We start from the raw sequence: 144,179 nt of genomic DNA, 5'->3' as shown, positions 1-144,179 counted from the left end.
GAGCAAACCAACCAGGGCGTTGAGGGGCTCCCCCAAGTTCAGGGGGACACCTCTTCCAGAAAACCTTCAGTCCCGCAAAATGCTGCAGGAGATATCCCGTCAAGTTCACAGCTTGACCCTGTTATTAGAAGCTACCTGGAGAGGTTTGACAATACTCTTTAGACAGTCAACCGAAGGTTGGACCGTTTGGACCAAGGCGTGCCATCCAAGTCAGTTGCGGCGGTGCAACCGCAAAAAACGCCTACAGGTCGCGCGAAAGCGTGGCAAAGGGAAATAGCCCGTGCCGCGAGTACTGCAGTGCGTAGGCGAAAAGGTAAACAAGTGGCAAAAAGCAAGCCCACGAGCTCCAAAGGGCCAGCAAATTTCGACCGCGTCCCGAGCAGAATACCAGTCTCGTTAAGACTCGGTGAAAGGATGCAGCCCGAGCTGTCCCAAGCCACATCGCAAGAGCACACCCATAACAGTGCTGGTCGGGGCGATTCTTATCACCACTAGCAAAACGATCCTGATCATCATTGCACGAGAGGGTCCCACACTTCGCGGAGCTGTACTTACCATCGCAAAGGTCATGAAAATACCCCACACCCTTCATCGCCATCACACGCCTCTAGCCGGCATGTGTCGAGAGTGGCTGGAACAGCTGGCCGAGGCAAAGAGGAACCCGACCTTCGGACTTTCCTCAACCGTAATCGTGAGGGTCGAACTCGTATGGGTGAAAGCAATCCCCAAGCGGCTCCGTTGTCGCAAATTGAGGAGCTGCAGCGAGCTCTAGACAGACTGCAAGCTCAGCAAAACGAGCAGGGGCTGGTCGCATCTGCGTCCCCCTTCTCTACCGAAGTGTTAGCCGCTCCTCTCCCACCAGGATTCAGGATGCCCGACATGCGGGCGTTTGATGGGAACTCCGACCCGCAGGATCATTTGTATGAATTTAACGACCTGATGGAGCTTCACCAGGTCTCAGATCTAGCAAAATGCCGTTGTTTTGCAGTGACCTTGACCTCCCACGCCAAATGGTGGTTCAGGTCGCTCCCAGCAGGATCGATCAGTTCGTGGCCTCAGATGAGCGAGACGTTCCTAAGGCATTTTCAGGCAAACCGGAAGTTCTCGATGCCTTTGAGCTACCTTAGCAATATAAGGCAAGAAAGGGATGAATCCCTCCAGTCCTACATTGATCGTTTCCACAGAGAGCTCAACAAGGTGGCTCATACTCTTGAAGAGTCTGTTCGGACTCTCATCATAGTCGGAGTTCATCCACAGACCAACCTGTGGAAAGAATTGCAGGCTGAGGACGATGTTTCCCTCACTGGATTCTATAATCTCGCAGAGAAATACCTCCGAATAGAAAATTCAATGGCGGCACTCCGCCGTCGCGACCACGGCACTTCGGGCAGTGCACCTGGTCGACGGGATAGTAGAAGAGCTGATCGCAGGGGGGACGCAGACGATCAGCAAAGAGGGAAGAAACCTCGTTACGAGCCCAAAAAGTCCTACGCTCCCGTCCCTCATCGCGATCGCGACAGAAACCAATATACTCCACTAAACGCATCTGTATCGGCTATTCTCGACAAATCCGAGGAGGCCAGTCTCCTTGGAGAGCCCGAGCCCATGAAAACTCCAACGATAGCCAGAAATAATAAAAAATATTGTCGCTATCGTCGGGACAATAGGCACCATACCGATGAATGCCGAGCTCTCAAGCAGGCGATTGAAAACCTAATCAAGCAGGGACATTTCAAGGAGTATATTGATGACTCTGCTCCCTCGCAAGAGAAAAATCAAGGGGAGTCAAGTAAAAAGCGCCACGATCAGAAAGGTGTGTGCACCCTTAATTTAATTTTTGGGGGACCGCACTTTGCGGGAAACTCGCGAGGTGCCCAAGAAAGGTATGCTCGCGAGGCACACCACAAGCCCATCAGAGCGATGAGCGTGGCGCAGCGACCACAAAAGGTTCGCCGAGAGGAGGAAATTTCCTTCTCTGAAAAAGATGCGGCCCAGTTGCATCATCCTCACGAAGATGCCCTTGTGATAACGCCCCTCATAGGGCGCCATAATGTCCAGAGAATGTTAGTGGACAACGGAAGTGCTGTGAACATCCTGTTCGCTTCGACTTTCGAGAGAATGAATTTGGACGAGGCCGACTTGAAGCCTGCCTCGTTCCCCCTATATGGCTTCACAGGGGACCATCTGCTCCCCAAGGGCACGATCTCACTCCCAGTCACGTTGGGTGACTTCGACGAAGTGACCAGAGTAATCTAGTTCTTGGTAGTGGATTGCCCATCCGCCTTTAATGGAATTCTGGGGCAACCTCTGCTGAGACACTTCAGGCGGTCACTTTAGTATACCATTTGAAAATGAAGTTCCCTACCCCGACGAGGATTGGGAAAGTTAGCGGGTCTCAGCGTGCAGCTCGGGACTGCTATGTGAAAGCAGTTCAGATGGCGTACAAAGGCAAAGGCACTTTGCGCGGCGATCATAACCAGACAATGACGATCAGTCGGATAGAGCCACAACCTGGCCCAGCCGAGGATAACATAGATCCTCGCATTCAGGACCGCCCTTCCAGTGGGCAAGTTGAGAACTTGACTGAAGTACTGGTTGATCACACGGAACTGAGCAGGGTCCTAAGGATCGGTAAAAATCTCAATCCCCAGCTTGCTGCCGACCTGACCAGCTTCCTCAGGGAAAACATCGATGTGTTCGCATGGTCACACGCAGATATGGTCGGGATCAGCCCGAATGTTATTTGCCATGCATTAAACATCGACAGTGAAGCTAGGCCAGTCCGCCAAAATAGGAGAGCGATGGACTCGGAGCGATATGCTTCCTTGAAGCTTGAGGTGGATAACCTCCTCTGAAATGGGTCCATCCGAGAAGCACTCTATCCGACATGGGTTGCCAACCCAATTCTAGTAAAGAAGCCTAACGGCAAATGGCAGACCTGCGTCGATTTCATCGACCTCAACAAGTCGTGTTCGAAAGACAGATTCCCCCTGCCAAGAATTGACCAGCTCATGGACGCCACCTCGGGGCACGAGCTGTTAAGTTTTATGGATGTGTACTCGGGATACAATCAAATTCTGATGTACGGGCCAGACGAAGAGTATACATCTTTTATTACAGATCGGGGACTGTACTGCTACAAAGTTATGCCCTTCGGCCTCAAGAACGCTGGTGCACCTTACCAGCGACTGGTTAACCAGATGTTCTCCGAACAGATAGGCAGATCGACGGAGGTCTACGTAGACGACATGCTGGTAAAATCCCATGTCGCTTCAGATCATGTAGCACATCTTGCTGAGATGTGCGGCATCCTCCGACAGTACCGAATGAAGTTGAACCCCCTCAAGTGTTCATTCGGAGTATCCTCGGGACAATTCTTAGGGTACATGGTTTACCAGCGGGGAATTGAGATCAACCCCGAAAAAATCCAAGCTCTCCTCGATATGAAGAGCCCGACCAACAAAAAACAGGTTATGAGCCTGAACGGGCGTATAGCGGCGCTAAATCGCTTCATATCGAGGCTAATAGATCACTGCGAATAGGCCTTCCAGAGAATAAAGGAACACTTCGGGAAGCGACCACTTATGTCCAAACCTCTCCCACAAAATATCCTCCTTTTGTACCTATCCGTCTCGCAGTTCGTGGTCAGTGCAGCTCTTGTTTGGGAAAAGAATGGAACGCAATGGCCAGTATATTACACGAGTAAGCGTCTGTTGGATGCCGAGATGCGGTATCTAGAAATGGAGCGATTAGCCTATGCCCTGCTGATTGCTTGTCGAAAGCTGCGACCTTACTTCCATGCCCATGCAGTTCACGTATTGACTAATTACCTGCTCAGGCAGGTCCTCCAAAAACCGAAGGCATCGGGAAAATTGCTCAAATGGGACATGGAACTCAGCTAATTTGATCTCCATTACAAACCAAGGGCAGCTATTAAAGGGCAGGCTGTTGTCGACTTCATCTCAGAGTTCTCGCATCATCCAGCGACCGAGTCGGAACAGCCCAACGAAGTCATCTAGGAAACTGTTCAAAATCTCTCGACCTGGACCCTTTACATCGATGGATCATCGAACAGAAAGAGGGCCGAAGCAGGCCTTCTCTTGTTGAGTCCCGAAGGGGCTCGTATTCATGGCATTCTCTGGTTCGGTTTCAAAGCAACTAATAATGAGGTCGAGTACGAAGCTCTGCTCGCTAGACTCAGGTTGGCCAGGGAAATGGGCGCAACTGCGATCGGTGTCCATAGTGACTCCATGCTGGTTGTTAACTAGATTTTGGGAGAGTATCAAGCCAAGGAAGATAACATGATCAATTATCTGAAGAAAGCTAAGGCTGCACTCGAGCCGTTCAAGCACTTCTCAATCACTCAGATCCCCAGAAAAAACAATCATGTGGCGGACGCCTTGGCAAGGATAGCCTCATCATTAGACTCGGATGCACTAGAGAGCATTCCTGTTCGATTCATCGAAATCCCCAGTATCAGCCCAATCAAACATGCCGTGAATGTAATGGGTTCGGACTCATGGATGACCCCCATTATTCAGTATCTCAAGGATGGAATCTTGCCTGACGATAAGGTCGAGACAAGGGTTCTACGGACGAGATCTGCTCGCTACACCCTCATCGGAGACCAGTTGTACAGGCAAGGGTTTAGTGCCCCTCTCCTTCGATGTGTGACCACAGAAGAAGCATATTATATCATGCGGGAGATACATGAAGGGATCTGCGGTAATCACACCGCCGCGCGATCTCTTGTGAACAAGGTTATTCGTCAGGGGTACTATTGGCCTCGAATCCAAGATGACGCCTACAACTTTGTCAAAAGGTATGATAAGTGCCAACGGTTCGCGAATATACTGTGAGCTCCCTCCCACGAGCTAGTAACCATGACTAGCCCCTGGCCTTTCTCCATGTGAGGGATTGATCTCATCGGTCCCATGCCAGTCGGTAAAAGGGGAGTCAAATATGCCGTGGTCGCGGTAGATTACTTCACCAAATGGGTTGAAGCTGAACTGCTAGCCGCGATCACGACCAAAAAGCTCAAGGACTTCATTTTCAAGAATATTGTGTGCCGCTACGGAATTCCTCATACCCTCATCTCGGATAACGGGAAACAGTTCGACAACATGGAATTCAAACAGTTTTGTGATGAGCTGGGCATCCATAAAAAATTTGCCTCAGTAGCAAGGCCACAAGCAAATGGCCAAGTTGAAGCTGTCAACAAAACCATCAAGCACACTCTGAAGGCCAAACTTGGCGCAGCCAAAGGGAATTAGGCTGATGACCTCCCTAAAGTCCTATGGGCATACAGAACTACTCCAAGAACCTTCACCTCAGAAACACCTTTTTCGCTAGCATACGGATGCGAAACGATGATCCCTGTAGAGGTGGGAACTGGTTCACTTCGGAGGGACTTGTATAATGAGGCCGACAATGAAGCACTTATGAGAGCAAGCGTATACATTGTTGAAGAACATCGCGGCAAGGCATCGCTAAGGATAACAGCCTATCAGCAATGCGCGAAGAGGTTCTTCGATTCAAAGGTCAGGCGAAGAGACTTCCAGGTCGGCGACCTTGTGCTAAAGGAAGTTCTTCTCGGTACTAGGGAACCAAGTGTGGGAGTGTTAGGACCGAACTGGGAAGGTCCATACCGCATCGACAAAGTGATAAGACCGGGGACTTATCATCTGAAAAGGTTGAACGGTTCCAAGGTACCCCGAGCTTGGAATGCTGAGCACCTTCGACCATACTATCAGTAATTCCGAACTCAGTTTTCCTTGTAAATTAACTTGCAATTTTTGTAAATAATTTTCTTGTAAAGTGTCATTTTGTTCGCATGTAATCTTGTTCGTGTGAATGTGTTATGTCATCACTTGTTTCAGTAAATGTAAGCAATCAGGAAGTACTCATGTATAATAAAGCGAACAAAAATTGTAAAAGCAGAAATGTATTTCATTAATGTGGAGTACAACAGGCAAAATGACATAACTATAAGCCCTAATCCGGCTCCTAGAAGGTCGACCTTGTCGTCCTAGGGCTGGTCGGCTGAGGTTTTATCCGAGGTGTGTCCCGAACCTCCTGCTCGGGAGGCCGCCGCTTCATCATCCTCCCGCGCCATAGACATAAGTGTATCTTGCAAGTCTTCCGGGAGGTCGGACAAGTCAAGTCGCGGATTCTTCGGTTGCAAGGTATAAATAGAGTCGATTGCCCATTCGACAGCCTTCTCCTCGACCTCCGCTGCCTGATCCTGCATCTCTTGCGCTAAGGAAGCAACTCTTTCTTGACTTTCCTGAAGTTCAACTTCGAGGGCTTGCCTTTCCTTCTCGGAGGCGTCCCTCTCTTGCTCTATTCGTAAGACTTGTAGAGAGGTCGCTTTGAGCTCCTGGTCCTTCTCCCCATGCTCCTTGGAGAGTCTAGCTATGGTCCTTTGTAGCTCCTTTACTTCCTCTCCCTGCTTCTCGAGCTGCGCTTTCTGGAAGTCCACTGTACGAAGAGCCGCGTCTCTTTCGTTCAGGTACCTGTTCGCCGACTCAAAAGATAGGTTTCTCTCTGTTTCGACAGCTTCCAGGCTTCGCTTGAGCGCTGCGTTCTCTTCCTTCAGAGCAACACCTCCCTTCGCGGCTCCCAGTTGGACCTTTTCCATGGATATTCGCATGGAAAGAAGAGACTGCGAACAAAGAAAGAAAGAGTTAGCTAATCAAAAGAAGCTAAGGGAAGTCCTCACCGAGGACTAGGGCTGTTCAAAAAAATCCGATATCCGATCCGAATCCGCTCTGCTTCGATCCGAAAAAACCGGATATCCTAAAATTCGGATCGGATACGGATCACAATTTTAGAAAATCCGAATATTCGGATCGGATACCGGATCGGGATTGCTAAAAAAGCGGATATCCGTATCCGATCCGGATTTTACTAAAACTATGCCGTTTTGATTTTTATGCACACCCCTTCCAAATTTCAAATAACCATACAATTTTAATTTATATACATTACCCTAATATACATTTATATCTTTAAGGTGCATTCAATTTATTGATATCAGAATGATAATCTTAGAAGATTAATCATACACAACCTTTCCCTAATATACATTTATTTTGTGTATACTAATTTGAGAATGTGCTAATTATATCTTTATGGTGCATTCAATTTATTGATATCATAATGATAATCTTAGAAGATTCATCTAAATCATGTAAGTATCACTTAAAAATAAAATGGGATTTACTTGTTAATTATTTATTTCAAATATTTTAATTGATATATTCTTTTGTATTGATATTGTAGATGTCATCTACCGGTGAAAATAATAGTACTACTTGTGAGACTTCAAATGCCGTTCATACGTCGACACCGGTGACAAGTGAAAATGTGAATCCTACTCCTGAAAATGTATTACCCTAATAGAGTGAAGTCGGTGTGATGAAGTTGGCATGAAGATAAAAAAAATATATTAGTATTAAATTGGCTATTTTGTTTGTCTTTTTATTAAATTTGTAATTGTAATTTGGGTAATAGATTATATGTTAAGTTGGCATTAAACAACTTATGGATTAATTTGTTGATAATCATGCATTGTAATTTCAATTTTATTAGAAGAATTATTTGATTTTAAATTTTTAATAAGAATTTTCTAAAATTCGGATAGATTTCGGATATCCAGTTGTCTGATCCGAAAAATCGGATATCCGAAAAACCGGATATCCACATATTTCTGATCGGATTCGGATCAGAATATATCCTGATCCGAAAATCCGGATCGGATAAAAAATAAGGCCATTCGGATCGGATATCCGGATTTGAACAGCCCTACCGAGGACAGTTCGCTCACCTTGCTCAAGTGTTGGACCAATGTGTACATTAGGTCCACGTCGCTGGAACTTGCGAACTTCTCGAAAGATTCCGAGAGTCCGCATTCCAATAGGGCGTATACCACCGGCTGCAGGTACTCCGGCAGGTTCCCCAGCGAGTCTAGCACTGAAGTATCCTTCTTCGTGGCCTCAACAGTCATCGTGTCATCCATAGGTGCCTTGCCCGACTTACTCGCGTCCGGTCGCGACCTCTTTGATTGGTCGCCCTTAGATTTGGTCTCTGATTCTTCGACCTGAATCTGTTTCCTCTTCTTTTGCTGGGCCGTTGTCTTTAGCCTCGGCCGAGCAGGAGACGGCTCTGAAGCCTTCGTTTTTCATGTTGGTACATCCTTTGACGGCTGCGCCTGAGGAGTCTCGGAAGGTCGAGCCGGTGGGCCTGACGTTGCGCCTTCAGCGCGGTGGAACTGTCGAAGCAGCTTCGACTGCTTTGGCTTTCTTTGTCCGAGGGAAAGTGACCTGCCTTCGTCGCGGCTACTCTGACTCCTTTGGAGGCATGGTCGCTACATGCAAAGCATTATTAGCCAAAATATCACTTTACACGACCAGAAAGAGATCAGTTAGCAGGACTTACACAATGGGGGCTCTAACGACGCGTTTGCATTAAAGAAACCATATTTCCGCAAACTCACGATCGTCACGAGTTTCTTCGCGTCGCGCTTGTCCTCGGGTAGGGATCCAAAATGCAGGATCCTACTTCTATCGAAGAACAGCCCTAGGTCGGTCGTTTTGTTAACTGCCGAAAAGGAACCAGGTCGTTAGCAAAGCACATTTCGAGTGTAAAATAAAATAAAATAAAAGAGAAAGAGGCCTACTCGAATCATGGAAGCGGCAATGGCCATCATAACGAAAGAAGAAAAACTTCGTTTCATAGGCCCCCAAGTTACTCGGATAGCTGAGTATCCCATCGGCGATAACATGTCGCCTGGACAAGTAGTAAGAATTCTTGTCCTTACTCTTCTTCAAATAATACGAGCAGCCGACCTCCATCGCGGACAGCTTGCCCAGTCCGTTCTCTTGGCACGTGATGTATATTGCAACAGCAATGACGTACGCGTTCGGGGTCAACTGCATCGGCGCACCCCCGAAGTGGTCCAAAAGCGACCTGATAAAAGGGTGGAAGGGGATCAGTCCCCCTCCCTTGATGATCTCCTCAGACACTGCGGCTAGACCACTTAGCGGGTACCGCGATGAGTGCGCCACATTGAGGAAAGCATCCACCTCGAGGAAAGCATCCACCTCGATAGTGTACTGCTTTATTACCCTCTTGAGCTCTTCCCCGGTAAGCACCGAGAAGACCTCGATAGGGATGTTTAGAGCATCTTGTGGGGACGAATCGGTTCCCTGTTCGGATCTGGTTGTTGAGGGGTCCATTTTGCTGGTCTGCAAAAGCGACAAGCAGAAAGGTCATTTAGCTGCCGTACGCTATTTCATACGATGATGTGGGAGGAAACAAACCCCCTAAATTCCAAAGAAACCCTAACGACATGATTCGAGCTGCCATTCATGGCTTGAACCCGACCTAAGCATCTCATCTCCGATAGGCTACCGGAAGACAAACGCTATTCAACCATGGAAAATAATGAAACAAAGACAGGGAAAAGCTCTTACCTCTCAGAGTATGAGAATAGCTTCTGCTTCGGATATTGGAAAAACGCTGGTTTGAAAGGTAGAGATTCCAAGTTTGCGAAAATCTTTTACTCTCTAAAAAAAAAAAAGGCTCTAGTGACATTGCCTGAGAACGACTCGAGGTTTTTATAGCGTATGAATCGGCGCTTGGGTTTCTTAAAATCAAAACGACGTTTGGGCGGCAAAGGTTTCTCACCGTTGATCACAGCCATGTGTCGCGGATCAGCAGGGAAGAGTGAGCATCACGACAGGATAAAGTCAGACTTTCATCTCTTTAGTTGAAAAGCCCAAACGACGGCCATTCTCTATTTCTCAAAGCATTAATTGCGTTTCAAATCCACATTTAATGCTCTGATAAGGGGCGTCGTTCCAACGTACTGCGCATTTAATGTCCTGATAAGGTGTACTGTGTCAGCGTATAACGCATTTAATGCGTCTAGCTGGTCCTTATCACGCACAGGGCACACCTGTCAGCGTAGGGACTGCTTCATTAAATGCACCCATGACAAAAGGACAACAAGTGACATCTGACGAAATCAGGTAGTTCGTCCCCTGTAAACAATGAACATGCGAGGTCATTCTTGAAAAAGTGCCATCCCGACCTACTTTCAGGCAGGTCAGGATTTCCAGAATTTTTGAAATTTCTGGAATCTCCAGGAATCATCCAATTACGGCATGACTTGTAGTTTCCAAGGTTCGATTCTCAAACTTTAAAAACTAGGGGACTTCTGTTATGCCTGGGAACATAGGGCTGACATGGCGCCTAGTTAAGTGCGAAGGTCAGACCTCGGGAAGAGCCTACTGCCATTCTGACGCAGCTGCTTCGTGTGATCATGGTGGCACCCACAGCTTGCTTCCGTCAAAGTAATGGGTGCACGTCAGGCCAGCAAGGAGTTGTGATAATCCCGCATGTCCAACCCCTACAGCAAATCACGTGAATTACTCTAAACAAAGGATTTGCACGGATCATCCCACCAACTTGCAGATTCAGTGATCATTACCTCAAGGCATCCCACTATAAAATGGGAGCTCCTCTCTCATTAAAGGGATTCGCACATTTTACTCTTGAAAAAACTCCGTCTCTCTCTAGAAAAGATAGTCTTCGATACCTTGTATCATTAGTGTAAAGTTAGTCGTCTAAAGCGACCTAACCATTATCCTAAATAAAGACATCAGTAGACATAGGATTTGCTTCCTTAGCATCCGAACCACTTTAAAACTCATTTCTCACTGCATTTACTTTCATTTTTTCAAACCATTCACGTGTGTCTTTTGGGGCCAACTCAACATTTCACACGTGCTTTTGTTGGTGTCAAAATCACACATCAACATAACTATATATAACTTAGGTAGGAGGCATTTGTAAAATATAACTCTGATGTTATTTGTTTCCTCTTGAAATTGATGTCTTCTTGGAATGTATTTATATACAACAGGAGTAAATACAGATTCCTATACACTAATAATTCTTATGCTTCATTAACTAAAGCTATTCCCTATACCACATTAGAATTGAATTTTTTTTTTTTTTTGTTTTTTTTTGAATTAGGTCCAGTTGGTGACCCTAATTGAAAATTTCGATTTTAATAAGCATGAAAAACTCTTTTTACAAAAATCAAAGAAAAGTATTCCAGAGAATCACTTTAAAATTCTTAGAAAAGGATCCCGAAACTGTTATAATACTCGAAGCGGTCAGAGAACAAGTCTTTTATTGAATTTTCGCTTGTATTTTCAAATTCATTTTCAATAGGCATTCAAGTTATTTTATTTGCATTGACATCCCTTCGATTCATATTATTTGCATTGAATTTATTGGTTATTTTTCCTTAAAAGTAAAGACAGAGACGAGTTCACATAAATAAGAATCGTCAAATTCCGATTTCACATGAGTGAGTTATGATTTTTCAAAGTCATTGTTGCATTTTCCCCAAATAAATTCACTGTGTACATTTTTTTGATTTGTCTCTTATTGCCTCTAATAATTTGTTTTGGGAATAAATTCTTTAAACATAATACTACACATATAACATTTTTGTACAACATTTTCCATACATCAAAACATTTTTGTACAACATTTTCCATACAACTTGATGTGGCAAAATATGATTGGTTGATTTTAAATTAAAAATAAACTTTCACCCAATCATCTTTTGTCACATTAGATTGTATGAGAAATGTTGTATGTATAGTATTACTCATTCTTTAATATTGACATTATGAAATACCTGTATTTTGTTTATTTTAAGTTAAGTTAATTTTTGTGATTTTTATGGGGTAACGTGTAAGAAATTGAAACTTTTTGGGGTTGTTTTAGCGAAGAATAAGAACTAGTAGGGCCAATAAGTATTTTGGAGGGAGGACTTGAGTGCAATAAAGTGTAAACGTTTTTAAGGGGCAACTTGGAATTTATTAAAGACTAGCTGTCTCTCTGATATTATGACATGCAAAATTTTCGAGGAGTTAAATTGTAACATATCAGAACTTTTGTTATATGATTTTGGGGTGTGATTTTTGACAATCAGAACCTTGGGGGGGCACATAGTGCCACCTTAAGGTGGACTAAAGGAAATTTTGAGGTGGCAGCACATGGTTTTAGTCCACGATTTTGGCAAAGTTTTTATAAAAGAAAAATTCCGGCAAATGAGAAGGGAGCGAAGAAGAAGAAGTTGACGAGAAATTTTGACACGAGAAAATGAGTTAGGAAAAGAGAGAGAGAGGGAGTTTTCCTTATATTTTTGCTTCCACCGTTTTGTTGTAAAATTTGAGAAAGAAAATTAAAATTTTAGAGTTGAAGAGGAGAGTGCCGAGAGGTATTTGAAGGAGAGAAAAATTTTAAAAATGTCTTGGTAAGAGGGGTAAGTGGAATAATGCATTCATTCCCATCATAAACTTTACTCATCAACTCTTTGTTCCCTTCCTTGAGAATTTCTTTAATCTTTTGCAAATTTTTTGAATCAATTAGGTGAAGAAAGCCAAAGACCCGAGCATTTGAGTTAAAGAGAAAAGGGAGAAAGATTTGGTGTGGTGAGTGGAATAGTGTTTGCATAAAAATGCATGCATAAAAAAAATAAAAGAAAGATTTATATTTTATTGAAAGTAGTATGGTTAAGTGTTTTTTTTTTAAATGAATTGCATGTCGCTTGGGTAAATACTTGTGTTCATATACATTATGAAATTAAGGGATTATTGATAAATACTTATTGGGCTCGGCTTGGTTGGAAAGTGGAGAAAGAGCGATAAATTTTTTTCAATTATTGTAGTGGGCAGTATGGTCTCTGGTAAGAAGGGGGAAATTGTCATGATTGAGAGTTATTTTGGGGGTTGACTGCAAATATCAAAAGTTTTGGGGTACTAAAAATTTTCACATGAATGATGTTTTATTCTATTGCAAGTTTTGCAACCATGATTACATGCCCTTTTTAAAGGAGAACTATATAATACTATTATATGCATTGGCATAAGGGCATTCATGATGTGTGATGTATTTGAATATTCAGATGCATGTGTATGGATGTGATTGATTTTTAGATTTGAGACCACCCTTTTGTAGTACTCGTCCTCTCCAAACATCAGCTAGCATTTTATACTTAGCCTTATGCACGCATTGAGATGATCCGTTTTTACCGAACGATTACGATATCCTACCGGGACAAGACAAATGTCTAATGAGCTCCAGGCAGGATTACACCCAAAGGGTATTGGCTTGGGCGGGGATTAGATTTACACCAAAAGGGTATTGGCCTAGGTGGGAATGATTATCAGGCAGGTATTGGCCTGAGATGATTCACAAGGCGAGTGTTGGCCTAGATGAGTGTCTAGTTTCTTGCCTGTTTTGAGACCAACACATGAGAGGCATGACTTAGGTCCTTGGGTATTGGTAGTTTGATGGTGGTTGCTTCGATTTATGTGATTTTAATATGATGACCCATGGTGTTGATGCGTGATTTTTACACCAACGAAATACACGTGTGAAATGTTGAGCTAGCCCAAAAGGCACACGTGAATGTAAAGGAAAATGACAGTAAATGCAATGGGGACAGTTTTTAAAGTGGTTCGGATGCTAAGGTAGCAAGTCCTACGTCCACTGATGCTTATATTGATGATAAGGGTCAGGTCACTTTAGCTGACTGACTTTACAATGGTAATACAAGGTATCAAATGCTGAAAATTCTAGAGAGAGAGAGAGAGGGTAGCTAATCAAATGTAAAATATGCGAATCCCCCTCAATGAGAGAGGGACTCTCAATTTATAGAGGAATGGATTGAGGCAATCATCACTGAATCTGTGGGTTGGTGAGATTATCCGTGCAAAATCCTTCTTTATGTCACATTGCCCACCTTTTATAGAGATTTGCACGATTTGGAGCAGGGATTGGACACGTGGGATCATCACAGCTCTTGGCTAGCCTGGCGCGCACCCACTATTCTGACAGAAGCAGGCTGCGGGCGTTCCCATGATCTGACTCTTGCATGCTGACTAGACCTTACGTCAGCCCTTGTATTTTTTTTTTTTTAGGCATAACAGAAGTCCCCTAGTTTTTAAGGTTTGAGGATCAAACCTTGGAAACTATAAGTCATGCCGTGATTTGGTGATTTTTGGAGATTCTGGTGATTCCGGCCTGTTTGAAAGTAGGTCGGGATGGCACTTTTTGCGAACACGACCTCGCATGATCATTGTTTGCAGAGGAGGAGCGACCTGATTTCGTCAAACGTCACTTGTTGTGCTTTAGGGATGGATGTATTTAATGAAGCAGTCTCTACGCTGACAGATGCGTCCTGTTCGTGATAAGTGCCAGCCAGGCGCTTTAAATGCATTATACGTCGACACAGTACGCTTTATCAGAACATTAAATGCGTGGCATGCTGGAACGACGCCCCTTACCAGAGCATTAAATGCAGATTAAGGCGCAATTAATGCTCTGAGAGAGAGATGACCGTGATCAACGGTGAGAAACCTTTGCCGCCCAAACGCCGTTTTGATTCCGAGAAAACCAAACGTCGGTTCATGCGCTATAAAAGCTCAAATCTTTCTTAGGCAATGTTACCAGAGTCTTTTTCACAGAGAGTAAAAGATTTTCGCAAGCCTAGAACCTTTGCCTTCCAAACCAGCATTTTTTCGGTATTTGAGGTGGAGGCTATTCTCATACTCTGAGAGGTAAGAACTTTTCTCTGTTTTTGTTTCCTTATTTTCCATGGTTAAATGGTGTCAGTCTTTCGGTAGCCCATCGGAGACGAGATGCTTATGTCGGGTTCGAGCCATGTATGGTGGCTCGAATCATGTTGTTAGGGTTTTCTTTGGGATTTAGGGAGTTTGTTTCCTTCCACGTCATCGTACGAAATAGCGTACGGTGGCTAAATGACACTTCTGCTTGTCGCTTTTGTAGATCGGCAAAATGGACCCCTCAACAACTAGATCCGAACAGGGAACCGGTTCGGCCCCGCCGGCTGCTCCGAGTATCCCTCCCGAGGTCTTCTCGGTACTTACTGGGGATGAGCTCGAGAGGGTAATAAAACAATACGGTATCGAGGTGGACGTTTTCCTCGACGTGGCATACTCATCGCGCTACCCGTTAAGTGGTCTGGCCGCGATCTGCGAGAAGATCATTAAGGGTGGGAGACTGATCCCCTTCCACCCTTTCATCAGATCGCTTCTGGATCACTTCGGGATCGCGCCGATACAGCTGACTCTGAACGCGTACGTCATTGCCGTTGTAATGTACATCGCGTGTCGTGAGAACGGGTTGGGCAAGCTGACCGCGATGGAGCTCAGCTGTTCGTATTTCTTGAAAAAGAGCAAGGACAAGGATTCTTATTACTTGTCCAGGCGACCTACTATCGCCGAGGGGATACATAGTTACCCTAGCAATGTGGGGGCCTATGAAACAAAGTTTTTCTTCTTTCACTTTGACGGCCATTGCCGCTTCCAGGAATCGAGTAGGCCTCTTTTTCTTTCTTTTTTTCTTTTTTTTTGGTTGACGAATTCATTAAATTCGAAATGTGTTTTCTTTCTAATGATCTGATTCCTTTCTGACAGTTAACAAGACTACTGACTTAGGGCTGCTCTTCGATCTGAATAGTATCTGGAATTTTGGCTTCCTGCTGGAAGACTGTCGCGACCCGAAGAAGCTTGTGATGACTGCGAATCTGCGGAAATACGGTTTCTTCAACACAAGCGTGTCTTTAGAGCCCCCATTGAGTAAGTCTTGTTAACTGGTCCTTCTCTGGTCGTGAAATGAAATACTTTGCTAACGATGCTTTGCATGCAGCGACCATGCCTCCGAAGGAGTCAGAGCAGCCGCGATGAAGGCTGCTCAATTTTCCTCTGTCAAGAAAAGCCAAGGCGATCGATGCTACTTTGACAGTTCCCCTGGCTGAACATGGGGCCCACCAGCATGACCTGCTGGAACTTCTCAGCCCCAACCATCAGAGGACACACCAATCCGAACCACGAAGGTCTCCCAACCGTCGCCTGCTCGCTTAAGGTTAAAGACAATGGCTCAGCAAAAGAAGAAGAGGCAGATTTAGGTCAAAGAGTCAGAGACCGAATCTAAGGGTGATCAACCCAAGAGGTCGTGGTCAGACACGAAGAGGTCGGGTAAAGAACCGATGGACGACACGACCACTGTCAAAGGCGTGAAGAAGGATGTTGGACTCGCTGGAGAACCTGTCGGAGTACCTGCAGCCAATGGTCTACACTTTACTAGAATACGGACTCTCGAAATCATTTGAGCAGTTCGCAGATTCTAGCGACGTGGACCTAATGTCCACATCGGTCCAACATTTAAGCAAGGTGAACAAACTGTCCTCGGCAAGGACTACCCTTAGCTCCTTTTGATTATCTAACTCTTTCTTTGTTCGCAGGCCCTGCTTTCCATGCGAATGTCCCTGGAGAAGGTTCGACTGGGAGCCGCAAAGGGGGAGGTCGCTCTGAAGGAACAGAACGCAATGCTCAAGCGAAGCTTGGAAGCCACCGAAACAGAGAGAAACTTGTCTTCTGAGTCGGCGAATCGGTACCTGAACGAAAGAGACGTGGCTCTTCGAATGGTGGACTTCCAAAAAGCGAAGCTCGAGCGGCATGCGGAGGAAACAAAAGAGCTTCAAAAGACCATAGCCAGGCTCTCCAAGGAGGTCGGAGAGAGGGACCAGGAGCTCAAAGCGACTTGTCTGCGGGCTTTGCGAACAGAACAAGAGAGGGATGCCTCCGAGAAGCAAAGGCAAGCTCTCGAGGCTGAACTTCAGGCAAGTTAGGGAAAAGTTGCTTCCCTGACCAAAGAGATGCAGAATCAAGCAGCAAAGGTCGAGGAGAAGGCTGCCGAATGGGCGATCGGGTCTATCTATGCCTTGCAACCAAAGAATCCACGACTTGATATGTCTGACCTTCCGGAGGACTGGCAGGATACCCTCATGTCCATGGCACGGGAGGATGACGAAGCGGCGACTGCCCGAGCATCAGATCAGACAGGAGAATCGGGACATGCCTTGGAGAAACCCCCAGCTGACCAGCCCTAGGATGATGAGGTCGATCCTTTAGGAGCCAGATTATGGCGTATAGTCGTGCCATTTTGCCTACTGTACTCTTCTCATTAATGAAATACATTTTTGCTTTTACAATTTCTGTTCGCTTTATTATTCATGAGTACATTCTGATTGCTATTATTGGAACAAGTGTGATAACATAAAACATTTACACGAACAAGATTACATGCGAAGATTGTTACAAGCGCACAAAATAACACTTTAAAAGGAAATGATTTACAAAAATCAGAAATTAATTTACAAGGAAAACTGAGTTCGGAATTACTGATAGTATGGTCGAAGGTGCTCAATATTCCAAACTTGGGGTACTTTGGAACCGTTCAGCCTTTTGAGACGATAAGTCCCCGGTCTTATCACTTTGTCGATGCGATATGGACCTTCCCAGTTCGGTCCTAACACTCTCGCACTTGGTTCCCTGGTACCGCGAAGAACTTCCTTTAACACAAGGTCGCTGACCTGCAAGTCTCTTCGCGTGACCTTTGAATCAAAGAACCTCTTCGTGCGTTGCTGGTAGGCTGTTATCCTTAGCGAAGCCTTGCTGCGATGTTCTTCAACAAGGTCTAGGCTTACTCTCATAAGTGCTTCGTTGTCGGCCTCATTGTACAAGTCCTTCCGAAGTGAACCAGTTCCTACCTCTACAGGGATCATCGCTTCGCATCCGTATGCTAGCGAAAAAGGTGTTTCTGAGGTAGAGGTTCTTAGAGTTGTTCTGTACGCCTATAGGACTTAGGGGAGGTCGTCGGCCCAATTCCCTTTGGCTGCGCCAAGTTTGGCCTTTAGAGTGTGCTTGATGGTTTTGTTGACAGCTTCAACTTGGCCATTTGCTTGTGGTCTTGCGACTGAGGCGAATTTTTTATGGATGCCCAGCTCGTCGCAAAACTGCTTGAATTCCTCGTTGTCGAACTGTTTCCCATTATCTGATATGAGGGTATGAGGAATTCTGTAGTGGCACACAATATTCTTGAAAACGAAGTCTTTGAGCTTTCTGGTTGTAATCGTGGCTAGCGGTTCGGCTTCTACCCATTTGGCGAAGTAATCTACCGCGATCACAGCATATTTGACTCTTTATTTCCTGACTGGCATAGGACCGATGAGATCGATCCCCCACATGGAAAAAGACTAGGGGCTAGTCATGGTTATCAGTTCGTGGGAGGGAGCTTGCAGTATGTTTGCAAACCGCTGACACTTATCACACCTCTTGACAAAGTTGTAGGCATCATTTTGGATTCGGGGCCAATAGTACCCTTGACGAACAACCTTGTTCGTAAGAGATCGCGCGGCGGTGTGATTACTGCAGATCCTTTCATCTATTTCTATCATGATGTATTCTGTTTCTTCGCCAGTTACACATCGAATGAGAGGGGCACTAAGTCCTCGCCTGTACAGCTGGTCCCCGATGAGGGTGTAACGAGCAGATCTTGTTTGTAGAAACCTTGCCTCGACCTTGTCGTTAGGCAAGATCCTATCCTTGAGGTATTGGAAAATGGGAGTCATCTAGGAATCTGATTCTGTCACATTCACAGCCTGTTCGATCGGGCTAATACTTGGGGCCTCAATGAATCGAACATGAATGCTATCTGGCGCTTCTGAGTCCAACGATGAGGCTATTCTTACCAGGGCGTCCGCCACAGAGTTGCCATCTCTAGGAATCTTAGTAATTGCGAAGTGCTTGAACGGCTCGAGTGCGGCCTTAGCTTCTTTCAGATAACGGATCATGTTTTCTTCCTTGGCTTAGTATTCCCCTAAAATTTGGTTAATGACCAACATGGAGTCGCTGTGGGCACTGATCGTGATTGCCCCTATTTCTCTGGCCAACCGCAATCCAGTGAGCAGAGCTTCATACTCGGCCTTATTGTTGGTTGCCTTGAATCCGAACTGAAGAATGCTGTGAACGTGAGCCCCTTCGGGGCTCAAAAGGAGAAGACCTGCACCGACCCTCTTTCTGTTCGATGATCCATCGACGTAGAGGCTCCAGGTTGATAGATTATGAGTAGTTTCCTAGATGGCTTCGCTAGGCTGTTGCTCTGACTCACTTGGAAGATAGGAGAATTCTGAAATGAAGTCAGCAACAGCCTACCCTTTGATAGGCGATCTTGGCTTGTACTTCAAATCGAACTGACTCAATTTCATGACCCATTTAAGCAATTTACCTGATGCCTCTGGCTTCTGGAGGACTTGCCTGAGGGGGTAATTAGTCATCACATGGATAGTATGGGCGTGGAAGTAAGGTCGCAACTTTCTGGAAGCGATCAGCAGGGCATAGGCTAATCGCTCCATTTTCGGATACCGCATCTCGGCATCCGTCAGACGCTTGCTCGCATAGTACACTGGCCATTGGACGTTTTCCTATTCCCGAACTAGGGCTGCACTGACCACGAACTGAGAGACGGACAGATACAAGAGCAGGATCTCTTGCGGAAAAGGCTTGGACAGGAGAGGTGGTTTCCCGAGGTGTTCTTTTATACTTTGGAACGCTTGTTCGCACTCGGGAGTCCACTCGAGCTTCTTATTGGCCTTTAGAACATTGAAGAACGGTAAGCAGCGATCTGTTAGCCTCGATATGAAGTGACTTAGTGCCACTATTCGCCTATTAAGACTCATGACCCTTTTTTTGTTGGTCGGGCTTTCCATATCGAGCAGAGCTTGAATTTTCTCGGGGTTGATTTCTATTCCCCGTTGGTTAACCATGTATCCTAGGAATTTACCTGACGATACTCCGAACGAACACTTGAGAGGATTCAGTTTCATTCTGTACAGTCGGAGGATATCAAACATCACAACGAGATGCGCTATGTGATCTGCAGCGACATGGGATTTGACCAGCATGTCATCTACATAGAGCTCTATTGACTTGCCGATCTGGTTGAAGAACATCTGGTTAACCAATCGCTGGTAGGTCGCGCCAGCGTTCTTGAGGCCGAAGGGCATTACTTTGTAGCAATACAGTCCCCGATCTGTAATAAAAGATGTATGCTCTTCGTCTGGCTTGTACATCAGAATCTGATTATATCCCAGGTATGCGTCCATAAAACTTAGCAACTTGTGCCTCGAGGTGGCATCCACGAGCTGGTCAATTCTTGGCAGGGGGAAGCTGTCTTTAGGACAGGCCTTGTTGAGGTTGCTCAAGTCGACATAGGTTCGCCACTTGCCATTGGGCTTTTTTACCATAACTGGGTTGGCAACCCAGGTTGAGTAGAATGCCTCTCGGATGGACCCGTTTCAGAAGAGGTTATCCACCTCTAATTTTAAGGCGGCATATCGCTCCGGATCCATTGCTCTTCTTTTCTGGCAAACTGGCTTGCCTTTGCTGTCGATGTTCAACGCATGGCAAATGATATTCGGTCTGATCCTGACCATATCTGCGTGCAACCAGGCAAACACATCTATATTTTCTTTCAGGAAGCTGATTAGCTCGGAGGAGAGCTGGGGGTTGAGACTGCTTCTAATCCTTAACACTAGGCTCGGCTCCTTCGGGTCGACCAGTAACGGACAAATCCCCAACTGGCCCACTGAAAGGGCTTTCCTGAATTTGAGGATCCATATTATCCTTTACTGGGCTAGGCTGTGGCTCGATCCGGCTGATCACCATAGCCTGTCTGGGAATACCATGCGAGACACCCTTCCCTCTACACGCCATTTACACCGCTTTTATGTAGCAGTCGTGAGATGCGCTCTGCGATCCGCTAACTTCCCTTATCCTCGTCAGAGTGGGGAACTTCATCTTGAGATGGTATATGGAAGTGACTGCCTTGAAGCTTATCAGTAAAGGTCGCCCCAGGATTCCATTGAAGGCAGATGGGCAATCCACGACCAAGAATTCAGTAACCTTAGTCACTTTTTCATAGTCACCCAGCGTGACCGAAAGTTGGATTGTTCCTTTGGGGATCAGGTGGTCCCCTATAAAGCCGTAAAAAGGGATCGAGGCAGGCTTCAGGTCGGCCTCGTCCAAGTTCATTCTTTCGAAAGTGGTCTGGAACAGGATGTTCATAGCACTTCCGTTGTCCACTAGCATTCTGCGGACGTTATGGTGCCCTATGAGGGGCGTGATCACGAGAGCGTCGTCATGAGGATGATGCAAATGGGCTGCCTCCTTTTCGAAAAAGGTGATCGGCTCCTCCTTGCGAACCTTTTGTGGTCGCTGCGACGTGTTCATCACCCTGATTGGGTCGTGATGAACCTCGCGAGCGTATCTTTCTTGGGCACCTCGCGGGGAAACAAAGATTATGTTAACACTACTATACCCTTTGCGATCACGATGTTTTTTTCCTTGCTCCCCTTGACTCCTCTCTTGCGCGGGAGCGGAGTCGTTAATATACTCCTTGAAGTGCCCTTTCTTCATGAGCTCTTCGATTGCCTGTTTTGAAGCTCGACACTCATCTGTGTGATGTCCATTGTCCCGATGGAAGCAGCAATATTTTTTATTATTTCTTGCTGTCGCGGGAGTTTTCATGGGCTCGGGCTCTCCGAGCAGGCTGGCTTCCTTGGATTTATCAAGAATAGTCGATACAGATACGTTCAGTGGAGTATATTGGTTTCTGTCGTGATTGCGATGAGGGACGGGAGCATAGGACTTTTTGGGTTCGTAACGAGGTTTTTTCCTTTTTTGCTGATCGTCAGCGTCCCTTCTGCGATTAGCTCTTCTACTATCCCCCCAACCAGGTGTACTGCTTGAAGCACCAGGGTCGCAACGGCGGAGTGCAGCCAATGAATTTTCTATCCGTAGGTACTTCTCCGTAAGGTTATAGAATCCTGTGAGGGAAACATCGTCCTCAGCCTGTAATTCTTTCCATAGGTCGGTTTGTGGACGAACTTCGGCTATGATGAGAGTCCGAACAGACTCTTCAAGAGTATGAGCCACCTTGTTGAGTTCTCTGTGGAAACGGTCAATGTAGGACTGGAGGGATTCATCCCTTTCTTGCCTTATATTGCTGAGGTAGCTCAAAGGCATCGAGAACTTTCGATTTGCTTGAAAATGCCTTAGGAACATCGCGCTCATCTGAGGCCACGAACTGATTGATCTCGCTGGGAGCGACCTGAACCACCGTTTGGCATGAGAGGTCAAAGTCACTGCCAAACAATAACATTTTGCTAGATCTGAGACTTGGTGAAGCTCCATCAGGTCATTAAATTCATATAAATGATCCTACGGATTGGAATTTCCATCAAACGCCTGCATGTCGGGCATCTTGAATCCTGGTAGGAGTGGAGGGCTAACACTTTGGGAGAGAAGGGGGACATAGATGCGACCTGCCCCTGTTCATTTTGCTGAGCTCTTAGTCTGTCTAGAGCTCGCTGCAACTCCTCAATTTGTGGCAATGGAGCCCCTTGGGGATTGCTTTCACCCATGGGAGTTCGACCCTCGCGATTACGATTGAGGAAAGTCCAGAGGTCGGGTTCCTCTTCGCCTCGGTTGGTGGTTTCCGCCACTCTCGACACATGCTGGCTAGAGGCGTGTGTTGGCGACGAAAGGTGCGGGGTATTTTCACAACCTTCGTGGTGGTAAAAACCGCCCCGCAAAGTATGGGACCCTCTCGTACGGTGACGATCGGGATCGTTTTGCTGGCGGTGATAAGAATCGCCCCGTCTAGCACTTTTATGGGTGTGTACTTACGACGTGGCATGGGACAGCTCAGGCTACGTCTTTTCACCGAGTCTCAACGAGACTGGTATTCTGTTTGGGACGCGGTCGGTGTTTGCTGGCCCTTTGGAGCCCATGGGCTTGTTTTTTGCCACTTGCTTACCCTTTCGTCTACGCGCTACAATGGTCGCGGCACGGGCTATTTCCCTTTGCCGCGCTTTCGCGTGACCTGCAGGTGTTTTTGGCGGTTGCACCATCGCAGCTGACTTGGATGGCACGCCTTGGTCCAAACGGTCCAACCTTCGGCTGACCGTCTGGAGAGTATTGTCAAACCTCTCCAGGTAGCTTCTGATGGTGGGATCAAGCTGTGAACTTGACAGGATATCCCCTGCAGCATTTTGCGGGGCTGAAGGTTTTTTGGAAGAAGTGTCCCCCTAGACTTGGGGGAGCCCCTCGGCGCCCTAGTTGGTTTGCTCAGGTTCTGGTTGGCGGGCCATTTGCTGTTGTAGGACTGGTAAGTTAGAGATTCTCCTGATGAAGGATGAACACTAAATCAGGGCCCTTATTGTAGCGCCAAACGGTTGATGCGTGATTTTTACACCAACGAAATACACGTGTGAAATGTTGAGCTGGCCCAAAAGGCACACGTGAATGTAAAGGAAAATGACAGTAAATGCAATGGGGATAGTTTTTAAAGTGGTTCGGATGCTAAGGTAGCAAGTCCTACGTCCACTGATGCTTATATTGATGATAAGGGTCAGGTCGCTTTAGCTGACTGACTTTACAATGGTAATACAAGGTATCAAATGCTGAAAATTCGAGAGAGAGAGAGAGAGAGAGAGAGAATAGCTAATCAAATGTAAAATATGCGAATCCCCTCAATGAGAGAGGGGCTCTCAATTTATAGAGGAATGGATTAAGGCAATCATCACTGAATCTGTGGGTTGGTGAGATTATCTGTGCAAAATCCTTCTTTATGTCACATTGCCCACCTTCTATAGAGATTTGTGCGATTTGGAGCAAGGATTGGACACGTGGGATCATCACAGCTCTTGGCTGGCCTGGCGCGTGCCCACTATTCTGACAGAAGCAGGCTGTGGGCGTTCCTATGATATGACTCTTGCATGCTGACTGGACCTTACGTCAGCCTTTGTATTTTTTTTTAGGCATAACACATGGCATTCAGAAATCTAGTGTAGCGGCGGTGCCTACAATAATTGGTATGAGTTTGATATGGTTTGATGTTCTATGGTATCCGAAATTCTTATATGGTGATAGTTGCATTATTTCATGAGTGGTTATGGTGCTACATGACATGCAAAACGGATTTTATCATGCATGGTTTCAAGGTTTAAAAAAAAAAAAAAACTATTTTACGTGACACATTCTCTTATCTCTTGGATATTTCCAAAAATCTTAAATTTCACAGACTGATTGGACTCTTGGCTCCCCCACCTAATCATTTCACCAAATAATTGCCCTGGTCTTATTCCGATTGATACTAGCTATGCAAGGCTACATCGGGACTTTTCTTGAAGGAGTCCTTCATACGATACCAACTACCCAAAATACTTGGTCGGAATAGAAGAAAGGAATACAATAACAGACCCATCACCTCTGCCGAAGCCCATACCAAGCCAAAATTACGAGAGTTTTATTTATTTGTTGTGAAATTATTTATTTTCTGTTGTCATTTCTTAATAGAATTTAAATTCCAAAAAGATGACCAACACCTTTCAATGGCGGAGCTAGGATTTCAAGTGAGCGAAATAAAAAAAAAAATATATAAACCAAATAAATTAAATCATACTAACATAAGGAAATCCATAAAAAAAAAATCCTAATTTTCTAAAGGTAGATTTAAGTAAAGAAATCTAAGTAGAATACTGATAATATTTTTTGTCCAATACAATTATAATTTTCCTAATATGTGATAAACCAAATAAATTAAATCATACTAACATAAGGAAATCCATAAAAAAAAAATCCTAATTTTCTAAAGGTAGATTTAAGTAAAGAAATCTAAGTAGAATATGATTCATAAGCTAATAAATATTCTTCCTATATCAAAAACTCAATCTTTTAAGTTTGTATAAATTGTGTTTTATAATTAATTTGTAAAATAAAATTTCATTTAGTTTGCTTTTTACTTAATTATTGGATTATGTAATTAAATATGTATATAATAGACCTTATTAATAATCTAAATCCTAAATCCTAAACCTTAAACACATTAAATTTATGATAATAGATCCATAATAAAAAAAGTGTTTGTGATTGTTCTAGAAGAAACGAAACAAAAGATTTGTATGAGGTCTACCCAATATTAGATGCAGCGGTGCATAATAGATTGGTATGAATATCATGAATTGTCTAGCAATTAAACCAGTTGACCTTCTTCTCGGTTTCTTCCTCTTCTTCTTCTTCTTCTTCTTCCATAACCTAAGCTCGGAGAATGAAGAGATAAGAGGGCCCTATGGAGAATGTGGTGAGAAATCCACAATAGAATCCGACCAAAATGATCGAACTGATTATCTTCATGTATAAGGATATTATATTATGGACATTTCCACTAAGGATGTAGCCAATGATTTATATTAGTGGAGAAAAGTTAGACCATAATAGTCGTATAATTTTATTTAAATGAATAAATATTTAAATTGTTAATATTTATTGTATGATATTCAATAGATTTAAATTGAACTCAACACGTTTTTATATTAAAGTGTATGTATAAAGTAATTAATATTTTTCAAGCTAAGTAGGTCCTCCACCAAGTAGAGAATAGTTCAAACTTAGTCACTTCTTTATTTTGCAAGCCACTTGGCTCTCATCCAAACTAATCCAATTGATTATGGTAAATTAACTTATACAGTAGAATCTCTCTATAATAATACTCTATATAAGAATAACCTCTATGTATTCATAAAAAATTTTGGTCTCACCTTGGGGTAGCTATAAATAAGAATAAATTTCGCATTGTAAGAAGTTATAATTTTTCTAGATCCTGTCTTAAGAAACTTACCTTTACATAGTAATAATTATATGTATATTGTTAAAAATAGATGCTATGTTACATTAAAGGTTTAAGATGAAATAAATTATTTATCTAAAGTTGTTTGGGATAATAATTTATGCTTTAGAGTTGTTATCACATCTTTTATCTTGCGGGTATATAATAAGTCACCAACATGGACACCTTCTTGTTGATACCAAAATATTTCTAGCTCTCAAGCATGTTTAGAGCTTCTTAGCACGAAATTTTTAGTATTTTCGTACTATCATCCTCAGGATTATCTCCTTCATCTTCTTGTTTAATTTCAGTAATGATTTTTTCTTTAGTAATTAAAACATACATGACTTGTTGCTCGATCATTTGGATAATTGAGGAAGACATTAATATCCATTTGATTAGTGTAGTGAAGTTGTCGAATCTGATCACATAATTTTGCAATGACTCTTTGATATCTATTTTCGTACTATCCTAATGTTACTAAAACAATGAATTGAAATCTTAATACTACTAAAACATGAGTATAAAATAATAAATAAAAACAATAATTTTTTAATCAAAACAATAGTTCTTGTAGCTCAACCTCTATTAAATTATAACATCCTCCTAGTAATAAATTTAATTGGTCCCAATATTATAATTATAGAGAGGTTCTACTATAGTATTCAATCTTTCCTTAGTTTAATTATATACAAGGTAATTGTATTTTTATAAACTAAAAATTTCTTTTAAACTTATCTCGTAAGAAAGAAGATTTTCTGTATTATTCCAATTTCTACTACAATTCACCATTATAATTTATCATTCATCAGTCCCCAATTTGTCATTTAGTGTCTATATATATATATATTAAAAATACTTAGAGATTTTTATTATATTTGCATCTAGCAGTTCTTTGATGCTCAAAATATGAAAGAGACAAAGAATGAGATGGAAATAGGTTAAATAAAATCCTAATTAGGACTGTGAAATTTATTATTATTATTTTTTTTTTGTTGACAAAAGGGAAAAGAAAAAGGTTAATTTAAAAAGAAATATTCAAAATTTTATTTACTACCCGAGTATCTTTCTAATTTTTTTTTTTTTTTATAATTATTGATTTTTCGGATATTTTATGAGATAGGGGTTACTTTGATAATGATTATTCTTTTTTTTTTAATTACAAAATCCAATAATTAAGTAAAAAGCAAACTAAATGAAAATTTAATTTATAAATTAATTATTAAACACAATTTATACAAACTTAAAAGATTAAGGTTTCGATATAGGAAAAATCTTTTTATTACCTATTGAATCATATTCTACTTAGATTTCTTTAATTAAATCTACCTTAACAAAATTAGGATTTTTTATGGATTTCCTTATGTTAGTATAATTTGATTTATATGTTTTATCACAATAAGGAAAATTATAATTGTATTGGGCAAGTATTTGGTACAATGGTTCCCTCCAATGGGGAAAATTGCCCTAAACGTCCTTTCCTTGCTTCGTCCCTATGTTTGGTTTATATCTTCCTAAGTTTATATAATTAAAAAGTTAGTAATTTAATAAAATATTATGAAAATCTTTTATTATAAATAATGTTTACTATTAGCAATGTGAGGGGTAATCCGATACCCTCCCCCACCTTGGGATTAAAATATTATCGAGGTAATTTAATTTTTATACCTATTTTACCCTTAATTAAATACCATTTCGGACACAATTGCCTTCAAATGTCTATCAAATTATAATTAGTCGACCCCCTTACATTTGAGAAATGAACTAAAACACCTCAGCCACAAAAAAGTTTAAAAGTTAACAAAATACTCTCAGCCATCCAAGACCACTGTCGGCCGTTACTCACCACCGTTGGCCGCTGGTGTCAATCGCCGTAATGATGCACGATCGACGAGATCTGGTCCAAAAAACGACCAAATTTAACAGTTTTTATGTCGTTTCACGACCAAAGAACTGGCCTTTTCAGGGCCAGATCTAGGGCCATTTCATGGCAACATCTTTGACCATGAAACGCCAAAGAAACGACCAGAGTTGGTTGCTGATAGTGGCTTGGGGTGGATGGAGGTGGTTTTGCTACAAATTAAAGTTTTATATAGCTGGGGTGTTTTAGCAAAATTTCAAATTGGGGGGAAGGGGTTTAAAAGGATGATTCAAAAAATAATATTATATTAATATTTAAAAAGAGGGTAATTTAATAATATATATAACATAAGTTATAACTATCTATTTGTCATCTTAGCCAAACATATTATTTACCAATTTATTCCAATCAACCAAACATATTTTCTAAACATTTTCAATAATCTTCAAGGTGATCAATCTTTCTATTAGTATAATATCCTCTATAATAAAGCATTATATGATCCAAACGCCCCTTTTGATTTATCTTTGATTTATCGTAATTGTGATTCTTATTTACAGGGAATCTCTTTCGCAGATTCTTATCTATAAAGAATCTTACAGTTAACTTTATATTGCATGATTATATTGTATCATCTTATCTTCTATAAAATCTCTTATCTATTATTTTATTTTTATCTTCTAGTGAATCTCTATATTACAATTTGATTGCCTTGACGGTGGATTCTCGTGACATCTGCTATTTATTTTAGTTACCTATGTGAAATCATTTAATATGAAGCATAACCATATTATTAGAAAGTTATAATTATTTGAAAAAAAAAAAAAAAAAACCCTTAAAAATATCAAAAACTTCCAGAAAAAGATATTTATATTATTTTATAATAGATACGTTTTATATTAAACAAAATAAACCCATCAACAAAAGGGACAACCTTCATATAGTTCAATCTTTGCAAAGAAATAAAACAAACAGCTGACTTCATCATATGAAATGAACAACAAAAGGGCATGGAAAATCCTTTGATTTAGAAGATTTATACTTCCCAAGGCTTCAATTATTTACCAAATATTGTTTACATCGGAGACTATAAGTATCTGAAAATTTCTGCATTTCCATGAATACGATAATGCTTTCAAGAACAAAAGAACCTACTGATGTAAAAGAAAACACAAAATGATTTTACTTCACTGTAAAATTGAATATTTACAAATATTCTAACTTGACCGCACATAATCCGTCTTTCGAAAAGAAATACACTCTCTGCTCTAACAGTAACTATACCTTTTGACTTTATATTTATCTATGAAGAAACAACTACGATGTGGAAGAGCTATTTTAACTGAATCTGCAACACTAGCTGTACAGTTACTATAATTAACAACTTTGGCTCTGGCAGCGGGAAAAATTCACCACATGAATGGGAAAATCCAAGTTTGTGGTCATTTCCACAGAGATGGAAGATCAATGGTCCCTGTTTTCAGTTATTGGAGGATCGAATGGAAAAAGCTATTCCTTCATACCAATTTTTTTTGCTATGATGGGACGAACATCATCCACATTGGCCAAAGTCTCTAAAAAGGGAATTAATGAAACTAGAGCAGTGTCTGATGGATCGTCGAACCAACTTTCTATAGGAATACCGTTGTTTACTTGCAAACGAAAAACCTGAAATTGAAAAAAATAATTATCACTTGAGAAATTTTAGCTAGCTAGATTTAAAGATTGAGATGTAGTAGTTTCCATTCATTGGTAAAATAAGAATAATTAAAATGAAAACCAACTTTTTTCCAGGTTTTTTTATCATAAAAAAGTTGGTCCAGTAACTTGAAATGAAATAGAAGAGTACAAAAACAAAAGCTAGAGAGAGAGAGAGAGAGAGAGAGACTGATACCTGTGGGGAATTGTCAATTATAGCTATTTTTGACAGGTCAACTCCTACAACTGTCAGATCCTTGGTGTAGCTACCATCAGAAAATATGCATGATTCTCTAAAAAGACGTCGAGCAATATACTTTTTGTCAGGATCTAGTAGATCCAGCAGCTGCTCAGCATAAATGCTTTGGCTGGCTGTAAAAATGACGACTTCAAACATCTCAGCTACTCTCTCCAAAAATGTCCGGAGGAAGGGTCTTTGTCTTACATATACAGTGTGGTCTTTCATGTCAAAGGAAATTTGAAAGGTGAAGTCTGCACTATCACAGGGCTCCATGGTGGAGTGGACAAGTGTTTCTGTATAAGTTTTTGCAGTTAACACAAACATCAGTAGCAGTTGATTATGAATTGTTAAAATGAACAACATTTAGCTAAATGCAGAAAGAAACATATTGAAATCCAGCTTCATGCATTGATACCAATATTTATTAAGATGGAAATGCCATCCAGATACTTGCGCATCAGTTGTATATAATTAAATTAAGAATTTTTCTACCATTTTGAACATACAAGGGATACAGCGGGACCTTATCAAGGCAAAAAAAACAAAAAAAAAAAACATAATAATAATTAAAAAAAACAGTAAATATTATCCCAAATCAACTTCATTTGACAATGCACAATACAAGATAAACAGTTGGATACAAAATTCTTATGCAGTTGCGCATTTTAGTCAGCTTGAGGTTTCAAACAGTTCTGCAAAATTATAAATTTGACCAAGTCATAAAGTAACAAAGGGGATTAACTCAATTCCCTTTGCTGGCATCAAAAGGATGTCAACAAGCTCCTTTGCTGATAACTTAAATCATAAAATCAAATTTAAATAACATAAATCATGACTAAAATGTACATAGCATTAATATGAAAAACCAAAAAAGCAATTCTCTTACCATCCAGATCAAGAACTAAGGTTACATGCTTCCTTTTGCTGGTCTCCTTGGGCACCAATACTGGCAAAAGGTCAGCTTCCATGTCGGAGAAGTCCAGAAAATTTCTAATGAACAATTGTGGATCAAAATCTGCTTCATTTAAATCGACAGAGTTAGAGTTCACATCAAGTTCATGATCATTGGGTCTTATCTGCTGGCTCACTGGATGGAACCATGAATATTCGGAGGGCTCTGAAAGCTCTTCACAGGATCCATGAAAATGAATATTCTTTTTCTCTACTGGTTCCTCCTCAAGGGCAGGCAAATTCATACATTCCTCCGTCATATCAAGCATCAGATTTTGCCCAGCATAATCTGGCTCAGTCAATAGGTAATCAGTTAGAATATCATCAAATTCACCAATCCCTTCAATGGATACAGGAACACTCATGTCAGAGATATGGGAATCTGAAGCATTAGAAGTTTGACAACTGGATGACAAACTACTCCAACTATCATAGTCACCAGCTGTCATTTCTGGAACAGTAGTACCATCTTCACATCCTAAGCACAGTATGAGATAAAAGCATAATAATGTCAGGGAAAAAGCAATCAATCATGTATCAACTAAAAATAACATGCACAACTTTCCACTAGTTCACCAAAGCACAAGAGGGCTACATATCTAAATGGAAAAGAGTTCTCTAAATCAGATGACAGTGCTACCAGCCAAATTTAAAATGCATGAGTAAGGCATTTGGCAACATGACTCCTAGCTGTTACCTTCATTATCCTGAGCACTTGATTTGAGATGAATGCCACTGCCATTGATAAGAGGAGAGAACATTGCTTCCGAATTTATAGAACATGTGAAAAGTGGAAAATCCTGCCATTGAAAAAACCAATTAAAGAGAAGAAAATAACCAAAGGATTATAGTCGCAACTGCTTTAGCTGAATAAATAAGTAAAATTAGACAAAGCTTTTAAGAAAAAAACATAATCATCAGGTAATGATGGAAGAGGAGCTTCTGCCAAAGCTTAGGACTTATACTGCCAACATGATCACTATCTGGATGACACTAAGGCAGGTTAATGGTAAAGTCATTAAAATAATAACTAAAATTAGTAAAAAAAAAAAACAGAGCAACAAAGTCTCGTTACTAAATCACATTTCTTATATCTTAAACTAGCAATTTTAAAAGTAGAGGAAGATGAAAGAAAAAAGGCATTTTGGTGAAAACATAAAGAGCATAACTTGCAATCTCAGTTCCAGATGCAAAAATTAAAAATTTTCTTTTTGGTCTCCAATTATTAATTGAAGCTGACACCTACATGATTCAGCCAATGTTAAAGAAAATACAACATAGTATCGCAAAAAGTAAAACTATGACATACTGAGAAGACATAAGCAAGAATGCATGGCAGTAAATTACAAAATTTTGTAGCACTATTATTACATGCACGTAGGTGTTGATGATAACTAACCATTCTTTTAAGGGAAATAGGATCTTCAGCACATGAAAAACGTTTTTGGCAAGGATATTCTTCATCATGATACATTTTCGGAATAACTTTATTACTTCCATCTTCCATGACAGAGAATTCAACTTTGCTAGAACCTGTGTCAAGCATATTCAATCATATGGTGATAAGTCTCATTAACGGTGTCTAACCAACCAGAGCCACACTTGACTCTATCAGAATCTTCCATAATAACCTGAAACTAGGACAGACTAACCTAAGTGGTTTAGCAATAAGAGATTTATTTTATCTTATTTTAGTTTTTCACTCGCATACATAAAGTTTGAAAGGCTTACCATTTTCACAATTTTGAATTGATGTATCCAATTCTGCCGTTTCATGAAGCAATCGGACTAGAGAACCTGAAGTCTTGGATATTTTACTCGACTTCTGAGCAACATAGAGACAACTTACTTCTTTTACAGAAGTGCTGGATTTAACCTTCATTTTTAAGGCAGGCATTGGATCTAGATTTGAGAAGAATACTTCAAATTCAATTTGAAATACAGAGCAGAGATAGCTCCCTGTTTACATACAAGTCATAAGACTAACAGACATGAATTCAACAATTTCATACAAAAATATAGATAGAAAATATAGAAAGATGCTATGAAAATGTACTAAAAAGTGATAAGGGAAGGAGATATGTATACAAATCATAATTACCATCTAGATAAGTAATTCAGATTAGCAATTTGGCATGAGAAGATGGTAGCTCTATTAATAACATACACAAAACTTTAACATATGAAAAACAAGTAAACATGCTTTCCCCAAAGGCACACATCAATTTCTTTTCTAAACAACACTTCAAAAGAGTTTATTTCTTATACCAAAATGTTATTTTTCGAAAAGGAAATATCAATTGTGTGATTCCAAAAAGCACTTGTATCATTTCAGCAGTAGACCAGAACACGTACACAAAAACACTTTTGACATAATCAAAGTCACTTCTGATAGTTTCCAAAGCAGTCCTGAACGCACTATAATAGCCTATATCATTCACTATTTCCACCTGGTTCCAGTAAGTATAATCAGAGACCACGATGAAACCCTAGCATGACCACAAAATCCACCGCCTAGTCAAGCAAATCATGAACTCAAACACTGTAATTAGCAGAGATCACCGTACATAAACTCCTAAGAAGGTCAAAACATTTGTTAATCTCCTGAACAAATAAATACTACACAAAATTGCCAAATAAAATGCGTTAATTAATCACATGATCTTTGAAAAAGGATCACAAATTCACAAACCCATATCACAAATCACCTTAAACCCAAATTCAACGCAAGAAAGCAATTCACAATTCAAAACCCACAAAAGAAATTCAACTAAACATAACAAACCCTAGCTCAGAACAAAACAAAAAGAAAGAATTTACAAGAATATTCACATACAACTAATTACAAATCACTAAAACACTCGACTTTAACCCATCCAAACAATTCAAAATCCACAAAGCAATTCAAGAACACGTAAACAAAAACTCAAGCTTTAACTCAATTAATTACGCCATAATTCAAAACCCTCAAAAGAATTCGAGAAAATTCAAGAACACATGGACAAAAACTAGCTCAGAACAAAACATAAGGGGAGAATTTTGAAAGAATATTCAGATACCCACCTGTATATGGAACAAGAAGGTGAAGATCCTTTCTCTTTCCAAAGCTCGTCTTCTTCTACTTCTTTCTCTCTCTTCTGAGTTTCAGAAGAAGAGAGCGAGAAAGGTTGAAAAGAGAGTCAAAGATGGGCATGCGATTTGGTTTTATACAGGGAATGGCCGGTGAAGATCCAATGGTCGCTGTTGATTCTAGTTTTTGGTTTGGATGTGTGGGATATTGGCACGTGTATGATGATGAATATCCACCTCAGCAGCTGCTTTACACTTGAGGTTGGCTTCAGCAGTTTGCTTGTCAAGGAAGATTTTGTGACACCAAATGTTTATTTCGTAATTCATAAGGTTCTCTCATAAAATTTTATTATATTATATTTAATAATAAAAAATAAAAAATAATTTATTTCAATATTTCAATTCTATTTTATTCAATTCAAAACATTAATAATTATAAAAATAATCCAATTCAACTTAACTTTATTTTTATCAAAATACTATTTTAAAAAATATCAGAATAGTAAATCAAACGGAACTTTAAGTTCTCTTATAAATAATTCATCTTAATATATCCCTACACTAGCCAATTTTGACACATTCAAATGAAGGAAAAAAATGAAATCAATTTTAGAATTCTTTGTTTAATAGATTTAGACTTTAATTTGGGATTGCTTTAACTTGTTCTATGATTACTTATGATTCAACTTTAGTGATATTATACTCTTAATAAAATTTATATAGTGTTTGCTTTACTTAATTTTAAAATTATTTTTGGTTTTAGGAGATGAGATATAGCAATTATAAAAAAGACAAAATGATATTAAATAAGCCTTTTTTTCATTATTAAAATATTTTAAAACATAATTTTTCAAATTATTTAAAAATTTCAAGTTTTAAATATACAATAACCAGCTAATAGAGTTGCAAGTGAACTTTCGATGTTGAGTAGGACGTCACCGTCGACCGACGATCTACCTAATGGTGTCATCGGTGATGTCTCACTCGCTATCAACAGTTTGCCAATGACTCTATCAGCAATTCGTTAGCGACTACACGAACTAGTTTTTTTTTTTTTTTTAATATTTCTTTGTTAATTTGCTGAAAGCCTAAGAATTTTGAAATTTAATATAATTTTTATTAAAAATTTATTAGTTGTTTGGCTAAGAAAACATAAAAATGCTTTTTAGAATTAATATTAAAAAATATATCAAGTTAAATTTATAAAATATAATAAAAATATTTTTGAAATTTCAACATTTTTATATAAATTTAAAAAGAGCTTTGAGCTTCTTACATAAGTCATAAAGTAACTTATTTATAATTTTATAAACATTTTTAAGATGCAACCAAACGACCTAAAACAAATGGTTTTCACTTTAAATAAGCTCTTTCTATAAGTAGATAAGTCAAATAAAAAATGTTCAAAATTTCGAAAACAACATAAAGACTTTTTTATATGCCAAACAAAGATCATTCAAACTCTATGATTAATACAAAATCTGCATTAGTATCTAGCTGATGATCCTCTAAAGTATCAACCTCCAAGGCTCTAATATATATATAGTTTTCTTTTTCTATTTTGACTTACCTTATATTTTAGACTGTGAAACTTGTATGCTTTATAATATATATTGCTTATTATGAAAAGTGGCTTATAAGCAATGAGTGCTTATAATCTAATTTTAGTTTATAAGCATTTGAAATTTTAGGCAATTACGTATTTGGTTAAAGTACTTATAAGTGACTAATAAGTAGTTGACATGTTTGGTAAAATGTGGCTTATAAGTACATTTTATTATAAAATGACTAAAAAGGATATTACATTAAATAAAGGTATATTATAGAATTTTAAAATTAAACAAGGATAATGTGGTAATATACTTGGTCAAACTAGCTTATAAGCAGAGTGCTTATAAGCCAAAAATAAAAAGTACCTCTCCCCCAACTTAATTTTTTTTTTTTTTTTGGCTTATAAGCTCAAAAAAGTTATAAACAAACATGTCAAATTTTAAAGCTTATAAGCTAGTCAAGACAAACACCCCCTAATTAGTTGAGTCTTATATTTACTATGAATTGGATTATCAATGTTATGAGATTGAATCTTGAACAACAAACATCAAATATCATCCAAACTACAAATCCTCATAAATCCTCTAAACAGAAAATTCATATATTAAATTTAAGAAACATGCCTATAAATTTACTGTAATCATATGCACACACACATATACAACTATTCAAGTGTATATAAAATAATAGCAATAATAATTCATATATTCTCTAGTTAGAATATCCTAATATTTTGTTAGGACTATATGCATATATACCATTGGATCTAAATTGTAAAATATTGTTTGAGTGCAATGAAAAGATTCTAATAATGTACAAACATAGTTCTAACATAACTAATATCATCAAAACCACGATTACACAAGTTTCCAAAGTTTTTCACATGGAAAAGAAACATTCCCATCAACATGATGAATGGAATGATCATTATTGCAAAATACATAAACACCAAGAAAATTTTCGTCAAACATAGCTCAAATTTTCATGCCATTAAATCACTTCTTTATTCTCTTCTAACAATTAATTCATCAACTTATTCAATATTCACTACAAACACCATCCGAACATAGTTGTCTTAACTAACATCCCACCATGTTATTGTCGAAGTTGTCGACCACTTCATTGATAATGGGTCACGCAGACACATTCAGGGTCTCCCTAAAGAGCCGTTAAAGGATATTTATTTAAGTTATTAATTCATTTTTGAGTTTGAGCTTAGGAATAAAAATCCTTATAATATTAGGTTTTGGTCTTTTAAACCTAGTATATAAACATACTTTTCTCTTGCATGTGTATGATAACAAATCACGGGGCCAATTACATTCATTGTAAATGAGAGAGGTAATGCAGTATTGTAATAATACTGATTCTGTTGGACGTAGCCTGTTAATTGAGTGAACTAGGGTAAATCTTACGTATTTCTTCTTTCTCTTTATTGTTTGTGGTTTGGGTATATTGTTTTTTGGTTTCATATTACTCTCTATTATTTCAGTTATTGATCCAAAATTGTACCCACTATTAGCCTCCTTGTTGTTGAATGAAACATTGAAAGAAACCCTTTTTACATTCTCAACAAACTCAATCCTCTCTAGATACACATTCACCTCTAACCCTGAGGGAGCTTGCACATTGGCAATGTATGTGGCATTCATCAAGCCGACGTTTGTCACTATTCTTTCGATGACCCATGTAACATAACTACTAATATGACACATCGGACACGGCACGCTTCCGTTGTACAACTCCAATTTAAGACGCTAATAAAAAAATATTGAAAGTTAAATTTACAATTCTCAGAAACAATACAATTAAGAAGGAATTATAGTCACTCCAAGTTCTTGTAACATACAAGATATTAAGATACAATTCGTACATTTTAGGATCTTCTTAATTTAATTCCTTCTTCTTGGAAAGCCTTAAAACAAAAATTATGTAATATAGGTTTTTCTTAAGAGGACAATCAATATATATTTAGGTTTGTATTTTTGGAGAAAGGTAGTGTATTTATATTAATGAGAGGAATAATTATTTCATGAAACTTTAAAAAAAAAAAATTGAAAGAAAAAAGAAGAAAGTTTAAGAGAAAAAACATCTAATATTGGAATACCATTCGAGTAATGCTACAGTTATCGAAGCGTGTGCATCGAATGACGTGACAAAATCCTGACTGTTGATTCATTATAAGTTAATATTAATCAACGGTCAGGATTTTGTTATGTCATTTGGTGCACAAATTCGGTGTGTAACTTTTGGTAACTCTATCATTTTCCATACCGTTCCATTACATTTAACTATAATTATCTCTTAATGATGACGTTGACTTAAATAAAAATTCAATTTTGCTTGAAAATAAAAATTTACAATATTTGCATATCTATATATTTATATAATCCTAAGACATACCCTATTTGATTGCTATGTAGGATTTTTTAAGCTCTAGAATTGCTTCCTTTTGACATGTTGGTAGACAGTAGCGGATCCAGAAATTTCTATTAGGGTGGGTCAAAATCTAGAAATTATACATATTAGTATTTTTAAAAAAAATTTGAGGGTGGGCCATGACTAGACTGGATCCACCCCTGTTGGTAGATTGTTCGACATGTGGCTGCATGTGATTGGTGATGATATGATATTTTTACATTTGGCTGCATGAGATTGGTGATGATGTGAGCTATTTTGATGTGTATGATTTTTTGTTATATGTGATGTAATGTAATTAGTGTTTGATATTTGTAAGTATTAATGACACATTAATAACAATATAATATTAAATAGTGATTATATTTTATTGGGCATGTCAAAGGTTTACTTAAAATTTTGTTCATTCAAATATGGAGATGTATAGATACATGTATCTGAAAGGTCTAATGAAGTCCTTCTCAATTAAATGCAAACATTTTAAATCTTTTTTTTGTGTTTGATATTAATAACACACATATTGATATTAGAAAGATGGGCATCTGAGGATGTAATTAAATCTTTATCAATTAAATGCAAATGCCTTTACATTCTCTTATATATATATATATATGTGTGTGTGTGTGTGTGTGTGTGAGGATTGGTACCATAATGTAGAGATGAGAAAAGAAAACAAATATTCTATTTGTTAATATTTGTTCAGCAACAGTTTTGTAAAATTAGTGGTTCCCACAAAGGAGAATCATTTTCATCTGTTTCACAGATATCAATTGATGTTGGATATTTAATTGTAGCTGTGCTTTCTTTTTTTGTTGATAGTTTTGTGATGTTGTTGTGTAATATTTAATTGTATTTCTTTGTTTATTTTAGAATTTCTCATTTTTAAGTGGAATGGTCCCTTAATTATTGTCTCCATCTTTTCCATCTGTTTCAGGAAAATCAAATAATGATGACCTACGAGGATTGGTATCATTCGATCGTTTCAGGATGAACAGGCAAGGATTTGTGCCATAAAAACGAATTCAATTTTAGTGATGAGAAAGGAAAGCAAATATTGATATATAGTTTTAATTGTATTTGTTCAATCTCTTTTTGTTGATATTTTTTATGTTACATACATATATCATAAAAAGAGGTTGTTGCTGAATATAATCAATTTTATTTGTTTCACAAATATCAACTAATGTTAGATGCCGAACCATGTAGCTTTAGTAATTCATTTGTAATATGCTGAACCATTATTATTATCTTTAAAAAAAAGATGGAATCATTGTTATTATCTTTAAAAAATCCACCATTTAAATTATTACTGTTGTAGATGGTAAAAATCTATGATTACGGAATAGATTGATCTTGTGAGGTTGAAGCCACTGATGATATGCTGAACCTTCACATACAAAGAAACAAGTGGGAAGCTCATGGGGAACACCGGTGTGGTGTCTGCTGTAGGCATTTTGACGCTCAAATCAGCGAGATTGAAAGAGACTATTTAGTAAGGGCTAAGGGTAGGAAGGATTATCAGAGTCTGATCGGAGACTAGAACTATGGTGAAGCTGCTAGTTCTTAGGAGCTAGTATGTAAAACCCCCCTCCAATCAGGTATCCTTTGAATATCCCTCAATGAGAATCCCGGGGATACATGTCTGGAGAACGAGTTGTATTTAGAAAAAACTTGTGTAAAGATAATAATAATAATATCCAAAACATGCATATAAGATGTCGCACAGGATCCACACTTATAATTTCAAAAACTTTAAGAATTTATCCAGAAATTACACAATTCAAAACATATTTATAGGGTGGAAGCTTCCAAAGGTGTTTCACAAACATTTATCATTTACATTATTTACATCAAGATCACAATAAATCATCTCCCCGCACGTGTAGCCCCGTTGTCTCTAGCATCCTTCGCTTCTGGTCTACCTACAAAGCAATCAACAATGAAAGGGTGAGCGCTAATTGCTCAGTAAGGAATGATCCATTTCATTCTAAATGTGCCATTTGACCTTTATTTAAACATATTTGTTAACAAATCACTTATCTTTTACATCGAGGTATACTTCCCCCCCTTTTTTTCTAATTCATTTGCTTTTCATCATTTTATCCCATGGCTATATAAACATCATTGCATACACATACAAATAAGTATGTAAACATAGTACATACACGTTACATATCATGATATAACATCTAAATATCATCTAATATGAGTATAAATCATCTCATGATGTAAATAACATTATAACTCATGTAATACAACTAAATGCATATGAAGCATTTAACGTGTAGTCTATCAGATTTTTCTTAGCATCTTAAGCACTACATATCATCTAGCCTCAAATTCATCTAGAGCTCATATCATCGGGAGGCGTGCTTATGCGTTATTGCTCATATCATCGGGAAACGTGCTTATACATTATTGCTCATATCACTGGGAGGCGTGCTTATGCGTTATTTAGCATCTAAAACATATATTCATCTTTCCTCAACCAGTATACGAGGATATGCTTATGCGTTTTCCATCATGTCTATATGCATCTCTAACATCTTATGGCATGTAAATACTTATTTTAATGAGCTTAATACTTTTAATTCATCTATGGATTATCAATCCATTTACATTACCTCTTGCTCACATTTATCATCTCAAAACATGTATTACATTGCATCGTCATGCCATTTCATGACATTAATCATGCATTGACATCATGACCATATATATCTTTTAAAGATCATCTAACTAATGGGTAAACATTAGTACATGGCTTAATCACATCAATATATAATCAATTCATAATCATAAGAATTAATTGTGTTAAATCTTAAACTTTAATTTCAATAACTAGAAGCTTATACTTCAGGCCATTTTCCATCCATTTGATAAACGAATTGGCTCTTGGCCTAAACATAAAAGTTGTAGGGCTATGTCTTAAATTTCTAGTGCTTCAAGAATCATCTCATTTGATTTTTATAACTAAAGTTATGGTCAAAATACTAAAGCATGTTTAACATAACCCCTAAGCTTACCAAATCCGAATTTTCATATTTACTATGCCACATCAATTCCTATTAACATTAAACAATAGGTCAACTTATGGATCAAATAAATCTCCCCTTAATAGTCTTTAACATCTTAAAGGAAGTGTAAAATCTTATTCCCATAATCATCCATTATTGTTATAACATTTTAAGCTAATGCAAACAACATACTAACACTTCTAATAGCAACCATTCAACACCATGTGGCCTCCAATACTACAAGTTTTGCCACAATCAACATCCACACTTCATTTTCTTCAATCAAACATAACAACTCATAAAACATAAATAGCAATAACTTCATGTATAATGAATTCAAGACAATAAATAAAATAAATGAGTTCAACTACACTTGCCATCAACTAATTCTATGCCTTAAAGCCTTAATTTAAGGTTTCATTAAAATCTACAAACCCTAGCATATATAATTTTATACCTCAACCTTTGACATCTTGGGTATTACATTTCCTCCCCCCTTACAATAATTTCGTCCTTGAAATTATAGAAACAGCTTCGAGTATCGACTTCTCATATCTTGCTCCATTTCCTAAGTAGCTTCTTCTATCTTGTGATTCCTCCAAAGCATTTTAACTAATGAAATTTGCTTGTTTTTGAGCTCTTTTACCTTTCTATCAAGGATTTGAACTAGGCGTTCCTCATAAGCCAAATTATCCTATAATTCAACTTCCTCCATCTGAAGCACATTTGAAGGATCCCTAACATACTTACGCAACAAAGAGACATGGAAAACATTATGAATTCTTTCCATGCTCATTGGCAGCGCAAGTCTATAAGCTACTTTGTCTGCCCTTTCCAATACTTCAAAGGGTCCAATGTAACATGGAGCGAGCTTGCCCTTCTTTCCAAATCTCATAATATGTTTATAAGGCGTGACTTTTACAAAAACTTTGTCGCCCACTTGGAATTCCACTTCTTTTCTTTTTAGGTCGGCATAACTCTTCTATTGATCTTGGGCTTGCTTCATTCTTTCTCTAATAAGCTTAACATCTTCAATCATTTTCTAGGTCATCTCTGATCCAACTACTTGAATCAATGAGTCTTTTTCTCCAATATCATTCCAGTACAAAGGGGATCTACACCTTTTTCCATATAATGCTTGATATGGGGCCATCTGGATAGTGGATTGGTAGCTGTTGTTATAGGCCAATTCTATTAGTGGAAATATATCACTCCATTTTGCCTTGTGATCCATACAACAAACTCTAAGCATGTCTTCAATCACCTGGTTAGTCCTTTCAGTTTGGCCATCAGTTTGAGGATGATAAGCCGTACTGAAGGCAAACTTTGTACCCAATGCTCTCTGCATGCGAACCTAAAAAGCTAATATGAACCTGGTATCTCTGTTTGACGCAATTGTCTTAGGTACTCCATGTAATCTCATAATTTCTTTGACATATAATTGCCCCAATCGAAATGCATCTATCTTATCCGTCAAGGTAAAAAATGAGCTGTCTTGGTCAATCTGTCAACCACCATCCAGATTGCATTATGTCCTTGCTAAACTTTAGGAAGTCCCACTATGAAGTTCATTGAGTTATCCTCCCATTTCCATTTAGGAATCTCGAAGGGGTTGAGTAATCCTGATGATCTCTAATGCTCTGCCTTTACTTGTTGACATGTTAAACATCTGGCAACATAATCGACAATGTCTTTTTTCATACCTAACCACCAATAGCTTTTCTTTACATCTTGATACATCTTGACACTCCCAGTGTGGGCTATATAAAGTGTATTGTGTGCCTCACTAAGGATTTTATTCCTTAGTTCTTCATCTTGAGGTACACATATTCTATCTCTAAACATCAGTGCCCTATTGACTATTTTAAAGTTTGTCTCTTTACCCTCTATTATCCGTTGGCAGATCACCTTGCAGGTATCATCTTTATCCAGTTTCATCTTGATCCTTAATTCTTCATATAAAGGCATTTTGGTCATTTCATACTAAACATAATTATTACTTAATTAATGCCATTAAATGCAATCAAGCCTACTCATCCTTAACTTTTTCAAAGCTTATCCGTAGGCAAAATGACTATTTTACCCCTAATACCTTTCAATGGATAATTAATTCATACCGTTCCAAATGAATTGACTATTTTGCCTTTAGTTAGATTTTATGCTTTTTAACATAAAATTAACATCTAAAGGACTATTTTGAGTTAGAAACATACCTTTGACATCTTGGGTATTACATAGTAGGTGGTATTGAATAATTGATTCTTAATCAGAGGTCAGACTTTTGTTTATATAGTGAACATAGGATCTTCAAATCCTAGTAGAACTTTGAGTTCGTAATGGTAGAGTTCCAATAAATATGAAAGTCTTGATTTACTTGCCTTTGAAGGAGTAATAGTCCTCATTCATATAAGATTTAGGATCTTAGATGAATTATGATGTAAATGAATATATGAAGTGGATTTAATAGGATGTGAATGGAACTTTAGACCCTTTAGAGCGACCTTGGGCCGTTGGGCCTAGGCCTAAGTGGAATAATGGCGCAAAGCCCAATTTGGATGATCCAACCCGTGAGAAGCTTGGTTGGCGTTTTGGGTTGGCCCATGGCATGGATCTTAGAGTAGGCCCAACCAAAATTGGGCCATGACACTGGGCCACATAGTAGATGTTTCGTGTTTAAACCTAATAAGGCCGAAGACATTTTTAGCCCATACAATCGCCAACGCAAAAATATGCTTAACAATGTTTAATTGAAATAATATGCCTATTTAAATTACTATTGACTATTCAAAAAATTGCCGAACCATTGTAATATGCCGATCAATTTGTATTATTAGAAACCATTGTAATATGTCGAACCATTGTTATTAGCTTTAAAAAATCCACCATTTAAATTACTATTGCCTATTCAAAAAATATGTTGAACAATGTTTAATTTTTATCATCATACACATTTCGGTTTTTCCTATTTCTCGGTTTCCACTGAATAGTCCGTAGTAAATTGACCATAATTACTCAATAAAAATCTAATTGATGAGTAATTTGAATATTTGGAAACTAGACACACAAAGTTTTAATTTGATATATTATACAATGAATTTGGATAACTGTATACCCGCTGCCAAACCATTCAGTTTATCATCACACACATTTCGGTTTCCCCTATTTCTGGGTTTTCATTGAACAATCAGAAGTAAATTGGTCATAACTTGCTCAATAAAAATCCAATTGATGAGTGGTTTGAATCTTTGGAAACTAGATAGATGTAAGTAAATCAATGGGGTAAACGTAGCGAAAAACGAATTTTTTTCTTATCGTTTACTGATTAGCCCAAAATCGGGGTCTTATATTATTATATATATAATATATATATTATATATATATATATATATTACATGCTCAAATTGAAATAACACGAGATCAAGCAAGGATCGGATCATACCAGCGTTTGGAGGCTCTGTCAATATCTCTGAACACGATCTTGCTACCGATCCAAGTGTAGGATCGAACTCACGTTGTCCACACGAAGATAGTACAACAAAGACCAGAGATTGGTTTTGCTAGAACCAATCTTTGGCTTTAAGGATTCAAGGTTTGGAAAGGATGAAGTGAAGAAGAAAGGAAAAGAGAAAAATTGTCTCTAATATTTTTCACTTTGACAGCTAAATGAAGAATTGTTTAAAAACATATTCATTGCTTTCTTTATATAAAAAAGCTAAATATCAATTTTAGCCCCAAAGTTTAGCAATAACCCAAAGTTAGGCATGATTACACATAGGTCCCAATTTAATTGTTTAGTTAAATATTAATATTAACTTCGATAATTAAATTCGTAATTTTGCTAAATAACTCCACTAACAAAATTGGACACAGGCAACAACCTTAGTAAATTTAATTACAAAGCAAAATTACCAATATGCCCTTTCATGCAAAAGATGAAAATACCCTTCCATAGTTAACCACCCTTAAACTGTCTTTTTAGTGTGTGACCCGTAGGCTCCTCATCATATCGACAGTGAGTAGTATCGCGATTGACACCAATCAATCATCTCATTACACATAGACTAAGATTGACTCCTAGCAATGCATCATGGCCACCCGATAGAATCGGATTCAGCGAAATAACTACTTGTCAACGATACGGTTACTGTGTAATCAAATCCTTTCATCACCTGTTATCTCATCGAGACCGAGGTACATAAATAGTGTCAACCTCAGTTACTCTCGATATATATGTATTTAGTTGCTAGACCAATGATCAGAATAATAAATTAGATTGGGCAACAACTCAATCCCATTATGGCCACAACTTTAGTGCCATTGCCATATATTGAATTGTGTAGTGAGATAATTTCTCCCATACCCGGCAGTAATGAATCTTCTATCGATCCGCTATAGTCTTGATACACTCCTTGATGCAGCTAATCACTATTGTATTGATAGCTTTGAATAGAACTACGTTGGACTAGTGTCAAACTACACCAATCGATGCACAAGACGTTCCGGTGATCTCAAGTTTAAAGATCACATGCACCATCATTCGTTAGAGGATTTGTTTCATGGACACTAGGGTTACCATCTATATGGAATCCTTTGATGGGTCAGTCTAATGAACTTGGATACAGCAAGCACCCATGTGTTGCACCAGGTTGTCAGCAAACAACCTTGACAAGTGAGATCAGTCACCGCCTTTCGACAAGGTTCTTCAATAATATGATAGCCTTATCGTATTATCTGTGTCCTTGGTCAGAATAATACTAGGGTTACAAACATTGCTAGAATAGCCACCATATGTGCTCATAGGGTTCTTCCTATCAAGATTTGAAACGCTCGATACCCTCGTCACGGTTCTAGCATTCTATGGACATATATCAATACATATAGATATGATTTACACGATATAGAATAAAATGCCTTTTATTGATCAATAAACATTATTACAAAGAGTCAATTCTACAATAATTGATTGGCTCCAGGGCACCTCCTCTAACAACAGACATGACTTTAATTTGATATATTACATGCTAAATTTGGATAACAATATACCTACTGCCCAGAGATGTAGCCAGAAATAAAATGTAGGGGGGTCAAAGTTGGAAGAACAATACAATTTCAAATTAACATAAGCACAAATTTTGTATTTATAAAATTCTCATTAAAAAAAGAAAAAAAACACTAAATTGATAATATGGGTAAAACAATGTGGTCCTAAGGTCTACTCCAAAATGACTTTAGAAACTATCTTTTTACTTCCTCTAATTCAATGTATCATTACAAATAAGTAAAAAGTGGATGCAATTTGTGGTCTCAATGGGAATGACAATTTCATCTTCCTAAATCTTAATCTATAATTTAATCTTGAACTTTCAAAATTAAAAGAATACAATGTCTATAATTTAATCTTGAACTTTCAAAATTAAAAGAATACAAATATAAAATGTATTACCTGAAAAATTTAAGAAAAAGTGGGCTTCTTGGCTTGACAGAAGGAGAAAACTACACTTGTGTGTAGGGCTGTTATCGAGCTGAGCCGAGTTTTAGGCTAAACGAGCTCTTGGTTCGATGGGGAGACGAGTTCGAGTTCAAGCCGAGCCACTAATTTCCTGACTCGGCTTGAACTCGTTTAGGGAGAGGGGATATTTGAGCTTGGCTCGCGAGCCGGCTTAACGAGCTGAATTCAAGTCAGCTTGCGAGCCACTAGAAAACCTACAATTATTTTTTTTTATTTTTTATTTTTTAAGAAAACCCAGCAGGTTTTTATGTATGATAATAGAAATCAACAACAACAACAATATTAAAATTTTAATTGTAACAATGTTAATAGTAATCAACAACAACTTTGAAATCTATTATCATTCTAGGCGCTAATTATTCTTGAACTTATTGAGTTTAATAAAATTTGAGAATGAAAATCTAAAAAGAAGATTCACTTGATGCTGGAAATAAGAATTTTGTGGATGAGTTTTGTGGTTTTTGCTTGTGGTTTGTCTTAGAGACACTAGGGAAGAAGATGCAGATGGATAGACTACGAGATTTTTGTGTTGTGTTGGAGAGAAAAGTGGGTGAAAAGTGAGTTGCTATGATGTGAAGGGGAGAAAGAAAAGGAGACATAGTTTTTATGTGAAGGGGAGAAGAAAATGGAGAGAAAGTGAAAAAGGAGAGAGTTTCTATGAAGGGGAGAAGAAAAAGGAGAGAGAGAGTCAAACTTTCTTTGCACAAGTGACAAAGGCTAAAAAATATTTAAATATTTATATTTATTTAGTGATTTGATGGTTGACAGTAACCCAAGCCCCAAAGTCTAAACCAGTCGTCTGCATAGTTCCCACTTCCCGCTTCTTAGGTCTGACATTGATAGATCTCAAACTTATAGGTGTCAATAGGGGTATGTTTGTCAATTTTTAAAATAAAAAATTACATATCGCCCCCTAATCCTGTGTATGCGAGCCAGACTCGCGAGCCTATGAGTTGAACCATATACTGCTCGAACTCGGCTCGATTTGTATATCGAGTTTGAGCCGAGTCTTTTTAAGTTTTACACGAGCTGAGCCGAGCCGACTCGTGAGTAGCTCAGCTTGGCTAACAACCCTACTTGTGTGGATAAAGGAAAAAATTTGGCTTGATAGGTTGTTGAAGAGAAAGAAGTGGTGTGGGGGAAGGAGAAGGAGGGGTTTAGTTTGAGTTTGATACCCAAAAAAAAAAGTTTAATTTATTGGATGTATTAAAGTTTTTGGTATTTTAATTTCATATAAGGGCATTTTGTAAAAACTTAGCAAAAAAATTTAAAAGTCAAGGAGGGTCAAATTCATATAAGAGAAATTTTGTAAAAACTTAGCAAAAAAATTAAAAGTCAAGGAGGGTCAACTGACCCTCCTTGACCCCCCTCCCTCTGTCCTTGCCGCTGTCGAACCATTCATTTTATCACCACACACATTTTGGTTTCCCATGTTTCTTGGTGTCCACTGAATAATCAGTAGTCAATTGGACATAACTTGCTCAATAAAAATCCAATTGATGATTAATTTAAATCTTTGGAAACTAGATAGACATGACTTTAATTTGATATATTATATGTTAAATTTGGATAACTGTAGACCCAATACCAAACCATTCATTTTATCATCACACACATTTTTATTGCCTACTCAAAAAATTATTGAACCATTGTAATATGTCGATCAATTTGTATTATTCAGAACCATTATAATATGCCGAACCGTTGTTATTATATTTAAAATATCCACCATCTAAATTACTGTTGCCTATTCAAAAAATATGTTAAACAATGTTTGATTTTTATCATCACATACATTTTGGTTTCCCCTGTTTCTCGGTTTTCACTGAGCAGTTAGTAGTAAATTGGTCATAATTTGCTCAATAAAAATTCAATTGATGAACGGTTTGAATCTTTGGAAACTTGACAGACAAGAATTTAATTTGATATATTATATGCTGAATTTGGATAACTATATACCCTTTGCCAAACCATTCATTTTACCACCATACACATTTTGATTTCCCCTGTTTCTCGGTTTCCACTAAATAGTCAGTAGTAAATTGACCATAACTTGCTCAATAAAAATCTAATTAATAAGTGGTTTGAATCTTTAAAAACTAGATAGACAATAATTTAATTTGATATATTATACGATGAATTTGCATTACTGTAGACCCATTGTCGAACCATTCATTTTATCATCACACTCATTTTGGTTTCCCCTATTTCTCAGTTTCTACTGAATAGTCAGTAATAAATAGGTCATACCTTGCTCAATAAATATTTAATTGATGAAAGGTTTGAATATTTGGAAACTAGAGAGACAGAGATTTAATTTGATATATTATAAGCTGAATTTGGATAACTGTAGACCCTTCCAATTATGGTCGAACTACACTTAAAAGAAACGACAAATTATTTAAAACAATGTACAAAACGACATCATTTGAAAACGTTAGACATTTTAATGCTAAAAAACGACACTGCATAATAAAATCATAATGTAAAATTATATATAATTAAAAAATGATTTCACTAAAATTGGAAAACAAACTTAATAATAATTAGATATGCTCCTTTATATTAAATGAACGTAACAACACTAATAATTAAAAATAATGCAATTAAGTTATAAAAAAATATATATTCCGATTGCCAAAGTTTATGATGTGACCAATTATCAATTATCATGTCAAAACACAGTCGGCAAACTATAATGTCAAAAAAAAAGTAGAAGTGGTTCTGACAAATTCAATACATTAACTACTTAATAAATATAAAATTATAGTAGAATGACATTTGATATTGTTTTGATCTTTCTTATGGATAATTTTAAATTTAAATAAGACAGCTATCGAACCATAAATTAAATAACAGACCATCTTTCAATTTCAATATACCAAAACACAATATATAAATATGACAAAGCAAAAAAATGATATTGCCTACTATTCAATTGCAATGACCTAGATGTCGAACAATAATTTCGGCTATGGAATTATATGAAGACAGATGATGAACCATCATTCATAATTATAATTGGTTAAGTTCTGCTTCAGTACCAAATTCTATAGAATGGTAATAAGCCATATACCGAACCATATTTACAAGTAAATTACCCAGATTTCAGTTCAATTGTTCAAGAACTAATGTAATATCGGGTTGGTTTGAATGTAGTTTGATGATAAAATGAAAATTAAGCAAAAAACATAAAAAATTGTACAATGATATAGAAAATTACATTTTATTAATATCAACATGTTTTTACAAAGAGTCAATTATTACATTTAGACATTTTGACGCTAAAAAACGACATTGCACAATAAAATCAAAATGTAAAACTATATATAACTAAAAAATGATTTCACCAAATACTACAACAATATACACATATAGCTACGAAAATTAGCTACAAAAAGGAAAACTGTAGCAAATACATATTTACAACTATAAAAGTTAATATTTATAGCTAATTGAAATAGTTTTAGTGATAAGATTTTCTCCCTCGAAACTAATATTCATCTCTTGCCACGATTTTAACTTACTAAAATCGTGGCAATAGCTATTCATTTAGCTACAATGTATTAGCTATTGTAAAACATCGTAGCTCATTAATGTATTTAGCTATAAACATTTCATTTACATGACATATAGTATTATTATTAGCTACGAGTAGACCTGGCAAAATGGGTCCAGACCCGAGGGTCGGTCCGTACCCGGGTAGAAAATATAGGGTATAGGTCCAATTTATTAGACCCGTTTTGTTTTTACCTGTACCCGGCCCAACCCGTATAGTTGAGGGGTTATATGGGTAAACCCGTGGGCACCTACGGGTACCCGTTTTTGCAAATCCCTAAAGTGGCTAAGTCCCTAACTCAGACTTTAAAACAAATCTTCATCTTCAACATAACAATTCTCTCTCGCAGTCCCGCCTCTCGATCTCTCATCACTGCATCACTCATCACTCATTCATCATCAGTATATCTCACGGTCCTCACCTGAACCTTATTTATTCATTCTGTAAACTCTTAATCTCTCATCCAGTCTATGATTCCCATTCCCAGTACCACCGTCGCCGGTAGCCCTCACTTTGGTCATCTCCTCTCTCTCATGTCGTCGGGACTTGGGCGTCGGCTCATCATCTCCTCGCTCTCTCCGTCGCAAGACTCGCGACTCTTCTCCCCACCATTGCAGCAGATCCGTGAGTTGGGTTTCAAGATTTGTTTTTATTGTATCTTCCAGAAAAGTTGCAGCTTGTTTGATGTTTGGGTTTCAAGATCTGTTTTCAAGATCCGTTGAGTTGGTTTCAAGATTTGCTTTTTATTGTATCTTCCAGAAAGCTGCAGCTTGTTGATGTTTGGGTTTCAAGATCTGTTTTTAAAGACTGTGAGTTGGGTTTCAAGATTTGTATAGTTTAGCTGATTCGTGAAATCTCTGTTTGTATGAAGTATGAACAGTAAATGATGAGGATTTTTGTGCTAGAGTAGTGAATTGCAGATTTGCAGGCACTGTTTTTAGAGTAATAGCTGTCCGGCTGTCCCTGTAATATGGTTTTGAAATGAAGTTGTTTGCCTATTTTCACAAGTAGAATTCTATAAATGTGTTATGCATATGCTACAAAATTGGAGCCATGGTTCAAATTTAGAATTCTGTAATGAATTTTTCCATGCCCTGTACAATTTTCATAACAGAATTTGGGGGTTATGTTATAATTGAAAACTGTTGGATGAAACTGTAAAAACTGAAACTTGGACAAGAAAAAAACGGGCACTTGCGAGTCCCCCCATACCCTTATAGGGTAGGCATGGGTCCAATATTTTAGACCCGTATACATCGACCCATTAGACCCATACCTGGTGGCCCTACCCGTAATGACCCGACCCGTACCCAGCCCACCCGCCCGTTTGCCAGGTCTAGCACAAGTTTAACTATATAGGTATTATTGTGCATTAGCTATAAAATATTGAAATTTATAGCTAATTAATGTATTTAAACTAAACATTTTATATACATGTGTTACAAACAGAGAACTATTGTATTTTCTTATGTATTGCATTGACAAATATACATCAATATATAAAAATAAGAATCATCTAGGAAATAAATAATCTAATCTAGGAAATAAAAAATCTAACTTCCTATTTTACAGATTTGTTCCTATTATGTATTGATTACAATCCTAATATCCTATTATAGATTTATTCACTTAATCATGCAATATCTGTAAGATTTTGCATGATTATCTACAACAATCTACAACACTCCCCCTCAAGATGGAGCATAGATGTTAATCATGCCCAGCTTGTTACAAATATAATCAATCCGAACCCCATTCAAAGCTTTAGTGAAAACATCCCTAGTTGCTCTCCAGTTCTCACATTCCTGTAAAATTAAACCTTGCTGTATTTTCCCACGAATGAAATGACATCAATTTCAATGTGCTAGTTTCGTTCATGAAATACGGGTTAGAACGATATGCAGAGCGGCTTGGTTATCACACCACAATTTTGCTGGCAAAGAGGCCATAACCAACTTCATCAAAAACTGATATATCCATATTACTTCACACACAGACTGGGCCAGCCCTATATTCCGATTCATACTAGATCGGGACACAACAGTTTGCTTCTTACTTTTCCTGAGACCAAATTTCCACCAATAAAAACACAGTAGCCTGTGTGGATCTCCTATCTATCTTGGAACCCGCCCAATCTGCATCAGAGAAGCACTCAATATTATTTGTCCATGATTTCCGTACAAAATACCACGTCCAGAGCTCCTTCAGATAACACAAAATATGTTCTAACGCTACCCAATGATCAACAGTAGAGAAACTGAATGACTTACTACACTAACAGAGTACGCTATCAGGACGAGTGACTGTTAGAATTTCAACTTTCCAACCAGTCTTCTATACCTCTCAGATCTTCAAATAGTTCACACTCTTGGTAAGTTGCAAATTAGGAAACATTGGCTACTACATGGCTTAGCACTCAATTTTCCTGTCTCAGTTAAAGTCAATTATATTTCCTCTGAGAGAGGAAGATCCTTTCTGCTCCTTGTTACCTCACCCCTAAGAAATACTTCAACACTCCTAAATCTTTGTATGAAACTGAGTGTGAAGAAATGACTTAAGTATGCAATCCCTGTAGTGTCACTCCCAGTGATGATAATGTCGTCAACATATACAACAAGAAGATAATGCCAACTGCCGATTGTTTGTAAAGACTGACTGATCAGACTTGCTCTTTGTCATTCCGAACTTTGCAACTACCTCACTGAACTTTCCAAACCCAGCAGTGACTCTGTTTCAAACCATACAACATTTGCGAAGATGACAAACTTTCCCATACTCCCCCTGAGCAACAAATCCAGGTGGTTGCTCCATATAGACTTCTTCCTGAGGGTCACCATGTAAAAAAGCATTTTTATGCCAACTGATGTAATGGCCAGAATGAGTAGCCGCCATAGAGATAAATAAGCGAACAGAAGTCAATTTCCCACAGGGGAAAAAGTGTCAGAATATCCACTCCAAAGTTTGAGCATAGCCTTTAGCTACAAGACGAGCTTTAAGCCGAGCCACTGACCCATCAGATTTACTTTAACAGCAAACACCCATTTGCATCCAATAGGCTTCTTTCCAGTAGGTAAGTCAACCAAGTTCCAAGTACCATTAACATCTAAAGTAGTCATCTCTTCTATCATAGCATCACGCCAACCAGGATGAGATAGCTTCATGGACAGTTGCAGGAAGGAGACAGAGTCTAGTGATGCCACAAAAGAACAAGAAAGATGATAGGTGATCATAGAACAATGAAGATATAGGATAAGTACACTGACGTTTACCTTTCCGAAGCAATACGAAGATCAAGATCACTCAGGGTTGATCCACGACGAAGAGTCTTGGGTAGGACATGAAGTCTGAGTGTCTTCTTCACGAGGAACACAGTATCCGATCACTGGGGACTGGGTCTAACGACGAAGGGTGGTACAAGAGGTTCCTGTCGACAAAATAGACAATGCGAATTGGAGGTATGGACGGACAAGTGGTGGTGCCGGAGGAGGAACAGTATGTGGGGAAGACTCGTTGGACATGACAGTATAGATTAGTAAGTCTCGTCCTCCCCCTGACGTGTATAGTAGACGAAGTGGGAAAAAAAGGGGTGTTTTCTAAGAAAGTACATCAGGTGACACCAGATATCTATTAAGACCAGGACAATAACATCGATATCCCTTCGAAGACGAGAGTAACCTAGAAAAACACATTTAAGAGATTTGGGATCTAACTTGGTTATTTGGGGTCGAACATCACGAACAAAACAAGTACTACCATTCTTTGGGCAATAGGAAACAAAGACGTAGCAGAAAGAGAACACTGTAAGGAGTGAAACCATTCAAAAGAAAGGACTGCGGTTAATTAAAAACAGGCCGTGGAAACTGCATCGCCCAAAACTGTTTAGGAACTTGCATTTGAAATAAAGGGCTCGACGTTTCAAAAAGGTGCCTATTTTTCCTCCCGGCCACTCCATTTTGGGATGGTGTGTCAACACAAGAAGATTGTGAAGAATGCCATGCTGGCGCATATAAGACTGAAAAGAACTCGAGAAATACTCTTTGGCTTATCGCTTCTTAATGCTGGACGAAGTATTATATTGAGTTTTAACTTTAGCACAAAAGGCCAAAAAATGAAAAACAACTCAGAACGATTCTTCATTAAATAAAGCCAAGTACACAGAGAGTTGTCATCAACAAAGGTAACAAAATATTTAAATCCATGTTAGACACAATAACACGGACCCCAAACATCTGAATGAACTAATTCAAAAGGACACTAGCCCGTTTATTGACTCTTGGACTTGAAGAAAGACGGTGGTGTTTGGCAAATTACATGACTCACAATCTACGAAGATAATTTATTAAACTGAGGACATAGTTTCTTTACAATGGTAAAGAAGGATGTCCTAACCGACAATGCTCCCAAAAGGGGTCGAAATACTGGAACAGCAATGGTTTTGGGCACCTGTGTGTCAAGAATGTAAAGCCCTCCAGTTCATGTCCTTTACCAATAATCTGCCTCGTCGTAAGATCCTAAACAGGCAATGATCGAGAAAAAATAAGATGCAACATTTAGAGCGCGAGTGAGTTTACTCACAGAATAAATTAAAAGCGAACTGTGGTAGACTCAATCAGAGATAGGGAAATTAACGAGTAGGGTAACATACCCAGACCCAAGAACACAAGAAGTTGACCCATCGCTAAAGTAACATTAGACGAGGAATTATTGACTGATATGATGAAGAGACTAGGATTACCTGTCATATGATCTGTGGCACCAGAATCAATGACCCATTTGGAGGATGAGGAAATAAGACATGTGTTTGGTTTACCTGACTCGGCGAGAGCAGTGATGGAAGTAGATAGGACTCAATGATTCTTGATACGAGAAAACTTGGCAAACTCATCAGCTGAAATCATAACCTTCTCTCAGAAGTATCAGTAGCGGCAACATGAGCTGACTGAGGTTTCTGGGTCTTATTTTGTAACTTTCAACACGTGCGCTTTGTATGACCGGGGTCATGACAATAGTAGCACACAATCCCCCTGACTCCTGACTCCGATTCTCACGATAATTCGAACCCCCTCCTCTATATTGCTTCTGTTATATGAACCCCAGTGTCATGATTCTGACTTACAAGAGCACTACTCGATTGAACAGATGGAGTGCTTTCTGTACGAAGAACCCTAGTAAATATGTCTTGGAGGGAGGTGATCTCAGAACTAGCAAACCTGAGATTTAGCAGATCAAACTCAGAAGGGGTCCATCTAGGAAACTCATAATCGCCATTTTCTCTCGTTGAGCTTGTTGAACTTTCACATCAGCACTCACCGGTAGAAGAATGTTAAGTTCTTCATATGTCTTTTTAAAATCCATAAAATAGGCCGTAAGAGACCTATCTTGTTTCTCAGCTCGATAAAAAGCTTTGCATACATAAAAAATACGAGAAACATTCCCTTTCCCAGAATACAAAAAATCTAGATAGTCCATCAATTCCTTCACATATTCACAATGATTAATTAAACCAAGTACCTCACTGTTGATGGAGTTCCGTATTTGCAAGAACAACCGGGCATCCTCTCTCAACCATGTTTGTTTTGAATCGTCTTCAGATGAATCTTTGGTGAGATGATCATTTTTACCAATGCTTCGCAGATAAAGACGAATTGTCTTACTCCAATCAAAATAGTTATCAGACCCATTAAGCTTATGTTCCGTAATTTTTGACATTACAGGAACCATATCAATTATAGACTTATCAGTCATGGTAAGAAGACGAAAATAGCCAACAAAAACTCTTCAACGAACGAACTCTATATCAACAGAAACAAAACTGATATCAACAGAAATCAACAAAACTGTTCTGACCTGGCTGAGAAACTGAGGAACTTCCTAGGCAGTCGCTGAGAAAAAATGGCCACTCTCCAGGGTGACTCACGAAAAATGCTCACTTGGGCAGAAGAGAAAAAAAAAATAAAAACAAACTGAAAAAATAAAAACAACCTAGAATTGCTTGTATTGCTCTGATATCATGTTACAAACAGAGAACTGATTGTAATTTTCTTATGTATTGTATTGACAAATTATACATCAATATATAGGAAAATAAAGAACTAATGTAGGAAATAAATAATCTAATCTAGGAAATAAAAATTCTAACTTCCTATGTTACAGATTTGTTCCTATTATGTATTGATTACAATCCTAATATCCTATTATAGATTTATTCACTTAATCATGCAATATCTGTAAGATTTTGTATGATTATCTACAACAATCTACAACAGCATATAGTATCATTATTAGCTACGAGTTTAACCATATAGCTATTATTTGTGCATTAGTGATAAAATTTATTTAGTTAATATTTTAGTTGTCACGTAACCAAAAGGTTAATATATTTGTTATGGATATTATTTTTGTAGCATGAATTTTCAAGATTTAGTTATAAAATTATATTTGTGTAGCTAAAATGGAAACATAGCCATACATACTATTCTCCAAGGCTATAAAGACAAAACTTTTGCTACAAGCTTATTATTGTTATGACAAAAACATGGAAGTTTTTAGTTACATATTAATTTCATTCATAGCAAAAAATATAAACTATTAGCTACGTAAGCAAAAAGTTACGTGGTTAACTTTTTGTTGTGCCACTTCTAGCTACGATAAGCTACAAAACATTGCATTTGTAGTTAAACCATTTAGCTACGCAAATTCATACTTTTAACTGCAATGAACGCTATAACTAGAAATGCATGATGTTGTAGTGAAAACTGGAAAACAAACTTAATAATAATTAGATATGCTCATTTATATTAAATGAACATAACAATATTAATAATTAAAAATAATGCAATTAATTTACAAATATATATATATATATTTTTTTTTTTTTACTCCCAAAGTTTATGATATCAACAATTATTAATTGTCATGTCAAAACACAGTCAGCGAACTATAATTTAAAAAAAAAAAAAAAAAAAAGGAAAAGTGGTTCTGATAAATTCAATACATTAACTACCTAATAAATATAAAATTTTATTAAAACAACATTTGATATTGTTTTGATCTTTTCTATGGGTAATTTTAAATTTAAATAAGACAGTTGTTGAACCATAGATTAAAATAAATAAAAGACCATCTTTCGATTTCAATATACCAAAACATAATATATAAATATGACATAGCAAAAAAATGATATTGCCTACTATTCAATTGTAATGACCCAAATGCCGAACAATAATTTTGACTAAAGAATTATATGAAGACAGATGACGAACCATCATTCATAATTTTAATTGGTTAAGTTCTGTTTCAGTACCAAATTCTATAGAATGGTAATAAGTCAAACCATATTTCCACCATAGGTCTGGCAGGAAAATAGATAAATCGGCGCATGACTGACCAGATTCAGTCGGTCATGCATTGTTATGACGCCGGCAACCAACGGTGGCGACTGCTAGCAGGTGATAGTGGCTTGGATAGATGGAGGTATTTTTGTTAATTTTAAAACTTTTATCGAGAAAGATAATTGTTAATGTTTTGAGTTGAGTAGAATAAGATTGGATTTTGAAGAGAATTTTGAATATTAAAACAAATATATATTTTGAGAGGATTAGATAGGATAATAAGATAAGATAGTGGGAAAATAATAAAACAAACGGAGGGTTAGGTTTCAGTTCAATTGTGCAAGAACTAATGTAATATCGGGTTGGTTTGAATGTAGTTTGATGAGAAATGAACGAAAAAGCAAAAAACATTCACGGGCAGTGCACAGCCAGACCTTTTGGTTCAACATAAAAACTTATTTGCAATTGACATGCATTAATTAATTGTCCGGTTCAAAAAAATTAATTATACAATTTAATATTACTTATTTGGATTTAATGAGTATACATTGACATGTAATATTTATACGAAATTCTTATTTTTAATTTTTTCATTATTTATTAATTGAACATTAAATTAAATACTATCACAAGTATTTTCTAATATATTATTTTTGTCAAGGATACTATTTATATTGTATAATTTACAAATTATGTTAGTGTATTTTGTAATTTATAACTAAAATAAGTAGGAGATTCAATATATTATTTCCAACTTATACAAGAGTATCTCTAAAGAACTCTTTATTATAAAGAGCTCATCCATACAAATAAGAGTCTAACATAATTTTTATCCTTTAAATATAGATTAAAGAATGAGTTTGATTCTCCACATCTAGAGAGTCAAATTTGACTCTCTATTCTAATTTTAATTAATAAACTATAAGTTTCTATGCATTTTATTAATTAATTCTCTATCATATTAAGTATTTTTCTTGAAAATAAAAAACATTTTCATTAAATTTAAAGAGTTCATTTGATTTGATTAAAAAATTATTCTTTATATTTATAAATTAATGAAGATGCTCTTTAAAATAAAGAGTATCATTGGAGATGCTTTATATAATAGATCTCAACCAATTGAAACATCTAATTATTTAAACAAATATGATGTCAAAACAATTTAAGCAACACGCTCAATGCGCGGGCCTTTCAACTGGTTAAAGAATAAAAGGAATACACACTTTAATTGCCATTGGTGGCCATTTATTTGCCTTATGGTTGGGTGCCGTTAGGATTGGAAGCTGAGTTTTTTTTCCTTCTTCTTCTAAGCTTGTAATTTTAAGTTTCTTCAAAGCGAAAAATCCATTTATAATAGTGAATGTAGGTTCACGTATTTGTGGACTTTAAATTCACTGGTGTTCATTATTATATTTTGTGTCTGTTGAGCAATCTCAAATTCAACAATTTCAAATTCTCGATTAACTTGTGGTTTTTGGTAGCCTAAGGTTTGCATAGGAACCATTTTCCAATTGATTACTTGGTGTGTAATTCATATAACAGCTAAGAATACTCGCTTCTTTATTCTACTCTCTTCGAATTCATACGCGCTTGAGTAAGGTATGACCGTATGAGCCTTGGGATTTACAATTAATATATGAGCCTCTGGATTTATATTATAGTTAATGATCACACAACCCTTCATTTAATGAGTCTTTCAACCCTTAAATTTAATTAAATAAATTAGAGACCATAAGATAGTGTCAAAAAATTGAATCACTATTCTAACCCAAAATAATTTCACCAACCAACCCTAAGGGGTTGACCTGGCGGTCAAAATATTTGCTCCCTTCATTGACATCTTGGGTTCGAACCTTGGGGCTATCTACCACAAATCTAATTTATGGCTTACTTGAAATATTGGGTTTGTAGGATATTCAATGAACCTCAGAGATTAATTGAAGTACGCGTAAGTTGATTCAAACACCTTGTTGATAAAAAGGTAAAATAAGGGTAACACTACACTGACAAACACTTCTAATTTTTTCTCACAAACGTCATGTGTCGGCTGGCAATTGGTCAACTCGCATGGGTCTTGCCTGTCCAATAATGGGTCAAGCCTGACCAAGTCCATTGCAAGTTACCACATAGGGTTAGTGAGAGATGTTAGTGAGGCTAGTATTATCCATAAAATAATAATTTCTCCAACTTACAAAAAAGAATTTTAAGAGTTTTTCACACGTATAAGAATCATTCCCATCGGATTATCAATTTATCATTATTAGAGTAGAAATGAAACATAATGACTATGAAACTTTCACAAAACNTTTTTTTTCCTTCTTCTTCTAAGCTTGTAATTTTAAGTTTCTTCAAAGCGAAAAATCCATTTATAATAGTGAATGTAGGTTCACGTATTTGTGGACTTTAAATTCAGCGGTGTTCATTATTATATTTTGTGTCTGTTGAGCAATCTCAAATTCAACAATTTTAAATTCTCAATTAACTTGTGGTTTTTGGTAGCCTAAGGTTTGCATAGGAACCATTTTCCAATTGATTACTTGGTGTGTGATTCATATAACAGCTAAGAATACTCGCTTCTTTATTCTACTCTCTTCGAATTCAGACGCGCTTGAGTAAGGTATGACCGTATGAGCCTTTGGATTTACAATTAATATATGAGCCTCTGGATTTATATTATAGTTAATGATCACACAACCCTTCATTAATGAGTCTTTCAACCCTTAAATTTAATTAAATAAATTATAGACTATAAGATAGTGTCAAAAAATTGAATCACTATTCCAACCCAAAATAATTTCACCAACCAACTCTAAGGGGTTGACTTGGCGGTCAAAATGTTTGCTCCCTTCATTGACATCTTGGGTTCGAACCTTGGAGTCATCTACCACAAATCTAATTTATGGTTTACTTGAAATATTGGGCTTGTAGGATGTTCAATGAACCCCAGAGATTAGTTGAAGTACGTGTAAGCTGACCCGAACATCTTGTTGATAAAAAAATTAAATAAGGGTAACACTACACTAACAAACACTTCTAAATTTTTCTCACAAACGCCACATGTCAGCTCACAATTGATTAACTCGCATGGGTCCTGCCTGTCTAATAATGGGTTCCGCCTGACCAAGTCAATTGCAAGTTTCCACATGGGGTTAGTGAGAGATGTCAATGAGACTAGTATTATCCATAAAATAATAATTTCACCAACTTACAAAAAAGAATTTAAGAGTTTTTCACACGTATAAGAATCATTCCCATCTGATTATCAATTTATCATTATTAGAGTAGAAATGAAACATAATGACTATGAAACTTTCACAAAACACCATTCAAAATTTCATGGCATTAAATAATTTATTCATTCTTCTAAGAAAATTGACCAGCTTATTGAACAATATTCACTGCAAACACCATCCGAACATGGTTGTCTTGACCATCCCACCATGTTATTGAGCCAAAATTGTACCCACTATCAGGGTCTTTGCTTTTAAATGAAACCTTGAAAGAAACCTTCTTTTTATTCTGAGAAAACTCAATCTTCTTAGGATAAACATTCACTGCTAACCCTGAGGGAGCTTGCACATTGGCGGCGTACGTGGCATTCACCGAGCCGACATTTGTCACTGTTCTTTTTACAATTGTGGCAACTTTATGGCGATCAAGCTTGCTTATGGAGATTGAAGGATAGTTTATGTTGGAGATGAGCTTGTGACTGGAGTTCTTTGAACAGTTGAAGTTGGTGTTTGACATTGCTTTGATGATTTTGTTAGAGTAACCGTAATAACAAAGGAATCTGAGGTAATCTTTTGTTGTTGTTTCGAATACAAATCCTGGATTTAGAGCATTATGTGGGCTAATTTCTCCAGCCCCCATCTCATGTGGATTCGCATAGTAGCCTGAGTCGTTTTTCAATGGTTTTCCAATGTTATCATACACACTTGCTGCAAATTTGAAACAAAATAATGTAATTATCTTATTGTATATTCGCAAAACAAAATAATTATAGTTAGTAATTGACAATAAATCTTTAAAAAATTAACTATCTATTTGACATAGAATTTATATATATATATTAAAAACTCTCTATAGTGATATTCTATATAAAAATAACCTTAATGTAGTTATAAAAAATTATGGTCCCAACTAATTCGGCCAGTAATAGATAAGAATAAATTTCATATTGTAATAAATTATAAGTTTTCTAGGTCATGTCTTAAGGAACTTGCCTTCACATAATAATAATTATCTATATATTGCCAAAAAGCCAACATTAAAGATTTAAGATGAAGTAAAATATTTATCTAAAGTTGTTTGAGACAATGATTTATGTTTTAGAGTTCTTACCACATCTTTGAACTTGTGAAGATGTAATAACTCGCCAGTATAGACACCTTCTTGTTGAAGTCAAAATATTCTAGATTCTCAAACATGTTTAGAGCTTCTTGGCAAGGAATTATGTCCATCTCTTTTATTAATGTCTATACCTTAGAATTGACATGCTTCATTAATTGATTATTAATGGTGCATACTTTACCTCTATGCCACTTACACTAAGGTTACCTAAGTCAAAACAATATTTTTTGTAACTACACCTATAATAGATTATAACCTTATAATAATAATAAAATTTGTTTAGTCCTACCATTATGACTATAGAGAGGTTCTACTTTGTATATATATTGATTCTATGAAAGTTTGTTTACATAATCAAGTATTTTCGACAAAAACCAATTTGTGTGTCTATATATATATAATTTCTTTTTAACAAGATAATTGTGCATGGTATGTTTGAATTAATCATTCTCTTTGTATTTTAAGGGTGTGTTTGATTCAGAAAATGTTGTACTACTAGGATGTTGTATTACTGAAAAGATAGATTACCTTGAATATTACTGAGAATATTTAGGGAAATGTGTTTGGTTGGTTGGAATAAATTGGTGGGCATGTTATATTAATATGTTTGGTTGGGAGGAATAAATTGGTGGGTATGTTATGTAAATTACTAAATTGCCTTTCTTTTTAAATATTAATATATTATTATTACTATTTGAATAATTTTTTTAACCCCCTACATTTTAGATTTAGTTAAAACACCACAGTAACAAAAAAGTTTAAAACTTAACAAAAACACCCCCATCCACCCCAAGTCACTGCCCGTGCTGGCGACAGTGGAGATCTGGCCGTGAAAGGCTAGATATATAGCCATGAAACGATGGCCGTTGGCGGTGGTGGCCAGATCCAACCACCACCCTTGGGTAATTTTTTTAAGTTTTAGGGGTATTTATGTCCTAAAAAATTTGTATATAAGGATAAAATAGTCGATTAGTATTTTTGTAAATTGTTTTTCAATCAAAGGCATTATTGTGTAAATTTTTTTTATTAATAAAGGGTAAAATTATAACAAAATTAAGATTACCAAGTAATCTTAAAATACCTGGAGGTAATCAGATTACCTTATCAACAGTAATTATTATTGGTTTTGAAAGATTACCGAAATCTTACTTACTTGACAACCAAATGTAATAATTAAGTAATATAAAATAACATTACCCAAGTAATCCCTTATTACCCCCAATCAAACACACCCTAAGCATTTCTCAAGCTAATAATTTAGCTTATATTTTTTATTCAATTTTATCTTCTGAATTTCTACTGTAACTCCTCCAATTTTATCTAGATCTTGCAAGCATATTTCTCATACCATTTCTTCACCGTTTATTTCTTTAAGTCTATATAAATATGATGGCACAACTTCTAATATATATACATATATGATAATCCTATTTTTATTATGAGTACCAAAACTTATATTATATGTACCTGTTGTCATAAGAGCTGATTTGATCATGGAAGAAGTCCAAGTAGGATGTACTGATTTGATGAATGCAGCAGCTCCAGAGACATGTGGGCAAGACATTGATGTTCCAGACATAAAACCATAATCAGCTGGCTTCTCTCCAAACGGAACTATTGCAGCTAAAATGGCAACTCCGGGTGCGGTTACATCGGGCTGATCACATAAATGTTAAACCTTGAAGATATATATAAAGTGATATATTTAATTCTTCAGCTGATGGCTTGATCTTTTTAAAGTGTTTACCAAGTTTCTTGCACTAGCTAAACATTGCTAAAACACAAAATTTTGTCTAGTCTTTTGGAAATAAAAAATTTGAGCAATTTTTTTTTTTTTTTTTTTAACCAGACGAAGGTTCACGAGACAGGATAAAACCTTGAGGATATTTCCTGTGAGAGGTCCTGGACCTCTTGATGAGAAAGATGCAACAATTGGTGCTGGCTTGTATCTTGGAACTTCAACTGTTGGAAGGATCGTTGCTGTCGGATTCCTGGATAAAGTTATAGAAAACTTAGCATTTATCTGTCTACATTAAGACCCATTAATGGCTAAAACAAAGTGTTTCACATGGCATTTACAAAAGCTGAAAAAGCAATATCAATAAGCCTACTTGGTGGAATTGATGTAGTTAATGATTTGAAATCCTTGAGAGTTGCCGACTATTACAAATGGAAATAGGCCTGTACTGAAAGGCACAGCTTTGTAAACCTCATCCACTAAAATGTACCCTTTGGCTTTGGCTAATATCATAGTTTCATATGAAACAGTTGAGTTACTGGTAATACAAACAACTATTCTGCCCGCTATTTTCTTTGGATCCAATGATCCTCCACTGCAACTCCTGCATATTATTAGTTTGAACAAAACTATCGTACATCAGTACTGAATTAAAATCTATATATGGAATCAGGGTCCTCTTCTGACCTGAGATCTTCTAAGGTCTAATAAGAGGACCAATTATTTAATACTCAAGAGTATTAAATCTGAACTCTACATTTAAGTTATATTATAAAAATACGTACCTTGCTTGAGAAAAAACGCTTAAGTTAGTAGCAATATCCTTTCCAAATGCAAGGGGATAAGTCTTTGAATGGGAGAGGTTTGATAAACTAATCCCAGATCCCTATCAACATTCCAGACATTAGATGCAAATTAATTTAAATGAATTTAATAATTTGATGAATATTAAAAAATGATCTTACTTGGAAAGCTTTCCCATTTCCGAGAAGCACAGTTGATACGAAAGTCCTGTCAATGGTAGAAGCACCAACAGTAGAAATCCATGGAGCTGTATTTATAGCAGTGGAAGGAAGAGGTCCAGAGTTTCCAGCAGAAGCGATTACCATTACTCCATTTTCTTCTGCGTGAAAGGCGCCAATAGCTACAGGATCTTGTAAGTACGGGGCTTCAATCCCAAGAGAGAGAGAAAGTATGTCTACTCCATCATGAATTGCATCATCAAACGCCTTCAAAATGTTTGAAGTTGAACAATCAGTTTGATTGCAGATGTTGTAGATTGCAAGCCGAGATGATGGTGAGCCACCCCTTGCTTTGCCTTTTGCTAAGCCATAATAGTTAGCATTGCCCACATGGGCACCGGCCGCAGTCGAAGCAGTGTGAGTCCCATGCCCAATGTAATCCCTAGACGAATCAGTAGCATTCTGGTTGGTATTATCGTAGTATCTTGCACCAATCAACTTCCTACATTACAAGATCGTATAATCTAATTAATATCTCAAGTATTAATGCTTGTTTATTCGTCAATATGATTGTTGAAATAAAGAGAGCTTTGAGGAATCATATGATTGTATATTTATGTGTGTCTCAATTATACAAAGGAGACCTCTATATATAGTGGAGAAGGTCAAAGTTAATAAGGAAATACAATATATGGAAAGATTCTAACCTCGCATAATTACAGGAAAAATCAAATATTCTAGGGATATTATAAGATACTAATGTATATATACTAACAATATTCTAGGGATATTATAAGATACTAATATATACTAACAATATTCTAGGGATATTATAAGATACTAATATATACTAACATCTCCCCTCAAACTCTTGGTGGCGAAGTCAACTGGAGTTTGGAAACAAGATCACCAAGTCGACCAGGTGGATGGGATTTCATGAAAATATCAGCAAGATTATCTTCAGAAGAAACTGAATGTAATTGGGGGACACCCTGCTGAAGATGATGGCGGATGAAGTGCAATCAATCTCAATATGTTTAGTATGCTCATGAAACACATCATTATGCGCAATCTGGATGGCACTACGATTATCACAGTTAAGAGGAGAACTTATTAATTGAGGAACACCCATATCTTTCAGAAGCCAGCGTAACCACAAAAGTTCAGATGTCATATAAGTAAGAGCATGATACTCAGCCTCAGTGCTAGAACGGGCAACAACTGACTGTTTCTTACTACGCCAGGAAATCAAAGAAGTACCAAGTAAGAAACAATAACCAGTAGTGGAGCGACGATCAGTAGGATTACCAGCCCAATCTGCATCAGAATAGGCCTGTAGCTCCAGAGAGGAGTGGGATGAGAAGTGCAGACCATGAAACATAGTACCCTTGATGTAGCGTAGAATTTGAAGAACCGCAGCAAAATGGGTAGATCGAGGTTCACTCATAAACTGACTGACCATATGAACAGCATATGAAATGCCAGGCCTGGTGACAGTAAGATAAATGAGACTGCTAACTAACTGTCGATAAAGAGTTACATCTGCAAGGGGAGAACCGTCAGTGGCCAGAAGCTTAATATTATACTCAAGTGGACTCGTGGCTATCTTACTATTTGTCAACCCAGCTTTGGAAAGTAAATCAGAGGCATATTTTGTTTGAGTGAGATAATAAACATCATGATTTGAAGTAACTTCAAGGCCTAGGAAGTAGTTAAGATGTCCCAAATGCTTCATCTCAAAATTCTGACTAAGAAAAGTTTGAAGATCTCGAATACCAGCAATATCATCACTGTAATAATCATATCATCTACATAGAGAAGAAGAAGGATAGTACCTGCCCTAGTAGTGCGAAGAAAGAGTGCAGAATCATATGGGCTACAAAAAAACCCGTGTTGAGAAACCACTGACTGAAATTTCTCAAACCAAGCTCGAGGAGCCTGTTTGAGCCCATAAAGTGTACGACGACGATGACGACGACAAACTTTATTTGGAGGATGCTCATAGCTAGGTGGAGGCTGCATGTAAAATTCTTCAGTAAGATCACTATTAAGGAAGACGTTTTTAACATCCATTTGAAAAAGTTCCCAACGCCGGACAGCAGTAATTGCAAGTAAAGATCTGATAGAGGTAAGTCTAACAACAGGAGCAAAAGTTTCCTCATAGTCAATCCCATACTCTTGGGTGAACCCCTTAGCAACAAGTCGAGCCTTGTAGCGTTCAACTGATCCATCTGCTCGAGTGTTGATTTTATAAATCCATTTGCATCCCACTACAGTTTTACCATGTGGCAAGTCCACCAGATCCCAAGTATGTGTTTTGACAAGAGCATTTAATTCATCAGACATAGCTTGCTACCAAAGAGGGTCAGTACGAGCTTCACGATAATTGTGAGGTTCGTGGAGGGTGGCAAGGATAGAGAAATAGTGATAATCATGAAGATGAGTAGGAGGAACACTTATCCGACTGGAACGACGAGGTTTAGGGAGTGGAGAAGATGGAGGAATGGGTGGTGTGGCAAGTGGTCCATCAAACGCATCAACTGGATTGGGTTCAGCAGTGGAAGAACTATCTGAAGAGCTCGGAATCTCTGCAGAGGAGTCAGAAAATAGAGTAATAGACGGATCAGTGAATATGAGTGAGTGGTTAGAGGAGGAAGGGGAGAACGTGGCTATGCTAGTAAATGGTTTGTGTTCCCAAAACTCCACATGACGAGAGACTCAAAGACGTTTGGAGATAGGATCATAACAACGATAACCTTTTTGAGTTAAGCCATAACTAAGAAAACAGCATATCCGAGAACGGGATTCAAGTTTGGTCCGTTCATGAGGAGGAAGAGTAACAAAACAGGCACAACCAAAGACACGAAGTAATGAATAGTTAGGAACCATACCATAGAGAAGCTCATAAGGAGATTTGTTGTGAAGTATAGGTGAGGGTACCCGATTGATTGTGTACACAGTAGTAAGAGCAGCTTCACCCCAAAACTTTTCAGGTAAAGAAGCAGAAAGTAATAGAGCTCTTACAGTATCAAGGATATGACGATGTTTCCGTTCGACACGACTATTTTGTTGAGAGGTATAGGGACAAGAACGATGTGACAGTGAGCCTTGTTGATTCAGGAACTCAAGGAGAGTTTTGTCATTGTATTCCATGGCATTATCTGAATGAAAAACTTTAATAGTACGAGAAAATTGAGTTTGTACCATTTTGTGAAAAGTTTGGTAAACACGAACAAGCTCATATCGATGCTGTAACAAGTACAACCATGTATAACACGAATAATCATCAACAAAGATAACAAAATAATGAGATCCCCTCTCAGTAGGAGTGGGTGTAGGACCCCAAATATCAGAGTGAATCAAATCAAAATGTGCAGTCGAAAAAGAGTCACTTATATTAAAAGGTAAATGAGTTTGTTTGCCAAGTTGACATGAAACACAATCAAAAGACTCAAAACCGATAGAACCTAGGTGACCTTGGCAGGCCAAAAGATGAACACGAGGTATAGAGGCATGACCCAACCGAGAATGCCATAATTGGGGAGAGATGGCAGGAGCAACAATGGAGCAAGACAGATGGGATGGAAGCTGCAAAGAAGCGAGCTCGAACAGACGTCCAATCTTACTGCCTGTCCCAATGAGTTGACTTGTCTGTGGATCCTGCACATCAACACCAGCATTAGAAAAGGTAAGTTGAAGACCTAATTCACAAAGTTGACCAACTGAAAGAAGATTTAAGGATAACTTGGGAACAAGATAGGTGTTGTCAACAGATGAGGTAGGGGAGGAAATGGGCCCAATGTGACTAACAGACAAATGAGAACCCTCAGCAGTATATATGATAGGATTGGGTGAAAAAGTAGATTTTTGTGAAAAAAATGGTGGAATCAAAGGTCATGTGATTACAACATGCAGAATCAAAAAAACCAAGGAGATGTACCTGAGGTAACAGACAAAGCACTAGAAGACTGGGATAAAACCTGATGAATTAATGCCTCAATGTCAGTAGCAGTGAGAGTAGTGGACACTAAAGAAGGCTCAATAGCAGACTCAAGAGCAGAAGGAGCAGTTGGAGCCACGACAGCAGCTTGCAACAAGGGGGCCCGAGACTGATTTTTGTTTTGCAATTTTTGACATTCCATAACAGAGCGGCTTGGATGTTTGTAGTACTTGTAAAAGACAGTCTCTGAGGATTGAGAAGGGAAACGACCCAAGGCTGGAGAAGATCCAAAGGTAGTCTTAGGGATGGCAGCAACAACTGAATCTGAAGTTTGCATCTTCATGGTTGAATGACGATTTTCTTCGAAAATATGTTCAGTAACTGCAGCCTCAAGAGTGGGAAGAGGTGTGCCATGCAAAAGAGAGGCCCGAGTAGATTCAAAATCATCACGAAGTGCCATCATAAAATGCATAAACTTACGACGATCATGGTAGGTTGCAAACAATGCAATGTCATCAGAACATTTGAGTTGAGGATTTGCAGTAGACAACTGTTCCCAAAGATTATTAACTTGAGAATAAAAATCAGCAATGGACTGACCTGATTCCTAACGCATCTGATAAAGCTTAGTCTCAAGCTGGAACTGCAACAAAGCATCATGAGTGCAGTTGTATCGTTTAGCAAGAAAATCCCAAGCAGCTTTAGCATTACCAAGCTTGGGAAGTAGACTATTGATGGATGGAACATAAGTATTGATAAACCAAGACAATATTTTATAATGAATACTATGCCAATCTTCAAGCCGACATGCAAACTTATCAAGACTCTCACCATCTTGTTGCTTGGGGGCAAGAATATCACCAGAAACATGACGCCACAATTTTCGTCCTCTAAGAAATACTTCCATATTTTGAGCCCACATATTATAATTTGAGCCATTTTAAATGGTATCAATAGGACGAACAATGATATCAAGAGTGGGAGAGGAGTGAGACATTTTTTTTTTTTTTTTGGGTCAACGAGTCAACAAGTGGACTTGGGCTGGACTTTGAACCAAATGGGTTGATTTATAAAAGAAAGACAAATGGGCTGGAAAGGAAGGCTTACTTGGATTGGGCTTGAAGTTGACTGTAATAGGCTTGAAGTTCTTTGCTAGAGATTTGTGGCGAATGCAGAATATTCAGGAGGCGCATGGGGGCGTGTGCGGAAGCGAATCGGGAAAAACTTGACACAGAAACACCGATAAAATTCTCAAGACTCTGTTTATGATTAGATTTGATAAAAAAAGGGAGCAAAATCGGATGTAAAACCACGAAAATCCCACTGTCAGTGTAAGGAAAGCCAAGGTTGGTGTGGAAGGAAATATCAATGAAACGGCTTGCACGGACAGGAAGATCAGAGTAGTGGCTCTGATACCATGTTGAAATAAAGAGAGCTTTGAGGAATCATATGATTGTATATTTCTGTGTGTCTCAACTATACAAATGAGGCATCTATATATAGTGGAGAAGGCCAAAGTTAATAAGGAAATACAATATATGAAAAGATTCTAACCTCGCATAATTACAGGAAAAATCAAATATTCTAGGGATATTATAAGATACTAATGTATATATACTAACAATATTCTAGGGATATTATAAGATACTAATATATACTAACAATGATGTTGATTATAAGGAAGTTATATACTCTTTCTATTATTTTAGAATTAATATAATATTGACAATAAGTAATCACATCACTTGCAATACAAAGTTAATATTCCAGTTTTATATGTATAGAATTTTGCCCCTGCTTGTTTCACTTTTTTGAATCATTTTTCTATTATCTTATTTGAATTAAAAAACAGAATATGTGTTTGTTTACTTATTGGTATCATTGTTCTGAAAATTAATTCGAATCAAATAAGATTTTTTTTTTCTATTAAAAATGAAAAGAGTGGGGACTTGTTTTCTATTAAACTCAAAACACTCTCTATTTTTTAACCCCGTATATTTGTTAATTGACTAAACACCCCCCACAATAAAAGTTTAAAAATTAACTAAAACACCTCAGCTAGCAATGATCTGGCTTGAAACAGCAAGATCTATCTGGTTGTTGACGACGACCAAATTTTGCCCGTTAACAACGGCTAGGGATCTAACCGTCAACGACAGCCATATTGTCGTTGACAATGGCTTTATTTTTGGAGGGTGTTTTTGTTAATTTTTAAAGTTATATTATGAGGGTGTATTTGTTAATTTTTTAAGTTTAATTGTGGGAGGTGTTTAGTTAAATTAACAAATGTAAGGGATTAAAATAATCTAACTGTTTTTAGAAAATGTTTTAAAAAAATGTACTAAACAACTATTCAGCATGTTATCCAACTCTGATATAATTTTCAAATATTATATCAAACACATTTTCAGAATCCTACCATATTTTATTTAATCCAACTCAACTCAACTTAAAATAGTTTTTCATAAGATCATATTTCAAATAATCTTCCAAACAGGTCCATTAATTATATAAAAAGAAAATTATTTATTTATTTTGTGGAATAACAAATGTGTCTCGAACTATTTCATATCTCTATTCTATATAATTTAGTGAAAACTATTTCTTAAAATTGAGAGAATTAATTCTAAATTTAGTACAAATTAGAAATGGTTCCAAATTCAGCAACGATGGATGTATAAATAATTATATAAAAAGAAAATTAAATGTAGTAAAGAAAGAAACATAATCACCTATTACAATTGGATTTGTTGAAATCAGGTGATTCCATGCAAACACCTTTCCACCTTGAAGGAATTTTACCAAAACCTTTGTCATTGAAACTCGGAGACTCAGGCCATACTCCTGGATGTATGTACGTACTAAGGATATCACTAATATATTAAGGTTTAATTATTAATTAATAAGTTTGAGCTTCAGTTACATGATATATATAGGCATCTTTTTAATTTAAAATTATGCTATATTAATAGCACACAATAGCATTTTCTTTTTTTTTTTTGGGTTCCTCCTTAATTTAATGTGCACAGAAATATGATGTTTTATTTTATAGATTATAATCTAAATTATAAATACAAAATTTTAATGATTAAAGTACTTTCAACAACTCATAATAAAATAAGAAAGTAGATTTTTTTTTTTTTTTTTTGGGTTTTTACCTGTGTCTATAACTCCAATTATGACATCACTGGATGGCTTATGATTTTTGTGATGGGACCAAGTGCTTCTGCTTTTTTTTTTTTTTTGGCTCCTTCTGCTTCTAAGAAATCCCAAGAACGAGTTGTGTGCAGTTGAAGAAGCGAATTGGGAAAGACAGAAACAACTCCTTCATGGCCTGCTTTCACAAAACTGATACTATAAATTCCTTTCATTTGATTCTTTTTCTTTTTAAAAATTACCTATGTAATGTTTATTTATATTACATACAAAGCTTTTCTTAATGGAATTACCAGATAGTGCAAGAGCTTCTTTCTCTGCGAGCATCGCTGCGAATCCCTTGAAAGCATGCTTGTAATGGTGGATTAGAGATATTCTCTCACTCTCTTCACTGCATAGAGAGTAAAAAATAGCATCTAAATTTACACAAAATTCAAATTAATAATACAATCATGATCAAGATTGTCAAAAATTAATTAATTAACCTTGGAATAATGGTAGATAATAATTGCAAATGAGCCAACTCCGTATCTTCAACATCTCCATTTTCAGTCTTTGATGAACTTCCCATGTAAACAATATAAGGCTGCCAAAGATGACTTTCAATAAAATTCTCGACAATTTTGACGCCAAGAATTAACTTATAAAAACTATAGAGATCTTTCTTTATATGTGTAAAATACATCCAATTATATAAAGATCCAATTGATATTAATTTTTCTTCGATCTAATTAATTAATATCAAAATGAAGGGTGCTGAAAACCTACCTTGGGAGTTTGATTTGATGAAGTAGAAGCAATGACAATAAGCAAATGTAGGCAGATAAAAGGGAGGAGTTGCAGCAAAGAAGCCATGGACGACTATTATTGAAGTATTGGTTTAGCATTCGAGAGGGGGATATAATATATGTGGAAGGAAGAAGTGGATGATTGGATTGTACTCATCTTTTCAAACTTCCAACTTGTCAATGAGGAAATTTTTTGATAAAAGACAATTGGCTGCGTTTGTTTAAGTTTTCATAATAGTATTCTATAATATAATGCTATTTAATAAAAAATGATAGGATTTGAAAATGTGTTTTGGAAAATATTTTCTAAAAATATTAAGATTATTTTTAACCCCCTACATTTGTTAATTTAACTAAACAGCCCACACAATAAAAGTTTATAAATTAACAAAAAAATCCCTCATCCACCCAACTATTGTCAATAGCCGACCACCCCCGAACGGTGACCGGAACCTGCCAGAATAGCGCACGACCGGATTTGGCTGATTGTGCACCGATCTAGCCTATTCAAGCCAGATCGACCATGGATCTGGCTAGAAATGGCTAGCTCTACAACCAAAGATCTGGTTGTTGTTGATGGCCAAAATTTGGCCATCGTTAACAGTCAGATATGGACAACAGTTAGATCTTTGGCTGTAGATTTGGTCGTTTTCGGTCAGATCCATGGTAGATCTTGCTAGAAACGGCCATATCGATGCACGATCTATCAGATCCTGCTAGTTGTGCGTCATTTCGACGGTGATGGCCGGCTGTCGGCAATATTTGGTTGGGTGGGTAGGGGTGTTTTTGTAAATTTATAAATTTTATTGAGAAAATTAATTTTTAAATATTTTGAGTTAAATAGAATATGATTGAATTTTGAGTTGAATAGAAAAATAATTATTTCATTGGATTTGATAAGATAGTAGGATAGGATAGTGTTTAAAAATTTATACAAACTAGCCAAAAGTATTAATAAGGATTTCTTTTATAAGCAAACAACATATTCCCATCTAAGGTTTAGTAAAATCTCAAGCTGATACCCTTGGTTGCATTTCTTCGAGATTCCCACCCTCACAATAATATTGTTTTCTTTATTTTAACAGATTTTTAACTTTTTACTGAATCGCGGCGTACGTTAGCACTCTAAAGTGCACCGACACTATCTTTGTCTGAATAAGGGTTCATGTTAGCAAAAAGCGGCTCATGTTAGCAACATGCAAGCTGACGATTTTTAGCTTTTTTCGACTAATTTCGAAGTCCAAAATCACTTCCAAGACCACCATTGGATTCCCCACATCCTTCTCTACAAAAGTCATACCTTCACTTGCTGACCTCATTCATCGTTTTCGACCACCTTCAACAGTCACTGACAGTGTTAGTTTAAGGGTAGAATCTAGAATAAATGCAACTAAGGATATCAACTTAGGATTGTGCTAAACCTCGGGTGTGAATATGTCGTTTAATCTTCTTTTATTAAGTTTCTTTTGCAAAAAATTGAAGTTTGGATTTAAAAGAAAATATGAATGCTTGCAAGACATAAGAACTTTTAAGTACATGTATGCATGTATAATAGATTTAATTATAGTTTAAATTAATTAATAAAGGGTTAATATATACATTAACGATTAATTATGAAACAAATTTAAAAAATAAAGAAAAAAATACTAAGAAATTTTGTTTTTTTCCGCCTCTCATTCTTTATCTTTATTCCGTAGGAACTAGGAAAGATAAATTTATTAATAAAATACATTTTTCTTTTGTCGTTTATGTTTGTTTTCTTGGTAAACTACATATTCTTAGCCATCGCAAACTTAATTATTGAGTTTGGGTGGGCCTTAGTAATTGGCGGCTGGTCCATTATTGGAAACTTCATCGCTTTCTTAACCCCTGATTGTCAACACACGAGGAGGATACGAGTTCAAAAGCATTAATGATTATATTTTCATATATTTGTTTTAAAAAATATGAAAAGTTTAGTAAATAAATTAAAAAATCAAAAGCTATTGAAAATAAAAGCAAATAGTTAAGATCATTAATCATTTTCAATAATAAAATTAATAGTCTAATAGATAAGATAAATTGATTCTCTTCAACTATAATCTCCGTTCATCTTTTATTTATGTACATATTTCATGGGAAATGATTTTTGAATCCCACCCATTTTTCTAATATATGACGCTAAAATTGTAAAACAGGGATAAAATTGTAAATTAATGAATTCACTATGATTATGAAGATTCAGAAGAGCCATGATTTATCAAAGGGGGGAGAAGTTATCGAAGGAGGCTCAAACTACTATATACAAACTCAATTTCTTTTTGGTTTTTCCTAAATATTTCGTTTTTTTAACCTTTTTGAAAGAATTCTAAAATAAAAAGAAATCGAAAAGGAAAACGCGAATTAAGGTTGGGCAAATTCTTAAAGGTTTTGCTTAAGAAGTTGTTGAATAGTTGGTTGAATGGTTGTGAATATTTGAGTGTTTGATATAAATCCATTACTTTGCTTTGCTTCGTTGTCAATCACAAATATCCGAATAGATTTAGATTCACAAAGTTATTAGTATTTTGTAGATTATTCACAAAGCTATTAGTATTCGTAGTTTATGGTGTTAAAAAAGCAAAAGAAATAATTCTTTTCCTTTTTTCTAAAAAAGCGGCCAAAAAGTAAGGAAAAAAGAAAAAGGAGTAATACAAAAATATCATAATAGACAAAACCTCAACTCGATATACTTAAATAAGGACAAATAGTCTATTATGGTAAAGCCCATAATGTGCCGTTGGGCTTTCCAACCCGTAAAACGATTTGTTAGTAAGAGTTCACAGGTTTATAGACTTAACGACTTTTGCCACTCAAACCATGTCTTAATAATATTTTTTTACTTATAAACTTTTAAATTATTATTTTATTATTTCAATTTATATTTTAATAGTAAACAAAGAGTAAACTTAGTTTAGATTGTTAGGACTTTTGAAGAGGAGAGACTGATGAGTTTTTTGGTTGTGAAAGGTTAGATTTTGGTAATTGAGATTAATCGGAATTTGACTTGAAAGGGATGATAGCGCAAACACTAATTGTTCGATTGCCAACGATTAGAAGGGTCGACGGGAGTAGAGATTGAGAGGTTTTAGTGAGTAGTGATCGAGAAAGAGAATGGTGGTTGCGTGGGGTCGCAACGATATTAGAATAAAAAACAGAATATAAATTTGGATAATAAAGTGATATTTTAAAAAGCTGTAGGTGGGAAATTAACTAACCTTCACCTTTCCTTCTCAAGAGGTGTGGGATATTACAAATGTTCTTCATTTTACATATAAGTATAAATGGTGTTAAAAAATATCATTTTATAAGATCCTCTAATATTACAATATTAATAAAGGAAAACCATTAGTATAAATGTTGGAGATAATTAATATGAAGTAAAAGACGTTGAATTTCTTGGATGTATTACAAGAAATTCAATCTTTAACGAGGATATTATTTTTCCTCACTAAACTAGATAAATCCTTGTTAAAACTCTTTAGATAGAATATCAATATTATGAGATTGAAACAAACATCAATATCATCCAGACAACTGTTTCACCCATCAACATAATAGAAGCAAATATCATGTTGCAGAAAACATATATGGCAACGAAAACTTTCGTAAAACACGTCTCAGATTTTAACGCCACTAAATGACCGTTTTATTATTGTAAAAATATATTGTTCTACTTATTCAACATTCACTGCAAACACTATTCGAACATAGTTGTCTTGACCATCCCACCATGTTATTAAACCAAAGTTGTACCCACTATCAGCCTCCTTGCTGTTGAATGAAACCTTGAAAGAAACCCTTGTTACATTCTCAGCAAACTCAATCTTCTCAGGATATACGTTCACAGCTAATCCTGAAGGAGCTTGAATACTTGCAGTGTAAATGGCATTCATCGAGCCGACGTTTGTCACTGTTCTTTCGATAGTTCTGAAAGCTTTGTGGCGATCAAGCTTGCTTATGGAGATTGAAGGATAGTTTATGTTGGAGATGAGCTCGTGACTGGACTTCTTTGGGCAGTTAAAATTGGTGCTTGTCATTAATTTGATAATTTTGTTTGAGAAACCGTAATAACAAAGGAATCTGAAATAATCTTCCGTTGTTGTTTCAAATACAAATCCTGGATTAAGAGCATTAGGTGGGCTAATTTCTCCAGCCCCTATCTCGTGTGGATTTGCATAATATCCTGAGCTGTTTTTCAGTGGTTTTCCAATGTTATCATACACGGTGGCTGCAAAAATTTAAAATAAAATGTAAGTACCTCGTTATATTCTCATGTTCATAATACAGTTTTATTATGAACATGAAAATCTTATATATCTTATAATCATGTAACTAGGAAAGAACCCAAATACGGATACAAAAATAATTCAGTTGATTAACTAATATAATCAGTAAATTTTCAATCTTAAAAAAAATGTATATACATACCTGTTGTAATAAGAGCGGATTTGATCATGGTAGAAGTCCAAGTAGGGTGCAGTGATTTGATGAAAGCAGCAGCTCCAGCGACATGTGGGCAAGCCATTGATGTTCCAGACATAAAACCATAATCTGCTGGCTTCTCTCCAGTCAGATCACTCTCTTCATCCGGAACTATTGCAGCTAAAATGGCAACTCCTGGTGCGGTTACATCAGGCTGATCGATCACATGAATGTCAAAAGTTGTACATATATAGTTATTTTCTCAGGCTGGCTTGGTTTTTTTAAATGTCAGACCAAGTTTTCTCGCACTAGTTAAATTGTTGAAAAACAAAATTTTGAAGTTTTTTGGAAAGAGAAATTTGACATAAATTTTGTTGTTTTTAGAAATCTTCATATATTTGCTGGGAAGAATTGAAAATTTCCTATACATAGTTATGTCATTTTTAAGGTAAGATGTGTGCTTTTTTTCTTCTTCAAAAACTAGTTATGTGTTAATATGAAGGTTCATGGGATAAGGTATAACCTTGAGAATGTTTTCGGTGAAAGCTCCTGGACCTCTTGATGAGAAAGGTGCAACAACTGGTGCGGGCTTGTACCTTGGAACTTCAACTGTTGGGAGGATCGTTGCTGTTGGATTCCTGTGTAATATATATAGAGGTAAACTTAGCATGTATGTCTTCCTATTATAATGTGATCCTTATAGTACTGATGATACATCGTGACATTCTAATATTTTTTAAGCTTGCTTATATGGAAATCTAAAACAAAGTGATTCGCATGGGCATTAACAAACTTACTTGGTAGAATTGATGTAGTTAATGATCTGAGATCCGTCCGAGTTGCCAACTACTACAAATGGAAATAGGCCTGAATCGGAAGGCACATATTTATAATCTTCATCCACTAAAATGTACCCTTCGGCTAATCTCGTAAATAATTCCCATGGAATAGTTGAATCACTGGAAATGCAAACAACGATTTTTCCGACAGTTTTGTTTGGATCGACAGATCTTATACTGCAACTCCTGCATCATGTTACTGAAAATCAAACTACATACATAACTACTAAAATCAGTAAACATAGTAAAAAGAGAAGTGCTAGCAATGGTAGCTGCACAGCTTGTGACATGGTAATCTAATTTAAATGAAATATTTATTTAATAAAAGAAAATATATATAATATTGGTGAAGCGACAGTCACAGTCGCTAGCATTCCTCATAAAAATTATATCTCAACCGTTAGACTCATCCAATATGGCTACAACAATCAGCTACCTTGCTTGGGAAACAACGCTTAAGTTAGTAGCAATATCCTTTCCAAATGCAAGGGGATAAGTCTTCGATCTGGTGAGATTTGAAAAACTAATGGCGGATCCCTATATACAAAAATACGAAGAAGAAGGCTCATTAAAAGAAATTATTTACAAATTAATTGGAATTAATTAATGTTATGATCTAAACTTACCTGAAAAGATTTCTCATTTGCGAGAAGCACAGTGGATGCTAAATTCCTGTCAATGGTTGAAGCACCAACAGTAAAAACCCATGGAGCTGTTTTTGTAATGGTGGAAGGAAGAGGTCCAGCGTTTCCAGCAGAAGTGACTACCAAAACTCCATGTTGTTCTGCATGAAAGCCTCCAATAGCAATGGGATCATGTAAGTATGGTTGGTTGAAGCCAAGAGAGACAGAAATTATATCTACTCCATCCTGAATTGCATCATCAAATGCCTTCAAAACATTTGAAGTTAGGCAACCGAATGCATTGCAGGCGCTGTAGATAGCAAGCCGAGATGAAGGTGAGCCACCCCTTGCTTTGCCTTGAGCTAAGCCATAATAGCTAGCGTTGGCCACATGGGCACCAGCCGCAGTTGAGGCACAGTGAGTCCCGTGCCCGTCATAATCCCTTGCTGAACCAGTGTCACTCTTGTTGGCCACATAGTATCTTGCGCCAATCAACTTCCTACGTTACATCAAGCAGGGATGGATTCAGGATTTAATATGGGCAAGCTCAAATTAAATAATTTAAAATTTATAATAAAAATAAAGTTAGAAAGGATAGCAAATATTCTATTTACTCTTTATAATTGATAAAGACAATATGGAATATATTTTATTTATCAAATACTTATCTTTTTAAATTTCTCCTTAAACAAACAAATCTATATTTATTTAATAAACAATAGAAAGAATTTGGTGCACTTTTAGATGGGTAAGGCCAAATTACAAAGTAAATAATATCAAATTAGGAAAAAATAAGATTTAAGTGAAATAGAAGCAAATAATTAGAAGAAGAAAAAATCGAGTGGGGTCACCAGCCCCCACCAGCGTCTTCGTATACCTATACCATTATCTCATATTGTATATAATTAATAACAAATGTATCAAACTATCTCATATTTATAGATTCTCCATATTTGGGGTAAATATCTCTTAAAAATGAAAAAATTAATTCTAAGTTTCGTACCACCTAAAGATTCATATTCTTTAAGTGCAACCACCAAAAAAATAAGTAAATGTATTAATAGAAAGAAAAATATACAATCACCTATTACAATTGGATTTGTTGAAATCAGGAGATTCAATGCAAACACCTTTCCACCTTGAAGGGATTTCACCAAATCCTTTGTCATTGAAACTTGGAGACTCAGGCCATATTCCTGGATATATGGACTAATACAGTCAATTATATATTAAAGGCAGAGTCTAATTGGAAAAAAAAAAAGTTATGTATGGTTTTTTAAGCTTCACTTATTAATTTATGTACCAATTCAGTCGATTATTTATTAAAGGGTAGAGTCGATTTTAATTTAATTAACTTAAAAAAACTTAAAAGTATTCATATAATTCTTAAGATATGGAGTTCGATTCTCACTCTGACCCAGTAGCGGATCCAGAAATTTCTTTTAGGGTGGGCTAAAATAAAAATTTATCATATATTACTATTTTTGTCCATTAATATTTTTTTAGGGTGGATCAAAATATATAAATTTACATATTAATATTAAAAAAAAAATTTTGAGGGTGGGCCAAAAAGTGGCTGATCCGCCACTGCTCTGACCCATATTTGCAGCCGCACACCACACATATTCTATAGAAAGAAAAAAAAAAAAAGTAAAAAAATGGGACCCCTGAAAATTATTTAGGTTAAAGAGAATACCTATGACCTAGGGTAGTGGACTCGTGAAAGAGGCTAATTTCCAAATTTTGTATGTGTGTCTCTCGCTCCTATATATATATATATATATATTATATATATATATATATATATATATATATATATATATATATATATTGACTCAGGTAAACACAACAAAAACGTCAATTATATATATAATGAGAAATTTATATAAAATTAAGCACTTTCAACAACTCATCATAAAGAAAGAAAATTGAAGTTTTTGTTTGTGTTTACCTGAGTCAATAACACCAATTATGACATCAGTTGATGGTTGATGATTTCTGTAATTGGACCAAGTGCTTCTGCTTCTTTCTCCGGCTTCTGCTTCTAAGAAATCCCAAGAACGAGTTGTGTCGAATTTAAGAAGCAAATTAGGGAAGACTGATACAACTTCATCATGGCCTGTTTCACAATTAAAAATTTGATTCTTCCATTTAAAATAAAAAAAAAAAAAAAAATCTATAATGTTTGATTAAAATACAAAAAACCCTTCTTAGAGGAATTACCAGATAGTGCAAAAGCTTCTTCTTCTGTAAGCATGGCCGAGAATCCCTTGAAAGCATGTTTATAATGGTGAATTAGAGATATTCTCTCACTCTCTTCGCTGCAAAAAGAGTAGACATAGCAACTAAATTTACAAAAATCCATATATAACATTTTCAAAAGCGTCAAAAGCTAATTAACCTCGGAATAATGGAAGATAATAGCTGCAAATGAGCCAACTCTGTATCTTCAGCATCTCCATTTTCACTCTTTGATGAACTCCCCAGGTAAACAATGTAAGGCTGCCAAAGAATATTTAAAATATAATTACAATAAATTAACAAAAGAATAATAAAAAATTTAAGAATATATTTGGTTGCCAAGAAACTGATGGAACAATAATAACTAGGAAGACTTGAATTGCAACAAGTGTGCTTCTGTTTTATTAGTTTTTTTTTTTGATCTCGATGAATATACCAAAGAAAATGGTGATAAATATCTACCTTGGGAGTTTGATTTGATGATGATGAAGAAGCTATAACAGTAAGAAAATGCAGGCAGATAAAAGGCAAGAGTTGCAGCAAAGAAGCCATAATTGAAATATTAATCCAAGTAATATTTTTGCATTCCAAAGGTGGGTATATATAATATAGTATGTCGTTACAAAAAAAAGTTCCCCGTTAGGTTTTTGGTTTCTCGGTCCACCCCACAATTATGTCACTCGTAAATACACCCGAGATGTTAACAAAGTTTATAAAATCGATTAATTTGCAAGAATCTTTTTGACAAAGTCTAAAGTACATCTACAACCTTCCTCAACAAGACTAATATAGCCTTAAACTCTCTTTGTTCTCTTGTTTCATCTTAAGCAAGTGAACTTCTTTATAGTCATAACGATGAAATTAACTAATTTTATTACTATGAAGAGATTACAATTTAATAGAAAAGTAGTTATAAAAATTATTATTTTGACTTAATTATCCTTAATGCAAGTGGTATAAAAATAAAGTATACATTATATTAATAATTAATTAATGGAGCATATCAAATCCAATGAATAAACATTGATAAAAGATATAGACAGAGTTTCGTGACAAGAAACTCTAAACATGTTTGAGAACCTAAAATATTTTGGCTTCAACAAAACGATGTCCATGCTGACGAGTTATTACGTACCCACAAGTTAAAAAATGTGGTAACAACTCTAAAGCATAAATCATTGTCCTAAACAACTTTAGATGAATATTTTATTTCATCTTAAATATTTAATGTAGCATAACATATATTTTTTTCAATATACAGATAATTATTACTATGTAAAAACAAGTTCCTTAAGATGGGGCCTAAAAAAATTATAAATTATTATAATTTAGAGTTTATTCTTATTTATAATTGGCTTAAGTTGGAACTAAAATTTTTTATGACTACATAAAGATTATTCATATATAAAGTATCACTATATAGAGATTCTACTATATAAAACAATATTTGTTGATTTTTTTCTTTAATTTTTTATTTTATATAAGAAATTTGTCTTTATATAGAAGATGTAAGGGTATTTTACTCTTTACATGTTTGATTATTGTGAAGTAACAAATTTTGTAAACGGATATTAGTATTTTGGATGTTTTTGTTACTAAAAAATAACTATGGGGTTGACCTAATTGACGGAAAACCCGAGGGTAAAAAAAGTTTTAAGCATATAATGTATACGTGAAAGATATTGTACCTTTAGTTGACCATAAAGACTAATTAAGTCGATTGAATTTTCCAAGTGCATATACCCATTATTCCATCATTGTGGAAATTTTTTGATAAAAGTCAATGAAGTTATTAATTTAAGAAAGAAAATGTGAATGCTTAAAAGACATTAGACTTTGAAGTAAATATGGAGGAAAGATCAATTTAATAAATTAAAATTTATTTAGTTTTATATGAATGGATAGAATTTTCAAAAGCATAATATCGTTTTCTCGGTCCACTATATGTTCTTTGCAAACTTTAATTATTATGCTTAGGTGGCCTCTGTAAGTAGCCGCCAGGCCCATTATTGGAAGCTTTGCCACTTTCATATTCGGCAGAACTATTGATATCCAAAAGGTTTCAAAAAGACAAACAGGTACCTTTCGTTAGGAAAAAGACTAGAATGCCCTTTGAAAAATATTAGTTTATTTTTTTAATTATTTTTAGACCCCTTAAATTTATTAATTCCATCAAATACCCCCAGAAAAAAGTTTAAAAATTAACAAAAACACCCCCACCCACCCATACTTGCCAGATTCCAGCGGCCACCACCGGTAGTAGCCAGAATCTGTCACAACGGTCTATGCCACCACCGAAAATGGCTGGTAGTTCACCGATCTGGCCTTTTTCGGCCAGGTCTGACGTGAGAAGGCCAGATCTGGCTGGAAAGTGACGGCCAAAGATGTGGCCGTGGTTGTCTGTCAACGATGGCCAAGATTTGGCCGTCGTTGACAGTCAACGACGGCCACATCTTTGGCTGTCAATTTCCGACCAGATCTGGCCTTCTCACGTCATATCTGGCCTTTTCCGGCTAGATCCGTGGTGGATCTGGCCGAAAAAGGCCAGATCGGTGAACTACTAGCCATTTTCGGTGGTAGCAGCCGGAATCTGACAAGTATGGGTGAGTGGGGGTGTTTTTGTTAATTTTTAAACTTTTTTCTAGGGGTATTTGATGGAATTAATAAACTTAAGGGGTCTAAAAATAATTAAAAAATAGACTAATATTTTTCAAAGGACATTCTAGTATTTTTCCTAATGAAAGGTATCTGTTTATCTTTTTGAAACCTTTTAGATACCAATCTGTGGTTTTTCCAAACCTTGGGTAGGTGTAAGTCGTTTCCCCTTCATATTCCATGATTCCACCATATGTTTGGCTAGCAAAATTTGGGAGGACCAGTCCCCACCCTCTCTATCCTATAAGATTCAGGCACTCTTATGAGATTCAAGCACTCTTTATACCCTATAACAAAACATAAGACAACTACATAATGCAAGTCAGGGGCAATAGACCCTCATGTAGTGAAAGACAAAATATATGACGTTACATGCAAAATGGAACTATGTTGTGTGGGCCCAACCTCGATTAGGAAAGTCACTACTCTGCACGATCCCTATGGTGACTGGGAGGGGGAAAAATTATAAAAGGGTGAACAAAAAAGCTCGATGAGCGGATAAGTTCATAAAATAATTTTTAAAAACATATAAATATAAGTATTTTTAAAATTAACCATTTTAATTTACAGGATATAAATATTATTATTAATGATTTCTTAATTTTGAAAATCTCCTATGTAATAATGAAAACTCTCACCACCTCTGTTTTAAAAATCGGACCAGACCGGTTGGACCGGGAACCGGCAACTTCTCCGGTCCGGTTTAGGTCTCAGGGGGGTTTTTAAAATATTTTAAAATTATGAGGGTTACTTTGAATTTTATAGGGGTATTTTGGAGATATATCAAAAGTTTAGGGATTAATTGGTAATTTTATTGGGGTATTTTTGAAATAAATAAAAATTTTAGGGACCAATTAAACTTTTTAGAGGAATTTTTGTAATATATTGAAATTTAAGAGGTTAATATGTAATTTTTTAAAAATAAAATATTACTGACATCATCGGTCCAACCGACTGGATCGGTTGACCCGTGACTCGGACAATAAAACGGTTTGTCCTCCAATCCGGGTTTTAAAACAATGTTCACCACAACTAGTACCTATGAAAAAATATAAATTTGTCATACCTGTTGAGTGTTCTACACACAGACCCAATGAGGGAAAAATTATTATGCCCAGCAAGCTCTAACATTACGCGGACAAAACAATTAAATCAATCAGACCTAGCAGGAAGCCAATCGCTCAGGCAGATTTTTCATTAATTGTTTCTTGTCAATCTCGTCAATCCATATGTTTCATAATCATGGTGAACTATAAATTATTAATTTTAAATTTTTATCCTTACCTAAACAAAAACTTGTCTCGGAATAATATAATGAAATAGATGGGATTAAAAAAATCCTTTCCCAAATGGAAATATCAAAAATATCTTTTTAGAATCCAATGTGATCATATACAGGTTTATTGTAATTAGGCCAATAATAAATTTAATTATAGTTTAAATTAATTAATCAATACATTAAGGATATGAAACAAATTCAAAAGATAAAAAAAATACAAATGGTATTCTCTAGTTTTCCACCTCTTATTCTTTATCTTCAAATGTGTGGGGAAGAGAAACTTATCGATTAATAAATCACATTAATTGTTTTGTTTTTTTTTTCTCTGTATGATGTGAAAAGGTGTTTTGTTTGTTCTTTTATATGATGTGAAAAGGCCCAACGTGAGTGAATTTTCAAAAGCTGAACATCGTTTTTAATGAGTTTTGTTTTCTTGGTAAACTGTTGACATGCGAATATATAAATATTGATATTATTCTCTTTCCTTTAGTGTAGAGATGACATCATTATTGTAATATATTATATTCTTATATAGTTATCATATTTTTATTTAAATGTGATGTGTATTCCAATACAATACACAACAACTCAATACAAATAATTTAATTTAATTAAATACAATTATGTCCTCTCAAAGATACCTCCCAGCCATACTCCAACTATCTTCAATTGTCTCTCTTGCCCTCTCAATTTTATCATGATATTAAAGCATATCTCTTGGGCATACTCTGGCTCTATTCAATTGTCTTTCTTGTCCTCTCAATTCTAACATGGTGTCCAGAGCTTCTCTGTTTAGGATAGTGAGTAGCTATTTATATGGATATATGCATATTTAGGAAAATTTAATTTGTCAACAAGATGATAAATGTCTAAGGAGGCTGAGTTTTAAGTGGGAAAATTTGTGACTCCTCCAATGTTTCCTAGAAATTTTTCTGGTGCATATTAAATCATTGTCCAACATCTTCCTCGGTGACTCCTGTTGTTCCTTCCTTGGAGATAGTCCTTCAAGGATGGTCCTCCCGTCTCACTTGATCTCCCATTTGGGTAGTTGACTACGTTTATCCAACCACTTTGACTCCATCTTCAAGTACTACTTATCCCACATCTAATGGCAGACAACATTAGCATCTATAACGCAAGCTTAAAGGTAATGAATTATGCAAACTACAAGCTTGAGGGGGAGTGTTGACATGAAAATATGGAATAAGAATATGTGACATTATCCTCATTCCTATTTTATTTTAGATATTATTCTCTTTCCTTTATTACAGAAATTACATCATTATTGTTATATTTTATATCCTTATGGGGGCGTTTGGATCATATAATATTTTATTATAGGGGGATATTATATTAATGAAAAGAAATATCACCTTGAAGATTATTGGGAATGTTTAGGCTTCGTTTGACTCACATTTGGGAATACTACTATTAGTATTCCCAATAAAGTTAAACAATAAATTTGCAAAAACTCACAATATTATTTAACTTTTTTTAAACCTCCTAAATTTGTTAATTTAATTAAATACCCCTAAATATTTTTTTAGAAATTACAAAAAAAACCTCAACAACCCATATTTACCAGATTCCGGCCACCGCCGCCGAAAAATGGCCGAAATCTGGTATAATAGCGCACTATCGGCTGAATCTGGCCGGTAGTGTGCCGATCTAACCTTTTCTGGCCATATCCACGATAGATCTGGCTGGAAAAGGCCAGATCTAAAGCCAAAGATCTGGCCGTTGATGGTCAGATCTTTGGTCGTAGTCAGTCGTCAACAATGGTCAACACATGGTCGTCGTTGACCATCAACGACGGCCGTATCTTTGGCTATCGTTGATGAGCAAATACGACCAGATTTGGCCGTCAATGGCCAGATCTAGCCGTAGATCTGGCATTCTGGCCGGAAAAGGCCATATCGGCACAAGACCGGTAAGATCCAGCCGATCATGCGTCGATACGACTAATCCGGCTACCCTTTGGTGGTGGTGGCCAGCTATCCATATTTAATGGGTGGGTTGGGGGTGTTTTTGTTAGCTTTTAGTGTTTTATTATAGGGGTTTTTAGTAAATAAACAAACATAGGGGGGTGTTTAGTGAATAAACAAATATAGAGGGTATTTTTATTATTTTCAAATCCTACATCGTAATACCTGCCCAATTCAACTTTTTTTAACTTTTTTCCAAAAACTTTTCTAAAAAGTGTAAAAAAGTGAACCAAACAGAGCCTTAGAAAATCTGTTTGGTTGGTTCGAATGAATTGGTGAATAATATGTTTGGTTGGGAGGATAAATGGGTGTGTATGTTATATAGATTACTAAATTGCCCTCTTTTTTAAATATTAATATAATAGTATTTGTTATTATTATTTTTTAAATAATTCTTTTAACCCCTTACTTTTTCGATTTAGCAAAAACACCCTAACAACCAAAAATGTTTTAAACTTAACAAAAACACCCCTGCTCATCCCAAGCCACTGCCAGCATCCAGCCACCACCATCGGTGGCCGCCGACAATGCCATAGATCTGGCCGTTTCACGGTTAGATCTCGCTGTTTTCAGATCTATGGCGGGAAAAGGCCTCACCAGCGCACAACTGGCCATATACGGCCAGTCATACGCCATTATGGTGACTTTTGGCAACCTCCGACAGTGGTTGACAACGGTTGGCGGTGGTGGTCAGTTCTAGGTACAATGACATTTCTGTAAATATGACAATAACGAGGGTAATGTAGTCCAAAAAATTTAAAAAGTGAGGACAAATGGGTTTGCATGAGTGAATTGGGTGTTTTGTAAATATTAACAAATATAAGGCTAATTTCCACTATTTAGGGGCAACATGGGACACAAAATTGGATTACTTGGGGTAAGTTTTAATAACAACACAATCCCCCCCGTAAAAATATTCTCGTCAACTTACCCCCCAAATGGCACTGTTTCTCATAAAAGGTTCTGGGAATAATTTTTTACAAATCAACCAAACATCATCATCTACTCAATTTAAAAAATATTACCCCAGTTATCTAATACTACCCCCATCTAAACGGGCCCTATATAGTTATCACACTTTTGTATAAATAAGTTGTGTGTTCACATACAATACACAACAACTCAATATAAACTATTGAACCCTCATGTATTTTGATGTGCCAAAACTAACTAAAATATTGATTGGTATCTAACAAAACTGCAAAGGTATGACTAAGTCATAACCCAAACAAAAATGCAGATCTCTTCTTAATGCATGTTCACGATTCTACCAAGTTTTTGCTAAAGGTGGTCAAGCTGTTCCTAACCGAACGACCAAATTGAACTCCTGTTCCAAGCATATCTGAAGACTTAAGCAAAAGGCTAAAACACACATCTAGAGAAAGTTTGACCAAAATGAACAATCGTCTGTCTAGCCCATTCCATAATGAACACGCTCCATTCATTGTTCACGCTTCTGGAATCTTGACACAAGTTTGTGATTAGACCTAGTGAATTAACATTTTCATAGATCAATATTATTAACATTTCATTGATTTAATCTTAAATTTATTTACTTCAATACTTCATCTCCATGATCGAATAATAAATTCACCGCTTTTGTGAAATCAGACTCCATTCCTTTAAGTTATTTTATTCCATAATTAAAGTATACAATAATATATTTAAGATAATAATCACAAATTTTGATAATTTGATACATGACTTAAAATCTTAAATCATGAGATTCTAATTTTATACAAAGTCTATTAGAGATTAAAAAAAAAAAAAGTTTTTGATAAATTTACTTTAGACGGTCTGGGTTGCACGGGGCGAATTGAGGACGACACGAGGTGGGGCAAACTATATCCCCATCCCTGCCCCCGTTCCCCGATTTTTTTTCTCTCCTTCCCTACCTTGTTACCTGAAAATTTTGGAGAATCCCCGCCCCAATCGAGATGGGGCAGGGCGAGTCAAACGCCCATCCCTACCTAGCCCTCTCTAAGTTCAACCTTTGAATAGAGATGCCGTGCATTATGTCTCCCTCTTTTGGGGTGCTTTTCTTTTCCTTTCTAATAAAGCTCCCTCCAGCGACGAACCCACTTATATAGTTATATATGATTGGAGCTTACTGACCCTACTCAAGAAAACTTTTTCTTTTTCTTTTTAAGCTTAGTTTTATTTTTGTTTTGATTAGAGAGTATGTGTATAAATATTTTTTATTTGACCCTCCTCATATTTCTTTTCTCACATTTTATATTATAAATAATATTATATATACAAACTCTTTTAATATAAATTGATGTAACATAAAATAAATAGATGAATTTGTATACAAAATAAACTTAATAAATATTAATTAATTTAGATGAATGATGTGACAATAAAAGAGTTATGACACATCAGTTTGTATACTAAAATTTTTTTGGGTAAAAAGTAATTTAAAGAATGAAAGAATTAGTCCCAAAGAGCTTACTCCTATAATGTCAAGATCCTTGGATAGGGTCAAGCAATCAAGCAAGCAAAACCAAAAGAAAAGGCACGGATTACAAGGGTTTGTATATGCTTATATTATTTTATTTTGAATTTGGACCCCCCTTCAAATAAATTCCTAGGTCCATCTAGGGGTGAAAACCGAGCTGAGCCACTCATGAGCGGCTTGAGCTCGGCTCGACATTAGTCGAGTCAAGTTTGAGTTTGAGTAGCTCGAATAATCCCACAAGTCGAGTTCAATCACTGTACAAAAAACTCAAAAGGTTTGACTAAAATTCGATTAACTGAGCTTAAATTCAAACTCGAATTCGAATTTCAAGTACCGAGTTTGAGTTTGAACTCGATTTATTAGACTCAACCAGGCTCGAACTCGAACTCGGTGCTGTAAAAATTGAGTCGAGTTTAAGTACCTAGATACTCGACTCGACTCAACTATATTTCACCCTAGGTCTATCACTGGCTCTCTCTTGTTTTTCAAGGTTTTGAAAAAAAAAAAAAAAAAAAAAAGAACTCACAAATATCATAGTAGGACCTTCAAATTTTTTAAGGGAATAGGAATCCAATTTTCAAAGTTGTTCTCTCTTTTTCTTTTTTATTTTATTTTTGAAAAGGAAAAAAGAAAAGAAGCTTGATTCTATTGATCTTAAATCTAAAATTTATATCAGCAGGTCAGTAACAAACCAACCTTTACATGATTATATTATGGCAGTTTAGAATAAATATTTTACAGTTTGGGATGCCATGACCAAGTAAGCACAATATCTATAATCATAGTCTTCTTTTGTTATTACATCTCTGTAATAGCCCAATTAATATTAAGATATAAAACAACCCTGTAGACCTCGATCAATAGGATTGGCGGGGTAGGCAAAATTTCCCATATTTAAGACATAATTGTGATAATTAACAGAACGATAATAAAATGAAGAATCTGTTTGCTTGCCAAGAAACTGATAGAAAATTCTACCTTTGAAGTTTGAGTTGAAGAAGTAGAACCTATAACAATAAGTAAATGCAGGAAGATAAAAGGGGAGAGCTTGGGCAAGGAAACCATGATTGAACAATAATATTGAAGTATGTTTGATATGTAGTTGACTATATAAAGACCAATTAACTTGAATGGATTTTGTAATATCAATTGCGAAAACTGATTATAAAAGAGTTGCAAAGATTGATACATAAAACAGAGTACACAGGCACATAATATAGCAATGAACCAGAAACCCGTTCAGCTAAGAGCTCGTTGTACACAAACTATTACTCCAAACGGGAAGACCAGTGTGATGAACAAGATTGATTTGGCAATGCAATGAGTGAACTTTTGTAACGAAGCGACAAATTCAATATTGATTTTGAAGACTCAGGAAGGAGAAAGTCAAAGAAGTTTAAGTTTTTTAATGAAATTGACATGTCTCAAGTTATGAATGACTAATGGTAGAAGTTGTATTATAGATTTTCTAATCGTAAAACTCTCATCAATGATAAAATTAATGAATGAGATTAGTGCATAAAACATCAATGGCTACACTGACAACATTCAGAAAACACGTCTCAAATTTTCATGGCATTAAAATCACTGTTATTCTCCATACAAATTCATCAACTTCATTATTCAACATTCACTGCATACACCATCCGAGCAGAACTGCGTCGACATCCCACATGTTATTGAACCAAAATTGTACCCGCTGCTAGCCTCCTTGCCGTTGAATGATACCTTTAAAGAAGCCCTCTTTACACCCACACCAAAACTAATCTTCCTCGATATACATTCACCACCAATCCTGAGGGCCGGACACTTGCAGTGTACGTGGCATTCGTCAAGCCGACGTTTGTCACTGTTCTTCTGACGTTCTAATAGCTTTGTTCCTACCAAGCTTGTTTATGGAGATCGAAGGATAGTTTTATGTTGGAGATGAGCTTGTCAATGAATTTTTTGAGCATTAAAGTTGGAATTTGCCATTGATCTGATAATTTTGTTAGAGTAACCATAGTAACAAAGGAATCTAAGGTATCTTTTGTTGTTGTTTCGAATACTAATCCTGGACTAAAGCTTTAAGTGGGCTAATTTCTCCAACTCCCATTTCGTGTGGATTTGCATAGTAGCCCGAGCTCTTTTCAATGGTTTCCCAATGTTATCATAATATCTTGCTGCATAATAAAGGACAACATATAAGTACCTCTATGCTATCCACAAAACCTTCAAAAGAAGAAATCGATTTAGGTAGTAACTAAAAAAAAATCTCTAAATTATTTTAAAACAGTTTTTGGGACTATAATTAAAGTCAAAACCAAAACAAGTCAGTTTTTTCTGTTTCTCTCTTTTTTTTTTTTTTTTTTTTTTTTTTTTTATATCTCTTTTGGCCGGATATACTGAAAATTTGGATTTTTTTTCGTTGTAATTTAAACCATACAACTACAATTTTAGTATTATTTTTTAATTAAAAAGGAAGAAGCTAAAATGACAAGTATTAGTTTCATTCATCTTAAAGTGATGTTGTGGTGACTCAAAAACTTTAAAATTATTTGTCTTCAAGTTCACTATATCTGGATATATAAATCATGTATTTATTTTTGGGTTTCCTGAAGCTCCTGAGCCTGGTTTAGTTTAAAATTACTATTTCTAATATACTGTACTATATATATCTCCCACCAGTTATTTTCTTCGAGTCTTTATAATATGAACAGTTAAATTAAATAGTGTACCTGTGGTCATAAGAGCTGATTTGATCATGGAAGAAGTCCAGTCAGGGCGCAGTGATTTAATGAATGCAGCAGCTCCAGTGACGTGTGGGCAAGCCATGGATGTTCCAGATCTTAAACCATAATTTGCTGGCTTCTTACCCTTCGGAGCAGTCCCTACTTTCGGAACAATTGCAGCTAAAATTGCAACTCCTGGTGCTGCTACATCAGGCTGCCAAATTAATCAATGGCAAAAATGTAAATCTTATAGTGCAAACTCTTGTATTAGCTAGCCAGTGCACATATCGACATAATCTATATAACCTTGAGAATGTTTTCTGTGAAGGCTCCTGGACCTCTTGATGAGAAATATGCAATAACTGGCGCTGGCTTGTACCTTGGAACATCAACTGTTGAGAGAATCGTCGCTGTTGGATTCCTGTGTAAAAGCAATGGAAAATTAAATAGGTATCTCCACCACGGGAAACTAACTATGCTCCCCAACACCGGGAACCGGTGTCAGAGTTTAATGTGCACCAACACGCAACTGCATCATCGTACTATTTCCTTAGTTACCCCAACACAAATTACATCGGGGTATGGAGGCGTTCACTGACGCTACCTACTTGCGTTGGGGAAGGCCTTCGAATTCTGCTGCCCATTAATTGAGCCACCGCATCATTCCAGCATCGGCGTATTTGTGAATTACCGACGCCAAAATGTGTTGGAAAAGGCTTGTTACCGAAAATTATTTCTGAAACAGCCATGACAATACAGAAATTGTATTTTTCGGTGCCAGATCTATGTCAGCGCAGGCCTTAATTCCAATATTACTCTTTACAAAGAGTTTCGTGGACTTAAAAGGCAAAAATAAATAAATAAGAAGCTTACTTGGTAGAATTGATGTATTTAATGATTTGATATCCGTCGGAGTTGCCAACTTGTGCATATGGGAATGTGCCTGAATCAAAAGGCACAGCTTTATCATCCTCATTTACAAAAATTAGCCCTTTGGCTTTAGCATCTTCCGCCACTAATTTCTTAATCCTCCTTGGAATAGTTGGATCATTGTCAAGGCAAACAATGATCTTGCCTTCTACTTTCTTTGCATCTAATGATCCTGGACGGCAATCCCTGCATTAATTATATTGCGAACTTCAATTATTAAACATCAAATGATCTGCACTACAACCATCAATATAAACACTCTATATCATCAGTAATGCTATAAATACAAAATTAGGGTATCCACACATTATCAACCATATGACTTGGGATACAAAATTGAGATTTCATATTAGTTAGTGGCTACAAAATTTACCTTGCTTCAGATTCAGGGGTAAAGCTAGCAGCAATATCCTTTCCAAATGCAAGGGGATAAGTCTTGGAGTGGGAGAGATTTGATAAACTAATGGCAGACCCCTGTGTGGAACAAGAATTAAGACAAGATTTTCTTGATAATTTTAAAAATTAAAACAAATTTTCAAACTGATAAAAATTATCTTACTTGAATAATTTTCCCACTCCCAAGAACAATAGAAGATTCAAAATCCCTGTCAATGCTAGAAGCTGAAACAGTGAACACCCATGGAGCCGTGTTGACAACCGTTGAAGAGTCAGGTCCATCATTTCCAGCTGAACAAACAACCATAATTCCATTTTGCTCAGCATGAAAAGCTCCAATGGCTATGGGGTCACTTAAGTAATCAGACTGAAACAGTGAGCTCATTCCAATGGAGATTGAAATGATGTCAACTCCATCCTCAACCGCATCATCAATTGCCTTCAAAAGGGTTGCTCCTGAGCACCCTGATTCTGAGCAGGCTTGGTAGCTTGCAATCCTGGAAGACGGTGAGCCTCCGCGCATGGTGCCTTGTGCCAAGCCGAAGTAGCTTGCGTTGGCAACGCGGGCGCCGGCTGCGGTGGAGGCGGTGTGTGTTCCATGGCCGAGAAAGTCCCTCGGAGAACCAGCAGTCTTGTGGGTGGATGGTGTTTTGTAGTATCTTGCGCCAATTAACTTCCTGTTGAAGTAATTAGAAGATTAAGAATTTGGATTAATTTGTTTTTAAAATTCCAAGTAAATAAAGAATCAGGTTTTGGGGTTAAATACCTATTACAATTGGATTTCTTGAAGTCAGGTGATTCCATGCAAACACCTTTCCATCTTGGAGGGATTTCACCCAGTCCTTGATCCTTGAAACTCTCAGATTCAGGCCATATCCCTGGACCAAAATCAAAATCAATAAAATGTCAAACAATTTTCTTTTCAATGTTTAAGAAAATCTGTTTTATTAAGTTAATAAATAAATCCAGAAGTTCATTGTAATTAAATTTGCGAGTCTTAAGTGCAAGTGAGGAAAGGTCTCTATATGTCAGTAACCATTAACAAGATAACAAATCGTGTTATGGTTTAAAATGTATATATATATATATTAATTCTTTATAAAATAAACTTAAACATTTCCTAAACTAATGAAATTTCTTTAGAAATCTATCTAAAATTTATCCGAAATCATCACATGAAAAAAGTTATTGACAGTTTCAAATATTAATAATTTATTATCCTATTAAAAAAGAAGGGAAAAAGTTAAAAAGGAATGATTATCTTAATATAGTGTAAAATACAGATTTTATTTTCCACAAGATATAAGAAAACAGTATAAATTTTATTTATGTATAATTTAAATATATATGTTTTAGAGCACAAATATTTACAGAATCAGATTTAAAAAAAAAAAAAAAGTCTAAATAACATGGGATCATGTGCACATGGGATTTATCTACTTTTGGTCTCGGGTGTGTTTATTTTTGTCATGTGGCTTTCTAATATAATTGGTAGAACCGTTAAGTTAGCTGGCGTGTTCATTTGGACTTGGGATCCACAAATTAAATAAACAAATATTCTACTTTTCTTTTCTATTTCATTTTACTTTTTTCTTGAAGACGGTTCTTAATGCTTTATAGATTTTTAATAAATAAAAAATATATTACTTTTATAGATTTTTTAATAACTCTTATCTGTTTTATTTAGTCATTAATGCATCTCTTCTCAAGTTATACAAAAAAACATAATATTTTTAAATAAATGAATGGTTTACTCTTAAGCTACAAAATAAAAATATAATAAAGACATTAGACATAGATTTCAATCAGACACATAAATTGAAATAAATATGGATATATATATATATATATATTATGTTATGAATAAAACTTTATAAAGAGAAAGAATATTGAAATAAGTAAGTTGTACCTGTGTCAATAACACCAATTATGACATCAGAAGAGTGTCTGTGATATCTGTAGTTGGCCCAGGTGCTTACGCTTGGCTGAGCTGATGCTTCCTCTAAGAAATCCCAAGAACGTGTTGTATGAAGTTGAAGAACCCTATCAGGGAACACCGACACTATCTCTTCACGCCCTGCACCTTTCACAATTTTATCTCATTACCATCTTCAATAATATATACTATTCTGGATTATATATAAATGTCACACCAGTATTTTTTATGGATGCATGTGTATGTGATACAGTATATTGGAGGAATATATAAATGAAGTGATTCTCTTTACGAGATAGTTTAATTTATTTGTTTGTTTATTTTATGCTTGATACCTTGACAAGTATGATCAATTATGGTGTTTATTTATTTATTGTCTCAATTTACTTTATATATATATAATGTCATTTCCAGCTCTCCTAGACAAATTAATTAATATTATATTGATAAATAATTTCTTTTTCTCTATTGTTCAGATAAGAAGAGAGAATTAGTTAATTAATTACCCGATAATAGAGAAGCTTCTTTCTCAGTGAGCATTGCAGAGAAGCCCTTGAAAGAATGCTTGTAATGGTGGATTAAGGATATTCTGTCACTCTCTTCACTGCAAAAATTAATAATTAAACCCATTAAAAAAGTAATTAATTTAATTTAATTAAAGCAAATTAAAAATTGATTAATAATATGATAATGGTCATGATCAGAAAAGCACTTAACCCTGGAATAATGGAAGATAATAGTTGTAAATGAGCCAACTCTGCAACTTCGACATCTCCATTTTCATTATTTGATGAACTTCCCATGTAAACTACATAAGGCTGCCAACACACAACAATAAAATGATTAAAATTATCTGTTTGCTTGCCAAGAAAATGGTGGAAATTTCTAATAATTCTAAGTTAATGTATAATTTACTTAAAAATGTACCTTGGCAGTTTGATTTGACGATGAAGAAGTGACAGTGAGGCAATGGAGAAAGAGAAAAGAGAGGAGTTTGAGGAAGGTGGAAGCCATGGAAGAAGGATTAAGGAAAGAGTTTTGCATGTGAAAGCAATGTGGGGATATGTGAAGAAGTTCGCTTAATCAGCCAACTATTTAAAGAGACAAAGTTGGAAGAGTGAGACTTTTCACTAAGGATCATTGATTGATTGATTATTCTAATAGATAAATAAATCTTCACCATCTTCAATGTATAATATTATTAGTGATCATGTTCTCACAAGTCTTTTCACCATGTAATCTACAAGTTTTGTATACTTTGAGGTCTGAAATAAAGGTATATGATAAGGAGTATTTTTGTTAATAAGAACAATATATTAAAATTTATGTTAATTTTGATTTGATCCTTTATATACATATATATATATATAATGACAGTAACACTCTTATTCTAAACTTAAGATTCAAAACTTTTTAGATTTTAGAGTTGACAAAATGGATGATGTGAGGATGGGGTTTCATTATTTCGTATCATTTCTTTATACAAGTGTGATATATATATTCTTAAATGTGGACGTTTTCGTATTAAAAATTCAAAAGAATTTGTGTTTTCTTGTATTCACCACATCAGGAATGTTCGTCCCAAGTTAAAAACAAAAAAAATCAAAACGGCGTCTACCCAAGAGAAATACGAAATTAAGCTTAAGAGAATAATATCATATTATGCAAGAGTTGATTGTTGTACTCTCTATTAGAAATATAATTTATAAGACCGTCTTCTTAGAACGTTAAGCGAACCCCTAAAAACATTATGATTATATATAATAAACTAAATGTTATTGTTCCTAATCGTTGTTTAACTTTGCTTGTTACTGATTATATTATGTGTATGAAATAGCAACAATATTTTATGTAAAGACTTGATGATAATAGGGTCTCTGTTGGCTTTTGCGTTGGTCGTTTGATGCTTTGTCGGTTTCGCAAAAGCAAAAAGTGAACATAGCCCAAATAATTTATTAATTATATTACTAATATTATTGACTTTAGTTTAATTAATTACTCTTTATATTCTTCTTTAGATAAGATATATAATTCAACTTTCATTCAAAGGTGGGAAATTTGGAATTGACATGGCTAACTTCTGCATTTTTACTCAAAGATGATCCAATTCAACAGCCTTAATCCTGTTCTAATATTGCTTTTCACAAGTTCCAAGAAAGAGCCTTACCGAAAGACCTTAATCTAGCCTATAGGTAACCCTTTTGCAACCCAACTCTCAATGAAAACACCAATGTTAAAGTTTAATCCCAAGAGAGAGTCCAATCCAAAAGACATAGGTGGGAAAACCCTTAAGCTTAAGTACCACACTTGGTGAGTGTGAGATCCCGATATGGGATCCTAACAATTACTCTCTATTCTTTCAATTATTGATCCAAAATTGTACCCATTATTAGCCTCCTTGTTGTTGAATGAAACCCTTGTTACATTCTCAGCAAATTCAATCCTATCTAGATATACAAGTAATGCTACATTTACACCACTCTTTTACACAATTTTCATTATATCATGACGTGATATATGTTATAACCACACAAATTCTATTATAATATTAAAAATTCAAAATAATTAAAAATTTGTGTGGTTGTAACATATGCTACATCATAATGTAATGAAAATAGTGTAAAAAAGTAGTGTAAATATAGCATTATTCTTGGATATACATTCACCTCTAACCCTGAGGAAGTTTGCACATTGGCAATGTACGTGGCATTCATGAACCCGACGTTTGTCACTGTTCTTTCGATGACCCATGTAACATAACTACTAATATGATACATCGGACACGCCACGCTTCCATTGTTCAACTCCAGTTTAAGACACTAATTTAAAAATATTAAAAGTTAAACTTACAATTCTCAGAAGGGATACAATTAAGAAGGAATCATAGTCACTCTAAGTTCTTGTAACATACAAGATATTAAGAAAGATACAATTCGTACGCTTTATGTTCTTCTTAATTTAATTCCTTCGTCTTGGAAAACCTTAAAACAAAAATTATGTAATATAGGTTTTAAAACCATGCTTGATGATAATAGGGTCTCGGTTGGCTTTTGTGTTGGTCGTTTGATACTTTTATGCTTTGTCGGTTTCACAAAAGCTAAAAGTGAACGTAGCCCAAATAATTTATTAATTTTATTACTAATACTATTGACTTTAGGTTAATTAATTACTCTTATATTCTTCTTTAGACAAGATATATAATTAAACTTGTCATTTTTACTCAAAGATGATCCAATTCAACAGCCTTAATCCTGTTCTAATATTGCTTTTCACAAGTTCAAATTTATTTGTTTATTTTAGATAGAATAAAGATTTATTTATAGTTTGTCTCTCTGATAAATGGTTTATTATTGTCATTTAATACAAAAAAAAAAAAAAAACAACAGTTGTTATGCTGAAGATCCAGGGCTAGCGTAAGCATGCGTGTGCAAGAATTAATCAGAACTCAGAAAGGTTTTTCAATGCCAAGATGCAGCCACATCCCTAAAGGATCAGAGGAGTAAGACCATTGTCAATAAGACAAGTGAACGCTAAACTTATGAGTGGCTGAGAATTATCCAGCTAAAGCTATACACTACAGGCAACCCGAGAGCAGATTAAGAATTATATTACGCCTGCCCGGACGCATTGAATTTGACAATTATAACTTTTGTACAAATTGAATTTTTTAATATTGTTTGTAAAGAGATGTTTCTAAAGCCCAAATCTATCAAATAATTATGTTAGATTTGACTAAGGTAAAAAAATCAATCCATATATTCTTTCTTCTTTTCTATCTTTCTTTTTTATTTTTTAATTTCGGTGGGATTATATATATATATATATTCTCTTAATGGTATTGATTCTTTTTAATAAGTAAAGAAGTATCTGTCAAGGCAAAATCTTCATTAGGGAATTATTGATTATATTATAAAATATAAAAGTAAATAAATAAAAAGAGAAAAGAAACATAAAGCGGAGTTCAATCATTGACTTAAGTTGCAAGTAATTATCTATCTTTATAAAAAAAAAGGAGTAAGGGAAGAAATAGTCATGTGCAAATTTCTTTTCTTTATTCTCACCTCTTTGTTTCTATATTATATAAATCTTTGTTTTTGGTCTTCTCTAGCTTTATTTTTCTTCACCACGTGGGATGAGAGTATTAGGCGTGAAACAATTTCAAGAGTAATGCTACAGTTATTGAAGGTTGCATACCGAATTTGTGTATTGAATGACGTAACAAAATCCTGACCGTTGATTCATTATTAGTTAATATTAATCAACGATCAAAATTTTGTCACATCATTCGGTGCACATATTTGGTGCACAACCTTCAGTAACTCTATCATTTTCCCAATTTCAATGTCAATCTCTTTTCTACATCTTTTACTCTTTAAATAAATAAACCGAACTAACTGATTCATTAATATCTTCATACTCATCTCTTTTATGGACTAACTATTTAATATCACCATGCATTAGGTAACTATGATATAATTAAACTTGAACTAAAAATAATGTTGGCAAAAATACATAACTTTTAATTTAATTTTTAATGAGAGATAGGCCCATTGATTTGTATTTAATCAAATTCCTCACCTTTATCAGCATAATCCCATAAAGCAATTCATCATATATATATATCCAAATTTCAAATCCCAAAATCACCAAAAAAAAAAAAAAAAAAAAGAGGTTCTATAAACTCTCGAGTTCCATATACTTCTATTGATTTCAACAACACATTTCATACATAAACTAACCATGTTCATCACAAAAAATCATAAAGATGTTGCAGTCTTCAATTCATAAAAGATTGTACTGAAGACTAAAAACTGATCGATTCCCCCTTTAATTCTTTATCCATAATTCACTTGAGCTCTCATCGCATTCCCCAAGTTCTTGTAAGATATAATTATTCCATAAATGGCCTAAAAAAGGGCTAAACAGTTTCCTGCTAAAAGTAACACCCAGATTCACCAGCTATTTAACACAGCCTTATTTATTTTATTTCAAACATAACAATACATCATTCTTTCATTTTAGTCCATTACACAGAACTCCATACTGAAATATGTAAGGTGCGCCCACTGTATAATATCATCCGAAAGATCACCATGACATGGGTTATTCACATCAAAACAAAGAATTACACACCATTACCTGAAAGAAGAATACTAGCACTTGAGCCAATATAAGCCATTGATCCACAGCTAAAAACTTTTAAGTACTCTTCAAAATTTAAATTCACAAGGCAAGATGCTATTCATAGCCCAAATCACCAGCATCATTTTTGCAGAGGACTGCCTAATATCTTCGCTCGACTCATGAAAGCTCTTTTCATTCTCTGGAGACTGCCTTGGCTAAATTGAGCTTATTAGTATGTACAGTAGGGCCTATTTTATTTCACTTATAAATTTTGCAATTCTGAAGACGCCTCAGGTGGTTGACCCAGGTTGTTTTTCTCCGAGTTGGCCGTTGACAAATTCCAGCACTGAAAGACGCTGCATGAACAAATAAAGTGTCAGATTGAAAAATCCAAACTAGTAATAAAATAAGGTCAGGAATAGTTAGCTAACCCGTTTCTCGAGAGCAGCTTCTTCAGGTTTCAATGTCAAAGATTCCAGCAATTGGATGGCTTCCTGAAATCCATCAATTGCCACATTCTCATCACCAAGACTCCTATCGACGTCTGCAACTTTTGCAAGGGAAACAGCCACATCCAAAGTCTGTAATTAGACAAAATAACCAGTCAAAAAAATGTTAACTCAGAAAGTAAATTCATTGCTTTATGGTCCTAACTAAAATCTTCAAGCATTCTATAAAATATCCAACATTGCGAAGCAGGTGAATCAATGAAATAGTGAAAAATATGCATATACACAAAACAATGAGACTTTCTATTGAAGAGAAATAAGGGGATGCATGATTTCAACATTCTCCCGCTAGGTCAAGAGAGGCAATGATACAAGTTCTGAACTAAAGAGATATAGCATGAAACAAATAACAAACACTACCACTTGAAAAAGTTTATCCAGAAAGAAAATTTACTTTTTTCCCACCAACCTTACACTTTCTTAGCATTCTTTTTATTAGATTTTATTCAATGTCTTTTTTTTCTTTTTATAACAAGAAAAGAATTTTTTAATGACAATAGAGGAAAAGTACAAAGTAATGAAAGAGGGTCAGCACTCCAGCCTATCAAGAAAATGGTTAACTCAGTCCTAAAGAAAACTTAACCTATCTCTAGAAATAGAATTTCCATAATTCTTTCAAAAAGAAATTAACCAAAGCATACAATAAAGCAATGTACATTAGTCTCCACAAAAGTATTTCAAACTTTCCTTATTTAATTTTCTTTTCACAAGGTTTATTACTTCTTTCACTCCAAACATCACAATAGTGCTTTCACTGATCTTCATAAAAATTTTGGTGCTTGAAGCAAATTATCAACCTTATTTGATTATCACCTTTATAACTTTCAGAAGTAGGTTTCTCTAAACTCCAAATATATGATACTAACATATATATATCACTCAAATGAAAAAAGAATATGATAAATAGTACAATGAGAAATGGATGTTGCAGAAGTTAGATGACCTGGGATTGAACATTTGATTGATGTTTGATGGCATCACGACGAACATCCAAAGAACGAGAATAGTAAGATCTTGCAGCTTGCAGATCTCCATCATAATACTTCAGATCTCCAATTTTGTTAAGTGAAACAGAAAGTGTATGTGTAATCTGTAAAGTAAAAATTCAAAAAACTGAGAAGGATGACAACACTAAACTATAAAGGAAATGCCAATATGAAGTAGCAGACAATGTGATGCTATAACCTCCATATCATCCATAGGCAATTTCATGAGGAAGTCAACACTCTCTTGGAAATAAGCAACTGCAGAAGCAGCATCTCCCATCGCTCGACTGCATCAAAAAATGAGGGTTTAGATTTTGCTTAAAAAAACACACAAAGTAAAAATCTCATGTTTTGAATGATATCTTGAAGGCTGTAAGAATATTCAAAGAGGAAAAAAACAATAAATGGATATTAAGAACTTAGAGATTCCAATCTCAGTTGAACATGATACTAAAAGTTCACTTATTTCTTCATCAACAATAAACAGACATTAATAACTTAAGAGATTCTAATTTCTCAGTAGAATATGACGCTAAAGACTCATTTATTCATCACATTTGAACGCTTTGCAACAAGTTCTCATCAGGGCATCTTAGCAAAACTCTCCTCTCTTTGTTTTTCCACTATTATGTTTTTCATAAGGTTCACTACTTAATTATTTTCCTTGGAACTTCTTTGCCATCAGAAGAAGATTCAGTGTCCAAAAGTGTAATAGGCTGGCTAGGGATTCAGGGATTCATATCTTAAAGAGTTTCTGGACAATAAGCAGGTATCTAAGGCTGATAATTATTGGTCATTGCAGTTAAAACATGATGAGGATCTACTGGCATTCAAAGTTTAAAAGGGTGTAAATAGAAAAGATTGGTACAAAATCGAGGCAGAAAAGAGGCCAATTGATAAACTGTTGAAGGCTGTTAATGTTTGCTGCAAGCACTAACTGGAAGCTGACTTTTTCAAGATCCTGTGTGATTGATGGACATAGATGATTTGCATTTCAAGATTCATTATGTGGAGTTAGGTCTCACTGCAGTTTAAAATACTCAAAGTAATAAAGGAAAATAAATCTCACAAAAGTCTTCTTGGAGTATCACCTTAAACAGCCATAATCATGCCACGAAAGAGAACAAAGATTCTGGAAAAAACTTCTTTTTAGCTATCCTTAAATTTCTCATACCAAATTCGCTGAAAGTGATCTTATCTGCTACCATTTATAATCCTTCATTACTGGAAACTCCTACATGATAATGATCTTTGAGAATCATACAAACCAAAACTAGCAAATGTTCTCTCTTTTGTTTTCCCTCTCTGAGTCGCTGCCCAAGGGGTTAGTAATGGCATTTTTTATTTAATTTTAATAGCTTATATTCTTTGGCCATAAAGTCATCCCTGAGCTTATTTCCCCATGAATCAATTTGATAGCCAGGATAAGCACCAATTAAACACTGCAACTATTTTCTATGGAAAAGCATGATGAAAAAATAAAGTACTACAATAAAAACAGAAAGAGAGAGAGAGGACATACCAGCAGTCACCAAGCATGCCAAGAACCGCTCCAAGCTGTGAACACAACTCTGATGTATTTCCCATTTTTTCTATCTGACCTCTGATATCTTCTGCACAGAGACTAAGTCTTGATTTTGCACTTTCTACATTCTGGGCGCGAAATGCCTGCAAATGGAAAACAAACAGCTAAGCAGATGCAACCAGAAGAAAAATAAGTCACAACTATTGGATCATTTCCAGGTAGGTTGAAGAATTTATAATTATTTAGGTAGATGAACAAAAAATTTAAAAAAGGCATTGCCATAAAAGCTTTCTGTGTATTAATAAGACATCTTCTGTAAGAAGGATTTTAGAAAGGGAAGAAGAATCAGTTAGTCAGGTGGGAGATAGAATACTAATATAATCATTAACTAAAGTAGCATACATCACATACTCAACATAGCAAGTTCAATTTACATATCCTTAGAAACAAGATCTTTAACATAGTAATGGTACCGCAACCACCCATACTCACCCTCATGGCATGAGAAACCAAGAAAGCACCTCTCTCCATGGAGACATCCTCATATATCACATTTTTATTTTCACTCACTACTTCTTCCTCTTTGTCGGAAGTAACATGAGACCTCTTGATTCTAGCATGACCTTCAATGAAGCGATCAACAACTTTCTGAAGTTCCGTGTCAGGTTCAATCTTCTCAATATCAGCCCCACATAATGGGCAGTCCTTAAAGCGTGATATGCATACTCTGATTTCAATTTAACAAAAGTTCATTAAATTACATTCAATAACCAAATGTAATAAAACAAGATTTCAGGATAAACAAGATGCTCCACTTTGTACTTACTTGCAAAATATATGAGAACAAGGCACACATTTGCTAGTATCAAAGAGAAGCGCTTGGCAAATCATGCAACTAAGTGGACCTATCTTAAACGTTTCAGAATCATATCCAAAAGGACACCTTGGAGAAATGGTGGCAGGGTTAGTATTCGATTCGTTCTTTGCCTTGTTAACCTCATTTTCTGCCTGATATTTCTCCGAATTCTCACCAGGTTTCTTTGAGGAGTTATCATCACCACGAAATGCTTTTGCAAACGGACACTCTGCCGGCGGTTTATTCGAATTATCACCCCCTTTTCTTGAAGAAGCATCATCAGGGCGTGACGCTTTCACAAACGGACAAACTGGCGTCATCTTGATCAAAACCCTAAATCACAAACACAATCGAAAAATTAAAACTAACTTCTAAAAAATCCTCATTCAATTGAGGCCAATACTACAATACCACATTGCCATTTCGGTAACCTCACCAGCCCATCAACCAACTTCAAGATTCCAACCCAATAGTAATTAATAAATTAAGTATTCAATTAATATCCTGGTAAAGTTACCGTTTAGGTAATGTAGCCAAACCCTTTAATCGATAACAATTTTCACAAATCTCCCAGATAGGTTTTAAGGAAAGACATATCCAGAAGCTAATAGAACAATATTAAGCTTGAATCCATATATTAATTTAGCGCAAAAAAGAACCTTCGTTCAACTCGGATAAATGTTAAATTTTGGGTGGGGCAAAAGGCGAGTGAGAATAAGAATACAAGGAAAGAGTAAAGAATTAAAGAAAAATTAATGGCGATAAGCAATTTAATCAGAGGTACCTGTAATGGAAACCCTGGTTGAAAACGACGTCGTGTAAATTCCTCTTGTTGTTCGGCAGGCGAAAAATAATGTACAGAGGAAATGATCGTCTTGGAGATATGAATGATAATTGATAACAACACCACCTACCAGTTCCATTATTTATCGTGATATTTTCAAAAGAATCCCTCAACTCTTAAAAATACATTTCAACCCCTATGAGTTGTAACATAATTTTTTTTTTTTTTTTAAGTTAATAAATTTAAAGTTTAATTCAAAAGAATTCAAAAGATTTACAACCAATAAATTGAGATAATTAAACAAATATGAGTTGTGATAATTGATAGGAGATTGAATCAATTATTTATGGTTTTTTTTTTTTTAAAGAGACCCTTACATGTTAAAATTTTCAATTGCAGCCCACATGAGTTGTATCGGTAAAGGGATATTTTTCTTTTTCTTTTTTCTTTTTTTAACTTTTCTCAGAAATTACAAATTTAAATTCCTGAGTCATTTTTTTGTATAAATCTAAAAGACTAATTAACATAAAATAAAATGGTGATATAAAAGAGATAATTAAATAAATGTGATATGTGAAACCTTATTTTTTTTTTAAATTTGGATAAATAATAAAAGAATAAAATTTTGAAAAAAATTATACAAATATTTTTAAGTTAAGCATCTTCATATTCTTCCCACGTGTTTGACTTAATGAATTTATCGCAAAAGTCAAGATAATTAACTGACAATTTATTAAATTGAAAGAGGTTTATGTTGCTTTTACCAAATTTTTTGTTTTTCAGTTATTATTCGTTATTATTTGCTATAATTAAATGAAAATTCGACAAAAATAGTACAAATATTAAATTTGTACGCTATCTGTTTCATTAACCTCCATTTTTTTAATCTATTTTAGTTTCAAAAAGTTAATTATTAAATAAATTTACTAAAATAACAGTAAAAAAATATAAAAAGTGAAGAATCATAATTATAATAACCCAACATATATGATAACATTTTTATTTCCTTAATCATATAAAAAAATAATATAATTTGATGTAATTTTATTTAAAAATGGATACAAAAATTAACAAATTATACCGAATTTAAAAATATAAAAAAAAAATTCAATTAATAAAGATTAACATCCTTTAACAACATCAATTTTGATGATTATGAAATTCGTCAAAATTTTCTTATTGTGAATACTATCTAAGTTTAGCCATGTAAATTCGTGGGACAGTTTCGGATTTTTAAACCATCCGATGTAGAAGATCACGAAATATTCTTAATTATTATGAATACTGTTGAATGATTTAATTTTTAAATTTTCACAAAAAATACAGCGATAATTTTCATATATTTTTCCACAATGATCGAAACAAACTTAATCTAAAAATATAAAAATAAAAATAAAATAATGTTAAGAAGAATTATTACTGGGCATAGACTCACATAAATAGCTGAAATGGCCATTTAAACATTTCATAAAGAGTTACAGCAATAAAATATTATCGAGTTCTCAAGTTTTATAATATCATGTTAAGTAATCACTGAACCCAAAAGCTTGAAATGACAGATAAAAGTTTGATAATCATAAATTACACACCGTGATATCAAACCTCGCAAAAGAGTTGAGTTTGTTTCTACTTTTTCAAGGCTGTGCTTGAGAATTGAATAGATTTATCTGTCTACCCGCGGCGTTGAGTAAGAAAAGGTTTGAAGGACAATATTACTGCAACCGCCATAACCACATTTAGCATGAAGAAAATCGCTTGGTCACCTGCACAAAATTTCAGCTGCTAAGCCCTTGGACTTCATGAATGATTAACTTAGTTTAAAGCAACAAGTAATGTGATACAATGCTGGTTTATTCACCAATTTCTGTATGTATTTCAAGAGATGTCGATGTATTAATTTATATATCATCTACTCGTATGGCAACGTAAAACCAATGACACATCAGTTGAGATCTGAATATATATAACGTGTGTGTTCGGTTTATTTTCTAACTTTTCATCATTCTACCTCTGTATCCTAATAAATGCTAATGCTGATAAGAAATTCCCGACAATTTTTTGAACATGTTTTAGTCTGTTAGCAAGGGTTACGTAAATGTCATTTTGCTGGTGAAGTTAATATGATACAGTTATCACTGTGAAATAGAAATGTAACAAACTAAATCTATGTTATGCGGTGAAGAAGCTATTAAGGAAACCCAAATCCAGAAAACTCTTCTAGGAATAGGGTTTCAACCACCGACGATTTATGACAGAAAATCTCAGCGTTTCTCTGGTTTTTGGTTTAGGTTAGAAGGTACGATACCCCCACAACAATCTAAGGCATTCTGAATCTAAAACCCACCAAGAGGTGCAGAAACTCCTCTCAGAATGTAACACACAAACCAATCCTCCTTGAGAAATTCAATTTGAATCATACCTGGGAGGAAGAAAGCATCTCGGCGTTTTTGTGCCCAAGACAATCTGCAATGACCCAAATTATGAATTTAATGAGCAAATGATAGCATTTTATCATATGTTACATTTATTTGTAAGAATTAAATAAATTTTCTAAATACAATTTTTTGATATTATTTCACAAAGGTTTGGCAGATCAGCCAAAAAAATCTTATTTTTGGAGCTACCATGTATATTTATCAGGCCTTTAAGTGGGGAGGACTACTTATTCTCATGTTCGTTGTTGTGACAATTATTAATAGAAATGATATCTAAGAGATTATACAAAGATACTAAACAGGGAATTTCAAACTAACTTGTATGAATTGGAGTGCCTTTTTAGTATTTATGAATTCTTATAGAGATGCCGGGACAGATGCTCTTTTATGTTGAATGATTATATTACAAGACTAATCTTATCATGTTGTAGCTTGGCATCAGAAGTTGACACCAAATGCAATCCTTTTATTAGTTCTAACAGCACTACAAGTGAAAACTTTGCAATGAAATCAAGAGGACGCTTACAGAGCACCTCCTCCTGCTGGACCAGCAGCTTTGAAAAGTGACATTGTTGTTATAGCAATTCCATTCGCAGCTCCTCTTTGATGTTGCTCCTGTTGTGATTCAGCAAATCAACTTGAGAACTATTATAGAAGAAGATTCATAACGCGTCAAACTAAAATGAAAACACGAAAGCATTGAATAATACTAAATAAATCAAAAAGAGAAATTACCACTGCTCGGTTTTGCAGAAGATTTAATCCAGTTACCATAGCCATCTAGTTATACAGAACAAAATACTAGTAAACATAATCCTGAGAAAGAAGATATTAAGGCAATAAACTTGAACATATGGCATACAATGAAAAGCATTATTAAGAGATTGGATCACCCTAATTTTTCATTCCAGACTGATGAGCACCCGACCTGCAAATCCACAACAAAACCAACAATCTATCCACAAAACAGCTAATACGCACACTCAAATGAGAAAATACCCTGTTGTATTAACAATCACACAGCACATTACATCCAGAAAAGACTCACCCAGTAGCAATTTCCTATCGATATTCAGATAAGGGTGAGCGGTTCCGGGTACCCTGCACTTTCCGGAGAAACCGGAACCGCACAGTGCAGGTTCTCAAAAAAAGGAACCGGAACCGGAACCACACAGTGTAGGTTTATCAATTCAAGGAACCGGAACCTAAAATGCAAGTTCCGGTTGCTTTCCCGGGTACCTTATAAAAAATCAATTACCCCCATATTAGTTTAAAAAATGACAAAAATACTTTAAAAGTTTACAAATACACCCCTAACAAATTTTGATTATTCATTCATTTGTGTTCAATGTAACTTATAATAACCTGTAATCTCTAGGCAACACTTAAATTCAATCAATTCATCACAATTCACATAAAATTCGTCAATCAAAACCAAAACACAAACAATTATTCATCACAATTCACATCAAATAACTTCACCAAAATCATTCAAACATTACATTATAATTATTAAATTATAATGTAATGTTATAATTAATTAAGTGATCATATTATAATGTAATGTTATAAATACTTATAATTATTTAAGTAGTTATTTAACAATAATGTAATGTTATAATCAATTAAATTTCTAATAATTTAATTAATTACTTATGTTTAATGTTTATAATATAATGTCATAATTAATTAAGTAATGCTTTCATTGTGTAGTTTTTAATTAATTAGTGATCTACTACAATGTAATTGTAATGTTTTATATTAAGTATATACTATTTAACTATAATGATATTATAATTAATTAAATTGTTAATCATTTAATTGTATTGTAATATTGTTTATAATAAAATGTTATAATAATTAAGTAATCATACTATAAATTTATAAGTAAAGTTATAATTAATAATTCTAATCATTTAATTAAGTATTGTGTAAATTAGTAAATTACTAATATTTATAATATACGTCATAATTAATATAATCATTAATATTTTAATTATTTAATATTATATTAATTATATGATCATACATAATAGTATAATGTAATGTTAATATGTTATATGAATTAAGTAATCATACTATAAATCTAGAATTTAATATTTAATTAATTAAATTTCTAATCATTTAATTAATATACTAAGGTTTATAATGAATGTTATATTGATTAAGTAATCATATTATAAATATATGGTAATGTTATAATTAATTAATTTTTAATCGTTTAATTAAGTAATGAATAATATAGTAATTACTAATGTTTATAATATAATGTTATAAATTCTAACTAATTATGTAATCATTTAACTATGTAATGCTATAATTAAGTAAATGATCATATATAATGTAATATAATGATGTTATAATTTATTGAGTAATTATTTAATTATAATAAATGCTAATTAATGTTTATAATGTAATGTTTATAAGGTATTTTATATCAATTAAATTTCTAATCTAATTAAGTATTGTGCTAATATTTATGTAGTAAATTAGTAATTACTAATGTTTATAATATAAATTATAATTCATAATCAATTACGTAATTATTAATTATGTATGTATAATAATTATGTGATCATACGATTGTAATGTTATGTATTAAGTATCATATTATAAATCTTTAATTAATATTATAATTAATTAAGTGATCATAATATAATGTAATGTAATAATGTTATAATTTAATTAAGTAATTTTTAACTATAATGTAATATTTAATTAATTAAATTTCTAATCATTTAATTAAGTAATCATTTTATAATGTATGTTTAATTAATGTTTATAATATAATTCATAATCAATTAATAATCATCTAATTATGTAATGTTATAATTAATTATGTAATCAACTAATCACATTATAATAAATATTGAAATGTTACAATGAATTAAGTAATCATACTATAAATCTTTAATATAATATTATATTAATTTGTTTATAATAGAATATTATAATTAAAGTATCATTAATTATAATGTAATGTTAAAATTAATTACGTAATCATACTATATTTATAATGTAATGCTGTAATTAATTAAATTTCTATAATTTAATTAAGTATTATGCTAAATTACTAATGTTATATAGTAAATTAGTAATTACTAATATTTATATATAATGCATAATCAATTAAGTAATCATTTAATTATGTAATGCACTAATGCAGTAATGTTATAATTAATTTTAATATATTATAATGTAATGTTATAGTGAATTAAGTAATCATACTATAAATCTTTAATGTAATATTATAATTAATTAATTTTTTACTCATTTAATTAAGTTTGTACTAATATTTATATGAAATTTTATAATTGATTAGTATTATACTATAAATCTATAATATATGCTATAATTAATTAATTCTAATTATTAATTAAGTAATATACTAAATATTATAACTTATAAGTCAATTAATTAAGTACTAATTAATTAATGTAATGCTATATAATTATACTATAAATCAATTAAGTAATGTTATAAATTATAATTAATTAATAATCATTTAACTATAATGTAATGTATAAACTTATAATTGATTAGTATGATAGTAATTAAATTTATTAATATTTATCATCTATCATGTATAATTAATTAATTGCTACTTTTACTATAAATATACTTAGAACTTGATAATTGAAGTAAATAACTAAATATATTATTATTCAATCAAATATACTATTTTATTCAAAAATAGTTCTTTTAATAACATTAATAATTTAAAACACTTTTAATTGGACCATAATTCCAATTATTCACTTAATTAATGAAAATTTTAATATTAATATATTAAAGTTTTTAATATGGTATAATTTATATGTAATAAGTATAATTATATTAGTATATTTATTTAATTAGGTTATTCTAAAAATTTAATTTTTTCTATTTTAAATTTTTTTATATGTAAAATAATAGAAACTCCCCATTATTCACATTTCACAAATATTTCATTGCAGTCCAGATTCCAAAACAGGTTTCAAAACAGGTTCCAAAATAGGTTTCAAATAGGTTCCAAAACAGGTTCCAAAATCGGTTCTAAACTGGGTATCCGTTACAGGTTCCAAACAGGGTACCCTTTTTAGGTTCTTTTTTCCAGGTTTCGGTTCCTCCACACACAAGAACCGGAACTGAAACTGCACAGTGTCGGTTCCAAAAAATTGAAACCGGAACCTACCCTCACAGTGTCGGTTTCGGGTAGGTTCCGGTTCTGGTTCTGGTTCTACCCCCAGGTTCTGGTTCTACCTGCTACCCGTGCTCACCCCAAATTTCAGATAGTAATTACACAGAGAAAATAACAAAATATACTAAGAAAATGGTAAACATAAGACTGACTGCGAGGATCAGCCACCTCCACATTTACTGACTTCGAGGGTCAGTAGCCTCCCTTCCAAAATGACTTTATATTTCTTAATCCTCTCTCTTTTGTTCCTGCCCTTTTTATTCTCTCCTGACACCTTTTGATTTCTAACAGAATTCTCTTCTCTCTTACTCCTACCAAGCCACCTGTCCCCTCATAACAAACTCTAACCTCCTGCCTAACCAATATTCCCTTGCTTCTCACCACTCTTCTTCCTACGGTAGACCATTCCCCTTGGTTGCTCATCATTACCCTCCCCAAGAAGAGCCACCTTGTCCTCAAGGTGGAAAGAAGGAAATTGACAGCGGATAGTTTCAAAGTCTTCCCAAGTGTTTTCAAATAGGGGAAAGCCTTTCCATTGAATGAGCACTTCCCACTGTCCATTAATGAGTTTCCTCTTCTTGAGTACTGCTTCCGGTTCAAGCTGTAATATGAGATCTTCGTTGAGAGCTGTCGGTAGGGGTTGACTATTGGGAATTGGAAAAATTGCTTTTTTCAATTTTGAAACATGAAAAACATCATGAATACGAGCTGAGGGTGGGAGTGCCAGTCGGTATGCAACTGCCCCAATTCTGTCCGTGATGACAAATGGACCATAAAACCGTGGGCTAAGTTTCTCATTAAGTCAACGAGCGAGAGATCGCAATCTGTATGGCTGCAACTTTAAATAAACAGAGTCCCCAACCTCAAACGTAACTTCCCGGCGATGTTGATCAGCATAAGACTTCACGTGGTGTTGAGCCTTGAGGAGATGCTCTTTTAGCTCATCTAAAACACTGTTGCGTGGCTAAAGTTACTGGTCTACTTCTTCGACTGAAGAGGTTTGGTCCAAATAAAACAAAATTGCGGTTGGATCACGGCCATAGAGGGCCTTAAAAGGACACATTCCTGTGGAGCGTTTATAAGTAGTGTTGAACCAAAATTCTGCCCATGGAATCCATTTGGGCCATAACTGCGGCTGTCCACTGACAAAGCATCGGAGATAAGTCTCTAGGCAACGGTTTACTACCTCTATCTGACCATCTGTCTATGGATGGTATGCGGAACTTATGTGTAAGTGGGTGCCCGATTGTTTAAATAATTCGCTCCAAAAGTTGCTCATGAAAATCCTATCTCGATCGGAAACAATGGTACGGGGAAACCCATGCAAGCGAACCACTTCTTTGATAAACAGATCCGCTACCACTTTGACTGTGTACGGATGCTTGAGAGGTAAAAAATGGCTATATTTAGTTAGACGATCCACAACTACCAAAATTGTATCGACCCTTTTGGCTTTGGGGAGGCCCATGATGAACTCCATAGAAATGTCTTCCTACACTTGGTGAGGTATGGGTAATGGCTGAAGTAAACCTGCTGGACTCATGGCGTCATATTTATTCTGTTGGCACACAGGACAAGCAGCCACAAATTCTTTGATGTCGTGTTTCTACCCTCCCAAAATACCACATTTGGAGACGCTTATACGTCTAAAAGAACCCCGAATGGCCCCCAATGGGCGATGTATGAAATTCCTGTAAAATTTTATGGGTGTGAGGCCTGAATTTAGGTAGCACCAACCTGTTATAGTACAGCAGATGGCAGCCCACCAATCTGAAGGGATAATGACTGTTAGGGTTGATTAGGAGCTGTTGCATGATCCCACATAATTTGTCATCACTCTGAATAGCATCTTCCAAACTGTCCAGTCCAGAAAAACAGCCCACTGAGATAGCATAAAGGTCTACCACGTCTGGCATCCTAGAAAGAGCATTTGCTGCCTTGTTTTGTGGTCTTGGTTTATACTGAATTATGAAGTCCAAACGTAGCAACTTGATAACCCATTTTTACTGATTCTAGCTCAATAATTTCTGATCAGTTAGAAAATGAAGACTGCGCTGATTCATATGAATAACAAAACGTCTGCCCAACAAATAATGGCGCCACTTTTGCACCGCCAGAACTATAGCCATTAATTCCCTTTCATAGACTGACTTCAGCTTTGAATTTAGGGACAAACCTTTGCTGAGAAAAGCAATCGGTCGTGCTTCTTACATTAACATCGCACCCAAACCACTTCCGGAAGCATCGATTTCTATGATAAACTCTTGAGTGAAGTTAGGCATCCGGAGAACTGGAACACTAGTCATGATCTGTTTTAGTTCGTTAAAAGCCTTTTGAGCCGTTGCATTCCACACAAACGAGTCATTCTTTAACAAGGCAGTGAGTGGAAGGGCGATTTTTCCGTAATCGCGAACAAATCGGTGATAGTATCCTGTCAGCCCGAGGAACCCTCTCAGGGCCTTGATATCTCTCGGTGCTGGCCATTTGGTAATACTCTCAATCTTTGAAGGGTCAACGGACACCCCTTCAGCTGAAACCACATGTCCCAAATATTCCAATTGTGACTGCCCAAAGTGACACTGTTTTTTATTGACCACCAACTGATTGTCTAAGAGCACCTGCAAGGTAATGCGTAGATGCTTTGCGTGCTCGCCCATCTCCTTACTATATATTAGTATATCGTCAAAGAAAACCAACAAAAATTTCTTGAGATAAGGCCTGAAAATGTCATTCATGACTGCTTGGAAGGTAGCCGGTGCATTGGTGAGGCCGAAGGGCATTATCATAAACTCATAGTGCCCTTCGTGCGTCCGAAATGCCGTTTTAAGGGTGTCCTCTAGTTTAACTTGGATTTGGTGATAGCCCGATTTCAAATCAAGCTTAGAAAATACTGTCGCCCCATCTAACTCATCAAATAATTTGTCGATGGCTGGAATCGGAAACTTATCCGGAACCGTCACTTTGTTAACTGCCATATAATCAACACAGAATCTCCACCCCTCATCTTTTTTCTTCACCAACAAAACTGGACTTGAGAATGGACTGATGCTGGGCTTTATTATTCTTGAAGCCAGTATTTCCTTGACGATGCGCTCTATTTCGTTTTTCTGGTAGTAAGGATACCTATAAGGTCGGAGATTTGGTGGTTGAGTCCCTCGCACTAATTGAATGGCATGGTCTCTGGTTCTGGTGGGTGGTAATCCAAGAAGTGGATCAAAAACTCTACTAAATTTCTGCAATACTTCCAACAACCGATCATCCACATCCCCATTATTATCACTCTGTTTCTGAATTTGTCCAAACTCTATCAAACACCCATGTCCCTCACTCTGCAATGCCTTGATCATAGCCTTGAGTGAAACCATGGTTTTGCTGAGAGATGGGTCCCCTTACAAACACACAATCTGGTCTCCTAGTTTAAACCTCATGGTTTGCTTTCTCCAGTTCGTGGTCGTCTCACCCAAAGTTTCCAGCCATGCAATCCCCAAAACAACATCAGCACTACTCATATCAAATGGAAAGAAATTTTGGATAATCGTCACCCCTTGCAGCTCTAGACAAACATCTCTACATTCTCCCTCACATCTGACACTATACCCATCACCAACTCGGACCCCAAAGGACTGAGTTCCCACCACAGAGATATCCAAACACGCCACCACCTGTGAACTAATAAAATGGTGGGAAGCCCCACTATCAATCAACACAATCAGCTCCTTACCATAGATTCTGTCCTTGAGCTTCATGGTCTTTGGACCATGAATTCCCACGACGGAGCTAAGGGAAAGCTCAACCTGTTCCTGTTGTGGCTCCATTCCAGATTCGATGGACTCCCCTCCACCAATTGGGTCTGGATCATCCTCCTCTTCATCAATTAAGATAATCTGAAACTGCTTTTCCCCACATTTGTAACCAAATGAAAACTTACCATCACATCTGAAGCAAAGACCTTTCTCCTTTTTCTTCTGGATTTCCGCATCTGTCATTCGACTGAATGGAAACTCGCGTTGTTGGAAGTTTGATCTTTCGAAGGGTCGAAAGGATGAAGGTGGTTGGTCTCGACTAGAGTAGTTGGCCGACGAGCCATGGATTGATGATTCTGGCGATCGTCGAAGGAAATGGGAAATTCTGTGTTATTTGGGAATTTTGGGTTTGGGTAAGTTTCGGGTCGGGTCAAGTTTCTGGATCCATAGGAAGACCCAGGCCCATTAGCACGTGAATGTCTAATTGTCCCCACTTGGGCTTCTTCAATCACGTTATTTCTTTCTTCAATGCGTTGGGCCAGATCAATAATTTGAGTTAAGGAAGTGGGCTGGGCTAAACGGATTTTAGCCCTCACTTCCACTTTCAGCCCATTGATAAAGGTTGCTTGTAAAATCTCCTCATTCTCCCCGACCAGAAGAGCAGCAACGGCTTCAAACTGACGTCGAAACTCCATTACTGACCCAGTTTGCTTCATGGCCATTAACGACTCATATGGATTGAGTTCTTGGGACCCACTAAACCTTTGAAAGAGTGCCAGCTTAACCAGTTGATGGCTTCACCCTCCATACAGACAGTTGTCGCTGTTAATTTCCCTTCCTCAGTTATTCCATTGAGGTGAAAATAGCGCTCAACTCTAAAGATCCATCCATAAGGATCTACGCTGGAAAATATCGCATCTCCAATTTTCTCCCACTCATTTCACTGCGACTTTGGTTACTAGTGCCAGACCGACTTGCCCCATTTGGATTTTCTTCTTGGTGAGATTGGACATTTTTAGATGAACACATCTCGGTTCTACCAGCTTCTTCTTCATCCTTTCTTCACACTCAAGATTGTAATTCAACTAGACACTCTTGAATAGTACCCATCTCCACTCTCAACTTCGTAACCTCTCTTTCCACATTGTCCAGTCTAGAGTCCATTCTCGTCAATACCATAACCCAGAACACAAGGCTCTGATACCAATTGATGAGCACCCGACCTGCAAATCCACAACAAAACCAACAATCTATCCACAACACAGCTAATATGCACACTCAAATGAGCAAATACCTTGTTGATTTACCAATCACACAGCACATTACATCCAGAAAAGACTCACCCAGTAGCAATGTCCTATCGATACTCAGATAGCAATTACACAGAGAAAATAACAAAATATACTAAGAAAATGGTAAACATAAGGACTGACTTCAAGGATCAGTCACCTCCACATTTATTGACTTCGAGGGTCAGCAGCCTCCCTTCCAAAATGACTTTATATTTCTTAATCCTCTCTCTTTCGTTCCTGTCCTTTTTATTCTCTCCTAACACCTTTTGATTTCTAACAGAATTCTCTTCTCTCCTACTCCTACCAAGCCACCTGTCCCCTCATAACAACCTCTAACCTCCTGCCTAACCAATATTCCCCTGCTTCTCACCACTCTTCTTCCTACGGTAGACCATTCCCCTTGGTTGCTCATCACAGACAAACAGATGCTAGTTGTCATGTTCAAGTGCAATCATTATATTAACATGTATAAAGTAGAATATCAGCATAAACGTCCATAAAAATGCAATTTTATTCTTTTTTCCAGAAGAAAAAGAGCAGTTTGGAAGCTTTTATAATGACTGCAGTAAAAGCTTTGAATTAGAGAACAAAGGTTCTCTAAGATCCATTCGAAGAACACTGATGCATGGATATGTTATAACATATATTTTTTCTTCTCATTAAGATCTACGCTTACCGGATTAGAAGTAGACAACTGTCTGATTCTAAACTCATTAGGTTTATCCAAAACAAAGATTAAAAACTTCTTTAATGCACCAATTTACTGCATTCATATTTAAATTGGCACGTGTTTGTACGTAGAACAAGTAGTTCCAAAAATTTGAAAACTAATAATACTAATTTGTATAGCAACGAAGTCTGCTTGAATCACTAGTTTTTTTCTCTCGGAGACTGAAAGAAAGGGTTTAATGGAATTGTTGCATTCCCACTGAATTTTAGGTCATTTGGTGAGAGTGAAAAAGAATTGTTGAAGTTAGTGAGAAAGATTTTAGTTTGTCTTGGATTAGTGGAATTTTTATGTATTTTGGGGATTCAATTTCTGTTGAGATTAAGGATTTTTACTTTCTTTTTGATTCAGAGAAATTAGTAAACTGCTGTGAGATGATATTAGATCATTTGAACTTTGAATGTAATGAGTTTTGTTTAGTCGACTTTTTTGTATATCTCATCCACATTAATAATAACTTCTTCTTTCTTATCAAATAATGATAATAAATATCAATCTAAGGACTTATTTGTTTTCTCATCTAAACACTCAATAAGAGTGGATATTTGTTGGCTGTTCTGTTGTGCAATTCAAGACGTAGAAACAATAATATTTGTCTCAATGAAAAAGCCTAAAAATTTTGGCTCCTAACTGAATACAAAAAATATTATTAGTTTGTCTCTCCAAAATATCCCTATCCTAATTATTAAATTCCACTGATACCCCTTAACACCTTGATTTTTATTAACCTATTTTATGAATGTTTTCTTATATCACTTTCATCTTAGCAACTACACTCATTATAAGTAATCTTTACCCAAATATTATAGAATTTCTTTTAAAGTTTTTTTAATAACTTTTTATAGGTTCAGATGTTGGAAATCATTAATTTTTAGTAAATGTTAACATGCTATTGATTCAAGATAAAGCTGGTTTATTATAAAGATTTAATAGGTTTATATTAATGGTCTTGTTCACTGTATTGTTTTAAAAAAACTTATAATGGTGCTTCAGTTTTAAGCCATATATCTAATTAGAAAATTTATATATTTTTGTTACATTTTATCAAATTCATGATTAGTAAAAACAAATATAATCAGATATTTAAAAATCACAAACATATCATTCAATCTTATTCATTCAGACCAAATCAATTGTTAGAGTAATTTAATTGTAAAACAAAACAACAAACATGACCTAAGTGTTAAAATTGTATTTATAAGAGTAAAGCACTTACGATTAAGGAATTCTTTATTGCAGAAGCACAATTTATCAGCAAGGCAAGACTGAATCCAGATAACTTTGCTATGTAAGTGTAACTTGTCAAAAGGGGTATGGTCAAAACCTGTACATAGGATATTATGAAAATACGATCATATTTTGAACATAAATACGTTAAATGCGGAACATAAATAAATGCCAGAGTGTTCAAAATTTACCCCTGCCATGCGTGCTAACACTATCGGCCCAAAAAATTTCTCCAGAAACGGATATACAGTAAATTGAAAAATAAGGAGGCAGAGACCTATAAGTTCATAAATTGGTCAATTGTATCGAATGATACATGAATTTATTAAGAAGAAGAATAAACAAGAGAACATGTGTATAAAGACAAAAAAAATTGTATAGTAAGCTTCGCATTACTTCTTATAGTATGTCATCCTATAGCTAGGAAAAAGTCAACTTAAGTTTCCCTTTGTACAACACCACATCTTCCAGCAGATATAAAAATAAATAAATAAATTTACCCGAGATTGAAATATAGTACTTCAACATCCAATATCAATACAAGTTGCTTTTATAATATGAAGAATGAAATAACAAAAGATGTTTGTTTGAAGATGGAGGAGAATAACAATAATATGTTGAGCTTATGAAATTTTATAATATGATAATCAGAAACTAAATTAATAGTTACATCTTGTTAACTAAGAATCAATCATTAAGTTCTGCAGAACGTCGTCACTTTTGGACATAAAAATGTGTTTGTTTAACACAATAAAAATAATCCAGTCAATAAGTATCAAGTGTTCATAAACCTCCATCCCAATGACCTCTAAACGTTTATATTATCTAAATGTTTTGATCGAGTTAATGACAACTCCATTTTAAACCAAAGAACTTCATAACATGTTTTGAAGATAACATAACTAAATGAAACTTCTTTTAACAGGTGTCATGACTAGTACAGAGTATGCCTAGCAGGAAGTTGTGATATAACACTTCAAAATTCTTTTTTTCTGAAAAAGTCTGAAATGGTCCTTCCTAAAGATGCTTTGAAAATAGATTGGAATATTGAAAATAAAAAAAACATGTATAAGACAATTTAATATAAAAAAGGGGAATATCAGTATCTACTTTACCTGAAATTGCAAGTACTTCACCAACATCTTCAGTAGAATAGCTCAGACCCCCATACTTCCTAGGGCTGACAAACTAGAAATTTGAACATAGCATCTGACTGACAGGAAAAGGACGTGGAGGAGTGAAGCTACCGTGGTCGTGGTGGCACAGTTGGTGTCAGGGATTTGAGCACTGTTTGACACTAACGAAAAAAGATACAGCAACAAAAAATATGAAATGCAGTGGTTGAGTTTATCTTTTGAACTTAAGGATGCCATATTAATGAAGTCATCAACAAAAAGTATACTTAATTTTTTACTTTTATATTCCAAATAGTTGAGCAATGAACATTTCAAAACACAATGTTGATATTTTATGAAACAAGTATAATCGATATTAAAAGAATACATTTAGGATCATCCCACTCATAATCAGCACAAAGCATAAATGCAGATGCCAGTCTGTTTAGTGTTTCCAACTATTGATAGGTTAATTTAAATGTGACTTCAGGATATTCAAATACTAGGCATCCTACATGATTATTGGGTTTCTATTTAACATAAAGAATATCTTCAAATTAAGACTACAAATGCAACTAACTACTTTTTCAGTCACAAATATTGATAAACTAAGTAATCTGGGTAATGAAAACTTTAATCGTAAGCTACAAATTTTAAACCCATAGCGCAGATAGAGGAAAAATTACACTACTTTTTCAATGCAGCTGAAATAAGTTTTCCACACCAGCGAAATATTTCAGGTCTTTAATGAAAAATTGCTGCACTATTTTGTTTTGTCGTTGATAATGATGATTTGGCTGAGAAATTAAGCAGAGCCTCAGCCTAACTAATTCAATGGCACGGTTAGGGCCAACATTCCACTCTGTATTAGGTAAACCGACAGTCAAAGCTAGGTGGCTGGCACAGAACAGTGTGTAACGAGTTTAACCTAGCACTTATGTCGCAGTACACCTAAACCCAAGTTGAAGGGAACTCAGAAGTATTCAATAGTTCTTTTTCATTTCCTTGAAAAACTTTACGCAGCATCAGAATGTTGTCTTTTCTTTCCCTTTTTTATTATTATTATTATTATTTTTTAAATTTCAAACAGAATGTTGTTCAATGTATTTGTCCACAATGAGAAGAAGTAAGCCCATTACCATTTATAGGGGTGAGTACGGGTAACGGGTAGAACCGAAACCTGGGGATAGAACCGGATCCGGAACCGGAACCTACCCAGAATCGGTACTGTACGGGTAGGTTCCTATTCCAATTTTTTGGAATCGATATTGTGCGGTTTCGGTTCCGGTTCTTGTGTGTGGAGGAACCGGAACTGGAACCTGTGAAAAGGGTACCATGTTTGGAACCTGTAGAGGGTACCTGGTTTGAAACCGATTTTTGGAACCTGCTTGGAACCTGTTTTGGAACCTGTTTTGGAACTTGGACTACAATGAAATATTTGTGAAATGTGAATAATGGAGGGTTTCTATTATTTTACATATAAAAAATTTTAAAATAGAAAAAGTTAAATTTTTAGAATAACCTAATTAAATAAATATACGAATATAATTATACTTATTACATATAAATTACACCATATTAAAAGCTTTAATATATTATACTATATTTACTATTAAAGTTTTGATTATTAAGTGAATAATTGGAATATAATCCAATTAAAAGTGTTTTACATTTTTAATGTTATTAAAAGATTATTTTTGAATAAATAGTATATTTGATTGAGTAATAATATTTAGTTATTTACTTCAATTATCAAGTTCAAGTATATCATATAAATTAGTAATTATAATTATATATGATAAATTGATACATTAATAAATTTAATTACTAGTAAATATCATATTAATCAATTATAGCATTACATTATAGTTAATGATTACTTAATTAATTATAATTTTATAACATTACTTAATTGATTAAGATAATAATATAGCATTACATTAATTGATACCACTTGATTAATTGACTTATAAGTTATAACTTTAGATATTACTTAATTAAATAATTAGAAATTTAAATTATAGCATTACATTTATATTTATAGTAAACTTACAATATAACATATTATAAACATTAGTAAACTAATTAATGATTAAAAATTTAATAATATAATTTACGTATAAAATTAAATATGATTTTAAAGTTAATTCACTATAACATTACATTATAGTTATATTAATAATATATACATAAATTAAAGATACTAATGATAGACATTTATATATTAAAAATATACTACAATTAACATAAAATGCATAATACTTAAAACAAAATTAGAAATTAAAATACAACATTACATTATAAATTTAGTACGATTATGTAATTAATTGTAACATACATATAATAAATGATTACTTAATTATATTATATATATATATTATAAACAAATTAATTATAATATTATATTAAAGACTTATAGTATGATTACTTAATTCATTGTAATATTTCACTATTTCATTAATGTATGATTAGTTGATTACATAATTAATTATAAAACATTATAAACAAATGATTACTTAATTAAATGATTAGAAATTTAATTAATAAATATTACATTATGTTAAAAATTACTTAATTAAATATAACATATTATATTATATTATGATCACTTAATTTTATGTATTACATAGTAAATGATACTTATTAGTAGAATTTAAACATCATATTATAACATTAGTATTTACTGCATTATATTTATTACATTACTAATTAAATAATTAAAATTTTAATTATTATAATATACATTAAATATCTATAATCTGATTACTTAGTTCACTATAACATTACATTATAGTATGATCACATAATTAATTATAACATTACTATAAATGATACTTAACTGATGAGTTATGATATTATGTTTTAAACATTGTATTACTAATTTACTATATAAACATTAGCACAATAATAATAAATTATTAGAATATTAATTAATCATAATATTACCCTATAAACATTTCATTAAAACACTAATTAAACATTACATTATAGTTAAATAATTACTCAATTAAATTATAACATTATATATTACATATATTATAATCACTTACTTAATTATAGCATACATAGTTAAAGATTACTAATTAGTTATGAATTAAACATTATATTATAAAATAGTAATTACATATTATTACATTACTAATTTAAACGATTAAAATTTAATTAATTCTTAAATCTTATATATTTATAATATGATTACTTAATCATTATAACATTTCATATAAACATTAGTATATTAATTAAATGATTTGAAATTTAATTAATTATAATATTAAATTATAGATTTATAGTATAATTACTTAATTCATTATAACAACATTATACTATTATTGTATGATCATATAATATATAACATTACATAATTAAATGATTACTAATTGTTATGACATTAATTATAAACATTGTAATTTACTAATTTACACAATACTAATAAATGATTAGAATTTTATTAATTATAACATTACATTATAAATTTATAGTATGATTATTTAATTAATTATAACATTTATTATAAACAATATACATTACTTAATTAATGATTAACAATTAATTAATATAATATCATTAAATTAAATAGTAATCACTTAATTATATAACATTACTAATTTATAATATAAATTTACTAATTATATTTAGTATATATAACTACCCAATGGCCAATTATACATTATTGTGATGATAATTGTTTGTGTTTTGGTTTTGATTGACGATTGTATGTGAATGTGATGAATTGATTGAATTCAAGTGTTGTTTAGAGATTACAGGTATGAGTTACATTGGACACAAAGAATGAATAATCAAAATTTGTTAAGGGTGTATTGTAAACTTTTAAGGTATTTTTGTCATTTTTAAACTAATAGGGGTAATATTTTTTACAGGGTACCCCGGAAAGGAACCAGAACCTGCATTTTAGGTTCCGGTTCCTTGAATTGAAGAACCTGCACTATGCGGTTCTGGTTGGTTCTTTTTTGGGAACCTGCACTGTGCAGTTCCGGTTTCGGTCTCCCCAAAAAATGGAGGGTACCGGAACCGCTCACCCCTAACATTTGTTTTCTACTAGCAACCAAATATGTAGCGTTAATGAAACTAAAGGAGCCTGTGTCTCTAAACAAGGAAAAATTATAGAATCCGTTATTTCCGAAAACTGAACAAGTAGAAAACTGCAGCGCTAAAGAAACAGAACTAGAAATTTCAACTCTGAAGACTAGTAGTCAAGGAAAAATGAAGAAAACATATCGACAAAAAATATAGAATCCGTTATTTTCGAAAATTGACGCAAGAAGAACACAGCAGCACATAAAGAAACAGAAAACTAAAAATTTCAACTCTGAAGACATAAGGAAGAAAAACATATCGACAAAGAGAGCGGGCTCAGTAGAAGCACAAGCCAAACTATATACCAAAAATATATCATGTAGAAATATACCTCTGAGTAAGCCATATCATGCAGTGCAACAATAGAGTAAACAATAATAGAAGACATTAAGGGCCAATTCTTATTGAGGCTTTCCTTAGAAGTTTTCTTGCTTCCTTCTTGTCCTTTAAAATCCGCATCAGACCCACAGGATGCAGATTCCATTTGATCATTTGAGAAATCACATGCTACATTGTCTTCCTTATGGATGTGCAACGTCTCCTGTATTAACCAGATGTATTTTAGGAAACCTCATTGCAGTAAATAGAAAGTTAATTCAGTAATAACAAGACAAGCATGAGTTCTTGTAGCTTAAATACTGTTACCAGACACTCATCTATTAGCTTAAGGTTTTAAGTATGATAATTTTAGCATATCGAATCCGTTTGACCAAGCGAATTTGAATAGGAATCCCCCTTTTCTATTAGTTAAGCTACAAGAATTTATGTTTATGGTTATAGTTGTATCCTTGATCACATTGTATTTGATTGACATGCACTAGCACTTGAGGTCCCTTACCTGTTAACTTGAGCTTTTGTGATAAGTGGTTCTTTAGCATAAGTGATATAACCATTCACGTTGATCATTTAATATTAGTTACAAGTGTATTCACATGAATATCTGTGGACTAGACATTAAACAAGGGAGATGACTAAAATCTTTTATGGATTTCTTTTCCTTATAACCTCTATAGACCTAGGGGATATTCATCAATTTCAATTAAAAAAACAAAAAGGAAAATTGAGCATGTATAGATGGAGAGCAAACATACTGGCAAATGTTGCAATACATGCTAGGAAACAAATTGTAAAACGGCAATAAATGAAAATCAGTTTGTAGAGTCATATAGAGACTTGTTCATAACAAAGAAAACCGCATACAATTAGCATCTCAATCGGAAAGAAAATGATCAACAACCACGTACGAAACCAAAACAAAGTTAAGATGATAGACAAAGGTCAACAACAATACTTCAGCTCCAACATGCCGCTTCCCAAGTAAGGCATGTGGATGAAACAAAAACTACAAACAAATTCACAACTTAATGTTATCAAATTAAACAACAGGGAATTCAAATACAAAACCTCTGTGTCTTCATAACTTTAATACTAAGTTAAACAACTAGTGAACCCAAGAACTTAAACTGATTAGGACAAACAATAATATGTAAGCTCTAAAAACGAACATTTTCAAACATATGGCATCCCTTGAGGTTCACTAAAGTATAGCTGTCAAATTTATCAAAATCCTCCATTGTGAATATGGAAATTGTTACAAATGAAGTTTCAATTAATTTTAATTGATGCCTCTCCAACACAATTTTCAAACCAAGAAAGCCCATCTGTTTTATAACTACAAAAGAAGAGGTCCATATTTTTTTTTCCCAAAAAATTTATTCACTTTTGATGAAGGCAAAGCATTCTTGGTGTGGCTAAGTCATATAACCTGGTACGACAGACTATAAAAGGTAAAATGACAACTGGATTACATAAGTATGTACAAATAACAAATCTACCTGAAAATAATTAATTAAAATAAGTGAACCTCCACAGCAATTCGACTGAAAATGTGAATGACATTAACCACTTGGATGATCACCATATAGATTTCTCGCCTTATTTTTGATATGATAGGTCATAAGTATTATTCTCCGCTCTCCTTACACATGCACACACATGCAGAGGCCAGAGAGCAGATTTCAACTTATTAAATGACATATACAAGTTGGAAACTAAACCGACTTTGTCTACATATTTGAATTTCTGTAATACTAATTAAGAGAGCCTTCTAGCTAGTGTTAATGACCTTGAGTTTTTTAGAAACCATCGTTTCTGACCTGAGTTCTTGAGCATGTAATATTTCTATTTTCTATGTGAAATCCCTCAAAATATGAAAGTATCCAGAAATAACAGAAAAGTAAAGAGAAAAGAGGTTGCAAAGGAGTTATATTAAGTTCAAATTGAAATGTGTTGAAAATAGCCACCTACACAAGCTTTACTTCTCTTGAAGGCCTTTCAATCATTACTATCCTCTGTCTCACCAAAGCCTCACAAAATATGATGGCAAAGAAAATTGAAATGTCTATAAGATCAATTTTTAACCTAAAGTAAGTCACAGTTAGTCAATTTCATTATGATAGGAAACTGTCCTGATATGTTACAAAAGAATTACATGAAAATGCATCTTACTTAGGACAAATAGTAGCCCAAATCAATAATTTCATATAATATAATGATTGAGATTAGACAGTAGCAATAATGTTATTTTGAAGTCATAAATTATGTACCGGAAGCCAGCAAGAAGCCATAGATACTCCCAAAGCAATAAGTGACATAACAAAGCAGGGCAAGAAGTATGGAAACCTGCATAAATCTCATGTTTCGGAATACCATCATACTTTTAACATCTTACAGAAAGAAAATGAAAAATAATAAAAAGATAAGAGTTAAAGTTCACTTACTTCCCAAATAAAGATTCTTTAGAGAATATGCTTGGATACTTATCTGCTGGCTGAATAATGAAAATTATCCCAAAAGATAAGTACCATGCTTTGCGAACAGAAAACAAAATGAAAAGGACATGGGCACATGGACTAGGTGGGGTATGGGGATGTTTAACAATAGATAGATTAAAATGAGATTGGAGAAGATACTTGGACAACTAGGGAAAAATCCTGAATGATGGTCATTTCATAAGGATTTCAAATTACTTGAAAATGGAATATTTTTCAATAATAAAGGAGAAAGGAAATATTATCTACAAGATGTATTTACTGGCACAAGAAGCCAAAAATATAAGTACCTGAGCCAAAAAACCACCCACTGCTGGGCCCATGATGAGTCCTATGCCCCATGCTGTACTCACCTGAAGTTAGATTTCAGTTGTCAGCTCCGGCACCATAGTAAAATACTTTTATTCATAGAGAAATAAGCTTACTGCTGACAATCCTAAAGCTTGGTGTTCTTCACGCATAACTTCAGTTGCATATGCCTGGTAATGATAGAAGTTACGCACCGGCACTGGAATTGAGTGGAACACGAGTAAACAAAGAATCTCATAGAATAGAAACTTTCCATACCATTGTCGTTCCAAGTAAACCATTCATACTCCCAAGAAGAAACCTTGTGATGACAGCCATCCAAAAGTTTATACTAAGCCCAAAGAGAGTGCTCAAAACAACCCTATGACAAATTTTAACCAGATAATTATGAAAATTTTGTACATAAGATGTCTGAAATAAAAAAAATTCCAGAATTAATTGCTAATTATAACTATCAAAATTTGACAGGAAACCAGCAGTTACTAACACTGAGATGGTCCCAGATAGTATTATGGGTTTTCGACCATAGTGGTCAGCCACCACTCCCCATAAGACAGATGTTAAAGCTCTGCCAATCATGAGTGAAGACCCTTCAAGGTATTAAGAGGTTTGTTTGGATTAATTTTCAGAAGCTGAAATCTGATGAATAAGCATATCTATATTAGAATACACCATCATTAAAGAGGAAATATAGAAGATACACTCACCCACAAAGCCAGCATAGTAGCCAATATCTTCCTCCCTTTTTGCAATATGAAAATCCCTAATCTGAAATTAAATAGAAAATTTATAAAATGTTTTGGAAAGCAATGCAAGATTCAACAGAATGACAGGTAGGCTTTGTTTCATATTTTTCCCAAGCAATGGAGGCTAAGCAGAAAAATGAGCAACCAAGATAGTCCAACCTTAAACTCGTAAAAGATGTATATAAACAAATGCAAGAATCAAATCTGACCACCATATTCTATAACCATCCTGGAATGTATCAGCTTTAATTAGTTGCAGAAAACTTGTTGTCTACTTCTCAGTAATATTTTCTCCAAACCAAGGAAGTCATCAATCTTGTCACTGGTAAATTTTACTTCTTGGATAGTTATTCACTCATCTTGTTCTGCTATCAATCATAGCGCATTGATTAGTTAGATGCTTCTGTATTTATACAAAAATCATTCTATTGATTTTTTCAAATCTTCATTGCAGACTCTTTGTATGTCACTGAACCAATTTCTACGTCTGTCTATAACTCATTTTAATAATTTAATCATCTGCATGCAGAGTAACATTTCTACTCACCATGAAATAAAGGAAGGGAAAGAGTGATGATACTGACAGTGCTGAAAAATTGAAATGAGAAGGATATCAATATTATGGATAATGTACAAGATAAATCAAATAATTAAGAAATGCTTAACAGCAGCTAAGACAAGTGCTGCAGGAAATGACAAACCACTGCAAGAGGGCATATATATGAATTTCAACCATAAAGCAAAAAGGTGCATGCTACCTTAAATCAACAACAAAACTTGTTTACAGTAATAATGAAGTTCACCACAACCACAAAAAGCAAAAGTTATTTATAACAGATTGAAAGGCAGACTGGACATCCAAGAAGGAGATCACAATTTATTCATTTATTGATGGGAAGACATTAAGTTGAAAATAATTCACAGATGTAAGCTGGGGGTTTAAATCTTCTAATAAAATATTTCCAGTGTTTCTAACTAGATAGAAATACTGATAGACCACGACTTTGCATGGATGAGGAAGACGTTGCATGCACGTAGAAGAAGTTGTGATCAATTAGAGAGTTTCAAGCTGCACATTTATCTTTCTGCTGCATGTTATTTTCGTTATGCTCTGTTTTTAAGTGTATTTGCATGCTCTGTTTTACGTGTGTTTGAGTCCAGTTGTTAGCTTCATGATAGGTCCCAAACGCAGCAAGTATAAATGCTAAGATAACTTGTGTTCTCTTCGGGTGAGAACTTACTACAAATTAGTTTCCTCTTCGGGTGAGAAAGTACCACAACAACTCAAATAATGTTTTGCTTGATAATTCATTACCAACTCGTGGCTGCTTAAATAGCAAAACCACTTAACAACCCACGTACAAGCAAACCAAAACAAAAGGAAAACTAGAAGCTAACAATTGGACTCAAACACAAGTAAAACAGAGCATGCAAATACACTTAAAAATAGAGCATAACGAAAATAACATGCAGCAGAAAGATAAACTTCAGTTAGCTTTTTTTGCTGAACCCCAGGGGAGCATGCCAACTTTTTCCCTTAAGTAGTTTAACAACCGAATGGGTGCGAAATTGTCAAACTATAATTAAAATGAGAACCACAAAAACTCCAGTTTAATTCAACCTCTTCATTATACTATTTGCAAGTACAGTGCTCCAATGGACAGAATTTCTCACTTTTGTTACAAACAAAAAGAAATGCCAACAGAACCATAGTGCAAGAAAATGTAATGATAAAATCACCTTAATCTGATCATTTTTTCTATCTTCCAGTATATAATAAAATAATTTTCCCTTTCCCATAGACACTAAAAAATTCTGTTATCTGTAATGTTTTTAATAATGTTAACCGAAACTATTTGCATGCACCTCCATTTGCGTGTATGCAGAACCCTTCAAACCTAAAGAGGAACAACTAACAATAATGAAACCAATACCATTCTTCAAATTTGGCAACCTGCCTTAAACTATATCATCCCAACTATGCAATTAGTGGAAACAAAGAGAAATTTAAGATGCTTGTAAGTATAACCTGTGATGAGATATGACAACTTACAATTACAAACCGCAACAAACCACAAAGAAATGATTTCCCGAATGGGTAAACCTTGTTTTAGTTCTTTGAGCTTATCAACCTTACAGCCAGAGCAGTTCTCATAATATTTCTTCTTCTTCAACAGTGTCTCTCTGCACTTCTCCTCCGACATACTTTTATCAAGTCAGCACAAGACACTGCCTCAGATGTATGAAGTTGTAAAACAAAATCTGAAAAAGCACTCTGCACTTAGTTACATAATCAGCTCAAAAACTAATCATCTAATAGAAATTAATAATACATATGTAAAGGTACAACAGAATCTTAGATAGCACTCTCCACTTAGTTATATAATGGGCTTGAAACGTAATCATCATAAAGAATATATATGTCCATTAAATGGTAAAGCATCTCTTGCACAACTGCACTAGACATTAAATGAATTGATTAGGAGTTAAAAAGTTGCTTAGAAAAGAATATTCAAGTCTTGAAACAAAGATGCTTTTGCTTTGTTTCCGTGTTAAAAGAAAATAATATATAGCATCCACATATTTTACAAGATTTTCACTTAAAACATGTGGATGCAATATAATATCATGTCATACCATGCCAGCAAGAGCAACGCATAAAACATGCTTGTCACCATCAATTCATGATGTCATCTAATTAGCTTTTAAAACCAATATCACAAATTTTGTATCTTAAGTTCTATGGTACTGTCTTAGAATTACCACGGAATTATAAAATGATGAGACATTAAATAAAAAGTCAGGATTCTAACTTTATAAGTACTGATAAGTTGATGGTAAATTAGGGCACGATTTTGGTTGGGCATTGATTCGAATGGGTTGTGAGCAACAATTTACAAGAAGACAAATGTACCTTCAGTGGCCATGTCAGATTTCCGTAATTCCCATGTGTTGGTACAAAAGCTTCCGTCAATCAGAGAAAAATAAGCGTGCTTATAAGCTAATTTTAGCTTATAAGCATTTGAAATTTTAAGCAGTTACATGTTTGATTAAAGTACTTATAAGTAACTGATAAATAGTTGACGTGTTTGGTAAAATGTCGCTTATAAGTATATTTTATTATAAAATGACTAAAAAGGGTACTACATTAAACAATGGTGTACTATGGAATTTTAAAATTAAACAAGGATAATGTGGTAATATACTTGATCAAATTAGTTTATAAGCAAAAAAAAAAAAAAGTACCTCACCCCCCAATTTTTTTTTTTTTTTTGGTTTATAAGCTCAACTTATAAGCTCAAAAAAATTATAAATAAATAGGTCAGCTTAATTTTAAAGCTTATAAGCTAGTTTGACCAGCTTATAAGCTTAGACAAACACCCCATCGAATTCGTTCGTCTTGAAATTGAAAATTTGAAAGACATAGAAAGCCTCTTGAAATTTACATTAATAAATGGGATAGGAGAAGCCTAGATTTGGGAAATTTTTAAATTTAGGGTTTGTTTAAAACTTCAGGGAAGATGGGAGAAAAATAGCCGTTGTTAATGAAGAAATTTTGAAAATAATTTAATTAGAAAGGACTTCAACATTTTTTTCTATATATCTCACATTAATATATCTTATATGTAATAATAAAAAATAAATACTCACAAATAAAATATATAAAATATATAAAATTAAAAAATAAATTAAATCTAAAATTGGTTTTCTAAAGCACATAATTTTAAGACTAATATCATTCACTAAATTAAATGGATCAAATAAAGTAGATTAATTTGTCCAATTAAAACGCACATGCATATTTCATCCGAAATGTATCATGAAATTAATACAAATTAACTTTGTCAAAACATTTGGTCCCTTCCATTAAAATGACAACCATGCTCCACGAATGACAAAAGGTTGTGTTTTAAAATCCGGCCCAACCCGGCCTGTTGAACCAGTTCAATCGAGAACTGAGGCCTTCACTAGGCGGGTTTTCAATTTTGACTATCCGTGGCAAACCCTAGAAATTAGGACGATGATCAGTGAACAACTGATGGCTGGGATGTTGGGGGGTTTTAAAGAGGAAGGGCTAGTGAGTCGAAAGGTGGCAATCGAGGTGATTTCCAGTGAGTGAAACAACCAGAAATCGCAAAAATCAATTGGCGAAAACAGTGAGCTTTTGCTGACTTGCCAATGATTGGCGCGATGAATGGGGGTAGGGTGAGATGGGTTTTGGTCAAGAGGCTTAGGGAAGAGTTTTCATGGTGATGAGATGTGTTGTCAACGCCAGATATAGGCCCTATTTGGCATAGGTTGTCTACGCCAACTGTGTAATTTAGGGTGTTTTTGTAGGATTTCAAACCTGTAGGGACTTATGGAACTTTTACGAGTGTTTTTGCTGGATTTCAAACCTTTGGACATGCTGATGTCATCGGTTTGACGCGTCAGTTGAACCCGTTCAATCGATCAACCTAGGACATACAACTTTGTTAGGTTTCATCACAGGTTGGGTTTTAAAACAATGGAAAGAAGCCATCTAAGTAGAACAGGTCACATATAATATTTCATTATTAAAGGCAAAAGCTATGAATTTTTCCATCACCAACGAAATATAAAGCACTTAATTTTGTGGCATTTGTTGCATAGCCTAAAGCTCACGACCAAGAGGGTGATTGACACTTTGTAGATGCAAAAAAAAAAAAAATCTACCTTTATAGAAATAGGGTCTGATCCCTTGAGCTTGAGGCCATCAGCAATCTGCTGCACCTGCACACACGAGGAAACAAGTGTGAAGCAAACAGAAAACACCGGGGTGGTGTTTGCCGTAGGCACTCTGATGCTCAAGTTAGCAAGGATGAATGAGGATAATTTAGTGAGGGTTAGGGAAAGAGAAGGTTACCAGGAGTGAGAACTACTGGGTTCGAAGGTGTAATGTATGTGTCTCTTGTGAGAGGGTTGGCTTCTGTTTAAATAACAACTATAGGATCTTCGAGTCTTAGTAGGACTATGAGTCCTTGGAGGTTGAGAGGTTCAGTGAATAGGAAGGCTTTTACTTCCCTTGCCTTAGTAGGAGAGGGAGTCCTAGTTGGCTTAAGATACGGATCTTAGACGAGTTAGGATAGTAATGGATCCTTTTAGTAGAATCCGAATGGTACCGAGACAAGGAATAGACGATCTTGGGGTCTAAATAAACCCTAGGTCCAATAGGTGATCTTGGATCAAAAGGCCTGGGGCCAGACAAGCTGATGATGAGGCCTAAATGACTTGGGGCCTTTACTGATTGGCTTCAAACAGTGAGCAATCGGGTAGATGTGGCGAGCGAACCTAATATACAAACTCTGTTACGAACCCAATCGAAATTGGGCCATGGCTCCGGGCTTTGTTGAAGGTGTCTTCGTCTTTGAGCCTTTTGGGCCGAGGATATTTTTTGGCCCTAATAGTTTGCCCCCCACTCTCTAAGTTAAGGAGCGCTTAGCTTAGAGAGTATGGGTTGTGTGAAGGGGTGCATAGTCGTCCTTCATGATTGATTGGTTGAATATGTGAATGTGCTGCTTCTCTGTTTGCGGGAACGAATAGTGTAGCTTTTATTGTAGGTGATGCATTCGGTACATCAGGCCGAGTGGGTGGAGGTGAAACACAATCATGCCTTCACTCGACGTATTTGATCGAGTGAGGGAGTGGAGTTGACCTTGATGGCCTGGTCCGGCGCATCGGATTGAGGGAAAGGATGAAAGAATCTGTTAGAGGTGTTCTCACTTGGTATGTCGAACCGAGTGGGAAGATATGCAAGACGTCCCATGAAAGTGTCCTAACTCGATGTATCAAGCCGAGTGAGAGGGTGTACAAGCTATCCCATGAAGGTGTCCTCACTTGGTGTATCGAGCCGAGTAAGAGTATGTGTGAGCTGTCCCATGAAGGTGTCAGTACTCAGCGTATTGCACTGAGTGGAATACGTTAGGGTCATTCTGGTGGTGGTGCCTTAGGTTGATTGGTTGAGTCCGAATGAGTAGGTGTATGCGCACTCCCAAACAAGTGGCTAGTTCACTCGGTCGAGATGACCGAGAGGGTAGAGGTTATGTTTTGCTTTAGTGGCGTTTGTCACGAGGCCGAAGAGCTGAGGTTAAATGGTTAGTACGTCCGATGCTAACTCCATTCGGTCAGGCAAACCAAACGAGTGGTTAGCACCTCCATGGTGTATGCATGACGTGGTGGCCACGGACACTGAGTAGGTAACGTGAAGCTGAATAATCCATCTCTCAACACATGTATGACCGAGATGTCTCTTCTGAATTTGGGCGGGAAAATGAAATCACATTGTTCGATGACCAATCGGAGGTTGCCACGTGTAAGCTTTGATAGCTTTCATCGATAAATGTGCGGAAGCAACTGTTCCTTTCATTTTATTTCCCATTTCTCTCTTCTGTTTTCGTGTTCTCTCTCTGTTTCAGTTTTTCTCCGCAACAGTGAAAGATTTTAGGAACTTTTGCCATTTTTACGGTAAATACTTGCTTCCTTATACTGTTTTTCATTTCTTTATGTCCTTTCCTTGTGTTTGCAGTACTTTTGAAGGAATTTTGGGTGAGGTTTGTTAGATTTTTTAGGGGAGTTTGAGAAGGAGGCGTTATGTTTGTTTGAGTTGAATGAGGTAGGCAAACTGAATGATTTTGATTCTTGGGTTTGGCGTTTGGGAGATTTTGGGTGTTTAGGAAATATTTGGTGTGGTTAGCGTGTGGAGATTCTGGGTTTTTAGTGTTTTCTGGATTTTTTTGTGTTTTCTAAGTTTAAAGAGGTTAGAAGATAGAATCGATTTATGTAGGCTTCTCGTTCGACTTGTCTCGGTCTGCTTGACCGAGTCGAGTGAGGTGTTTTGAGTGAAGAGGTTTGGTTTTGGTAAAGGCTAAGTCACGTAGGTCGCTCAGTCTCCCAGGTCGAGTGGAGAAGGGTTTGAATAGGGGGTCTCGAGGCAGCAGGTATTTGGTAATCCAGATCGAGTCGAAAGTTTCTTAGAAGCAAAGAGTTAGCCTGATTTCGGAGCAAGTTAGTTGGTCACTCTGGGCGAGTGGGGCTTCTGGAACTAAGGATTTGACTTGGTATTAAAAACCAATCGGAGTCAGACTCAAGCGACTTGAGTGGGGCAGAGATGGAAGTTGGTAATGAATACGAGAATGCCCCAACGATGGTAGTGATCGCAAAGGGTGGAAACGTCCCGGTCGGCATACCCAAGGGGGTGAATGTGGCCGCTCTTGGCCGAGTGATGCCGCCCAAAACGATGGTGATTCGGATGGGCAAGGGATGAGTGGAGAAGACTCCGATGAAGCTTATGGTTCCAGAAGTTTGCCCTTCACCAGTAGTGGCACCGAGGACAAGCTGAGTCGGCCCGGTAGCAGGATATTGAGTAAAGACTATCCGCCTTTGCTGAAGGATAGTAATGTGTAGGGATCCGAACAATGTACCACATTCTAGAGTCTGTCGAAATTAGTGTGACAAAGTCGTACAAGAGGGTCGATTGGGAGGCAAAAGGTTGGGTGAGTACCTACGAGAAATGGTTCCACGACGGGCTAAGGCTTCCTATTCCCCATCTTGTCTGGGAGGTCTTGAACCATTTTATAATTGCGCTGATGTAATGGCTGCTTCCCACTCATATACTCATAAAATATACATTAATAAAAATACATTTAAGGTAACATAAAGAGTTGGGCCCAAATTTTTCTTTTATTATTATATATATATATATATACATTATATATATATATATATATTATATATATATATATGTTATACAAAATTAGCATCATATACAAAAATCATCAAAACATAGTGGACAGTGTAGCTATTTCTTCTCGCTTGCCGACATCCATCTAACCGCGTCCTCACCTAGATCCTACAAAAACATAGAAAAACAACGGGGTGAGCACAAACAATGCTCAGTAAGTAAACCCTCTACTCCTCTATCCCCGTAACTCTCTCTCTCTTCAATTCTTTCCTTACAATTGCTCTATTCTCATTTACTCTCTCTATTTTCTCTTTCTGTTTCTCTTTCTTATATCTCTTTTCTACGAACTCTCTCTCGTATGTCACGACCCCATCTTACCAGAGGCACAATCGGGACTCGCTCTCGCTCTCCGTGACTTCTACTCATTCTCAGCCGATTGGACTCGGTTATGCATGAATTCGAAACCCTTGGCCATGTGAGTGTATATTCTCTCTCTCTCGGGTACTCTCGTGTATAGCCCTCATCCGCATGCACTCTCACAGGCCATACCACTTTCTCTCTCTTATACTCAGGCCGCTCTCTCTTTGCGGCATACATGCAGGAATACTCTATCCATTACTCACGGGTTCCCCATCACACAACCTACTATATTCTCTTCTTTTGCACTCTTTTCTCTGTTTTCTTCTCTAGTGCTTAAGCTCTCTTTCTCTTTACTCTTAGAGTAGTTGCTTCTCAAAATTCTCTACTCTTTCTGAAGCTACTTCTCCAATGCACAATTAATGCATATGGATGACTCATGCTTATTAATGTACTCATGAAATGCAATTATGGCATGTAACAATAACCAAGGTTCTCTACTCTTACTCATGCCTCTCATAAACATTTCATCAAACAACTCATGTGCATAGAAAAACTCTACTTTAACTATAACTCTTCTCCTTTTTTTCATCATCCAAAATGGGAGAAAATTCCCTCATATACTCTAAGTTCCTGTCAAGGAAAACACTCCAAAAAGATTCATGCATAACTTCTCCAACTGCAACTCAATTTCAATCTCTCTTCACATATCAAACACTTCTCAAGATGTAAACATACCCAATAATTATAGACTCAATACACATCTCATCTCAATTTCTCAATAACATAACATACACATGCATACATAAATCTCTGCTCAAAAGACTTCTCAAATTTCAACTTGGGTTGGATTTACTTACCTTGTGATGGAGTGACTCCACTAGCACTTCTCTTTTCCTTTGGCAGGTTGACTTTTCATATCTAAAGTAACAATCCTTACCTCAGGATGCTTTAGATTAACTTTCTACCAAAACTACTCAAAAGCCCTTTAAAATCCTTGAAAGATTGAATGAAAAGTTGAGAGAAAATGGTGAAAGGGAATGGCAGTGGAAGTGGTGAGAATGAAGGATTTGCTAAACTTAATCCTTTATTAGCTCATAATATAACCATTCTTTCCCATTTTGCCCTTACTCTTTCTTAGAAATTCCATTTTTGTCCTTTAATTCATTGCACTCACACCCCCAATTCTAACACATTCTCCATGAAATTTTCTTACATTTCACTCCCTACTTTTCCGGCTAATTAGAGGTAGAATGGTCACTTTACCCCTATGGAAAAATTCTCTAGAAACTTCACTACACATTTCAGCCGACCTGTCGCCGCGGCGAAGACTTTTCCTTCGCCCCGACGAAAAAATCTAAAGCCTACGTTGCTGCAGCGAATACTATTCCTCACCCCGGCGAAAAACGTAACTCCAAAATTCGCCAAGTCTTAACCAATTTCAGGGCAAACACTCAACCAAACCAAAGCATTAATTCAACCAAGGGCTAACTAACCAATAATAACAACAAACAAACTCAAATGAGAGCAAAACAATAAACATTTAAGCAATGCAACATAAAGTAGCTGCATACCTTAAGTGGGGCGTTACAACTGACTCAGATTATGTCAAATGGGTGAAGATTGTTGATGGCTCTAGAGGACCTCTGTGTGCGAAATTAGGTGATGTTTGGGTTGCACGAGTTGCTATACTCATATTTTCTAAAGGAAAATGGCAAGGATAAGTCCGGTATCCAATCAATCTCAGGCACGATCAGGCTCATCTCGTGACCGACCTCCGATCGAGTGATAAAAACTGGAAGGAATGCTTTTTCTTCATGAGGGGTGAAGCGGCCTTTAGGGAGAGAGGTCAGGGCGAGATCCTGTATACCTGGTAAGCAACTGGTGAGGAACTTAGTCTTTACTCATGCTTTGATTACTAAAGTCTTATTTTGTTTCTCCTTTGCAGATCTTGAATTCAATCGTGCCGGGCAATGTAGGGACGGCTTAGACGTGCAAACTAGAAAATTTCTTGCTATTCCTAAGGCGTAGAGGGATTGACGAGTAGTGCAAGAAGAGGTGAATCTGAGGACAAGTCACCTTTGGGCTGGAGTTGGTGCGATTCTGCGAGGTTTCCCCTTCCCTTCACTAAAGTAGACTTGGAGTATGCTGCTCATCCACTACTACAATCATATTTTGTCCGGTAAGTCGAGGCTAAACTCACTAACTGTTAAGGAATTTACAATTGCAGAGAAGCTTATGAAGAAGTTAACTGTCCCGAGCACTAGTGAGTCTATCGCGAGAAGCGAACAAGAGACTCTTCGACTAAAGAGGAGAAGAGAATGGAAGACGTGGTTGTGACTCCACCCGGATAGCTGCCTACGCTTGGGGCTAGGTCACAAGACGGTGGTCTTGGATGAAGAGACCGAGATGCTTTCTTTTAGTATCCCAGCTTCCGCATCGACCTATTCGAATGCCGCTTCTATAAGCAAGTTGGCCGATTCGTTCCTGTTCCTAGCAGATAAGAGCCGACTGAACCAAATAGGCGTGGTTGTGGCTGCTGACTGGGGGGTTTCTCATGCTTTCCAGGAATGAGCCAGATTTTTACCTTACTGTATTTATAACGACTGTATACTGATCGAGTGGTTTTATCATGTAGGCTTTCACAAGCAGCTTGCATCTTAGGAAATCCATCATGTCACAGAAGAAAAAGATATAGGATGTTTCCAAATCCAATGTCAATCTGCAACACAAAGAGGCGACGGCCCAGAAAGCTAAGCGGGAAAGCCATCAGCGACTAAGGGAGGTCTAGGCCGAGCTAGAGTGATTAAAGAAAGAGTTGGTCAAGAAGAACGTAGAGGTTGAGTCATTGAGGGAGTAGTGCCTCAGTATTGCCGACGACGCCATCATCAGGGCTAGGGGAGAGCTGATGCTAGAGTACAAGGCTGGGAACACTACCTATTAGAACCCGGATAAGGACATTCAGCTCTTGTAGGAGATAGAGGATGAGGAGGCTGTTGGTCGAGTGGATTATGCGGAGGTGCGGGTTGATGACCAGGTCTTTGACCTCGCTAGTCCGTCGAGATGATTAGTTATAGAGGATGCTAGCAACCAGGCCGCGGGGATGACTGTTGGGGCTAGTGTCAGGGTGATTGAGTCAGAGATAGGTGAGACGACTCGTACTGATGAGGTGGGGCATGATGTCCCTTAGGCTTATGTTATTTTTTTTCTCATGTATTTCTAGGGCCTACGATGCCCTTTCATGGTGTGTGTGCCTTTTTTATACCTGATACTTAGCCGTTTGGGGCTTTCTGTTTATCTGATACTTAGCCGTTTGGGGTTTTATGTTTCTACTTGTGTTTCCATTTTATTGCTTTCTTCGTGGATGGATGGATTGATTACTTGTAGATGTGTGGGGTTTGAACCTTCTTTCCTAGGTAATCGCCTTGTAAATGTATCTTGTCTGGGGTGGAATGTTGTAGTCGAGACAGCGTGGTCTGGTTCGAGTGCGCAAACCGATACGACCAGTTTCAACCGACTATTTGTGTTATGATATGGACAAAGCCAAGTGGCTGAGTTGCTAGTATCGCTTCGAAGGTGATGAGAACATGTCAGGATGGCCGACTGGAGATGTAAGCCTTTGAGTTTTTTTTGGTCAGGCTAGGCCAACTGAAGTTTTAAATTTGCGTGAATTGTTAAGTCAGTCTAGGCCGACTGATGGTGTAAGTCGATGAATTGGTCTAAGCCGATTGAAGGTGTAAGTCGATGAATCGGTCTGAGCCGATTAAAGGTGTGAGTTTATGAATTGGTTTGACCCGATTGAAGGTGTAAATTTATGAATTGATCCGAGCCGATTGAAGGTGTAACTTTTGTGTGAATTTGTTAAGTCGGCTTGGGCCAACTCGAGGTATGAGTCGATGAATCAATCTGAGCCGATTAAAGGTGAATGCCACTATATCGTTAAATAGTTCTTTTATTGAATTTAGGCCACGAGGCCGACTGAAGGTGAGGGAGGTGGACAATCCCATTCATCATTTTTAAAACAAAAACAAGAATAAAGAATTGACGATAAGATAAATCTGTCTAAAAATAGTAGCGTTTGAGGTGGATTGCATTCCAACTATTGCTGACATCCTTGCCCTCATGGGTTTAAAGTCTGTAGGTGCCATTTCCTACTTCCTTGGCGATCTTGTAGGGTCCCTCCCAGGTAAGGCCGAGCTTGCCAGAGTTGATCTTCTTAGTGTTTTAAAAGACTTTGCGGAGGACCCAATCGCCTTGTTTGAAAGTTCTTACTCTAACATTATGGTTGTAGTGTCGAGTGGCCTACTATTGGTAAATTGCATTACAGATATTTGCCCGCTCGCGTAGTTCATCGACTGTGTCCAAGTTGTAACAAAGATTCTGGCTGTTGGCTTCTTTATCCAACTATTGGAGCTGGTTGAGGGGACCGATACTTTGGCTGGGATGACTACGTCAAATCCATATATGAGAGAGAAATGGGTTTCGCCAGTGGACGAGCAAGCTATTATTCGATAAGACCAAAGGACCGCTGGTAGTTCGTCTGCCCATAAGCCCTTAGCTTTCTGGAGGTGCTTCTTTAAAGTCTACCTGATTGTTTTATTTGATGATTTAGCCTGGCCGTTTGATTAGGGTTGCGAGGGGTAGAAAAGCTGAGCTTGATCCCTCACATGTCGTAGAAGCCTCTGAAGCCTAAGCTGATGAATTGGGATCCATTGTCGGTGACTATTTCCTTTAGTATTCCAAATATGCAGATGACTTGGGCGAGTGCTTCGGCTTCAATCCACTTAGTAAAATAGTTGGTGACTGTCAACATGAAGACTCATTGCCTGGGTGCAGTCGGGAGTTTTCCAACTATGTCCATCCCCCACTTCATGAATGGCTAAGGTGTGAGAGTAGAGTTGAGTCACTTAGGTGGGATGTGTTAGTGTATGCCCTAGGAACCAATCGTGTTGTCAGTTTAAGGACAATATATCTTGTAAATGTATTGTGAATAAAAGAAAGTGTTCTTATTTCACATGTTGATTTATTGCTTCATTTATATTATAATTAATATTACATGTGAAATGCCTGAATGACACGGATCTTCAGAAGATCATATCATCGAAGAATTCCCTACACAAGTAATGTTAATTGGGCAATAACATTGCATAGTAGGCATGCTGAATGTCTCCATTGAATATCATGTGATGGTATTAGTGTGGGTGATTATAAGAGGTATGTCACTAAGACGTTAGCATGGATAAATGGTTAGTGAACTATTTATAAAAAACGACCGATTACAATCAATCACATGGACGTGGTCAATGATGCATCGTAGGATCATGCTAGTGTACCACTGATCCTTAGACCTGAGATATCACGATTGAATTCAATATAAGATGCATATGGTTCATATGGTGTATAAGCACGAGACTAGTCATGTCTTATGTAATAAGCCAATTTGGTCATATGTTATTCATATGCGAGGACAAGTGATGGTCAAGATGGGATTCGCTAACTCAAAATAGTCCAATCTTGAGTTCCCAGATGAATGTCAATAAACATCGGAAAAAGGAAATCTCTGACCAGAGTATAATGAATGTCAGATGAAAAGTAGTTTCATGTTGACGTGTTCCATTGTATCGATTGATAATTCGATTAAAGATTAAGTTAAGGGTTTTGACATACCATAAACCATTCTTAATTGGGATTAGATAACGAAAGGATTTTACTACACGATACGTACAATCAGAATAGGTTCATTGGAGTTTACACTTTATTGTGGTTTAGGGGTTATGGAACATTGCTAGACGTCTACCATAATCAGTGGGAGTTTCAATTATAAAGAGTTATAATGAAACATATTAGAATCTGATATTGGGCCCACGGCTAGATCACAGTGAACCAAAATGGTCACACATAAAACCAAGCTCAAGTAGAAAGAGTAATACATATCATTGATCAGATTAATGATGTTCAAACATAAACAGTTGCATCCGAAATAGTGTATTAGTGAGAAATGATTATCCATAGATAGCTAGCACTAACCAAGGGTAATAAGGATTTATTAAATATTATTATTGAATTGGATTCAATGATGGGGACAAAAGTGCATTGGTTTTATTCTAAAGAGTTAGAATAATTAATAGGATTAAAATTGGGCTAATTATGAATTAACCATAAAACCAAGGACTTGACATGCTCTTTCCCAAGATTAATTTTAAATTGTTTGAGGACCTCCCAAGACAATTTAAAATTACACTTTATGCCCATGGTATATAAACTAAGTGTTATACCATTTTCATTCAATTTTTTGCAACAATTGAAAACAAAAGGCACTCTCTCGGCTCTCTCTCATCTTTGGCTTGGGTGGATTACATTTTGAGTTTCTTCATTCTCTTTTGAAGAATCTAGACTCCAAGTTTCAACATCAAGCATTTAATAGCAAAGGAATAGGTATTATACTATTCTTTTTCTTTAAAAATTGCCATTGATGTTATGTTTGTTTTCTACCTTGCATCCATCATCTTGTTCATCAATTTTACACCATTTCCATGTCCAAAATGCATGAATCCCAACAGGACATGTGAGACATGGGCGAACCTTTGATAGCTATCGCATTTCTTCACATAGGATGTTGAGTCAGTGCGTATAGTTGGCCAATAGTAACCAGTAGTGATTACCTAACAGGCAAGGCTGTATCCTCCTGCATGGTTTCCGCATTCGCCTTCATGGAGTTCAGTGAGAACATACTTGGCTTGCTCTAGGCTTATACATTTGAGTTAGGGGCCAGAGAATGACTTCCTAAGAAGTTGGCCCTCGTATATGGTGAATCTTGTAGCTTTTGCTCTCAAGCGGCATGCTTCATTCTTGTTGGCTAGAAGCTCATCATGATCCAAGTATTTGATTATTGGAGTCGTCCAAGAGTCGGTTGGTTCAACATCCATTACTTCTTTGAGCTCTTTCGAGTTGGGCAACTTGTTCGTTAGATGTTCCTTCTAGTTGGCTGGCGATTAGAGGAATAGTAGTGGGATGGATGACTGGGAGGAGTCTTAAAGGGATGAGCCGAGGTTGGCAAGGGCATTAGCATGAGTGTTCTCCGCTCTTGGGACTTGGGTGATAAAGAATTCTTCGAAGGCGGACTGCATTTCTTTGATCAAGTTCAAGTAGGTTGTCATCTTCGAGTTTCGGGCTTGGTAAGTGCCTTGTAGCTGGTTGACTATAGGTTGAGAATCAGACTTTACCTCCAGCTTTCTTACTCCAAGCTCCTTGGCTAGAGAGAGTCCATCGATAAGGGCTTCGTATTCGGCTTCGTTGTTTATGCACTTGAATCCACACTGTATAACTCGCTGGATGATATCCCCTTCTGGTGTAATAAGTACAATGCCGAACTCGCTTCCATTCACGTTGCTTGAGCTGTCCACTAAGAGGGTCCACTTCGAAGATGGTTCACTATTCATGCACAATAACTCTTTTTCCGCCTAGACGGTAGTGTTAGGAGTGAAATCAGCTATGAAGTCTACCAACGCTTGGGATTTGATGTGTGTGGTTGGAAAGATATATCAAACTCACTAAGCCCTATTGTCCATTGTGTGAGCCGACATGATAACTCTGGCTTATGAAATATCTTCTTGAGTGGGAAGGAGGTGAGAACGACTATGGAGTGGCATTGAAAATATGGTCTGAGCTTCCTAGATGCATGGATGAGGGCGAGTGCCAATTTCTCCAACTGGCTGCATCGAGTCTCGGTATCAATGAGTGATTTACTTGCGTAGTAAACTAGTAGCTACTTTGCATTGTCTTCCCAAACTAACACTGCTTAGATGGCTGTCTCCAACACTGCCAGCTAGGTGTAGAGCTTTTCCCCAACCACGGGCTTGGAAAGAAGTGGGGGAGAGGTTAGGTACCTCTTTAGTTGTAGCAAGGCCTCCTCACAAGTGGGGGTCCACTCAAATTTGTTGGATTTCTTGAGTGTGGCTAAGAAGAGGTGGCACCTATCATCGGATCTGGAAATGAATCGGCTCAAGGTAGCTACTCGCCCTGCAAGGCGCTGGACGTCTTTAATGCAAGTTGGTAATGGTATGTTAAGGATCGCTTGGATTTGGTCAGGGTTAGCTTCTATCCCATGCTGAGTAACCACGTACCCCAAGAATTTTCCCAACGAGACCCCAAACGAACACTTGGCTGGGTTTAGCTTCATATTGTATTTCCTTAGGACAGCGAATGCTTGGCTGAGGTGGTTGAGGTGCTGCTCGACCATAAGGGACTTGACAGACATGTCGTCAATGTATACTTCTAGGGTGTCTCCAAGGTGTTCGGCAAATATTCTATTGACCAGCCACTGGTAGGTGGCCCCGACATTCTTAAGACCAAAAGACATTACTTTATAGCAATAAGTTCCCCTCTCTGTGATGAAAGCTGTCTTTTTCTAGTCATTTGGGTGCATCGAAATCTGGTTGTACCCTGAAAAGGTATCCATAAAACTTAGGAGTTCGTGACCTACTGTCGCGTCAACCATCATGTTGATATGCAGAAGCGGGAAAGAGTCTTTGGGGCATGCCTTGTTCAAATATGTGAAGTCTATGCAGACCCTCCATTTTCTGTTGTTTTTCTTCATGACAACCACGTTTGCTAGCTAGTCGGGATAGTGGACTTCTTTGATCAGTCTGTTACTTAGCAATTTATCAATTTCTTCATTGATGACCCGATTGTGTTCTGCCGTGAACTTCCTTCACCTCTGCTTCACTGAAGGGTGATCCGGATCTACGTGAAAGTGGTGGATGATTGCCTCGGGGCTGACTCTCATCATGTCCGCATGGGACCAGACGAAGTAGTCCTAATTTTGTTTAAGGAAGTCTATAAGTCGTTCTCTTATCTCGGGCTTGAAGAGAGAGCCTATTTGGGTCTTTCGGTCGGGGTGGTCCGAATATATCTATACTTTATCCAACTCTTCCATGGATGGTTGATTTGACTCGGTTGGAAGGGTTGGATGGGACTGTGATGCTATGAAGCATGACCTTTGCCTTTGAAGACGTTTTTGTCGCAGTCTCAAGAGGCTTTAGGATGGCCTTTGATTTCTCTTACTCCTTATTTTGTTGGAAACCTGATAGTTTGATGGAAGGTGGATGGGACAACTCGCATGTCATGGATCCAGGGTTGACCCAAGATGACGTTGTATGAGAGGGGCAATCAAGCACTAGGAGGATGATTTGCTTGTTGACTCCACTGACGTAGACAGGCAAGGCGATTTCACCGATGGTGTACTTTTGCTCACAACTGAACCCGACTAGGATGGTTGGCCGTCTACTTATGTTTGATTCATCCAGTCCCATGACTTTTACTGCTTCAAGGAAGAGGATGTTTGCCGAGGATCCCCCGTCTACGAATACTCTCTTGACCAGG

General features: G+C 35.7%; 4 protein-coding genes and 2 pseudogenes across 7 annotated transcripts; all 6 read right to left on the bottom strand.

Annotated features, from left to right (window-relative positions):
- Positions 1-28,641: 28,641 nt before the first annotated feature.
- On the bottom strand, positions 28,642-33,540 carry LOC116124293 (probable phosphatase PSR2). Of its 4 annotated transcripts, none has more exons than XM_031409999.1 (8): positions 33,435-33,540; positions 32,727-32,946; positions 32,103-32,330; positions 31,771-31,904; positions 31,069-31,171; positions 30,307-30,849; positions 29,376-29,713; positions 28,642-29,149 (listed from the first exon to the last, which is right to left on the bottom strand). In XM_031409999.1, the coding sequence occupies exons 2-8, from the start codon at positions 32,743-32,745 to the stop codon at positions 28,991-28,993; spliced, it is 1,524 nt and encodes a 507-aa protein (XP_031265859.1). In that variant the 5' UTR covers positions 32,746-32,946; positions 33,435-33,540; the 3' UTR covers positions 28,642-28,990. The 4 variants fall into 4 exon arrangements, with proteins under 4 accessions (XP_031265859.1, XP_031265860.1, XP_031265861.1 ...); XM_031410000.1 differs by having other exon boundaries at positions 32,103-32,273; XM_031410001.1 differs by lacking the exon at positions 32,727-32,946 and having other exon boundaries at positions 33,435-33,538.
- Positions 33,541-60,019: 26,479 nt separating this feature from the next.
- LOC116124249 lies at positions 60,020-71,961 on the bottom strand (annotated as a pseudogene).
- A 3,493-nt stretch (positions 71,962-75,454) lies between these two features.
- On the bottom strand, positions 75,455-80,457 carry LOC116124273 (CO(2)-response secreted protease-like). The gene is made up of 11 exons (XM_031409965.1): positions 80,368-80,457; positions 80,066-80,166; positions 79,888-79,985; positions 79,616-79,783; positions 78,749-78,860; positions 77,668-78,163; positions 77,478-77,578; positions 77,000-77,227; positions 76,726-76,840; positions 76,209-76,416; positions 75,455-76,008 (listed from the first exon to the last, which is right to left on the bottom strand). The coding sequence occupies exons 1-11, from the start codon at positions 80,455-80,457 to the stop codon at positions 75,455-75,457; spliced, it is 2,271 nt and encodes a 756-aa protein (XP_031265825.1).
- Positions 80,458-89,904: 9,447 nt separating this feature from the next.
- Positions 89,905-95,307, bottom strand: LOC116124331 (annotated as a pseudogene).
- A 3,902-nt stretch (positions 95,308-99,209) lies between these two features.
- On the bottom strand, positions 99,210-103,611 carry LOC116124248 (protein NCA1). The gene is made up of 7 exons (XM_031409946.1): positions 103,229-103,611; positions 102,895-103,129; positions 102,400-102,545; positions 101,077-101,164; positions 100,835-100,981; positions 99,814-99,963; positions 99,210-99,738 (listed from the first exon to the last, which is right to left on the bottom strand). Exons 1-7 carry the CDS (start codon positions 103,576-103,578, stop codon positions 99,673-99,675), a joined length of 1,182 nt encoding a protein of 393 aa, XP_031265806.1. The 5' UTR covers positions 103,579-103,611; the 3' UTR covers positions 99,210-99,672.
- Positions 103,612-105,713: 2,102 nt separating this feature from the next.
- LOC116124272 (protein ZINC INDUCED FACILITATOR 1-like) lies at positions 105,714-128,946 on the bottom strand. Its single transcript, XM_031409964.1, is given in 17 exon segments — positions 105,714-105,805; positions 106,462-106,505; positions 107,004-107,092; positions 107,213-107,257; positions 117,636-117,743; positions 117,838-117,923; positions 118,762-118,855; positions 123,188-123,397; positions 125,463-125,538; positions 125,637-125,686; positions 125,978-126,040; positions 126,113-126,166; positions 126,255-126,357; positions 126,484-126,586; positions 126,704-126,764; positions 127,290-127,330; positions 128,796-128,946. Coding segments are annotated over 17 exon segments (1,470 nt in total).
- Between the last annotated feature and the right edge of the window lie 15,233 nt (positions 128,947-144,179).

The sequence above is a fragment of the Pistacia vera genome, unplaced genomic scaffold (genome assembly GCF_008641045.1).
Source record: "Pistacia vera cultivar Batoury unplaced genomic scaffold, PisVer_v2 Contig151, whole genome shotgun sequence".
NCBI classification, from domain to species: Eukaryota; Viridiplantae; Streptophyta; class Magnoliopsida; order Sapindales; family Anacardiaceae; genus Pistacia; species Pistacia vera.
The sequence above is the reverse complement of the archived record's forward strand: the minus strand, read 5'-3'. Positions and strand labels throughout refer to the sequence as shown.

What these genes read in the sequence shown, in the direction of transcription:
- LOC116124273 (XM_031409965.1), bottom strand. Translation starts at nt 80,457, where the DNA reads ATGGCTTCTTTGCTGCAACTCTTGCCTTTTATCTGCCTGCATTTTCTT. An exon ending in CATCAAATCAAACTCCCAAG is followed by an intron (nt 80,167 to 80,367) that starts GTAGATATTTAT and finishes ATTCTTTGGCAG; the next exon opens with CCTTACATTGTTTACCTGGG. An exon ending in AACTACATCAATTCTACCAA is followed by an intron (nt 76,841 to 76,999) that starts GTAAGTTTGTTA and finishes TATATTACACAG; the next exon opens with GAATCCAACAGCAACGATCC.
- LOC116124248 (XM_031409946.1), bottom strand. Translation starts at nt 103,578, where the DNA reads ATGACGCCAGTTTGTCCGTTTGTGAAAGCGTCACGCCCTGATGATGCT. An exon ending in TGGTTTCTCATGCCATGAGG is followed by an intron (nt 102,546 to 102,894) that starts GTGAGTATGGGT and finishes TTCCATTTGCAG; the next exon opens with GCATTTCGCGCCCAGAATGT. An exon ending in AATCAAATGTTCAATCCCAG is followed by an intron (nt 99,964 to 100,834) that starts GTCATCTAACTT and finishes GTCTAATTACAG; the next exon opens with ACTTTGGATGTGGCTGTTTC.
- LOC116124293 (XM_031409999.1), bottom strand. An exon ending in AAGTGCTCAGGATAATGAAG is followed by an intron (nt 30,850 to 31,068) that starts GTAACAGCTAGG and finishes TACTGTGCTTAG; the next exon opens with GATGTGAAGATGGTACTACT. An exon ending in TAATTGACAATTCCCCACAG is followed by an intron (nt 29,150 to 29,375) that starts GTATCAGTCTCT and finishes TTTCAATTTCAG; the next exon opens with GTTTTTCGTTTGCAAGTAAA.